This window comes from Callorhinchus milii, unplaced genomic scaffold (genome assembly GCF_018977255.1).
Source record: "Callorhinchus milii isolate IMCB2004 unplaced genomic scaffold, IMCB_Cmil_1.0 Scaffold16, whole genome shotgun sequence".
Taxonomy (NCBI): domain Eukaryota; kingdom Metazoa; phylum Chordata; class Chondrichthyes; order Chimaeriformes; family Callorhinchidae; genus Callorhinchus; species Callorhinchus milii.
In genome coordinates this window covers 14,650,486-14,794,664 of record NW_024704757.1, presented here as the reverse complement: position 1 = coordinate 14,794,664, position 144,179 = coordinate 14,650,486, and the positions used below count along the sequence as shown (strand labels likewise).

At 45.3% G+C, this 144,179-nt stretch overlaps 2 protein-coding genes and 1 long non-coding RNA gene across 6 annotated transcripts; 2 read left to right on the top strand and 1 right to left on the bottom strand.

The window, feature by feature from the left end:
• Positions 1-34,182: 34,182 nt before the first annotated feature.
• aanat2 (arylalkylamine N-acetyltransferase 2) lies at positions 34,183-36,967 on the top strand. Its single transcript, NM_001292772.1, is given in 3 exon segments — positions 34,183-34,345; positions 34,993-35,147; positions 36,662-36,967. Coding segments are annotated over 3 exon segments (624 nt in total).
• Positions 36,968-43,753: 6,786 nt separating this feature from the next.
• Positions 43,754-131,946, bottom strand: rhbdf1a (rhomboid 5 homolog 1a (Drosophila)). 4 transcript variants are annotated; one of them, XM_042341146.1, is made up of 21 exons: positions 131,854-131,946; positions 103,243-103,329; positions 91,992-92,112; positions 79,936-80,054; positions 78,290-78,426; positions 74,494-74,601; positions 67,439-67,649; positions 62,550-62,756; positions 61,222-61,344; positions 58,844-59,001; positions 56,295-56,546; positions 55,593-55,704; positions 54,481-54,555; positions 53,792-53,953; positions 53,206-53,309; positions 52,699-52,762; positions 52,047-52,141; positions 51,252-51,327; positions 48,091-48,191; positions 45,861-46,014; positions 43,754-44,416 (listed from the first exon to the last, which is right to left on the bottom strand). In XM_042341146.1, the coding sequence occupies exons 4-21, from the start codon at positions 80,029-80,031 to the stop codon at positions 43,997-43,999; spliced, it is 2,655 nt and encodes an 884-aa protein (XP_042197080.1). In that variant the 5' UTR covers positions 80,032-80,054; positions 91,992-92,112; positions 103,243-103,329; positions 131,854-131,946; the 3' UTR covers positions 43,754-43,996. The 4 variants fall into 4 exon arrangements, with proteins under 4 accessions (XP_042197080.1, XP_042197081.1, XP_007906590.1 ...); XM_042341147.1 differs by lacking the exon at positions 74,494-74,601 and having other exon boundaries at positions 91,992-92,109; positions 131,854-131,945; XM_007908399.2 differs by lacking the exons at positions 74,494-74,601; positions 131,854-131,946 and adding an exon at positions 109,698-109,772.
• LOC121850272 lies at positions 131,187-140,173 on the top strand. Its single transcript, XR_006085535.1, has 4 exons — positions 131,187-131,245; positions 134,698-135,191; positions 135,311-135,446; positions 139,986-140,173. It is a non-coding gene; the product is annotated as an uncharacterized LOC121850272 (long non-coding RNA).
• The last annotated feature ends 4,006 nt before the right edge of the window (positions 140,174-144,179 follow it).

Below are 144,179 nucleotides of genomic sequence, written 5' to 3'. Positions count from 1 at the left end.
CCTCGTATCATAGAGTTTAAAGCTGTCACTCCAATACCTGGTTGATGGGGGGGGGGGAGCCCTATTTGAAAAGAGAAGGAAGTTTCTCCCGGTGTCCTGGCCAACAAATCCCCCAAAATAAAATTGGTCACTCCACTCGATGGCTGCTCGTGGGACATTGCTGTGCGCAAACTGACTGCTGCGTTTTCCCCGCAAAATACAAGTCAAACCACTTTACAGTACATCCAGTGAAGCGCTTTGGGAAGTCTCGACAACGTGATAAAGCACCCCCTTTTGTAGAGTAGAAAATCCTAACAGTAGAATCCATTTGAGGACCAATGATTGCCGAAGACAAACAGACAGACAGACAGACTGATTTAGGGCGAGATCAGTAAACTATGCAAAGTCTGTGGCATTTGAAATGCCCATGAGGAAGTGCCTGAGGTCCATATTAACATTCCCTTGGATTTCACATCCCTCCTCCACACCTGGCAGGAAAATAATTGACGTCAGCCCCAAGCAAAGCTGATCAACCATAACATCAACAATGTACTCTACACAGCATCGTTCAGGGTAGAAACACACTTCAAAGTGCTTCACACAGGTGGATTGGGAGCACGAGGCAGGGCGAGTTGAAAGGTCTAAGAAAAGTCTACGGGCACAAGCCTAGACCCCACCACAGCATCGGAACACCTCAGTTAAGAAATAAACCAAACAACAACAAATTACATTTGTGTAGCACCTTTCACGTCAGGAGGACGTCCCCTGCTTCCTGCTCAGCTCATTCATTTCACGGCTGTGTGTGTGTGTGTGTGTGTGTGGGAGGGGGGTGGGGGAGGCTTTGCTGAACGGAATTTGGCTGTGTTCACCTACACAACACACAGTCACTACCCTTTGCAGTGAAGTGCAGTGGAGTCCTGTGGCTCAGTGGTTAGAGCACTTGCTTTGCAAGCAAGACACCTGGGTTCAATTCCAGGCAGGGCGAAACCTTGGGCAAGTTTCCTTACTCCACACGCCTAATAATAATCCCTCCAAAACCCCAAACAATAATAAATTGGTCATTTTCAATCTACGACTGTTTGTGGGACATTGCTGTGCGCAATTGGCTGCCGCGTTCGCCCACAAATATACAGTCAATTCACTTTACAGTATATTCTGTGAAGCGCTTTGGGACGTCCTCCCGACGTGAAAAGCGCTATATCAAATGCAAGGATTATTATTATTATTATTATAAGTGCTTTGAGGCTTGCTCGGGACACGTTAGGCCTACTAAATGCAAGGATTGTTATTTATTATTTATTATTATTATTCCATCGAATGCAAAGGGGTGTCGTCCGAGTTACGCAGAAGGCGCCAGTGTTACTGGTAAACCCTGAAAGAATGCTCTCCTCACACTGCAGGTGTAGCGTGTGAGAACCTTAGCCCTTTTCCATAGCATTAGCCGTAGCCTCCTGGGCTGATGCTGATCTTGTGAGTTGCCTTCACCAAGTGTATTCCCCAACCCAGATGTGATCCACGTTAATTAAACCCCCAGAGAACATACGTGGCCATTTATTTTGCACAATCTTTGTATTTCCCTTCCTGTTTAGGAACAGGTGGTAGGTACAGAACGATGCACCTCACAATATAATAATAATAATAATCCTTGCATTTGATACGGCGCCTTATCACGTCTTCTAAACCTCTCAAAGCGCTTCACAGGATATACTCTACAGTGAGTTGACTGTAGCATTCTCCGGGGCGCTATCCTGCGTGAGAGTTTCTCCTGTGTTCCCCCGCGGCCAATAATCCTACAGATTTCTTTTTGCAAATCGGTCTTTCACTTTACAAATACAGTCACTACACCCTCACAGTGAGTGCTAGAGAGCCTTATGTCGCGAGGGACTTGATGATATAAGGCACGTACGATATGAAGCGCGAGAACCATTTAATTATTTCCATGAGCAGGGAGTTGGGATCAGGAGGGAAAGGAAAGGGACAAGACGGAGCACTGGAGAAAGAGTGCTCTGGAGTTTCGGGCCGTCGCGGCTTAATGAAAGTGCAGCCACCGATGGAGGTAATCCAAGTGGATCGGTTGGGAAACACCACATGTACTAACAAGAACAACTTGCATTTCTATATTTCTAATAGCACCTCTCGCACAGGGTAGCGGCCCAGAGAATACTACGCCTGGAACGCTTGTATCGCTGTGGGCAGGAGTGTCCAACGCAGTCTGCGTCAACGTTGGTGCCAACAGTACATTGGGCTGCCCTGGCAGTGGGAACGCACTCACTAAGCCCCATCGAGCTCCCCCAGTTTGTTTGATTTCTGTAAGCCTTTGGGGGAAAGTTGATCAAGGTTCTTGTAAGCACAGCATCTGCTGGTCACATCACCACCACAAGGCGATTCAAAGCAAGCGGGGGTGGGGGGTAAAGTGGGGAGGTGGGGGGGGGGGGCGCGGTGGTTGAGAGAGCGCGCACAGGGGGCAAACTAAAAGCCACTGAGGAGAATCCTTGTGCTTGAGCAGGTGTGGTGTATCAGGGGGTTGAAGAGGCAGATGCAGGTCTGAATGTGGTTTTTGTGAGACCGAGTGGGAGGCGAGAGGGAGGGATGGAGGGAGGGAGGGAGGGAGGGAGGGAGGGAAAGGGGGTGGTTAGATGCAGGACTTAGCCAGGGAGGATGCAATCAATTAGAATAGCAACGAATCAAATTATAACCCGGGTGTAATCAATATTTCCCAGCCAGATATGACGCTGCTGTTCCCAGAGTTCGGTATCTGCCGTGTGCAATTGGCTGCCGCGTTTCGCCCACAAATTATACACTCGACACACTTTACAGTGTATATATATCCTGTGAAGGGCTTTGAGACGTCTCGAAAACCTGATAAGCTGCTGTTTCAAATGCAAGGATTATTATTATTATTATTATTATAATAGAGGTTACCCGTGAAACTTTGAGAGCATTGATATTTTAGCCGCCTTACTTCAATCGTGATAGCGGACTCTTATTTGGAGCATTTGAGTATCATACACAAAGTGTTGTGTGTGCCGTGGCAAATAAAATACCTTTTAAAAACTTTGCAAAAAAAAAAGAAACCCGTTGCCAGCCAGGGCAGTCTAGCATAGCTATTTCTATTGGCTGAAATGCTTTTTGTGCGTTGAACTATTAACTGGTTAGCATAAATACAATGGCTGATTGGAATAAATTACAGCGAGTTCCTCTTAAAAAGAAAATTCCACTTTCAAACCCATTAACCACACAAAGAAAATTGGTTTCACCAACAATAAAAAATTAGGTTTCGCTTTTTCACCGGAGACCATTTGTGGTTTCCCTTCTTTTCATACTCTCAGGAGACTTTTGAATGAAGAAAGATCCATTGGCCCATTTCCTGCTGAACCTTCAGCTTCTCTGCCCGCCCCCAACCCTTGGAACTCCATCCCACAGTCACTTCGCCTCGCCCCCTCCCTGGCCTCCTTCAAAGCACGTCTCAAGACCCTTCTCTTCGACTGCGCATTCGGCCACCCTCCTGCCCCTGCACCCCCCTTCCTCCATGCTCGAGGCCCGACACCTGACTGTTCAGTGCTTTGGGATGTCCTCCTGACATGAAAGGGGCTCTATAAGTGTAATTTTGTTGTTGTTGTTGTTGTTGTCTCAGAGACGAGAGTTCCACCAACTGACATACCAACTTGAGGTTTCAAAGCCCTGGCGTTAGCAATCATCTCTCACAGCTCATCCCTCTCAACGCCAGCAATTCATCTCCACACTTGGGTTGGTGCACACGATAGCTGGTGTAACAAGCAAATGAATCGCGTTGGACAAAATGTCAGTACTTGGCTCGAGAAATCAAGCCAACTGCGCTCGTGTCGATAATGTCGAGGTCTTGAAACGGTTTTAGTCAGAAAAGCGAGCAGGAATTCACAATGGTCCCAACGGCAAGCAGAACGCAGCAGAAGGAGTGAGCGGGTAAGGGTTTTAGTTTTAGTGAAACAGTTTAATCATCATACGCTCCTTTAACTATACTTAGCGTAACGAGCAAAGGCCATTGATCAGTGAAACCACTGTGAGCCAGTAAGTACACATCCCGCAAATCCCTTTCATGTGATTATCCCAGCTGAAAGCCCGTCCGCACCAACAGCCAGGAATTTGTGTGCGAGTTTTAATGACTCGGGTGGTGGTCTGTGGACAGAGCAATGCGGTCAACAAAAGGCTGTCGTTAAAAAAAAGCGTTGCACAAGTCAATCGAGCGGTTTTCTTTGCCTCCGCGGTGTGGAGGGAAATGCGGCGGGGAGGGGAGGGGAGGGGAGGGGGGAGCAGGGGTGGGGGAGGAGCGCTTGGGAAACTTTTTTGCCTCCTTTTTCACTCATTTTCCCTCCGTACAAGGAACACAAAGCTGCTTTGACAGACAGCCACTGATTACTTAACCCAGTGGCGCGGTTATTTTGTTGTTGTTTATTTCTCTCTCTCTCTCTCTCTCTCTCTCCCTCTCTCCCCCTCTCTCCCCCACCTCAGAGATTACGAAAGTTAAAAGTTCAGTTTCGGTTATGGTCGAGTCGTGTTTCTTTAACCCCTTGGGCACCGACCTGCTCTCGGCAGCTTTCTTGTTCATACTCTTGCAGCAGGTGTATTTCTTTGTGTGTTTGCGTTTCCTTAACGCTACCAACTGAGCCAGGCTGACAGCAGAATGTAATACCACAATAATCATAATAATAATAATCCTTGCATTTGAATATAGCGCCTTATCATGGCTTCTAGACGTCTCAAAGCGCACTTCCAGTTTCTCAGACTTGGCCAAACCGATTGATCGACATCCCAATGGAAAATATGTACCTGTGTGCAACTTTATAATAATAATAATAATAATCCTTGCATTTGATATAGCGCTTTTCACGTCGGGAGGACGTCCCAAAGCGCTTCACAGAACACACTGTAAAGTGAATTGACTGTATATTTGTGGGCGAACGCGGCAGTCAATTGCGCACAGCAATGTCCCACAAACAGTCGTAGATTGAAAATGACCAATTTATTGTTGTTTTTGGTTTTGGAGGATTATTATTAGGCTCTGTGTGGGGTAAGGAAACTTGCCCAAGGTTTCGCCCTCTGCCGGGAATTAAACTCAGGTCTCTCACTTGCAAAGCGAATGCTCTAACCACTGAGCTACAGGACTCCACAATTTTAGCAATGTTAATGTTTCGCCCACAAAATACAGTCACTACACTTCGCAATACATCCCCGGTGAAGCGTTTTGAGACGTCTCAACGATGTGAATAAGGCGCTGCATCAAATACAAAGATTATAATTATTATTATTATTATTATCATCGTCGTTATTATTGTTAACAGAATGCTGCTTCACTGTATTATTTACATCCTATGAAAGGTCGTCCTGAGAAGATCCTCAAATGGAATCCCATCTGAAGTGATATGCCATCTGTTAGTGACCTGGGAGCAAGTTTAATATCGGAACTCTATTGCTCCCCTCTTGCCTTATAATAATAACCCTCGCATTTGACACAGCGCCTTATCACGTCTTCGAGACGTCTCAAAGCGCTTCACAGGATACTCCGTCCTCTCGACGTGAAAGGACGTGAAAGGCGCTCTATAAATGGAATCTTGTTGTTGTTTTTGTTGTTGTTGTAAACTGAATTGACTGTGTATTTTGTGGGCGAAACGCGGCAGCCAATTGCGCGCAGCAGCGTCCCCACAAACAGCCGTGGATTGAATGACCGCATTATTATTATTATTATAATTATTATTATTTTTGTGTTTTGGAAGTGACCCAATTTATTATTTTTTTTCTGAAGGAATTATCACCCCTCGGTTCGGGTCGGCCGTCCAATCCCCTACTTGCTCTTTCGCCCGTCGGCCTTTCGGCTATTTCTTCTCGTTGGCTCCACGTCTCATGGTCCCCGCGTTGTTCCAGTCTCGCACAACAATGCATCGTGTGCTCGGGCTCACCCACTGAGAGCAGGGCAACCCTTCCCGGAATGCCATCGTAATTTACGTTTACGATGATTGGGGATGGCTGCACAATAACACTGTCCGCCCGCAGGCCAGTGGGTGCTCGTGAGTCACTGTGGTTTTCAGGCGCTGACATCCAGAGACTGCGCAGAAGGCAACTTTCCATCAATAGGCAAAATATTTAGCTGTCGTCTTCTTCTTCTCTAAACTCCTCATTTTGGAAGGGCGTTTAAATTGAATCAGTGAGCCACCTCCTTTGACAGCTTAGCCCCACCCCCCCCCTACCCACCCACCCACCCTCGCTTCCTATTGATAGTCAAACTTACAGGAACCTTGTGATGGCTTCAAGAAGAAGACACTCTGCCTTTCACTAAAAGAATTTACGTTGCTATGTGCCACATACGCACTTGTGCGGCATTTTCCCTCTTGTGGGGCTCGCAGCAGGTAAAAAAAGACAAATATTCTGCCTTCGGCCCTTCCCCTCATTACTGGCGCAGTGCAAGTCAATACGGCAAAAGTAGTGGACATGTGACACAGAGGAAAAAAGTGAAGGGCTTTTTTTCTGGGCTCCTAAGGAAATTCCACAGAGTTTTGAACCGTTGCTTGTTAATGCTTCCAAACTTTTTCCATTCAGCGCTTCAAATGGAAACTCGTCCTCCAGATGAGACGTTAAACCGAGGTCCCGTCTGGCTGTTCAGGTCGACGTTAAGGATTCCGTGGCCACTATTGATAAAGGGCAGGGAGTTTTCTCCCTGTGACCTGGCCCTGATAAAGTTCATCATTCGTTTTGTTGGCTATAGCTGGGCATTAATTGGCTGCCACGTTCGCCTCCAATGTACATAGTTACTGCACTTTAAGGTGAAATCCTAAAAGTGAAGCACTTTGACATGTTCTCCCGACATGAAAGGCGCTAAATCAAATGCAAGTCTATTGTTTCATTTGGAAGTGAAGTCGTGTGAAAAAAGGAACCCCCATTAAGCGAGAAGAGGGAAGCCAGCGAAATGATTCCGAGTTCAATGTCAGCACAGCCCCCATTGCAATGTGCAAAGAGGCCGGATTTCAGCACAAAACCTTCTCTCCCACGAGCGGGTCTGAATCATGGCCCTCGTCTCACCAGTGAGAGAGAGAGAGAGACAGACACACACACCACACAGTCGCAGACACGCAAACAAATTGCTTGCCGGAACAATTAATCTGCTTTTCTGTGCAGGTTCCAAATTGTTTTCGCCCTGCGATGGGGGCTGCTTCAAATTAAAACGCACCGACTCAATACAGCAAACGCCAGCGACCATTTGAACTTTGCGGCTGCAAAGCGTGCGCGATTCAAACTCCTTTTCCCCGCGCGGCTCGAGACCCAAGGAGGTGTTGGTCCTCCTTACGCGAGGTCCGGCATTGATCGAGCTCGTGGCCACCCTGCCATGTGAATCGAGTGATAACCGCGCCAATCGCATTCATTTCAGATCGGACCACGACTTTTTTTTTTTTGGCAAAGTCATCGTTTCATTCGCCGAACAACACGGATGCGATCGGATGCTTTTCGATCAACGGAGTCATCTCAGAACGCCTCGCTGGATTTTATGGTGAAGTGTAGTGGCAGATGACATGTGTACAGTGTACTTGGTAGGTAACTGTGCCTCAGCCTATTTGTGCACAGCAACGTCCCACAAACAGCCCCAAAGTGAACGGCCAAGTTTATTTGGTGGTGTGGGGTGGTTTGTTGGCTAACACACTGGGAGAGAGAAACTCCCTTCTCTTTTCAAATAGTCCCAATGGGATTTTAACATGGACCTGTTCAACCGGCAGATGGGGCCTTGGTTTTTAATGTGCATTATTGTTACCTAATGGGCAAAGAGAAGAGGCTGAGAAGAATTATACAAGCAGAGGGCTGGCTGTTAGGAGACATAAAATGTGGGAGAAAAAGGGCAGGAGAACGAGCCAACACAGTTGCGTTGGGCCAAATGGCCTCCTCTGTGCTGTAAATTTTCAATGGTTCTTTGCCGGTTGTGTTTCTTTGAGGGCAGTAAACTCCATTGCTAACCCTCCGCCCCTTTGCTTTCCGTCCTAAACTAACTGGCCCACCCACCTGTCCGACCTACATCCCTGAACTCTGTGGTATTTGGGATTTATTTCATGTAAGCATGAACGACTCCTTGTTTATCTTTAAACTGTTGCTTTGCACTCGTCAAACACAGAGAGAACTTTAAGCTTTTTTTAAAAAAAAGTATATATAATATAATATACATGTGTGTTGATAGCCACACTCAACTGAAGTCAATAAGGTGAATTGCAGGGTAAATATTTGATCAGCTTGTCCAGAGCTGTAGATTTTACGAAATAACAAGGACAAATGCAACACATACAAGCCCAGGGAATGATCACAAGGTCAATAATAGTAACAATCCTTGCATTTTACACAGCGCCTTTCACGTCCCAAAGCGTTTGACGTGATTTCAAACGCAACGATTATGGTTGTTGTTTATTATTATTAGTTGGCGATCACGAGTAATATTCGAGCAGTAAACTTCAAGGGCGAACACCGATTCCCGGGGAAGGAGTTAAAAAATTAAATTGCCGAACAATTGCGGTCTTTGTCATTCATTTTTTTGGGGTGGGGAGGGGAGGGAGAGGGTGAGATCAGACAGCCAGACCACTGAGCCCCTAATGTTCCTGTTTGGAGAGTGTCTAAGAGATTAAATGGCTTGAAATGCTCAGCTGGGGCCAAGCAAGCAATAACCAAGTCTAACAAAAACCCAGCAAGACGATACATTTCTACCAAAGTGCGCCCCCCCCCCTCCTTGTCTATAGACAGAGGCATCAAATAGTTAGCCTTCTCGAAGCAACAGAAATGTCCTCTTTACGGTTTCTCTTTCATACATCAGGGGAGATGACTTTTCAGCAAACTGCGTTCGCCCCCACCACCCCCCCACCCTCCAAAAAAAAAGATCTTTCCCAACTTGTCTGGAACGAAGGCTCAAAGGCAATGACGTCAAAGAAGAAGAAGAAAAAAAACTGTGTGGACGTGTTACGGTTAAGGATGAGAACGGTCGCACAAAGCCAAGCCATTTTTAATGAAAGCATTGCCCCTTTAAGAGAAGATTCCCGACACCAACACCCCCCACAGAGATCCGAAATGTTCACAAGGAAAAAAATGTGCTGCAGCGCTTTCAACCCGTAGCTTTCTGAAGGTTTTGAACCGAAAGAAATATTGCTCAAGAAAAAGCGGCCGAACTGATCCCTTTGGATTTCCTGGGATTCCCCCCTCAAGGCCCCTGGCGCGACTTTACAAGGACCACAAAGCTATCAGCCACATCTTCCCAGGCAAAGGCAATAATTTATGCAAGAGCAAACTTTAAGACAGACGCTCAACTATTCCAGTGTTAACTTCCAAACATTCCCTCCTATTCAGGTCAAGATTCTTTCTGTGCAAACCTCAATTCTCCCCCCACCGCCGCCTCTCTCTCGCTCTCTCTCTCTCTCTCTCTCTCTCACCCACCCACCCCACTCCCCTTCACTTGGGAAAGAATAACCTTGTGACATTAGTTACCATTCAGTGGTTACTGATGACTGCTGCAAATGCTTCTTCGTGCTCATTTCGTTTAACAATAGATTTACTCATTTTTATGGCGGGGCTGGATAAACGACCCACATTTAACCCATGGCTGACAAACCGCAGGTTAATTGCAGTCGCAAATGTTGTCCCCAGCTGATAACCCTTAAGATGGAATGGATAAACAGAATTACTTGTAATTAATGTCACGTAAATCATTCAATGACTTAATGTAATTAAACTATGCTTTGCACTATCTATCCCAAAGGATTTTGAGTAATGCAGGATTTGAGGCCAATTTTCAAATTGCCTTTTGCTGGATAAGGATAGTAATGGTAATAATATCATTCTGTGATTTGATACGATGCCTTATCAGGTCATCAAAATTGCTCAAAGCACTACCCAGGATTTGACTGTAAAGTGTAGTGACTGGCAAAAACACAGGTTTGCTTTCTGGAAATGTTGGTTGCCAAAGTTTGCTGATTGAATCACATTCAGTTTCCTTCAACCCAGGAATATAACAATAATAATAATCCCTGCATTTGATATAGTGCCTTATCACGTCTTTGAGACGTCTCAAAGCACTTCACAGAATATACTGTAAAGTGTAGTGACTGTATACCTTGTAGGCGAAACGCGGCAGCCAATTGCGTACAGGATTGTCCCACAAACAGTCGTGGATTGAATGACCAAATTATTATTATTTGCGCACAAAATGCCCAGCCTAGGTTTTACGTCAACTGGTTGTCCCCGTAATTGAGAGGAGAAGCGACGCTGCTGATAATAATCTGCTGCGGAAAGAGTATCTGTTGCGAGAGGAACAGCGTTTCCGAGTGGAGGAAAAGAAAGCAAAAAAAAACACAGATTATTGCTTGTGACTAAGATCTTTATTGCCTTAATGCCACTGAACACAAACTAAAAAGCCAATGGATTAAAGTGCAGTGGAAGAGTTTCGAGCACTCCGGGGATTGCTCAGCTGCCGTTTCGAACAGGAATAAGAGCATAGTGTGTGAACACGGGCAGAATTGAAACACAAATGTTTGCTTATTTGGAGGCAGTAATCCTGTTACATTTATATTAAGAGGGGCGGTCTGAAAGGTCACTTAATAAATCCACTGTCCAGTGGGTCGAATACCCGTTGAGGCTACAGAAGGGATCCAGGTTCGATCAGTGATCACCCTATCCTGGAAGCCAAAACCTTGACCCACAAACAGTCGTGGGTTGAAGTGATCAATTTATTATTGTTTTTTTTCTTGAGGGATTATTATCAGGCGAGTGTGTGGAGTAAGGAAACTTGCCCAAGGTTTCGCCCTGACCTGCCGGGAATCGAACCCAGGTCTCTCGCTGGCGAGGCGAGTGCTCTAAACCACTGAGCTCCAGGACTACAGGAACGATATCTCGGCAGGAGTCGTCCGTGCCTTTAGGATCAGCGAGAAAACGAGAGGAGGGGATATGAGTCGGGGCAGATAATTTAGCTCTACCCTGGCAGGGCTTCCTCAAGGAATCCATGGGATCCTGGTTTGGGAAATGGAAATGTCACGCCGGTGATCCATTTCACATCATTGAGTCTTTCCCGTTTCCATGGCAGCCATCACATCAGGCCAGGGAAATGTTTGCTCAGACCTTTTAAGAACAAAAGGTATAGTATTCATTACGTACCCCTCTTGTACAATGGGGGAATAATGCATGCCATCAAGTAAACATTTCATTAGCAGTCGCAAATACATTACAAACAGATGACAGTGCTCTTCAGTTCCTGGTTATTGGAAACCATCTATTCTACTCTGAGGCAACAATCCCCGGTGCAAGTACTTGTTGCATTCAGACACTTTCTCAAAGGTTGTTGATCTTACACAGAAAGTGCGAATGAGTTCTTTTCTGTTACTTCCTGGAGGAGGTTATGCGTGCTTAGCAACCTATGCATCCTCCCCTGCTTCCTACCACTTGCAAAATGCGTTAAGAAAATGTCATTAAGCGATCCATATTGCTCAGCAAGTTTACAACAACAACAACTTGCATTTATATCGCGCACTTCAAGCAGGATAGTGTCCTGGAGCGCTCGAGCGAGAGAAGCTGGAAAGGTGGATTCTATCAAGGAGCGGTAGAGAAAATTATTCTGGGGGCCAGCAAAATATCTCCGTTAGCGGAAGACATTGATGTGGTTATACACACACAAGAAAATGGATCAATTATTTTCGCCCACAATATATACAGTCGATTCACTTTACGGTATATCCTGTCAAGCGCTTTGTGACGTCTCGAAGACGGGATAAAACGCTGTATCAAGTGCAAGGATCATTATTATTGTTGTTATAATTAAAACAGCAGCAGCAATTTACATTTATATAGCGCCTTTCGGGTCAGTGGGACGTGTCAAAGTGCTGCGCACAGCAGACCGAAACCCCGTCTTAAAGCCGCAAGCCAAAGGGACTCTGAGATGGAGTTTCGGAGAGTGGGGGCAGGCAGGGGTGGTTGAGATTAATATGGTTGGTTGCGAGGATGTGAAAAAAAAAGTTTTTGTGGTAAATGGTTGGTTGCTCCTCCATGTTATTACACCACTGACTTTAACTGAGCCCCACACTGAGCATTCCAGCCCCGAAACACCCATCTCTTAGCTACAGAGAACTCGGGAGGACATAATAGACATCTTTTGCTTGTATCCATTCCGTTGGCAAATGTGATGCTCTGTACGTTTAAAGAGGGGACTTGCGCCAGGTGGAGTACATTTTTAGACATCTGATCAAAACAAAACAAAAAAAAACACCATCGTAATCCATCCATCGTAAGGGACACACACGGTCCTTTTCAGTAGATCTGGTCTCTAATGTAATACCACAGGAGACAAAGCCTTATCCATCTTGTGGGCTGAAAGTTTTAAAGCACCAGTTTATCACCCGCCTCCCGCAATGCATCTTACGAGGTTACGGTTCACTGGCACAGCAGGCGATCGCTGCAACGTTGTATTTTGCCCGTTACCCGATCTGACCCCAGTTCGCTATCGGCCGACTCGAAGCCCCTTTATCTTATTCGCCGCGGATTTTTGTGTTGAATGGCGGAGTGTTGCAAAATTTTGGGAGCAACACAACTTTATTTACCGGTTCCTCAAGTCTCTCTCTCTCTCTCTCTCTCTCCCGGTGTCCTGGCCGAATGTCGGAGAGGGAGACTGAGCTGATACGACTGAGCCAGGCTGAAATCCGTTTTAAAAAAACATAAGTTTGTAAGGAAATGAGGGGAGAGAAAGAGGGGCAAGTTTGCCAGTTTTCACAAGGGCAATTTTGCCTTAAGCCCTCCTAAGTCAGCAAACACCATAAAAGTGGACAACCATCATATACATTACGCCACTCAGTATTCTACCCATTTGCAGGCAGGTTGCTTTGTTTGAGGTAGGACAGTGCCTGTACTTCAGACACGATGACACACAGAAGGCTTATTGTCCCTTCTGCAACATAGCACAAATAGACCCGTAACACAACACTGCTGCTAGGCTATGATTTATTTAAGAGCGTGACTGACTCATCATAACTCTGCAAACATTTGCTTGCTTTTACACCTAACAGCACAAGTACTAAGCCCTCTGACAGCAGTTTGCCCAGCAGTCACTCAGGTATTGAGAAGAGAAGGACTCAAAGGTGCTTTATTTGGTTTAGTCATTATGATGCCCATTAGAGCATTAGAATTCACCACCTCACCATAATGATAATAATAATAATCCTTGCATTTGACATAACGCCTTATCGCGTCTTCGAGACGTCTCAAAGGGCTTCACAGCACATACTGTAAAGCCTTATCGTTAAACCTTTCCAATGGGAAAGGTGCAACCAGAGGTGTAAATTGCTGTGGTCGTTTGTGTGAGGGGAGCTTCAGCTCGACAAGTCATCGCCACCCGAAAACGTATGCAGCCACAGAAATATACAGTCAGTTCACTTTGCAGTATATCCCACGAAGCGCTTTGAGACGTCTCGAGACGATGCGATAAGGCGCTGTAGCAAATGCAAGAATTATTATTATTATTTTTCCGTACGCCACCCATGCAAAGAAACACAAACGCCTGCAGAAAATATCCACCAACTTTGAACTCTGCCATTTCAGAGCACAGCAGACCCCTTGCAGTGTAGAACAGAACAATGATATCTGATGGAGGCCCAGATGACTAATATGCTGGCAGTGTTTTTTTTTGTTGTTTACGCAGTAGATTTAGGATGCACTTACAACCCGTTTGATATTAAAATAAGGACCTGCATTGTAGAAGCGCAATGAAAAGTTCGGCACAGAGGACAGCAGTGCTGTTCTTCTCCTGGGCTGAAAAATGAGGAGAGGTGGTTGAAACCGAACACGGGGCCAACCATGGCATATGCTGTGTGTGTGTGTGTGTGTGTATTCATCCTGATTAGTACCAGCTCAAAGAAAGAGAGCGAGAGCGAGAGAGAGCGAGAGGGAGACAGATACCATCCAAAAATAATTAGCAGAAGTGCCCTGTGGGGTATTTGCTACAAACAATATTTCTTCTGCGTACAATTGAATTACGTCTCTCTCTCTGTCTCTCTCCCCACCCTCCCCTATTTGGTTTATATTCATTGTATCAGCCTCTAAAATTGTCAAGGGGGTTCCCACAGAGCCTTTCCGATTCATTAAACAGATTCCAATTACTAAAGCACTGACCCGCTCGACGGGTTAAGTTGACAATAAACCTGAAAGAAACCCGGGATAATTGAGGAAATGTCACCTTTTTCCTGACATTTAATATTTAAAAGATTTGTGTCGGCAGCTGAGTTACCAGAGAGAGAGAAGAGAGAGGGGGTTTGAAGGGGATGAAACAAAAGGGACGGGGGGGCGAGAATAGAGATTAAAATGAGAACTAAACTTTGAGCTAATTTGGACAATTGCCTTTTCAAAGTCATCATGCAAAAATGTGTGACTGCGAAGGGGTTTTATCCTGGCTGACGGCTATACAAATGCTAGACTTTATGATGTATCCCAGACTGTGAATATCTTTTGCAACACAATGCAAAGAATTCCCTTTTATCACTCTCCATTCCCATTAGCTGCTCATAACGCATCACCGGCCTTTTCTTCACACACTTCTGCGATTCCCCCTCCTGCCCTTCCCGCTCCTTCCCTCATCCTGTTCCTGAAACGAAAAGGACCGTTAAATGGTGATGGAAAAATATATGAAGTTCACAATACGCTCTGCTAGGAAATTAACCCATGGGAGTCCTGGAAGGAGTGGGGTGGGTTGGCGAATAGAAATAGCTTTCTGTAAACTTTCAATTAAACAAAACACGCGTGTAACAAAAACAAGCACAACCTCACATATCAAACAAAAACCAAGTGGTTTCATCTTTCCGTTCCGTCGATTTCAACAAGGAAGACAATTTCCCGACGTTATCTGGACACACGGGTTCGAGAGATTAGGATTATTTGCCTTCAAACCATCTCAGGGGGCAGTTACAGTGAGGCCACATACAGCCTCTAATGTCAGTTGTACCATGGCACTGTGTGACTGGAAAATTGGGCAGAGCCCTTTGAACCGGTGTTTGGTAAAACCTCATTCTCAAGTTACGCTGTCTTTGTTAGGCTAGATACAGCCCAGATATAAACAGAAATAAACAAGCACACCACCTTCTAAGCAACAGTGTTTATGTGGTTACAGTCATGGATAGCATCAGCCCACGTGAACGGTTTGATTTTATTTATTTATTTTTTTACTGCTGTTAAAGTCAGATGGATATCGACTGACTGCTCACCTTAACCTACTACACCGCCACGTGATCCAAAGTGGCAGCAGCAGCAGCAGCAGGGGAATGAATGGCAGGTGCAGTTAAGGGCGCTTAATTCATTCACACACAGTTCAACTGGCGTTTGAAGGTACTTGATGATTAGATTTCGCTCCTCAAATGAAAAATGAATTCGCCAGCAATAACTTTACCACGGTTACGCTTTGAAATGTTGAAATACAGCGCGTTGCACATGAAAGGAGGCACAGACCCTGTGAAACTCTTCATCTCCGCTCAGCCCAAGCTTGAATTATGTGGAGGAGTTGGCCTACTAGTGGACCTTTAGAGGCTGTGCAGTTCACTGTAGCTCAGTGGCTTGAGCCCTCGTTCTTTACCCACAGAGTAATTACGCTAACAACAACTTACACTTGTACAGCGCCCTTCACGTCGGAAAGCCTTGAATTAACGACTGGAACAGGGTTACCAGGGAGGGCGGTTTAAGCAAAATGGCTAAAGGGGAAAATAGGAGAGTTTATTAATCGGTACGGTTTGTAAAAGCAGAATAAATGTGGGAAACCATACATGCTCACTTAATGCCCGTTTTATCAAATATCTGACCACCAGTCTCTCTGCATCGCCGTCCTCTATCGATCGGCTATCAGCTGAGAAATATTGATCGTGAATTTCAGCCGTTTCATTTTCATCCAAATCAGTGATGTGCGGAATTAGAGCAAATGATTCCAGAATACTACCGTATCAGCTCTTTCAAGGCCCATTTTTTTCTCTTCTTCTTTCATATTTCTACAAAATGGCGTTTGCTCAAAATGTTCGGTGATCTAGCGTAAGGGTGAGGGAGGAGAAAGAAAGAGTGTACATTTGCAGTATTAACTTGGGTTACCTTCCCCCTTTTAAGCTTGAATGAATTCCTGGCTGGCATGAAATATTAATGGCACAGGTAACGGCAAACACAGCAAGCTAAGGAAAGCGGGGTCAGAGGCGACAATTGGAAACCGGTGAAAACTACATTCACAACAGGCAGCAGAAAAGCCAATGCCGTCAGTGTTATAAAGGTTGAGAGTTGTCCAACCAGCAAGGTAACGGAGGCAATAACACTGGGGTTATTCAAGGTACAATTCAACACCAGAACGAGAGATCACAAGATCGTTTTTTAACGAAGAAGGCCCTTCGGCCATTCTGATCTCATCCCTCCAGAACACCCAACCCTACTGTCCTCTCATCACAGCATCAAGCTGTGATTAGGTTTTTTTTATTATAAAACAGTTCTCGCTTCAACCATCCTTCCTCGCAACTTATTCCAGTTGTTGATTGAGTAAGGAGAAACTTCCCATCCTAAAATTGCCCTTTCCTTTTGCAACCTCTAAACCTGTGTCCTCTTGACTAACATTTGATAGATTTGATAGATTTCTGTTCTGGTGCAGCCTAATCACGGTGGAGAAATCAGCTTTGGCAGGCAGCTAAACTCACTTTGCTCGTGCTTTACGTTTCTTATGTGGGAACAGTGAGTGAGCGAGCCTGGGGCAAGTTTAAGCTGACTAGCTTTGCCTCGGATTATCAAGAGATAAACCAGACATGAGGCAAAAGCCAGAGAGAAGAGGGCTGCAGGCCTGATTGCCTTTGATAATCCATTTTGAATATTGTAGGGAAGAGCAGATGTAGACCTGCTGTACACATTCAGAGGTCTAGTTTCTCTTCGGTCTAAAATACAGGAGTCACTTATTCCCCCATTACGTTCAAATCAACATTAAATAAAAATAAACTCCTGGTGTTTGAGGTTAGCCAGCGAAGCTGTTTGGCACAGATGTTTTCTAGTCTCTCCTCAGCCCTTTGGTGGGAGAAGTGTCCAATATAAACCCAAGTACCCACTTTAAATCTCTCTACTGCTTGGAAGTCACAAGAAATCTCGCTGTGAACTAGGTTTGAGTTTAATTTGGGGGTGGGGGGGGGAAACAGAACCAGGTCAACTGCAAAGAGAGGGTTTCTTTAGGCATTTGTCCCTGTTGAGCTCAATGTAAAGAGAACAACTCTGATGGTAAGTCACAACCAACCGAGGACTTACTTAATCACAGGAACAAGTCCATAGGGAGCATAGCCAAACCCAAGCTGGAGTGACTGGATTGTTTTTTTTGTCTTGACTCCGTTGACTCTAAAAGGCCAGCAGTCAATAAGCAAAACCTCAGCCATTGTTTGTACACACATTCGTAGTCAGGTTACACCTTGCTGTAAATTCAGGTGTCAATTGAGGGCACACTCTCTTCCGAGTCAGGAGATTGTGGATTCAAGCCCCAATTCTGGGCTCAAAGTCCAGGCTGACATTCTAATACGTGGCTGGTGGATGTGTGTGTGGTGTGTGTGTGTGATGTGTGTGTGTGTGTGTGTGTGCGATGCAGTATTGTTGGAAGGTTCCGACCTTTCATTGAGACTGAGGTCTCGTTTGCCTGTTCTCGTGGACATTTAAGAACCCTTGGCACGATTTGAAAAGAGAAGGGAGTTTCTCCTGCTGTCCCAACCAACAATCCTCCGGATAAAACCCGTCACCATTCACATCACGGCTATTAGCAGGCATAATGCAGCGCGCAAATTGGCTGCCACCTTTCCTAATAAAACAGAGTCACTACACTTTACAGTAAAACTCCTCCGAGGCCATTTGAGACATCATCATGACATGAAGGGTTTGTTATAATGAAGCAGATACAAGATACTAATTTGCATTCTGATGGTTACTATTCTCCAATTTCCTTATTATTGTAAACATTGGCTGATGAGGTGCACAACACAATAGCATCTCCTAACTGTTCAGGAGCTGGATTAGTTGCAACATTATTTTCTTTTCCTACAGACACAGGGTCACGGTCAACAATCCTCTCGATTAAAACAGTCAGTCATTGGCTCACCGTGTCTCCTCACTACGTGTGAGGAGTTTGCCTACAAAAGGAAAGTCACTGTATTTTCCCAAAGTGCTTTGAGACATTTCACCATAGAAAGTGCTTTACAAAAAAAAACTGTTCCTCTAAAGAAATTATATATTCATCGTATGCTGTTCAATGCATTTAAACTCTCTGAACAGAGATTTAACAACAACAGCACCATCCACCCATTCATTCACACTTGCCTCCTGCTAACACTGTAAGCCAAAGCCCTCAGGTAGGGAGGTCCCAGCTGGACAAACGGCGAGAAGCTTGGCAGACACGTGTTCTCAATGTCAAACTACATGGTGTTAGCTGCTTAAACTCCAGCAGAACCCCAACTCGTGCTCCAAGACTCCCCTCGCCTTGGCTCTTGCCAACCAGCACTCAGTCCAGTGGGATTAGCCAAGGAGGGTGCATTGCTCCAGGGAGAGAGTGCTCTGTCCATTCCAGACACACGGTAATTTCCATGTGCAGGTGCTACGTGTGTGTGGAACTCTGTCTGGTTTGGATGCACTGAACAGTGGTGATGAGATTCCACGTGTATCAGGCAGCTGTATGGGGACATTAAGCAGCCCACTGTCCAACTAGGAGATAGAGGACAGGACAAAATACAAAATTACATTTGTACAGCGCCTTTCATGTCGGGAGGACAGTCACAAGGTGTTGGATAGTCAGGAAATTGCACCCGTGGGGGGGGGGTGGCGGGGGGGCCAGGATTGGGATACAGTATTGGAAAAACTGGTCGTTTGAAATGACACCGGACGTGCCATCTTCAATCAATTTTATGAAACATTTGCTTCCGATTTGCATTTGAGCTACTCCAAACATTACCAATAGAAGCAATGAAGGTTTTCGAAATGTTAGAGTTGTCACTGGTTTTGCTAATGAAGTTCCCAGCAGCCGTCATTCCAGCACCATTTGGTTGCCTTTTGCATCGTTTTGCGTTAAATCCCATTTCTGGCCCTAATTACATGCCTGAAATGGGCTGAAAAGTCACTTTCATTTCTGAACCACTTTTTGCGTATGTCCAGCTGTGCAGAGGCTGTTGGACGGAGACTGATCTGGAATTTATGGAGCGTGGATTAACTTTATAATTTTCAGAACAGGATACGGGGAAACTTTCTTGGCTCACTTTCGATTTGGGAATAACAGAACCTTAACAGTAAGGGTTGCCCCAGGGGATAGATGGAGATGCTGCTAATCGAAAGGAGGAGGGAGTTTCTCCCAGTGTCCTGACCAACAATCCCCACCCCAACCCCCACCCCATATAAAATTGGCCACTCACTTCATGGGGGTCAGTCTCCGCCACCGTCAAGTGCTCCGGGACTCTACCCCGCGTGAAGGGCGCTATATAAATGCAAGTTGTTGTTGTTGCTTATTGGACATTGCAAGTTGGCTGCCACGGTTCTCCTACAAATACACAGTCACCACGGCCTCGGGTTAAACAATAGACACCCATTGACCAGACTTCACGTCGGAAGCGTTCGAGCGACCGACTGCCGCGGTCAGTACGACGTTTTCTTTCTTTGCGTGAAAAAATTAGTGGTGAATTTTAAGTCAGGCCAACTCTGTGCGTGTTTTGTTTTGACCATGAGGGAGCACACAAGAGGTAACAGTCATCTGTAAGCTAAATATAGCTTGTAATCCTACAACTATAGTACCGACATGCCTGCACATGCACCTTTTGACTGATATAATGACACAGAAAGGTTAGACAGAACAGCCTGACATTCTTTTATTCTACCTGGTATGTGCAACTTAACAAACACTTTTTTTTTTAAAAAAAATTCTGGCCAACAGTTAGGTTTCGGTCAATTGTTAAACTGGAAGCGTCAGACAACCGGATGGGGTTTGGAAGATTTGGGAAGAGAATTTATCAGACGTTCGGTGGGGAGGGGGAGGGCAGCGAGTTGGGGGGGTGGGGGAGAGGAGGGGGTAGGAGGTTGCAAGCTGACACAAGACCCAAACCCCGTTGGGTGAAGCACAGGTAATACAGCAACAACTTGCACTCACGCGGCGCCATTCACTCAGGATAGCGTCTCAGAGCGCTTAAGTGGGATACGAGCAGTAAAACCTGGGATAGCATTGCAGAGTGAACTGTTCAGTAGAAATTCATCACTTTCTCTCCCCCTCCCCCACCTCACCCTCGAAGGCTGGTTTCCAAAGTCTGGTCATGTGGGAGGGGTGGTGGGTGGGGGGGGGGAGTGGGGGGGATTGCGGAGCTGAATAGTGCTATATAAATGCAAGTTGTTGTTGTTGTTGCTGTTGAATACAGATGCTCACAGCTCACAGCATGCCAACATCTGTGCCGGGAGATGGTTGACTTCCCGCTTTGTCTTCACAAAGCCTGTGTGTTGACCCCACCTCTCAGAAGGGTTAAAGCACAGGGTTTCACACCTCACTTTCAAGCACGTTTCCTCCAAATTTAAATTATGAATATTTACACTTAACGTGCCTCACTTCCCCGCCCCTCCCCCCCACCCCCCCCCCCCACCACCACCCCCAACAGTGGCTTTTTGTTCCTCTCCCCCTCACTCCCCGACCCTTAGGTTGTTGTAGGATTCCACAGGTAACACTTAACTCAGCGTCGAACTCCACCAACCTGCAGCGATTCGAGACACTATTCCCGTGTGACTATATAAATGCAACGGGGACTAGATCTCAGTTAGTCCTCTGGGACAATAGCTTCTTGTGACTTTCTCCTATGCGACACGTTCTATACAAGTGCTCCAAGATTTAATGGATAAATATCCAGGTGTATCCAAACAGATACCCTAAATAATGACAAATCCTAAATAATAACAAAGAACCTTTGCATTCAATACAGCATCTTACGTCAAAACGTAAGTTGTTCGGTGAAGCGTACGACTGAGTATTTATGAACCCAGCAGCCAATTTGGGCAAGGCAATGTTCCATAATCAGTCATGGAGTGAATGGAGAATATTTTTTCTCTGGGGTTACTGTGGGCCAGGACACCAGGAGAAACTCCCTTCTCTTTTCAGCGGGTGCAATGGAATCCATCTTTATTGTCCACCGGAACTGGCAGATGGGACCTCGGTTTAACGTCCCATCTGATACTACAGCGCTACAGTACACTGCAGCGTGTCAGCTTAGGCCAATGTGGGAAAAAAAATCCACACACACACACACACGCACGCACAAATAAAGAGTTTGCTAAGAAGACCCTCTTGTGAATTGGCAGATCTGCCTTCTTCACAAAGTGAGTGCTTCTCAATCACTCTCAACAACGTAATGTTCATCTGCTTAACCACTGAAGGTCTCACTCAGTGCACTCAGTTCAGGCAGTGAAGACATTTTCACAAGATGCAACCTACAGGCTCCTTGGCAGAAATATGAAATCACTGGCACGTGTACATGGGTGTGTGTGTGTCTGTGTGTGTGTGTGTGTGTGTGTGTGTCTGTCTGTCTGCGTGTCTGTCTGTGTCTGTGTGCGCGCGTGTGTGTGTGTGTCTGTGTGGAAATTTACATTCCTTGCATATGCTGCAGACCAGCCACTAACCCCCTCCAGCGAGGTGAACAAAGAGATTTTAGGGGGACAAAAAGGCCCTTTGAGATTCCAATCCCGAATAACTCAAACTTACAATCGTTTGTTGTTTATTTTCCCAGCAAGGCATTTTTTCAAAATGTATTATTGTATTTTTTTAAAAAAAAGTGTGGGGTGGGGTGGGGGGGGGGGGGGTGCGGGGGCAGGTTGTGGGGGGTGGGGGAGAAGAGAGGGAAAACTGAGCGAAACTCGTTTCAGCTTCAAGTGCCATTAAATGAAAAGACTGAAACAAGAACTTGAGTAAAGAAACGAAAGAATTACTCCCACGCTGTAAATCAGTCAGACTTCACCTCCCGGACATGAGAGTTTGCTCTGTAAATGTCGGTCTGTACCCAAACTGTCAACGGGCTTTCAGGTTTATCCCAGCGACCGGGGTTTCTGCAACACCTTGTGTGGCGTTCCGCTTAAATAAACAGCGTTACCGTTCAATGGGAGACTGAACTTTACGACCCGTAGCGAAAAAGTAAAACCCACTGGCCAACCCATTGAGGGAGCTGTGTTGTAATTAGCTGCGGCACACATGCGGTTGCTCCAATGGAACGGCATGCGGGGAAAGATTAATAGTCCGTCCTGGGTCTAATTGTGTCGGGTTATCTTTCAACGGCAGCCAGTAGCTTCCACCTCATTGAAGGGTAGAGGCTACTTGCGTTGCGTGATGTCACTGGGGCAAGTGCAGGCTTGCCTGTGGGAATGCGGGTGAGAATTCAGCACGCACACTTTATGTATTTTAATGATTAAAGGAGGCCGTAAAAAAAAAAAAAAAAAGTTCAGTCAAGTTTGCAGCTCAGAGCGCGTCCGTCGAGCGGAGGGCAGGAAAGGCAAATTGTTAGCGGAACAAAAGCGCGCACACTCACTCACTCACTCACGCACTCACGCACGCACGCACGCACGCTCACTCACTCACGCACACTCACTCTCACACACTCACTCACTCTCACACACTCACTCCCACACGCTCAAGAAAATATGCTCGGGGCTTTTCTCTTCTTTATATGAAACAAAGAATAAAAATTTTAACGTGTCTCGTTTTTGTTTCTAACCCAAACTCTTCTAAAGTCGGGTTGAAAGACTGAGCAGAACGCCCCATTGTACTGTCACAGACCGGCTCCCAATGGTCAAGCCTTGATATATTTCTCAACCGGTATTTATAGGTTTTTTGACCTAAACTCAATATTTTACAACATTTTACATTTTCGGTTCAGCTAAAAACCGTCAATGTCAATAAATGATGCCATTTGGAGTCGGGATTGGTAACATCCCACCCTCCTTCAGCTGGAGTGTCGAAGCAGATCTTCTTGATGCTGTGAGCATTTGAGATGGGTTAAAATTCCAGGAAGTCTCCATTCAACCCCATGCTCCCAAAAGACTAAAGCGGCTTAAAGCCATGGCATCACCACCATCTCAGGGGTACCAGAGATGGGCAGTTAACGGCAGCCTCGGGCCAATGTTGTTCATGATTAGATGTTGCCCGCATCCGAGAATGAGACTTCCCAACAACGTTGTTCGAGAAATCAAGAATTGGGTGATTTTTTTGTGCACCCACAGAGAGAGAAAGCGGTCCATCTCCCTTATATAATGCTCCTCACTCAGTTGGCTGAAAGGAACGAGGTGTGCTGTGTAGTCTTATTTGTTTGTGGGTGCACTCGGCGGATTGGGGCCGCATGCTGTGAGCTGTTGCTCCATTGCAGTACTGAGAGAGTGCTGTCAATCCGCCAATCAACCAGCGAGCGATTTCCCCCACGAAATACACAATCAATTGACTTGACAGTATATCCTGCGAAGCGCTTGGGGCCGCCTTGAAGACGTGATGAGGCGCTGTATCAAATGCAAGGATTTTTTTATTATTATTATGTTATAACAACTGGGATTCAACTTACTGCAAGGCAAACAGAGGCTTGTGGAGTAAGGGGACTTGCCTAAGGTTCCATTGGTTTTCTTATTCGATACTAATTGCTCGCACACTTCAGTTATCCACACGCTTACGCGAATGCACGAGCGAGCAGGACGGCTCCTCATTGAGGTGGAGGGATTAAAAACAGCCCTTTGGGCGACTAAGTTTTCATGACTAAGCGAGGCCAGAAGGAAATCCCCCTTTTCTGATAGGAACAAGACGATTCCCGAGGTTGCAACCAGGAATTGATGGTGCTTCATCACCGGTGTTTCGTTCCAGGTATTTAACACGTCCGACACTTTTTGGCGGAGTAACTTTCCATCGCTCGAAACAGCGATTAATATGGGGATTTTTAAAGACCCCGGTCACTGATGGAACAGCAGCAGCAAACCATTGGGAGTAAGAGCAATTGCCGTCCCCCAGACACGAAACCCTTAGCTTATCACAAGCTCCATTTACTCTCTGAACCAGGCGGGAACGCTCAATATGCTGCAGAACAGTGACTCAACATAAACGAACCAAACAGACGTTCACAAAAGGAGCGGGGCGAGATTTACTGCTTTATTCATTAGCCGCCTCCATAAATCATTCATACCGTAAAACCCTTCAACCATTTTGTGCCCGTTTCCCTGAACATGGACTGAGTACTCAGGACCTGCTGTTCCAGATAAGCAAACAACAGTCGGTCGGTCGGTCATCGCAAAGGGGGTTATTCGTCTGATTGATCGCAAACGACGCAAAGCAAAAAAAAAAGGGCTATCTTCAGTGTAACAACAAACAATTCTCATTCCATTAATAAAATACAACACGTTTCTGAATTACTTCCCTGTTTGCAAACTTAAAATGCCATTCTCTCTCTCTCTCTCTCCTCACAAATCTCTCTCTCTCTTTGCCCCCCCACCCCACCCACAGCCAGGGTTAAATATTGCTCCATCATCTCCTACAAACTAGATCAGGTGATTCTGTAGATTAATAAAGGGTCTGGTGATACGATGTGCTTAACCAGGACCGTGCCCCTGCCGAGACCCACATTCTTAGCACACAGTTGAATGTTTGAAGGCCCCCATTGAGTGCTTTTACAATACGATATTAAACTTATTCCACGCCTTTCACGTCGGGAAGACGTCTCAAAGCACTTGGCGCTGCTTCCTGCGTAGCTGAACGTTAGTGAGTGGGGGGAGGGGTGCGTGGGATGGCTAATAATTCCTTAGAATGTTTCTTTTAAAAAAATTGGTCGCTTCAATCCACGACTGTTTGTGGGGACACTGCTGTGCGCAATTGGCGGCCGCGTTTCGCCCACAAAATATACAGTCAATTGACTTTACAGTGTGTTCTGTGAAGCGCTTTGGGACGTCCTCCCGACGTGAAAAGCGCTATATCAAATGTAAGGATTATTATTATTATTATTATCCTGTGAGGCGCTTGGAGACGTCTCGAAGACGTGATAAGGCGCTGTGTCAAACGCCAGGACTATGATTGTTATTATTATAAAGTCAGGATTTTAAACTCAGCAGCGATTCGTGTGGTTGGAGAGACTATGGTTGAATAGCTTGCTGTCACTCGCTGGTCTGTGAAGACTGAACCCACCCCCCCCCCCGCCCCCACCACCAAGGAGATTGTACCAGAGAGCAAGGTCTCACATTCCCAGGTTAAGGCCCCTTTAGGAGAGAAAACTGAAAGCAAAACCAGCAAGTCGATCATTTGTTCCTATTCACTCACGGTGTTCGGTACATGAAAAAAAACCCACACACCCCAACGCAGTCCAAAAAGCTTCGCCATTTAACATCGAAAAAAAAATTACAATTTTAATGGGATGTCATCGAACAGGAGACTTGGGGGCATCCGAAAGGAATTCAGCAACTCAAAGGGTTACCCTTAGACCCAATGAAATAACCCATGTGCGCTGTTGCTCTTCTCTGTTCAGCAAATTGCTGCCTCCTCGCAAATCTTTTTTTAAAAGGAAATGTCATGCATCACAGTGACTCGACCTTTATGGGTTTTATGCAGAAGATTGATAATTTACCTTCGTTTATGGGTTCCCTTCCTTCCCCCCCCACCACCGGTGACCTTAAAGCACAGGGTGCACGGCAGAGCTCAAAAATCAAACGCTAAGTGCTGTAATGAAAGAGCGCACAGTATGAAGGTTACGCCCCACAAATGGGGGTGAGCTGAAAGGGGGAAACTTCCAACACAGCTGCACAGGTTGCGCTCTCTCTCTCTCTCTCTCTCTCTCAGTCTGTTGTTTCGCTAACCACTCACTCTTGGCTTTTTTTTCTCTCTCTCTCTCCTTACGAGCTTGAGATTGTTTTCCTTACAGCTCAAGCCACAAGATGCATATGGAATATATCACACTCTCTCTCTCCCCCCAACCCCCACCCACCCACCCACCAACCCCACCCCATTCTGGGCACTTTGAGACGTCTCGAAGACTTGATGAGGCGCTATATCAAATGCAAGGATTATTACTATTGTTGAGACGTCTTGACAGAATACACTGTAAAGTGAACCTGACTGTGTATTTCGCCCCTTTCACCCCCCCACCCCCCACCCCACCCCACCCCGACCCCACCCGAAACCCATTCGTCTGAAATTGGTTTTGTGGTCGGAACGTGACTGTCTGTCGCGAGACAAAAGGCTCAACTCAACAGATGACCGGCCGACCGAACAGGGAGTTCAACAACTGTTCCACTATCAAAGTGAAACCCGAACCGCTGAACAGTTAACGCTGGCATCCCCTGCTATGACTTAAAACGTGCAGGGCAAGGCTAATGTTACGGTGTCTGCTTACAGAAACTGGACCACCGTTAAAAAGCATTGTTTTACCTGACGCAGGGAACAATGGGCAAACACTGGGAATAGCTGGATATAGGGCCCGGCTAATCCCAGGGAAAGAACGAAACTTCACAACAAAACAAAAACCTTTGTCGCACTGTCGATCTCGCTTCGGCGCTTAAAAGCAATAAGCAGTATTTCGTCTCCTATGAAAATTTTCCCGCTCATCTCTCCAAAGCACAAGATTCCTTTCTCTTCTGCTCAGGTATCGTTTCACAGTCACCCTCCGGTAACACATCTACCCCCACCCACACCCACACACGCACACACACTCCCCCACGCCTTCTGTCCACCATTATCGGTGACAGTGCCTTCAGCCGCCAAGTGGGGGTGGGGGGGCGGAGAATGAAACAGGTGACGGCTTGGAAATCAAAAACAAACCAGACACAAACACACACACAATGCTGTGAGATCTCGACTGTGAGACTCTCCAGCAATAGATGAGCCAAAAACTGACGAAAACACCTATTTGAGCGAGAGCGGCTCTGAAATCTGAACCGCGACCATCTGGTTCGGAGTCAGGCACTGGGCCCACACTCTAGCCAGTGGCAGAACATCTAATACTTTAATGCGATCGCTCGGGGAAAGACAAAATACAGGTGGACCTTATCCCTTCTAACCTACAACAGCAGTTGTGCTAATTCCTACATTGGTGATTCCCGTAGTTTGCCCCCTACCCCCCCCCCATCACTCTATGTGAAAGGGGTTTCGATAATGCTCACGTCTTGTTTCTACCGCCCCCCCACCCCCCCACACTCCCAAAGGCCTGCAGTTTAGCTACAATTGGCAGAAAACTACAAGCAAAAAGCAGTTAAAATCTTACACTTTGAGCAGCTCTTGAACAAGGCCACACCCGCCCCAACGCAAACAAAACGTCAGCACGTTTTCAAGGTCGGTTAAACGGCAGCTATGTGCAGCGAGTTGCAATCAGTGGTGAGCAAACAGGAGCCTTGTCAAGGCAGCATTGTTTGAACTTCCAACGTTCTCCCCCGTTCGCTCTCCCCCCCGCCTTTGCCGCCTTCGCCTCAATAGAACGTGCACCCAAACCAGCTGCAAGGTTAGATAAAGCGGCCGAAGGTTAGCCTCAGCAGCGGGGACAGGCACAGCTCGTCTATTGCTCTGTGTTTTTGGAATAAGACCCGCAAAGATTTGGGGTGCATTTGCCAACCCGGTTGAGGATTTAAACATAATTGACTAGGAGAGGAAGAGGGGTGGGGGGGTGGGGGGGGGGGGGCGAAAGGAGACGAATTTGCGACATTTGGAAAGCGTTGACATGACTTTTTAAAAATGGTACCAGTTACGCACCCTGGAACTCCAAATAGAATACCTTTGAGGCAAAGGAGGTTTCTCTTAAGTGTTTTTTTCTTCTTTTTAAAAAAAATTCTTGTACGCTTGAAATCGGTCTTTATTTAAAACAGGTCCCATCTTTCCAAGAGTCCCAAGCCCTACCACCTTCCCCGCCTCAGTATCACGTCAGATCAAGAGTCCAGTGTCCAGGCTTCAACCGACTTTAAGCCTTGAAGATTAATTTATGATTTTCGGTCAAAAACAAATAAATCTCCAAGGATTTGGTGAACTATAGCCGATTGGAAGTGAAAGGCAAATGTAGAGAGGTAAATGTGGCAGCTGATCTGTGTCAGTGTCCGGGATGACCCGGGAAGCTTGGTCATTCAGGAGAGAACATCATCGAGAACGTATTCAAGGAAATGTCACCTTTTGGGACGGGAGAGGGGAGGGGAGCTGGGGGGGGGTTGTGGGGGTGGGGTGGGAGTTTGGGGGAGTGGTGGAGGGGAAGAGCAGGAAGGACGTTTGGAGGGAATAAAAAAAAAGGAGAGACCACCTCTCGTTTGTCTTACAAATGAGCTCTGGGAAATGCGTAGGAAAGCAGGACAATGTATGGAGATTTGCTCTGCAGGAACAGCTGTGAGCTAAGGAAATGCACGGATTGTCAAGACCCATTTCGGGGCACTTTCTGGTGAAAAGAGTCAACACAGCCTCGGCAGAACACAGCATTGCACATTAAGCCTCCATCCTGGCATCTTATTAACAGGCTGCTCAAACTGGGGCCTCTCATCGCTGTCCGCAAATCAGCCCTCCGCATTCGCCTACAAAATAGACAGGCACTACCTTTCACGGTGAAGCACTTTGTTATGTCTCGAAGACACGATAAGATGCTGTGTATCAAATGCAAGGATTATTATTATTATTATTATAGCTGTACCTAGTCCAGAAATGTAGGAACAATTCTCCTGTTTACCCCTGCCCTGGATAATACTCACTAATACTAGTGTAATTTGTTGTCGATGTCTTTGAGCAACAAAAATATGCAAACGATAAATTCAAGTCCTACCAAAGTTGGTCAGAGCCCCACACTGATGCCTGGTCGGGATACAGTAACCTGTCTATTGGTGCTCCACTCCCCCTCACCATGCAATACACTCGGCTTGTTCCATTGGTAAGGCTCACTTTAATAATAATATACAGATGTACTTGCATTCTCCTGGCTTCCTTGTCTAGCAAATGACCTGATCAAAGTACGGACAAGATATTTAATAATAATAATACTCGTATTTGATCTATCTGGTGCCTTATCACGTCTTCGGGACGTCTCAAAGCGCTTCACGGAATATACTGCAAAGTGAATTGACCGTGTATTTTGTGGGCGAAATATTTATATTTCTAGTATTTTCTAGGCAGCGCTGACCTGGCGAACAGCAGATCTTTTGAGGTGAAGCATGAAAAAGCTCCACTAAAGGCTCGGTATTGGAGGTGATCACCCACCCAGTAACTGAGCAATCAAACTCCTCTGAATTGGTTCACTTCAGATCTGCTCAGATGCAGAGAAGCAGCTCCGAATTTTGATTTCAATCTCCATCTGGCGACCAATTCATGCAAGTACAGCTTTTATTTCCAGGGGATTGTTGGCCAGGACAGAGAGAGAAATTCCCTTCTCTTTTCGAGTAGTGCAAAGGGATCTGTAACATCCATCGAGGCAGACTGGACCCTGGTTTAGGATCTCGTGCTAAGGATGGCATCTCTGACGATGTAGTGCTTCCCCACAACACTGTCCGGGATTGTCAGGCTGGACTGTGAGTTCAAAGTTCCTGAAGTGGACGTCCCAAGGCGCTGAACAGTCAGGGATTAGGACCCGAGTGGAAGGGGGCGAAATCAGCGGCAAAAGTGCTACCGACTGAGCCAGGCTGACACACCAAGTTATTACAGCTACTAATAATTAGGACAGAGTGAGTGAGTGCGGTTGATATCTCGTGGCACAGTACGGCCACTAGATGTCTACCACACTCTCTCTGTAGATCCCATATTCCCGCTGGAGCAATCACCAGGGCTGCTGGAGAACACTGACCAGCACAAATTCGGACGCTGACAATAACACCTCGTCAGCTGACCGATAAGGCCAAATGAAGCAAAAACAAGCAGAATCGTGGAAACATTTTTAAAATTCAGTCTCTCTTTCGGAAACCCGCTCTTTCGCTTTCTTTCCTCCACAAACAAAAGATCGGAAAATTGCGAATTTGAATGGAACCGAATTTAAGAATTTTCCCCCCATAATTAGGCACCAAATTTACATTTGGAAAAAAAAAACAAATGATCTTCAGGCTAAAACAAGGTGGGATTTACAGCCACATGTTTTGTTTTTGCATACCATTTCCAAGGACTGATTTGAATCAAAGTCCTCTCCCTGGTCACAGTCATCAAGACTTACTAAGTAATATCCACAACAATAATAATAATAATCCTTTCATTTGATATAGCACCTTATCACATCTTCAAGACACAAGGACATAAGAAATGCTAGATAAATAAAGACCAAGGTACATCTAGTTCGCCTTCCACCTCCTTAATAATAATAATAATAATCCTTGCATTTGATATAGTGCTTTTCACGTCGGAAGGACGTCCCAAAGCGCTTCACAGAACACACTGTAAAGTGAATTGACTGTATATTTGTAGGCGAACGCGGCAGCCAATTGCGCACAGCAATGTCCCACAAACAGTCGTAGATTGAAAATGACCAATTTATTATTGTTTTTGGTGTTGAAGGATTATTATTAGGCTCTGTGTGGAGTAAGGAAACTTGCCCAAGGTTTCGCCCTCTGCCTGGAATTGAACTCAGGTCTCTCGCTTGCAAAGCGAGTGCTCTAACCACTGAGCTACAGGACTCCTTGGTGGTCACATGCACATATGTCCCAAACTCCCCACGTACTATATCCCATAATGTTATTTCCTAAAAGAAGACTATCTAATCCGCGTTTGAAAGAATCAACATTTCCTGCTTCAACCGTCTCCCTCGGGAGCCTGTTCCACAGGTTCACTATTCGCTCACTGAAATAGTGTTTGAGTAGATTTATTCCAAGAGATCACAAAGCGTTTCACAGAATATACTGTAAAGTATAATAATAATATATTATATAATATAGATCTCTATAATTTACAGTAAAACAAAACTCCCTGGGAAGCACCTTTGAGACACCCTCCCGACATGAAAGGCTCTATATCAAAGGCAAAGATTATTATTAATTAATGACAGTAAAATCCTGTGAAGTGCTTTGAGACATTTTCAACATCAGAACGTTTCAAATGCAAGGATTACAGTTTGCTGGTTAATTGGTGACCAGGTTAGGCAATCAGATGTCGACAATGGATTACGTTTTCTGCTCCAGAAAGTCTAATGCCCCCTCTTTACAACTGAGAAGACTGTTGAGTGTCACAGAAATGAATAAAATGAATGCCTGACCCAAACGAGAGCAATTTGTTCACAATCGACTCAATTCTTCAGAAGGATCCACTTAAAGTCGAATGCACCAAGGCAGGAAGAAAGCTGCCCGAATGGCCTCCCTGTGTGTTCGTATTTCTCCACGACTCCATTTAATAATAACGTATATGCATCACAGCCTTCCTAATTGCAGTCATCACACTTCACTGACACAATTGTTCGGGGATGAACATCCCACCTCAGTCCACGTTACCCAAATTGACGCTCTGATAATCTGGCAAACGGCTGGAGGTGATTGCTCTGAATTAATCGTGAATTACTCTTTGATTGCGTTAGAATGTGGTGATTCCATGTCGAGTTCCATGCAACCCCTTTCCCACCCGCTTTCCCCACCAATTATTCAATGAATAGGGAATCATTAGAGTCATTGACCACTGTGCGAATACATTACAGTCTGCCTGTGAGGTACAATCACTTTAGTGCTTTAATTCCTTTTGATGAGCCACACAGTTTTTGAGGTGCCAAAGGCAGCAACACACAATGGGACTAATTCCTGGACAGTGAAGTACACAGTCAATTCACTTTACAGTGTATTCTGTGAAGCGCTTTGAGACGTCTCGAAGACGCGATAAGGCGCTGTATCAAACTCTCTGGGACGCTGCCCTGTACAAAACCTACAAAGGGCCCTATACAAATGCAAGTTGTTGTTGTAGTCATTTATTATTACGAACCCCACAGTTGAAACTTTCCCTCCAGTGCAGTGCTGGGGGAAAGCTACGCTGTTGGAGATACTGTCCTTTGGATGAGACGTTGACCTAACGGGCAGGCAGACGGGAGCCCGGTTAACATCTCATCCGAAGCACGGCACCTCTGACAACGTCACCATCGGAGGTGATGCGCTGCTAAAATCTCCTGCCGAAGCATCTTGGAGTTGAACTCGTTGCTCGTGTGGGTTTACAATGGAGCGAGAGCACTATCTGCTGGTTCCGATAAGTACTGTTGCGGCTTTTCTATTTATCCCAAATATTCAAGTTCCTACTAAAAGATTCCTGGTCGCGCTTTCATGAATAATGCCTTTGAATCTTCCTTCTGTCACAACAGGGTCATGGTGCACATACATATATATATTTATATACTTAACATCTCATCTGAAGGCCAGCACCTCTGACAATGCATTGCGTACTGTACTGGAGCTCAGCCACTTCAAATCCTGACGCGGGGCTCGAACAACAACCACAAAGAACAAATTACATTTAAATAATGTCTTTTCAGGTCAGGTGAACCCACAACCTTCTGACCCAGAAGCGAGAGTGTTACCACCGAGCCAAGCCAGTAAGTGTGACATACTGTTACTCTACATCAGCTGGAATTATTTTAAGCGTGCGTGGGAAAGGGGTGGGTGGGGGCGTTATTTTAACGCCCCCAAAATCTTCAATGTGAAATGGCTTTCCTCCGGTCACAGGATTTCACCTCTCAGCTTGGAAATCCCGTTAGTGGGAATTAAAGCTTTAAACGATGTAGGTGCGGCGTGTGGGGGNCGTAGGGTGCAGAGCGAGTGAGAGAGAGAAGTGATGACCCACTTACTGCATATTCTCTTAATAAAGAGTTGACTTACATTTGCAGCTCTGTCACACTAGCCTAAATGTTAGGATTGTAACAGTTGTCAAGCAGGTCATAACCCCGTTACCGGCACTAATCAGCAGTACTTTATTTCCTTTATTTCCTGTGAGCATTACAGAGTAGAGCTACGGATAGCTGCTCTGTGAGAAGATAGCCCCCTCAAAGGTACTGCTTCCAGCCCCACTGACCAGGATGATTTTGAAGCAGATAACGAGAATCGTTCCCCATTTTAATGTAGAAAAAAAGTTTGATAGAATAATCCTTGCATTTGATGCAGCATCTCATCACGTCATCGAAAGGCCTCAAAGCGCTTCACAGGATGTAAAGTGAATTGACGATAATATTGTGTGGGTGAAACGTGGCAGGCAATTGCCCGAATGACTTGTGCTGGCTGTCGTGGATGTCACTTTACTTGGTTGCAAGGCTGTTGTTGGCAGATGTGTGTGCGTGAGATTAATTAATAATTTAACACAGCAACAAAAAAAANGTTGCAATTTATGCCATGTCCTTTACAATAGGATCATGTCTCGGAGCACTTCCCAATAGTGGAGATGGATGCCGAGGTGGGAAGGAAGGAAAGAGGGGAAGGGTGACCCTAGGCAAGGGGGCAAGAGGTAGATTTGATGGGAAACACGGTGGGATTCGAAGATGGATGGAGAGAGGGGTGAGTGGAGGGGGGATTCGAGGCAGGGCATTCCAGAGGCGGAGAGCGGACCAATTTGGTTGCTGGTTCTTGTCACTCAAGTTGTGTGTGTGTGAGAGAGAGAGAGAGATGAATTAATAATTTCACGCAACAACGCTTGTATTTATACCGTATCCTTTACGAAGGATGAGATCAGAGGCGCTTTGGCATGGAGTGATTAATGTGCGAGGAGCCTGAAGTCAACAACAACTTGCATTTATACAGCATGTCAGACCATTGCAATGGAGTCCGTGTGTTAATAATAATTATTATATATGTGTATATATAATATATTACAATTAAAAAAAAGTGTACTTGGAAATCCTGGCAGTCAGTGAAAGAAGCATTCGGATGGAGTTAGAGTTTGGGACAGAGAGAGATAGACAGAAGGGGGTGGGGGGGGGGAAAAGAGCAATAAACAAACAAACCATTGCACCAAAGGAACCCCTTCTCTAACGTGAGCGAAGAGCAAGTGACAGAGGGAACCCAGGCACTGCAGTGGCAATCGGCAGCGATAGCTGGCAGGATAAGTAGAGGGAGGGAGGGGGTGGGAAAGAGATTATGAATCGTTTATTCTCCGTGATCAGCTCATGCCTGTATGTGAACGTGTGCCGCATGAGCCAGGCAGAGGCGACAGGCAGCAGCCCCGACACAGCAGCACTCGCCCCTCAGAGCCAGTCAGTAAACTTTCAGTCCGACAGAAGCCTGGAGCGGAGTGGGGTGTCCCTCTGTCTTTTTGCCGATCTGAAGTTGGAAATGGCCACAGCGAGCGCCTCCTCTCCCTTCCTCAAGCCCTTCGCTCTCAGATACTCGGTGGGCTCCAGCCCGGGTCGTCAGAGACGCCACACGCTGCCGGCCAGCGAGTTCAGAAACCTGAGTCTCCAGGATGCCATCAGCGTCTTTGAAATTGAACGTGAAGGTAAGGACTTTTCCTGCTGCTCTTTCTCTCTTGCTCTCCCTCTCTCTCGCTCTCTCTCTCTATAAATATATAGTTTAAACCCCAAGGACCTCGCAGTTGCCTGTCTATCTCCAGGGAGACAGAAAATATCATTTGTTTCAAGAACAAATTAGATAGGCTTCTGCTAGAAAATAATATCTCAGGGATATATATATAATATATATGTCAAGTGGCGGAAGGTGAGCTAGATGGACCTTGGTCTTCTTTTGCTTAGCAAGTTCTTATGTCGCCCACTTTTACCTCCTTAATTTTTGCCCACAAAATAGACGTGATAAGGCGCTATCTCAAATATGAGGATTATTATTATTAATAATAAGATTTGTTTTAAAACACAAACCCTCTGTGTGTAAATTATATCTGGGTTTCTCGTTTGTTTTGGAAGAAGTTTCCTCAATTTTTTTTGTTTCTGAACTACACGGATTTACAGAGTTTGAATTTAATTATTGGTACACAGGTATAATTTACCCCACCACCACTCTAACCCGCACACTGACTAAGGTTAGCGCGGAGAGTCGGTACACAAGTTAAGTTTAAATTTGTACATGGCAAGCTGCATGATATTTAGAATTTAGTGTCCGACTACTTTTTTTTTTTTGGTTGGCTTTTAGCTTTTATTTCCGTCTCGGGAGAGTGCCCTTTGCACATGGATGAAGTGAGACACTTTCTCGAGCTGTGTCCGGAGCTGTCGCTGGGCTGGTTTGAGGAGGGCAGACTAGTAGCCTTTGTCATTGGCTCGGGATGGGACAAGGAGAAACTTTCACAGGTGAGTTAGACTCCTTCTCGCTCGCTCTCTGTCTATCGCTGCTCTACTGGCAACGCCAACCTCGCAATGCCAGAGTTTTCTGGCACGCGAGTTAATTTTGAATAAAATGTATTCTGTACTCCAATGCGGTCTTGTTAACCCATTATGTAGAATTAGTCGAAGATGCTGAAATAAAATTAACAACTCACTCCAATTTTTTTTTTTTTTTTAAAAATCAAAGTGATGTTAGAAAGTTATTACTCCAAGTCAGTGTTCTGTTGAATTTAACTGTTCAGATTTGGTCTCTTTAGTTTAAGTTGTTCCTATCCGTTTACATGTTTATCTTCAAAATCGCAGGCACCCCACTTTACGTTAAAATCCTGAGAAGCGCTTTGAGAGGTTTCCGATGATGTGATCGGAGGCACTATATCAAATGAAATTATTATTGACGTTCTCAATATATTAATAGAGTAATATCTCTCTGTGGTTGAGAGAAACACCGATAATATTCAATTTCTTGTCCCTATATTAGACGCGAGCAATATTAGTTATATCCATGAATTTACTTTCACTGTGGGGACAGGAAACGTGAGGAATCTGATCGGCTGCGATAAACAGACCCTTTGTGTGTGTGTGTGTGTGTGTCCCTCTTTCTCTCCCTCAACAAAAACATTGACAATGCGATGAAGGAGATGCAAATCACCAGCAAAGCCACACAGAGAATTAAGGACCTACTTAAACCGGCAACGAGTCACCTTGCCAGTACTTAAAAAAATCTTGCATAATCCGAGTAATCCTTGCATTCGACTTTCATGTCGGGAGGACGTCCCAAAGCCTTTCACGGGATTTACTGTGAAGTGAAGTGACTGTGTATTTGTAGGCAGATTCGACGTAACGAGGCTGGTTTTCGTTAGGTGGCACTTCCATCCTACTTTACGCAGGATGCACGTAAAATACATCCTTTATCTTGTAAAGTAGAACTTATTAAAAATTAAAGTTCGGAGTAAAGTTTGGAACGTACTTGATAACTTCCACCTCGGCACCACTAAAAAACACACACACACACACACCAAGAGAGAGGCATCAACCGAGCCAAGCCTGACACTAAACTATTGATCTGATTTCAGCTTCAAAACCACTCGACTCTCTCGCTCAGAACCTACCCCGTAAATATTAAACACAACAGTTAATTGAACAGTAGCGATATGTACAGCCTTTGGAACCCATGTCGGCAAGTCCAAGTCGCGAGTTGTCAGCTTGGATGACGACAGCTGTTGCAACTTGCTGAATATTTCACTGTAACCAAGTTTGCCATGACAGTAGAAATAGGAGGCCATTCAGCCCCTTGAGCCTGTTCCGCCATTCTATAAGTTCACGGCGGATCTGTAGCTCAAGTCCAATTAACCGCGTATCCCTCGACACCCTGAACTAACACATACGTGTCCACCTCAGTCTTGAAAGCGCTGAGAAGTTGGATTGTTGATGGAGCTCCAGGTGTTTAGATACGAACGAGCTAACGTTTCGATTGCCCGCAGGATGCCTTGACCATTCACGTTCCGGACGCTCCCACCGTCCACATCCATGTGCTGGCCGTCCACCACAAGTGCCGTCAGCAGGGGAAAGGCTCCATCATCCTGTGGCGGTACTTGCAGTATCTACGGTGCCTGGCCATGGTCAAGCGGGCCGTCCTCATGTGCGAGGACTTCCTGATCCCTTTCTACCAGAAAGCCGGCTTCAAGGACATCGGACCGTCCGGCGTGGCGGTGGGCCCGTTAACGTTCACCGAGATGGAATACACGCTCGGAGGAGGAGCTTACCTGCGCAGAAATAGCGGCTGCTAAATGCGTGACCCGAAGGTTAACACGATTCGAGAGGTGTGCGCGTATGCGCGCGCATGTGAGTGTCCCTAAAAAAAAATCTCCTCTACAAAACGCACAGTAGTTCCACATCCGTCCTTGTTCAAGTTAATGCAACGAATGTAATCCTTAAAAAAAATGATTCCCCCGCCCCCCCCCCCCCCCATCTCATCCCACCTAAAGTTGGATCTCAGGGGGAGAATAATTCCTTCAAAAAGTAAAAATTAATAATAATTCGGTCACTCAATCCAACACTGTTTTTTGAGACACCGCTGTGCGCAATTGGCTGCCGCGTTTCGCCCGCAAAAATGTGCAGTCAATTCACTTTACAGTGTAGTCCGTCTCGAAGGTATGATAAGGCGCTATGTTTATTAAAAAAAAGGTTATTATATAACTCCATACGTTAGGAAAAGGTTTGGAAAGAGCTTTCTTCGCAGTACGGTAAAAATCGTAAATTCTCAGACCTGGGGGTCGTCGGGGTGGGGGGTGGGGGGGGGGGAACTTGTTCAGCTTTTTGAAAGTATTTTTGGGGGGCAAAAGGAGTGAAGCAGTCAAGTGTTGGGGAGGGGTTGAGGGGGCGGGGGGGTGGCAGGGGTGAAGGGACAGTTAAGTCCAGCCCTGCCATCTGGGATAGCTTGTGACCACAGCTCTGTCTGGAAGAATATACTTAAATGGATTTGACAGTAGCAGATTGGTAACGGGGTTATCAGGTGAAGGATTATCTTATTAGAGTGAGGAAGGGGCGGGTGACAGCATAACTGTTTCAACGTAGAGCTCATGTTGTAACACTCGAAAGAACCACTCGTGGCAAACAATTCTGCGTTCATCATTTAAGGGGGGGTTTCATTCACTTTTGTTTTAAAAAAAAGGAAAGGAATCCACCTAAAGTCGTTGCATAAACAGAAGTACCCGAGTCCTTCGTCATAAGAATTCTGACCGGAATTCAGCGGTTAGAGCACTTGCCCTCGCAAGCGAGAGACCTGGGTTCGATTCCCCCGGCAAGGCAAAATGTTGGGCAAGTTTCCTCACTCCACACACTCGCCTCTGTTTTCCCAGCAGTAAGTAGGAACCCGGTTGTTAGTCGATTGGCAAATCGCTTTCCCGGGGATAATAATCCTCAAAAAANGACCCCCAATAATTTGGTCACTCAATCCTCGACTGTTTGCGGGGACGCTGCTGTGCGCAATTGGCTGCCGCGTTTCTCCCACAAATACAGTCAATTCACTTTCCAGTGGATCCTGTGAAGCGCTTTGAGACGTCTCAACGACACGATAAGGCACTATATCAAATGCAAGTATTGCTATTATAAATTGTCACACGCACGTGTAATTTTTTGGGGGGGCAGTCTTGACTCGAGTTTAAAAAAAAGACCCAGGTTTAAAAAAATAAACATTAAGACAATTTTTTTTTAAAACCTATGTCTGGAAATACATCCCAAATCTCGTAAAATAGTCAGATTTCAGGGCGATTCATGTCTGCACCTTTACTTAGCGATGTCACGGTCTGTGCTGTAGTGTTTTGCTGGTTGTTAAAAACAGATAAAGGTTTCCGTTCTTCAGCACTTTAACCCTTACCTTTCTTTGCGAGCGGACATCGAACAACTTGCAAGATCGTTGTTCAGTATAACTGTTGAACCACCATATAGATTCTACGGAGTGACTCTTTAGTGTTTACAATGTGTTGGCAAATTGGTTTTGCTCCGTCAGCTATTTTGCGGCTTTTTGTGCACGTGCTTGTGACTTCTTAAGTCTATTACTCCAATTGGAAAAAACATTTTAGAAGTAGAGACAGTGAGCATTTCGTAACGAGTTACACGATTTTCTCAAAGGCTGAATTAATCACCAGATAGTAATTTTTTTTAAATTTAAAAACCTATTGCACTCCTGTGACAGACTAGAGTCAGATACATAGGGAGTCTTAAGGCATTTGCTGGAAAAGTAATCAGAAATGAACTCATGTCCCACCAGTACTGGGAATGCTTTCCAGCGTAAGACGTTTTGCGTACAGCAATTCAGGCCATCAAGCTTCAATTCAACATGTAAGGCAATTGATCCCTGCTGTCGGAACATTCCTTCCCTCTTTGGAGTTACTGGAGAGACGGAACATCCTTAGATTTCCAGTCCAGTGGTTCGTATTCATACATGAAGCATTTTGATACAATTGGCTGCCGCGTTTCCGCCACAAAACACAGTCACTACGCTTCACAGCGTATCCTGTGAAGCGCTTTTGAGATGTCTCGAAGACGTGATAAGGCGTTATATCAAATGCAAGAATTGTTAGGTTTTTAAATCAGCGATAGGTAGGAGCCATTAATGTATTGGAAATAGGAGAGCACAGGTCTGATTTCTGTGTATAATAGGTACGTGTAAGTGAAATAAAAAGCAAACCATCAAGTGAGAAGCAGAAATAATCAAAAATAGATTTTCCTTCTGTTCCCCCCACCTCCCGATTTATTATTTCAAGGTGGGTATTTTGCAGGGTGAGGAGTGAGTGAGCGAGTAAAAAGGAAGACAGCACAAAGCTCTCCCACCTGAAGCATTACTATTAAATAAATTGATTCAAGAATTCTCATTTACCCGCTTCTCTGCCCAGTTTCAACCCTGACTCCATTCCAGTAATTGTTAAATGTGTAACCTTAACGACACTTTTCGGAACGATGAAACAAAGGGTTTGCCAAATCTCAGCAAAAACTCTGCTATTTTACCATACTCATTCAGTTAAACAATCAAAAACCCATCAGAGACTACACATTCAGAGCCCTGCATTGAGCCCAAAGGGATCAGAAACACATCATATCCTGGGGAACCATTAAAACTACTATTTTATTGTCGTTGATAATGTTCAAATGATGTGCAATTTATATGCCTTGCTTCAGTGAAAACCTGTACATTGCCAAAATGTTGGTACAGTGTCTGATTTGTGACTGGATGGATGTAAACTATATAAAAAAATATATATATAGTATGCAATGTTTTCTTTGTACTTGTATCATTTTTCAATAAAATCTCAGTGGATTGTCCCCAAATGCAAAATTTCAAGGACACTTAGCTGAAAGCAAAATCTTTTCTCCTTTTGCTACGGACGAAAAAAAAAAAAATCGAGGCCAGATATCGAGACGATAGGTCTTCAAGCTTTTCTGCAGACAAGCCAGTATTCGCAAGTGGTTCCAATTTTAATTCAGGTCATAGAAATCAAATTATTTACATTGAATTAGTAAAAACAAAAGTGCTTGTCGTATAGATTCAACAGTACGATGCATGTCCCACAGTACTATTCGAAAGGAGATGCTCGGTGTCCTGGCTAACAACACCACCCTCCAATAAAATGAGCCGCACACTTTATGGCTGTTTTTTTGCCACATTATGCTAAAGGCCAGTCAACTAATTCAGGATAGGTCGGAGTCAGGCTCCGCCACTGTTAAGCGCTCTGAGACGCTATCCTGCGTGGAGGGCGCTATAGAAGCGCAAGGTGTTGGATGGGAAACTTCACTAAATGGACGTGGTCTAAAACAGTGCGGCTACATTTTATAAAACGCTGGTTAGGCAGGCCTCAGCTGGAGTACTGTGTGCAGTTCTGGGCACCACTCTGCGATACGTGGTCCTCCGGAGAGTAAGCGTAAAGCAGATGTATCATAGAACAAAAAAATATCCAGAGGCTAATTCCGAAGTCTAGGTTGCAACGGTCACAAATTGGCTCACATAAACAGCGAATCCTGCAGTTTCCTGCAAGTGCTGGGAGATCAGTTCATACGCCGACTTCCTCCCCACCGCAGTTTCCACTGCCAATGAATTGAAGTCACCTGGCAGGAGACCCCTTTGGTTACTCTTCCAAATTACATCCCACAGGAGGCAACCACACTAAATCGTGCGTGTGTTTCTTTTAAAAATAACACACACACACACACAATTTTAAGCACGCAGTTCAGTCAGCAACTTGGGAAACAATTCAAGCATTCGACAAACTTCATAGAAATTCCACCGTAGTCTAGATTTACTCTATTAAACACAACACAGAGCACTCAGGAGGTCAAATTCTTAGATATAGTTTTTTTTTTCCCCTCAATTTTAAAGCCAGTTTTCTGTAAGTTTGTTAAAAAAATATATATTCTTGGACCCGGGTGTCAAAGTTGCAACTGCATTCAACCATTTGCGAAATTCTGCGCACTGTGTGAGTGAGATTTGGGGGGTGGGGGGAATTTCACATCACATATTCCTTAACATGAGACTGAACTGGTTTTTGAACACATTGAAGTCATTTTCAGAAGTGCCTGACATCTTCTTCAATTCTTTTACATTGTGGTAATAAATTGAGCCGTTAAAATCCTCAATTCGGCAAAAAAAAACAAGACCCTAAAACCTGCTGCAGATTCGAGAACATCTTAAACTTTTCCCAAACCCCACGCGGTTTAAAAACACAGCTCGACTGTTCAGACCGAAACTGTCGGGAAAATCTTCACCCAGAGCAAAATAACACAGAACTCACCAGAAATCGCAGAGGAAGAGGATGATGAGGATTTTCTGGAACAAGACTGGACTCTGGGTCACCCATTTCACACAATGAAAACTCACAAGAGCATTTAGCGTAAAATGTTCCACTCTCCCCCCACACTAACTAATGGTTCACTGTGTGCCTACTCGCTAATTGGCACTTCTGTGAGATGTTTAGTCAACGAGTCTTCTCTGATAAAAGGAAATTTCTTCCAACTCCACCCCCCAGAGAGACAGGTGGAGGCCAAATTGTAAGAAATGGTGATCAATTCATTAACTCCCCTTAAGGGTGGATCAATTTAGGATCCGGTTAGAACTAAACCCAGAGCTACATTTGCTCCTCAGGCTGATAACGTGACTCAGGTGGCAGCACTCTCCACTCTGAGCCGGAAGGTTGTGGGTTCAAGTCCCTCATCAGGATTTGGGCCCAACACCTGTGCTAACGTGCCCTTACGGTAACCGGGAGATTGTGGAGTTGTCAGAGGTACCGTCCGTCACGTGAGAAGCTAAGCCAAAGTTCTGGTTTATATTTAAAGATCCCACCGCACTATTTGAGAAGGGAAGGGAGTTTTTCCTCCTGCTTCCCGGCTTGAGAATCCTTCCGATTGTAAACGCATCGTGTGTAACGGGATTCCGTGATACTGCAAACACCATTTCCATTAGCATCTGTAAACGTAGAAACAGGAGGAGGTCATTCAGCCCCTCGAGTCTGTTCCACCACTCTATAAGATCATGGCTGATCTGCACCTCAACTCCAATTACCCGCCCTTTGCTCCGTATCCCTTGATGCCCCAACATAACAAAAAATGTAATGCTTCAGTGTGAAAACGGGGACATATTCAGTGTGAACAGTTTGCTCAAGAATTCACAATTCAAGATCCCTGTGGACATGTACACATATCAGAAGAACACATGACCCTTCCTCCAACGTATCAACAACACATTTAAAATGAGAACATAGTTATGAAATGAATCGGGTATTTTTTTTCGGGGGGGGGGGGCAGGAAAGATGCATTGGGCCAGCCAGTACGTACTTCTTTCTTTTAATTGATGCTCAAAACGTTTTCTATGGGAGAGAAAATCCTGAGTTATGTCGTATTAGGACAAATGGAAGACTTGAGTTTGTATTTAAAGAGTCGGTGTAAATTATCAAACACAGCGTCCAGTTATGATTCTCCAGCTGGTATTGCACTTGGTCTTCTTCGAACTGGGTCTTTCTGCTCAATTTCATGTACTCAAATTCACAATATACAGTTAAATTCCACCGCCAATGACATCCCCCCACCAACTCATCCCCGGTAAATGCCCAATTCCGAGTGTCACAGCACACGCAGACAATTTACTGTCTCCCCCACCCCACCATCACCTCCCCACACATACCATTTCCCTCACTTGAGGTTTTTTTTCCATCAGAACATAAAGCAAGTCATTTACTAATAGGAAATTGAGTGCAATATTGTATGAAATACCCCAATCCTGTGGGAGTAGTGACACAGTACCATGTGGTTTTATGACTCAGGCCTGCCAAATACAGCCAAGGAACTTTTTATTGTAGTCAGAAACAACGTAGTGGTTATAAACGGTCGACTTTCAATGGCAGATCCTATTTCGGGAGCTCGCAATACAATGCGTTCCCTCAAAATAAATCATTGTTGGGTTTGGGGCACGATCATTGTAACTGGATACAGTCCTACCTGGGACGGGTCCTGTTATATACAGTATGTATATATCTAAGTACCCCTGAGGTGCGACCTCAACAGTAAAAGATTTCTGGAGCCAAATAAGTGCAGGAGTGTGCATTTTGGAAGTGAACGGAAGGGATATTCGCTTTAAATATCTTTTTTTTTTAAAAATTCGATTTAATTCTTTTTCAATGCACTGTAAAAACAATCTTCTATCCTGGAGAGGGTGGAAAGGAGGTTGGGGGAGGGTGGGGGGGGGGGAGGCGGGGGTTCTGGGGTGGGATGGATGTTGCATCATTTTGTGGATGCTCTGTGTCCTTTCAAATAACCAGCGGAGGAAAGGATGACGGGTAACACATTACAAATAGACGTGGTAAGGTTTCCGATCGCGTACTCTGCAAAAGGCCTGCAGTCCAGTGGCTCGGTAGCTAAAACACTACCTTTGAATTCACTACCGCCTCGAACGGCGGTAAAAACGGTGCCGGTTTCAATTTCGTGCTACAAAGTAGTGTAATACAAAAAATTGGCAGCACAATAAAAACCTTGGTTCGAAAGTAATGGTGGGGGTGGGGGGGGAGGGAATGGGGTTGATGGGGGTGGGGTGGGCGTGGGGAGACGAGGGGGTAAAGGCACATTGCTTGTTTTTTTTGGAGATGTTTCAGCATCGAGTGCTAAATAAAACAACTTTACGATTTTTTTTCCGATAAAAAATAAAGGAACGGGAACTTCAGACCAGCGACGGCTTTGACCGATTGGGCTCGAATAATCGCCTTCAATGTCTCGGTGACAGAAGTTCTCACAGTCGCCGCAATGGCGAGGCGCGTCCTTCCCCCGGTCCAGTCTGTTCAATGTAGATGCGCGTTGAGGTCATATTTTTCGCAGAATTTATCCGTGAAGGGAATGCAAGTCAGGTATTCGCACCATTCGCACGTGATGGGGTAGACGTAGAACAACACGACCAGGCCCGCAAAAAGTCCCACGAACGTGACGAGGAAGATCATGATCTGACACCGCTTGCGGTACAAGTCAAACCTCCCGAAGCTGATGTACGGGAGGAAGGCGAATGACAGGAAGAAGCCGCTGATGAAGCCGGAGATGTGGGCGAAATTGTCAATCCACGGCAGCAGGCCGAAGGCGAAGAGGAAGAGGACGAGCCCCACCAGTTTGACGAAGGCTTTCCAAGGCCGAGCCAGGATCTGCCAGCTCTGGAAGAGTTCCACAAATAGGCAGGCCAGGATGCCGAACTGAGATCCAGCCGGCCCCACCTTCAAACGTTCAAGAGAAAAACAGCGCTATTATTTCATTAATCCATCTACAAGGCTACTCAATTGCCTTCTGCGTTTCGCCCCCACAAAATGTACAGTCACTTCGCTTTACAGCGTACATTGGAACTGCATTGGTTACAGTCGGGGACCTGAGACACTACCCTGTGCATGTGAGTGCAAGTTGTCGTTGTCGTTGTTGTTTTTGTCAGATCTGAGTTCCATCCGTTTGAATCATGGAGGTGTCTCTCCATCAATTCAAGTTGGACGAGTTCGTTCAACCGCGGCAAATTGTACGTTTAGGAAGCGACAAAAAAAAATGTCACGGGGAGCCTCAGGGTGACTGTGCATTACAGCAGCCAAATGCCTGACACAACCCTGTCATTACCAGCAAGAATTATGAGCAACATGGAAATTCGGCGGATAATAATCCTTTGTTCATGACGGCTCGTGACAAAAGGCCGACACTTAAGAGCTTGGATAGAGCAAGTGGAATGTGGGAGGATCTGGATGGCACCAGCTTTATAATGTGACCAACACTAGTTATAGACTGAATGCAGGGACAGAGCAAAGGTGCGGTCCAATGGGTCATTACGAACGCATTTCAATGCACTCACTGGAAGGTCAATTGACAAGGTCAATTGCGCCCTGTTTTTTTCCCCGAACAAAAGCAGCTCATTCGGCGTTTCTCAGTGGCGTTTTAGTGCCGTTTATTCCCCTCAAAGAGCAACATTAGCATGTGTAATTAACACCCAATGTGCGTGAGCGACCAAAGTAGAATAAATCATTCCTGCGCTTGCGAACCGACATTCGCTGTAAAACCACTGAGAAAGAAAGCTTCCTGCGAAATTACCCCCGAATGCGCAAAATATTCTGTGGCATTGGATCGGAGAAAGCAGCCGTAGAATGTATGCAGTTCTTATAATAATAATAATAATAATAATCCTTGCATTTGATATAGTGCCTTATCACGTCTTCGAGACGTCTCAAAGCGCTTCACGGGATATACTGTAAGATTAATTCACTGTCTATTTTGTGGACGGAACGCAGCAGCCAATTGCGCACAGCAGCGTCCCACAAACAGTCGTGGATTAAGTGATTATTATCTTAAATGAAAGTGTGGATGGCAAGAATATACATCTGGTTGATTGTACCTCAGACAAGGTAAAAAGGTCCGAAATCCCACATGGTTTTGGACCTTCAGACCATTTTAAAGTTTAAGGTGATGCAGAACAGACCAAAGTTATTTTTTTTAAAAAAATCATTCTTACTTTTCCTGAGCTCTTAGAAAGGAACCAACTTCCAAATTACAGCTTCCTTTAAGGATTTTTTTTTTGAAATTCCTGCCTCTAGTTGGATTTCTTACCCATTGCAATGGAGAAACTTTATTAATAAAGTGTGTCTAAGTGTCGGGGGTCTATATCAAGACTATATCCATATCACCTACCTCGGCTCGATAAGGCAGAAATATTGCACTAGCCAGGTTGCCTGTGATGCCGCTAAGGATGTAAATGATGGAAATGCGAAGCCAGCCAGCCAGTTTTTCCAGGTCCCTCAAGATTGTCATTTGGAAGCAGATGGACACAGCACAATGGAGAATCCTGCATCGAAAAGTAACGCAAGTGAAATAGAGAAGAAAAAAACGACCACAAAATGAACCAAAAAGACCCCAAAGGCACCATCTCATAAATCATCACCTGCATTCATTGCCCAAGACTTTCAGACAACCTCTTTCAGTTAACCGTGGCCGGATGAAACAGCCGTGGAAAACTGGAGACAATCTTTATTTTATACCGTGTAAAATACTGGGAACAGACTGCTAAAATGTTAACACATGTCCTTATTTTCTCCCAAATCTATTCTATCGTTGGAGACTACATATAAGACGATCCCACTTGCGGGCAAATTCGATTAGTGCTTTGCAGTAAAACACTGATATTTTCCAAAGACCTCGATTGCAAGATTATGAAGAGCTATCGCTGAAAATAGGTGAGCGGCAAATAAGATTTGCTTCCATTTTGTCCCATCGTCTAAAGACACCGGGTTTCCCACCGGTAACCTTGAGATGGGATGGTCGATTTTTACACAAGTTAAAGCTTTGGAACAGTAATACAAAAAAAAGGTATCAGACAGGATGGAGTTCTTGGAAAGAATAAGCTGCTTATTGCTGTTTTGCCTTCTCGGAGGCAGGGTAAGGGGTGTCAGTTTGGCTTAAGTTGGAAGCGGTATTGCCTCCAAGTCAGAACTTGCCGGTTCAAGCCACGTGTCTGCACTTGCTCCCATGTGAATTCTACGAGTGGCTAATCCATTCAGTAGCTGCTTCACTGATCACTGTGAACTCATTTATTAAGTCTGCCGTTGGATATTTTTTTTTTAACATGCGTTTCAAATGTTCTTCCGTCCGGCGCTAGGTAAATGCTTCATTTACCGTTGACCCTTTTGTTATAATGATAATAATCCTGGCATTTGATACAGCGCCCTATCACGTCTTCGAGATGTCTCAAAGCGCTTCACAGAACATACTGTAAAGTGTTGGTGACTGTATATTTTGTGGGCGAAACATGGCAGCGAATTGCGCACAAACAGTCTGGATTGAGCGACCAAATTATTATTATTTTTATTTTTGGAAGGAATTATTACCCCGGTAAAGAGATCCGCCGATCAACTAACAACCGGGTTCCTACTTACTGTTAGGTAAACAGACACGTGTGGGAGTAAGGAAACTTGCCTAACGTTTTCCCCTGTTAGAATTGTGTTGAATCATTAAGCGCTAAGGGAAGTGGGCAAGTAGAGAGGAACATCACTGGGTGGATTAGACATCACACTCCCCTTTCAAAAAGAGGTTTACCTTGCCGTAAGCTACACAAAGCTGATTTTGCATTGTGTAAGCGTTTTGCACGAAGACACGTGCAGGTGAAGGTGATGAACAAAGGCAGGAATTAACCGAGACACAATCCAGAAGGTCTGTGTCTGCAGCCGTGGTTTACAGCCTCTCCATGTGTGGAAGGCTCACGCGATTGCAAGGGCACATCCCACCCTCTAGCAACTTGTGCCCCCTTCACGTCAAAAGCCAATCGCCTCATTTCAAAACCGACGGGAGTGCTTGCAGCAACGCCTTGCATTTTACACAGCGCCCTTCACGTTAAAAATAACGGACTCCAACCGAGATACAGGTATTAGTCCACAAAGAGCCAGGCAAAAGCAGAAGAACGGAATAAATCATACATTTCACTGGCACAGCGAGTGAATTAACCAATTAATTCATTAATTCATTGGTAAAATTAATCAATTCACAATCTGCGAACACACTTTTCCACGTTCCCCTTGCTTTTAACCTGCCAGCTCCAGATATAGCAACTATGGGGATTTATACTCCTTTTAGAGCTGGGGGCGAGCAGGGAGTGTCTTAAATTGATGCCTGCATGCAGAGAAAGAGCAGGCACCACAGGCCACAGCTCTGTGTTGTTGACTGTGGGATTATTGATAATCGCAGGATTATCAAATTCACTTTCAGACGGCAGACATTCGCGCAGGGCAGCCCTGAGCTGGGACACGAGGCGACAATCACTGGACCGGTTGTGCTCCTGTAAGCTTTGAGTCACCCGAGTCATAATAAAAAAAAACGCAAAGTGTGCATTAGTGCGTTAGTACCTGTGCGTTGGCGACACTGTACTCACCCTGCATGCAGAAACAGAGACAGCCAGAGTCGGTAAAACTGATCAGGCACTTCGGGGTTGAGGAATGGCAAGAGTCCACACACGTCATCCATACAGTGCACCTACAAACACGTCAAACATCCCGTTTTAAACCCTGGCGCAAAGCAAGACCGTACATTACACCCGGTCACATTAAATAGACAGCGGCGATTACATCAGGTGGAAGTGTGGGCTGTAAGCAAGCTAGAGGTAGTGTACAGAGCCAAATGAGTGTTCGATAACTGATACAACTTCTTGCAGTATCATTCACCTGAGCACCACATGGATCTGTATCACCACATAACAAGTCTACCTCTGGTGCTGGTTCGAAGCCAATACATATTTGGCCGAAGGCCAATATAACTTGGCGACACACTTAACACATCGCCTGCTTTTTTTGCGTTCCACGCCACGCCCTTTCCGATCTATTGACCCGTCTCGTGGGTTTTCAGCTGTGCCCACTGTATGGGCAAAGAGAGAGAGAGAGTGGGAGAATCATGTTAAATGCCTCTGTCATGTGGAGCCACCCTGTATAACACGTGGGCAGCTACTCTAATCCAACCTCATGGATTCAGTACACTGAGCCTGGATTACACAGACTGGCCTGCAGCACAGATGAGCCAACTGTCACCAATTGTACATGTACAGAGACACACCGCACAGATGGTAAGCCCAGGATTGAGATCATTAAAGGAGCTTTTGAAATAAAACAGTCTAAAGTCCTCAACCTCGCAAACCCCCCCCAAACTCCATTTGAAAAAAGCTGCGGAGTTGAGGGTCATCAGACGTTAACTTCCAGCAGCACGCATTGCAGCTGTGGATGTCTGCTGGGAGCTTAAAAGTGATCACTGGTCCGTCAATGCACATTGAAACAAGTGATACCTTCACTGTTAAGTTTACTGGAGGTAGCTGCCAATGAAACTGCCCTGCGCTGAGAAACGAGGGCAAAGGATAAAGTTATTTCCCCTTGCATCCCGACAGGACTTGACACAGTCAGTTTTGACGCATCTATAAGATGTCCGCAAGTCTATTTAAATGACCAACGCAAAGAGACAAGTGCAGGGAGCTGAATGTATTAGATATCCCCTTTCCCCTCCTCTCCCCCACTCCCCTACTCCCCCCTCCACCCCAGCCACTTGGATCCCAAACCAACGTTAGTTCAAAAGCGATTGCGTTATTCGCGATTAATTATCTCAAGATCTTGGGAAGGGGAATCAAATTCCTCTTTGGGTAACACAATCCTTTCTGATATCCCTCCCTCCTGACATTGCCTTTCACAATCCTGAACCTGCTCGTGTCTCTTGGTGAAACCGCGAGTATTGTTCTGGGTTTAAATATATATTGTTTAAAAACGTAAATTATTTTTTTTTAGAATATTTAATAATAGGACATTTAAATCCACTTCACAGCGAAGTGCTTTAAGATGTCTCACTCACATGATAAGGCGCTGTATCAAACGCAAGGATTATTATTATTACAATTTACTCAAATCCATTTAGCGTCTTAATATACCTTTCCAAGGTATATATCTCCCTAGCAGACAACTCTTTTCGACGCTGAAGAGTGCTAGCTTGTCTAATCGTTTCTCTAATGCTGGGATCATCCTCGATTCTCTCCTCTGCACTGCCTCTGGAACGTGGGCAAACCCCTTGTGTTGCGGGCGATCGGAACTGTACAGAATAGTCAAGGTGCAGCCTGACCAGAGGACTACTCAACTTGAGCATGGCTTCTAGGGATCTGGGCTTAACTGATTTGCAGCCGAGAATCCTGTTTGTCTTGTTTATTGCTGCTTCACAGTGTTTTGATTTGGTGAACGATAAGGTCAATTAAGATTGCTAGGTCTCTTTCAGCTCCCCCATAGCTTGTCAAGTTTTATCCCGTCCATTGAATACACGAGCCTGCTATTCTCGCTTCTGATATGTGGTAAACAGTAAACATTTGTTTAGGAAGGTCGGCTGGTACAGATTGCCTGTAGCATTTGGCTCCTTAACAAGTCAAAAGACTTTAAAGTGACTCATGATGTCGCAATGCTTCATAATAAGTGATAAGGCATTGTTCATCATCAATCCTGAAGTCGGTTGTTCATCGAAGGTGTGGCCAGTATTTTGTACGGATTTGTGGAGACCTTTCTCTTTGGTGAAGCAAGTGTATGCAGTCGGTAACTTAATCCCGAAATAAAGCTCAGGAGGTCTTTAAAATTCAAGAGCTAAACCTGTGGTAAGTCAATCCAGGAATAAAATTCTACACATTGTGAGAATAGGGGATACCTGGGCACCAGAAAGCCACAGATGGCAAATTAACTGAGGTATTTAAGAGGGAGATTGATAGAGAGATAGATGCATACTTGGGACTTAAGTGTTTTACAAAGTATGGACAAAAAGGTGGGGAGCTGGGATCAGAAAGATAAAGCAGCAAAGTGGGCTGAGCTGACCCTTTCTTGGGTCAACTGGGCTGACTGAGCCTGTGATTTCTCACTGAAAACATTGCTAAGTTTAGCCATCAGTGTACGATCAGCCCCACAGACGGAGCTTCGAGTGCAAAATGTTCCTATCAGTTCAGAGCGCTGGGCAGTCAAGTTTATACCGTGATCAACCCCAGAATAATGGTGGCTCCGCAGTGTCAAAAACAAGGAAGAAGAGAGGATTTGTGGCATTTTCAGCACCATATCAACGCTGAGAATCACCTGTTCCCCACGCCCTTCCCAGCCATGTGAGAAACAGGGAGAACCTGGCAATGAGTGTGGCCGCACATCGCACCCTGGGGCACAGTTTGGCAGAGATGCAGCAGAAAGAAACTGAAAGCGCTTCACAGGATACGCTGTAAAGTGAATCGACTGTATATTTTGTGGGCGAAACGCGGCAGCCAATTGCGCACAGCAGCGTCCCCCACAAACAGCCGTGGATTAAGTGACCAAATTATTGTCATTATTGTTTTCGGAAGGGAGTATTACCCCCGGAAAAGCGTTCCTACTGACTGCTAGGTAAACAGAAGTGTGTGTGTGTGTGTGTGTGGAGCAAGGAAACTTGCCCAAAGTTTCGCCCTGGTCTGTATCTGACTTACTTGCGAATATCCCATCCCTATACCCCCACATCGCAACAGAGAGAGAGAGGATTGCGAGAAAATAAAAAAGTCTTGATTCGAACCTGTGAACAGAGGGTTGCTTCTTCGTGGAAATACCCTCTCATGAACTCACAGTATTCTCTGGACGTTATCTCACACCTGCAGAAAGAATACCAAATATTTAGGTTCCGTTCCGCTGCACAGTGGAGAAAAATGTGCCCTTGTGTTTCCGGCCAGGTGCTGCCTTGCTGTGCGGATCTAAACTGAAAGACTTGGGAGGCATCATCTGTCATCGGTATGGGGCCACTTTACAGAACATCCCGAATTCCACCACCTCCCACGCAGTGTCCCTCGTTTGGACACAATCGCGTGTCGTTCTTTAGTTGTCGCCGGGACAAGCTTCTGCAACTCCCCCCCCACCACCACCACCACCCGCCCCCCGAACCCTAGACTGTAGCGACTCGAAGAGCAAGCTTAAGACGGAAATTGCGATCTTTTTCCCCAGGCAATTCTACGCGACGTTACATTTTCAGGTAGACAAGCGCACAGCCAGATAAACAGAAGTCCCAGTGGCTCGGTCTGCAGACCTTGGAGCATGGTGATGGGCATGTCTGTGTGCGCGACAGATACTCAGCTGATCGAAAATAAAGGTAACAGTCTTAAGGCAAAGACCAGGGGAAATTTGGGGGTTCAGAGTATGCTGTTCAACTGCACTATATGATCCTCCAAGATGCCTGAACATATCCCACCCCCCCCACCCACCCCCCCCCCCACAAAGCGCGTTGGATGTCCTGCAGAGAACCCGTCTACTTCATCTCGAAAACGTCAAAGCCGATACTGATCGGACCCTCCATTTGCTGACGCTGACAAGCTCTCACCTGCCCTTGGTACCAATGCAGCAGGGACGGCCGGTGATGACGCAATCCACGTGTGGAAGGTTTGTGTGGTTTCCCGCGTTACTTTTAGTGCAAATCTGGAAAGGGAAACAGTTCGAGAGGAAAGAAAGGTTCAGCAATCAATCATTCGCTTGGCTGAGCGCGGTCCTGAATCTACAGTCCCTCTCTCTCCGTCCACCCCCAAACGTGGGTACTCTCGTGCTTACAGCCACTCCACACTGGAGATGTCTTCCTCAATCCCTCCTCCGCCTCGGCCCCTCCTTTCCCAGCTTCGGATCGCATCTGAAGACCTTCCTCTTTGCCCGCATCTACTGTCACCTCTCCTCTTTACCCGGGTCGGCATCAAGCGCACCGCTAACGTTAGGCGCTCCGAGATGTTACCCGTGTGAAGGGCGCTATATAAATGCAAGTTGTTGTCGTCAATAGATCTAAACTACATTGGGTTGAAGTAGTGTTTGGAAATGGAGTGGGGAGGGGAGGGGGGTGGGGAGTGGGGGGGAGGAGGTGGGGGAGTGGGGGGTGGGGGGAGAATACCTAGTGCACGCTGACAGAACCCATATCAAATCTGGAGGGAAACGAATGCATTAAAATAACAAGAACGCAATTTAGACAAGACGTTAAAGAGAGCACTTACCGGCCACTTGGTGATGTCATCGGGCCATTCGTGAGGGGAAATAGAGGCAGGTTCGTCACAGAAGCTGATTGACGGGGAGGGAGTGGGGGAGGTTGGGGACAAGAGAGAAGGGATAGAATGGAACCAGGTAAGTAAGGTATTAATATGGATTTTTTTAGGCTTCTGATTAGTTTGTTCCTGTAATATACCTGCAATTTTTTGTGGGTCTTAATTTCCCTGTTAATGAAATCACATCTGGTGGGTTAGAATATATTACGTTCCAGACAATAATATTAATAATAGTAGTAATAATAATAATAATAATCCTTGCATTTGATATAGCGCCTCATCGAGACCTCTCAAAGCGCTTCGCAGAATATACCGTAAAGTGAATTGACTGTGTATTTTGTGGGCGAAATGCGGCAGATTTTTTTTGTCGAGACAAGAGTTCTTTTCCGAATTGATTCTTTTCCCTCGGGATGGGGGTGGGGCTGGGGGTAGGGGGGAATATCACTCGACTGAGCCCACCTGGGATCCTGATGACACACTGAGCCGAACTGCCGTTTGCTTTTGTCTGCCATTAGCGGAGTTTGATCGTGATTTGGCCACTTTACCCACACCGCAAGAGTTGACTGGAAGAAATATTGGGTTCGGTTAGAAAAATCGCCCAAGAGAAGCCTATTGGTTTCAGCAGAAAGTCTACCAGACACCACATTTTCTGAAGCCTGGAGATGCTTTCTGCCCTTTCGCTTGCCCCTCACAAGGCTGATCCCTGAGCAAATCCATGAGCCAGAGGTTGGGAAGTGAAGCTTCACAGCCTCAAAGGCCCTCAGTTTCAGAGAATAATCCTTGCAATTAACACACCTCTTACAAACAGTCAAAGTGTCATGGCTGCATATTTATAGGCAAAGGCAGCAGCCAATTTGTGTACAGCAACGTCCCACAAACAGCGATGAGGCAAATGACCAGTTTTATCTTTGTTCGAAGAGGTAGCAGAGATTTTGGATTGAAATCACAACCTTCTGACCCAGAGGAGGGAGAGAGGGAGAGAGAGAGAGAGCGCTCCAACCAACTGAGCGAGGCTTAACATTCGTGGTGGAAAACCTTCACCTACCGAGCACTCTTTCTCTGAGGTTTGAACGCACCCTGACTTGTCATTCCGTACGCAGCAGGCGGACTCCTTCTCTCGTTGCCTCTTCTGCACAATTAATTCGTGCACTTGCTCGTCCTGCCTCATACAAGGAGAGAACTTTGCCCCAAGATGGATTAAGGCCTCCTGCACCAACGGGAACAACACGGTCAACACAACAGTACAAGTTTGATGTGGCCGTGAGCCATTTCTAGCCGAGACAAATACAATAACGTTGATCAAAATGGAACATCTGTTGAAGGCAAAGTGATACCCATTTAACTGACATGCTGGTTCAGATCTTTTTACCGTGCAAATAGGTAGCGTCAGGAGCTAACTTTGTATAACTTGCGTTAGTTATCCCAGATTTAGAGCGTTATTTGCAACAATATTTAAAGAGCTCGAATAAGAAAAGGGTCTGGTCTTGGGAACTGGCCAGTAATTCACTAGTGTATTTTGTTCTAACAAGTAGAAGCTAACTCTTTAAAACCTTGTGAGATACATCGGTTACAATAGATTTGTTTCGTATTGCCCTCCCACGACTAGGCAATGCAGAAGCCATAGCAATGGGAATCATTGACTTAAGGCCTAGTTTTTCCATAGATTGGCGACGCAATGATTTCAATGGTGGGAAGAACAGATTTGAAACGGGACGAAAAACCCATCACACTTACAGAACTTGGTCCAATCCAGAAGTTTTCCTGTTGTACAAATTTAACATTTTCATAGACACCTTTATTTCTTAAAACCTGGGTAAGCAAATGGAAAAAGATGGTTAAAGCTCTTGAAACAGGAACGGGCACGAAGCAAGATCATATCAGGATTGACAGAGAACACGGAACAGGAAAGACTATCTGTCCACACGAGATAATGATAATAATAATAATAATAATAATAATCCTCGCATTTGATATAGCGCCTGATCACGTCTCCGAGACGTCTCAAAGCGCTTCAAACTCTCGCTCCTGGTATCCCACAGAGAAAAGAGTGAAAGTCCGCAGACAGAATCTCACACAAGCCACAGGAAGATGGCGATGATCCTTTCAAACAGGCTGTATAATGCTGAGACAAAGAGGTGAAAAGTTCAAGAGGGACTCATAATACTCAAACCTTGCTCGCACTGTAAATATTAGCATTAGTCAAGCATTAGGTTCATTTTTTGGGGCGCCCCAAATTAATGGAATATCGTATCGAACGTAGGAACTTTTGTTTGACAACCAATTTAAGAGCCACGGATGAGACATTTCCCCCCCCCCCCCCCCCCCCCGCCACCAAGGTTAGAGACTTTTAGTGTTAGTTTTTTTTACCGCAATAACATAATTAGGTTTCCTGTTAAGTTAACCCACTCACAGCTCATAAAAGGATTGCATTAAAAGCAGGCACTCCCAGTCACTATATTTTATGATAATAATCCTTGCATTTGATACAGTGCCTTTTTCGTCAGAAGGACGACACAAAGCACTTGACAGGATTTACTGTAAAGTGTAGTGACTGTGCATTTTTGTAGGCGAGATCATTAAAAACAAGAGGACCTTCACAACACAATGCTGACGGGGCACAAAGGGTCATCCGATCCATCTGAATTTGAGAGCGTGGGAAGCGTTATAGGTAAGAAAAACAGGGGCATAACAGAATACTTTACAGTCTATGGATTGAAAACTGAATTCAATGCGCCGACACGAACTAAACTCTCTACGCTACGAGGAGGGACTGCATATCCACAGGGAAAGTTTTCCTTATTGTAAGGATAAAACAAGTCAACAGCAACACTCAGTTTATTACTTACCGAATCAACAGTTTCATGTTGAGAAAATCCTATTGGAGCAATCCCATAGATACACACAGCTAGTATAGTGATCAACATATGCACAAATGTAATCCAGTATGTGAAAAATGGCCTGCAAGGGAAAGTTTATCTATTAGTGGTCAAACACAACGGCGTGCGAAGTTGCTGTAAAGCCACCGTTTTCTACTTAACATCGCCACAATGTAAACGCAGATCCGTTTCGATTAACTGCAAGCCTTTTTTGTAAGAGAATTCATTTTCTATATAAAAAATAACGTCCAAGCTTATATTAGAAATTTTACAGTTAAACAGAAATGACAGTACAAAGGCCTGGGGTCTATGACACACCGAAGGTGTAATCATGCGCTGATCGTGACAAATAACAATTATTTCTCCAACAACCTGATCAAGAAAAATCCCATTATAGCGACAAAACTGAAAGATCAATATATATATATATAGAGAGAGAGAGAGAGAGAGAGAGAGCGATCAATGTACGTGAGATCCAAGCGCTAAAATGATGCTAGGATTGTGAATGAGCTGTGTACAGATAAGTATGTACGCTGTGCTACATCTGGATTTGCAAAACAAGCTGTCCGTTCAATCCCACTGTCCTGCCTTGTCCCCATTAACTCCTTCAAGCCTCTACGGGTCAATAAGTCCCAAATAATAAACCGCCAATAAATCAAAAAGGTTCCTTACCGGTGATCGTCCATATTATCTATTTGCCTCTTGACGTAACTATCTATCCTCTTACGATAGGTCCGGTTTGTTAGCTTCCCCACCATCCCCAGTCCGTAGGGTCTCTTTTCCTTAGCGAGCAGTTTCTTTACAGGTATTGCTATCCGCTGTCCTCTCCGCTGGCCGCTCACGCTCACCACCTCTTGCCGTAAGCGCACCTTGGGCTGAGGGGGGCTCCCTTCCTTCTGTTTTCGCCAGCCCCGACCCAATGGGCTAGAGAGAGAGGAGAGAGAGAGAGAGAGAGAGAATCGATAAACGCCGACGTGTAAAACGATCGCTCTGACTGAACGCTCACTTAAACAAGTGGGCGAAAGCGGGCGGGCAGGCGGGCTTTGAACCATTCTACCCCGGAACTCCAGTCCGCAGTCCCTCCCGACTCCCCCCCGCACCCACCCTCCCCATTTTTTAGAGTCCGTCACAAGACATTCCTCCTTGACCAGGTTTTTGGTTCATCTCCCCCGCCCCCACCCACCCCCCACTCCGCCCCTTTCAAAATTGTCCAGGGTTTCCTCGGGCTCTGGTGGGTAAAGTGCTCTGGGACGCTACCTTGCACAAGGGTGTGTGGGGGGGGGGGGGCCCTGTATAAACACAAGTTGTTGTTGTTGGTGCTTCGGTGAGCGAGCAGTAAACTTATGGAAGGAACAGGCTCCCCGGGGGAGACAAGACGGTGGAAGCAGAAAATGCGGTTTGTTTCAATCACAAATTAGATAAAGATTTCTGCCAGAAAATAATATCCGGAGGAGTGTGGGGGATACGGTGTACAGTTTGGGGACACGACACGTCAAGCGACGGCCAAGACGGCGGACGGCGAACTGGACGGACCTCGGTCTTCTCCGGCCCGGCAAATTCTCATCTTCTTGGAGACACCCTCCAGCCGCGAAAGGTGCTGTACGAATGGCAAAGGGTCACTGTGTTTGCAGGCGGCCTCATTGCTGGTTGAAACGCTCATCGTGCGGAGAGCAGGCAGGAGCCAGATCAGCAAAAGGACGGCAGCTGCAGGTCTCACCACTGTGCCAGGAATCGTTGGCTTGCTCTGACTGACTGACTGACTGACTGACTGACTGAGAGGCCAGGCGTGGGGCTGAGAGGAACTTTTTTTTTTACTAAATTATTATTTTGCTCCGAAACATTTTTTTCTTTCATTTTTTTTCTTGAAAAAACCTAAACACGGACCAAGCACGGGCCTTGTGGGCTCTTCACCCCGTGGCCTCTTCCGCCAGAAAACGCACAGTCAATTCACTTTGCGGTATGTTCTGTGAAGAGCTTTGAGACGTCTCGAAGACGCGATGAGGCTCTGTATCAAACGCGAGGATTATTATTGTTGTGATTATTGACAATCAAACCATTTTTAGGCTTAACGCTGGAAGCAGTGAGAGGTCTGGGGACGGGCAGGGAAAGGGGTGGGGATGGGTGAGAGCAGGCCAGGGGAGTGGGAAGGTGGGAAGGGAGCGTTGGGGAGAGAGGGGGAGCTGAGAGAGGGAGGGAGCGGGCAAAGGGAATTCAATGCCATGCCATGAAACACTCTGCTTCGGGAATTACTCCAAAGACTGCCTGCAAAGAGCCAGTGTTGCACAATATGTTCCAGTAACGGGGATGGGGCTGGGTTGGGGGAGGAAGAGAACCTTGGTTTATCCAGCTGTGAAGGGACGGCGTATCGAACGAAAAATGTTGAAACAATCCCAAAAACAAATCTGGGATGATGCCTCTGGGACTTTGTTGTGGAATGATTGAGGATGGGGAGGGGGGGGCAAGAGGGGGTGAGGGTTTAGTGGGGAGGGTGGGGTTTGGTGGTATTGGTTGTTGGCGGTAAACAGCAGGCAAACAAGGGAGTCACTCTCCCGTTAATCTAATACGAATGAAGGTTGGGCCCCATAACCTGACACAATGCTCCAATTTATGATCCGATCCAGATGTGTATCATGCCCTCCCAACCCCCGCTTTCTTTCTAAGACTCCCTGCTTCAAAAAAAACTTCTCTCAGGGGCTATGCTGTCATGGACCGAACCGCTCTGAACTCCAGACACGACATCACTGGGTGGGGAGGGTTGGAGGGGCGGGGGGGTGGGCGGGGGGGAGACTGAGCTTTCTCCTTTTGCCAGTTTGCACCAGCGGGTGAATTAACTCTTGCCCGGTCCACGGAAGGAACGACTCTCCTTTGACTGACTGAAGAGTCGCCACGCTTCAAACTAACGTGTTGGGGTTCAGAGCAGAACGACAGTAATCCTCGCCTTCGATCCGGCGCCTCGTCACGCCTTCCCAGGCGTCTCGAAGCGCTTCCCGGAACACGCTGCAACGCGGACCAACCGTACGCCGAGCAGGTGGAATCGCGGCGGCCAATTTGCGGCCGCGGCAGTAGCCGGGGAAAGAAGAGCCGGGTCGGGAACACGGGGGTGTAAAGGGACGTAAAGCGGTGGAATCCCCACGGACCTGGTGGGGGCCACCATCTCGCGGGTGACGGGACCGTCCGGATCTCAGCCGTGTTGTGGTGGTGCCGTAACGCTGGCTACTCACAGCATCAAATGGCTTCTCTCCAGCTCGCTCTTGTCCAGGGCACTGCCCGTCAGGTCAGCTTGATCCGCGTCGTCCGTCTCCTTGGTGGGATCGGCCTCCGGCGGCTCGAACACCTCGTCGTGGTAGGTGGACAGCTCTTCGTTTAGGGCGGCTCCTTCCTGGCCGAAAGAATCAGAGGTTCAAAGGGGGGGGGAAAAAAATCCCACACACACGCACACACACACACACGAAAACACACGCACAAACACACGCACTCACGCGCACACACACACGAAAACACACGCACAAACACACGCACTCACACGTGCGCACACACGCGCACAAACACACAAAAATTGGTCACTTCACTTTGAGCCTGTGAAATGACGTGACTTCCTGCACTCTCCCCCCCGCTCTTCAGCGGTGTGGCCCCGACAACAACAACAACAACAACAAATTACACCTGTTATTTTATAACTTATAAATTACATAGGAGCAGCAGCGTGTACGGGTAAACTATTCCACCGTCTGTGATGGACACCCTAACCCGAACCGAATCCTGTTCTCCACTGATATTCCCTCCCTCCCTCCCTCCCTCCCTCCCCCGCCATATATAAACACGCAAATCTTCCAGCTGAGTGCTCGCTGTCCCTGTGGCCTGACTCAGGCCAGATGGAGGGAGAGCTCCTAACTGAGAGCAGAAAATCAGCTCTGTCTTCTGCACGGCTTTAGTTTCACACAGACACCGAGTGTTTTTCATATGAGGTCATCGCACACAAAACACAGGAATACAAGATGAACTAACTCCATCCATCCCTTGCCCCTCTTCCCCCCACCCCTACACACCCACACCCACACACCCACACCCACTCCCAAGCCTGGGAGCTTGCAAATCATTGTAACTGGCATCTCTGTGTGAATTTCCAATGCTCCGTCAATACGGGGGACACACAATATTAATAATAATAATAATCCTTGCATTAGATATAGGGCCTTATCACGTCTTCGAGACGTCCCAAAGCGCTTCATGGAAGCATCTACGTTACAATACAGATAAGCGTATCTCCAAATATGGTCCACACGGAGATCACCTACTTCAACTAACCTGCAGTAAAATAATACTTGCTCAGAATTACTGAATATGGATAAAGAGATACTGGGACCAGACCTCTTACAGCTCCGAAGGTGTTTGTTGCGAAAGGAAAAGTCCTCGATAGTCAAGAAAGTCCCATTGAATTGGTTGAAACTTCCCTTCTCCTCTAACGGTGCCATTGCAAGAAATCAACACGAACAGAAATTGCTGGCAATTCTGCATCACTTCACAAACTGGGGGGGGTGGGGGTGGGGGGGTGGGGAGGGGGGTCATTCTCTAGCCGAATACACCTTTGCATTCTCTGTGCCTTCTGTTGTCTTCACACAGTGCTTGACCCAGTACTGTGCAGTCTATCTATCGAGCAGCGGGGGTATCGAACCCAGTAACAGAGTGTCTCACATTCACAGTAACGGGATTCCATTTAGGGCATTAACAGCCAATGCAAATTCAGCCTTTGGACGCACAAGATCATCTGTTATTCGGCAAGAAAACTGATCTGGTAAACCAATCGATTTCTGTCTCTCACCCCGGGTGGCTTGCTTCCCCCCCCCCACCCCCCCCCCCACCACGCACTTCTCTGTAACGGGCTTACACGCCAAGTCTCTGGAACGCAATGCAACGTCTCTCTGAGCACAAGCCAGATTTACCAACCACAATATCTCTTTCAGTCTCTTGAATTGAAAGAATGTCGCAGCTCTTCTTTTGGTACACTCATCCCACGCCTGATCTCAAGATAACTCTTACATGTCTAGAAATGCAGTGTATAAACACATCCAGTAACTTGAGCCCCTATCTTCATACGGGCTAGAGCGTTGGGCATCAACCGAGAGATCAGAGTCTCGAGGGACATTTATACGAGGCTGGTCGTAGAGAATTTGCCAGACTGTTGGGTGTTGATGGTGGTGGAGGAGAGAAGGAGACAGATTGCTGTCTCTTGTCAAGAGGACAGACAAAAACTGTGCGAGATTCCTTTCCACTTCCGTCAAAACGCCAAATAAAGCCACGTCGGAAAAGGAAACAAACTTACGATTGAACACTCTCGCTGTGCCGACTGAGAAAAGGCACCAGCGCTTGGGAGAACGGGTAGAAATCTGTACATTGGATGTTTTTGTATAAAACATTTACACTAACAACCTTCACTGGGGGTCACTGTTCTTATTCCCAGAACATCGCTCACCCTCTGTACAAGTCTCTCGTACTCCACGATTCAGCAAACCAATTTGATACGCATGCGGCAAACGCCCCCGAATTAGCGATGAGATGAAATGAAGTTGGACGCTTTGAGCTGCGCACCGTGTAATCTCACCCTTGCAAAGAAAGAGGTGTCCAGTTCATCCTGGAAATCCACAGTGTCCTCCTCGATAAAACTGGCAGGTGTGAAGCTGCGTCTCTGAGTCCGTCGAATGGTGCTTTCTCTGAGAGAACGGCCCTGTGTAAGTGGAGGCAACGGATGAGTTAACAATAACCCTCGCATTTGATACAGGCGCCATATCACGTCTTCGAGACGTCACAAAGCGCGTCACAGACTATACTGTGAAGGGAACTGGCTGCGTATTTTGTGGGCGAAACGGGGCAGCCAATGGCGCACAGCAGTGCCCCACAAACAGTCGTGGATCGAGTGACCGAATTCTTCTTTTTTTTAAAAAAAAGAAATGTTTCGGAGGGATTATTACCCCCGGAAAAGCGATTCGCCAATCGACTAACAACTGGGAAACTTGCCCAACGTATCAGGTAGTTAAACCCCGCCGCGCAATATTGTCGCTTACGCGCAGCACACCTTTTGGCTGTAGGTAGCGTTTCTTCAAATGCACGTACTCCAAAAGTGCCCTGACACGAACATAAAAGCTCTCACAAAGATGCCTCACGCAGCAGGAACGGGCTCACTTGTCTGTGCACAGCCTCAGAGGCGCAAAATTCAAGACGTGTTCAATCATGTTAAAGGTGAAGCTTCACCGAAGAGAAGGTGGCGATGTTTGTTTTTCCACACCAGGAGTGGTGTGTCAGCGTGAGAAAAAATTATCAATGAAAGCCAGCGGCCGCTGCAACCAAATACTGTACAGCCAGCCAGGGCAACAACAACAACAACAACAACAACGTGCATTTATATAGCGCCCTTCACACGAGGCAGCATCCCAGAGGGTTTGGGGCAGTTGCACATGTCCCAGTGTGTTCGATCAAATCTCCACTTCCTCTCCTTTCCTCCTTGCTCAGGGATCCCAAACGTCTTCGTGAAGAACCCTGAGATGTTGGTCTTGCGTGAAAGGTGCTGTGTAAGCGCAAGGTGCGTTCGCTGCTCGACACGAACCAAATTGGTTCATTGAAGGCCTTCAACCGGCAGCTGTTTTGAAGCTGTAGATGGTATAGACTTGGGCTGACAGGCCAGTGCCCTATTCTCCGAAGCACTGAAGTACCAAAAACCCCAAACTCTGGAACACTCTCCCTGTAACCCTCTGCCTTGCCCCCTCCTTCCCCAGCTTCGAGTCGCACCTGAAGACCTTCCACTTTGACCGCGCCTACGGTCACCTCTCCCCCCCCTGGCTCAAACACCATCAAGAGCTCTGGGACGCTACCCTGTATGAGGGGCACTATATAAATGCAAGTTGTTGTTGGGTGTTTAGAACATTCTTCCCCTACCTTGACCAGGGCTGCTGCTGCTCGGAAACTCATCTTAGCCACGGACTCTCTCTTCCTCCTCTTAGGGACACGGTTGAAGCCGGAACGGGAGCTGGTGAAGGAGCAGAGGGATGTAGCACCGGGAGTGATCGGAGTGTGTGGAACGCTGAACCCATCCCCTTCATCCGGCATTCGGAACGCTCTCCCTCTGGCCAAAGGATCGATGATCTGCGCGGAGATGAGAGAAAAACAAGAATGTACATTAGATACCTCGTAAATACCTGCGTTACACACGGTGACCAAAACGTCGTGACACCATTAAAATGTCTAGTAAGTCTTAAAGAAATGATGTTTTTTTTTAGGTAATAGGGTAGTTATCACGATTTATTGGTCACCTCGTGTGTGTGTGTGTATATATATATAAAAGATACCATCTCAGAGCATGTGTTCGACCACAATGAGATGCTTTGTTCAAATAGTCTTGCACCATACTGACTTGGTATGTTGTAAAAAGGTGATGAGCTCATTGGAAGCATTTCAAACTTAGTTGTACTAAACGGTTCGGTTTGATGTAAAGGAGTCATAACTATTCATACAGAACAGCTGGGGACACAGAAACAACACCCTAAAAGGCAGATAGAATAGAAACTATTAAGAATTTAAGGCCATTTGTGGGACGTTGCTGTGTGCAATTGAGTTGCCGCCCATGCCTGCAAGTGAACAGTCGCTCAGTCAATCCTTGAGGCTCTTTGAAGTGAAAGGTGCTATATCAAACGTGAACAATATTATTAACAATAATAATTTCTGTAGCAGAAAGGCCACAAAAAGAGTTTTCGGTTACATTTTCAAAGCAGAAATAGAAAGGAGGCGGCTGAAGCCAAATACAGATCATTATGAAGAGACTCAAGGCTCGAGATTTCACCTAAATCTTCATCAATATTAAGACTATTTTGTCTTAAACAGAAGAACAGCTAAGAACTGTTGATCGATTTTAATTTAGAGACCCTTTGGCTTCTTGAGAACTTCCTAATTAAGGCCGAATTTAAGAATTTTCCAAATTGTTGCACGACCTTTGAAATGTCATGACAAAATGCTTTCACTGGCTAAAACCAGGTGGAATTTCGGACGTGCGTTAGTAGACAGGGGTAGTGCGAGAACGTGCTTCATAGTAAGGAAAATGAGGCAAAAAAAGAGTCAGAAGCGTCAGGGACGCACGCCATGCGATTGTCAGGAAGCCAAATCGAAAACGTAATTATGCAAAATTCAGGTAAGGGTTTGTTTTCAACTCAAATGAGCTCCGTTCCACCTGGTGCAACCCGAAACTACTGGGAAACATTCACTGAGATACAAATGTCTCGACCGCTCACACGACTCATAAAAGCTGGCAAGGGAACAGTCTGCTCGAGGTTGGGGAGGAAAAGAGAAAGAGGGAGACTTGTTCACAGACACGGTGATACGTTCGGTTTCCACCGCAGCACGATAAGAGACAGCAAAGAGACACAATTGTCACAGCGGCGATGGACTCAGCCACTCCCGACAGTCTACTAATTACCGTGGTTCACCGTTACATATCCGTCAAGGCAAAAAAAAAAAAAAAATGCTCCAGTTTGTTGGAAATGAACAGAACAGCGTAGAGGGAAATGCAGCCATATGTGTTTAACTGCGAAAACACATCTAGGCTAAATAATGGAACCTTTGAGCTTTTGGCTTTGACTTTTAGTTAAATTCACAGCACTCTAGGGCACTTTTGTTTTTTAAAAAAAAGTACTGGATCGCATGTAATATTGGTGTCTGTTGAATCAATCCGAAATTTGGGCAGCCAGCCCAGTGCGCACATGGTCTTTGTGGTGGGAACATTGGTGCCTGTAATTAAATCTTCTCAACGCATTGCCAATGGCAAAATCACGTTGCACCGAAGCCAATTCTCAGTGCAAATATATATTTTCTTCTTAATGAAGAACAAAATACCATTAAAGTCAGTTTGCGCTGATTAAATAAGGTCCATTGAGCAGCTAGGGATTTCTCCCCACTACTCCTCTGGTCCAGCAGAATCTGTAATTAAACCTGACGCCAATAACATGGATCAGTCCGCAAACCTCCCAGGACTGCAGGAAATATGTAAGGATCTCTCCACCCAGTATTCAGAGAGCTCACACACATATGGAGTCTTTAGACTGCCAGAGAACACAGTTAAGATTCCTGCACATCATAGAACGCAGTTGCCTGTGATATTCCTGTGGATCACCTAATGTTCAGAAAATCATCACTCTGTAACTTGACTTAATAGCCAATTTGTAACAGCAATGCTCCAATCAAGCAGGAACTCGGATGTTAGTCGATTGGGGGATCGCTTTTCCGGAGGTAATAATTCCTCCAATAATAATAATAATAAATTGGTCACTCAATCCACGACTGTTTGTGGGACGCTGCTGTGCGCAATTGGCTGCTGTGTTTCGCCCACAAAATATACAGTCAATTCACTTTACAGTCAATTCTGTGAAGCGCTTTGTGACGTCTAGAAGACGTGATAAGGCGCTGTATCAGATGCAAGGATTATTATTATTATATTATCAATCACTGGAGGTGAATGACCCGTAGATCTGGAGGATTGTTGGACAGGACACAGGAGGAGACTCCCTTGTCTTTTGAAGCACTTTCACAACATTCAATACTCTATAATATTCAATATGCTTCTGCACTTATATAGCACAAAGGTGGATGTTAAAAAGCTGTTGCTGTAATTTAGTAATTGAATGTACTGCGTGTATTTAATGGCTTATTCACTTTGATGGCTTCAGGCCTGCCGTGCCTGGGGAAGCTACACTCTAATACACTGAAGGTGGTGGAGAAACATCTTGAGACCTGCAGCGAACGACACAGAAAACTCACTAGGTTTAATCAGGACCAGTATCTTTCCTGAAATTTCCCGGGAAAGAGCTGGAGATTGCGATTAATATTGAAAAGAGCCATTTAGCACCAGGGCTGATTCGCTGGGTTAAATAGCCTTCTTCTGAGCTGAAACGGACTTGTCTGACAAACACTTTATACAGCCATTGCCACCTTTGCAGTAAGTCATAATTAAGACGGTCTTTGCGGTTGGCATCGGGCTGCTCTTGGGAACCTTAACGCAGAGACAAAGTCAAGCACGATTTCAGTACGTAGGCAGCCACGGGGCGCTGTGAATCACTGAGTGTTTGACTGCTGGGCCAAGAACTGGACAAAGGGAGCGAGAGTTTGAGGACGCACACGATGAAGCCAAACCGTTTGACAAGAACGAGAGATTCCGCATTGCTGCGGAGGGCAAGAGTCAGTGCCCACATCGTGTCACCACACATCATCAATGCACACGTCTCACCCTGGCTCAGTTCAGTATGCGTAAACACTGCGCGACAACTGATTATAGTAATTTGTTTTGGCAGCTGTATATTATGCACAATAAATGCACTTCACAAACAGTCAATGAATGACTTAATTCTAATCTGCGGTAATCACACCTGCATCAACATGGCTCGGGAAATTGGATGAATAACTAAACACGTAAAAAGCCTTTTATCGAGATACATTACTGAGAGGTTGGCCAGCCCGCGAGAACATCATCATCCTTGCCTTTGACGCAGCTCCTCAAAACGCTTCACGAGAGGTACCGTAAAGTGTAGTGACTGTGTTTGGAGGCAAGCAGGTTAATTTATCAAAATATCGCGTTGTTTTTTTTTAAAAAAAAAAAATTTGGCACAGGGAGAAAACAGAGTAATTTGCAAAAGGGAGGAGTCTTTAAAGAGAGTTTTAATTACAGATTCATTAAGTCCCGTGACACATGCCTGTTGCGGGATATTTCAGTGCCTGTTCAAAGACACATTTGTGTCGTACCCTGAGGCTGCTGGTGTCTGTACCCACCCTATTAACTCTGATGTGCGGAATCCAAAGTTACCTTGGTAAAACCCCGAAACAGGCAGGAGCTCGTTACGTAAACGGTTGATCCCAGGTTGCAGGGAGCGTGCACCCTGTTTCTGGACCTGGTGCGAACTGCAATCGAATGGTGGCCATAATATATATGTAAGTAATAATCTTTGTGTTTGATATTGCAGCAGAGGTCAACTGGGTGTCTGGCACAGACACATCACTGCAATTTAAACGTATCCAAACCAGCCCGAGGATTCCACATGTTAATGTCACCTCCGCGTGGATATTCCCCTGTGTCCGGAATGGAATGCACATTCTCTCCCAGGAGCGAGATACCTTGTGAAGAGTATTAGACACAGATGAGCGAGAGTCAAAGCCTGGGCACCCCAGACTGTGTGTGTGTGTATGTGTGTGTGTGTTGGGAAATAACTGCTGGAGTTTAACCAATGTAAACCACACAGTAATGGTGCATTTCAGTGAAATAAGTTCGGCAATTCAAATTTGCCACTGCGATTATCGGCCCCAAATGAGTAAGGAAGAAAATGAACAATCCTCACATTTGATACAGCTCCCTTCATGGCAGGAGGACGGTTCAAAGTGCTTCGCAGCATCTATGTTCAAGGGTAGTGACTGTGTATTGTGTAGGCGAACCCCTGAAATTCTTGAAAGTGTACTTGTTTGGCCTCTTCTGAGGAATTTTGTGGGCCTTTCACAAAGCAACTTGGCGAAGGACTTCACTTGAAATGTATTCAGGGACCTTGTGTGCTTTCACCCTTCCTGCAGCTGCGATAATTTATATATATATATATATACATACACTTTTTAATAACTTTGCCCTCCCACACCCAGGTTTTAGTGAAGTGAAAACATGTTTACACAGGAGCAGGCGACTGGGTGTGACACCAGTTGTCTTCTTTCATCTTCATATTGAACAGCAGCACCAGGATGAGAAATCTGTACATCGCTGGGTCAGGGAGAGGAACCACTATTGCCTTGTTCACAGTGCTTACCTTCTGCATGCCAAACTGGGGTCCCACGTACAGCGGAGGAGGGGTTTCAGTGCTGGTCAGGGAGATATTGTCCTGGCTGGGCAGTTCCATCTCCCGGATGACATGTGACTTAAGCTTGCCGTACCTCTGGCTGCAGTGACGAAGGCTCTTCCTCTGCCATTTCTGGGTGGTGTCACTGTCTTTGCTAACGCCGAACCAGTCTGCTGTGCCTCTGTGGGGCGGAACGGAATGGTGAACGCGCGGACAGACCTTCACGTCTCACAGCGACAGACCATCAGAAACCAAACAACGCTACCCGAACCGTTCAGGATTGCTCTTCGATTAAAAGAACGCATCTCACGTCCTTACGTCTATTCTATGTTGCAGCGCAATCCTATCATTCCACAACCATGCACTGCCATTTCACAAATGTAGTAACCTGTGAGTTTTACATGAATATTGCATGCTAATGGCGGGGATGCAACATATACAGCTCAAGGGTGCAGTTTATCCGAACGCTTTTCTCCCTCCCTACGCATTCTTCTGCCAGAAACACAGACGCTTGAACATTTGATCTCTATTCTTGTACGATACTCTGCTAAAGTATTGTTTATATAATATATTCCTCTTAGACCGTGACCTTCCCCCTCCCCCTGGCTTGGTGTCGGGCTCGGCCATTGTTAAGCGCTCTGTGACGCTGCCCAGGGTGGAAAGCGCTATATAAATGCAAGTTGTTGTTGTAATATAATAATGCTTGTATTGGTACAACGGTTAGTCACGTCTCACAGCGCTTCATATAATACACCTAAAAGTGAATCGACTGTACATTTTGTTGGTGAAACCCATCAGCCAATTGCGCACAGCAGCGTCGCCACAAACAGCCGTGGACTGGAGTGACCAAATTATTATTGCTTTTTTTAAAAATGTATTTGGCGTGAAGCCTATTTGCGCAATAAGTAATTTAGTGTGTAAGAGCGTAAATAGAACTTCAGCCATTCACACTGGTTTGACTCTTGCATTTAATGACTGAAGTTTCAAAGGATGGACAGTTAACAGATTCCACTCCCGATGGTGGAAAAACACTGTGATGGATAGGCTGCTGGTATTCTAATGCGTTGATAAATCAGAAAACCTTTCAGAGATTCCTTATCGCATGCTCAGCCAGAAAACAAATGCCAGGAAGTAAATTCGACATTCATTTGTACTCGCAACCTCGTCACTAACTCTATCTCCGAAGATGGCAGTGAATTTTGCCAATGCAAAGAAATTGACAATCATGCAATGCAGACATGGCCAACTCTCACTTTATTAATATTAATAACAATAATAACAATCCTTGCATTTGATATAGTGCCTTATCACGTCTTCGAGACGTCTCAAAGTGCTTCGCTCTCGATTCTCCAGCTGGCATGGTACACAATAATAACGTAGCAATCCTTGCATTTGAAGCAGTGCCTTATCATGTCATCAAAACGTCCTCAAATTCTTCACAGGACCTTCACAGGCCACCAAACTTTCCTACCAAGCTGAGAATTGCAACCCCCAAAATATTTGTAGCAAACGCGATGCGAAAAGGGAACCGAAGAAATGGCACCACCTTATTTTTATCTCGACAGTTCATGCAAACTTTGTTTGGTTTGGTCGCACAACGTGGAATGGATTCTGATTGATAACAATCCAGTAAGTACTGAGAACTGAAAGCAAGGCGTATCTGAGGGTGTCTGGGTTAATCTGCAGGCCTGTTGGCACTGGCTTCTTCTTATCTTGGTTACCGCTTCGCATTGTGTTGAACTTTGCTCTGAGAGGATTCAAATGGAGCAGATTCCTTATCTTGAAAAGGCAACAGTCATGTCCTTTAACAATAAACAATAATGGTCGCTCCCGCTGGGGCAATTTTTTTGTAAAAAAAAGTTTGGGTGTATAAGCGATTAACCTTTCGATAGGTTGCTCGAGTACAACAATCTCTAACCACAGTAAGCGATTTTTCAGAAAGCAGATAGGAATTCTGCAAAGTAATGTGCAAGGATTCTAATTCATATTCTTGTAAAGTGCTGACCACATCACTCCCACCCTCGCTCGCCTCCACCAGCTCCCCATCCCCCAGAGGATCGAATTCAAGATCCTCACCCTCACCTACAAGGCCATTCACGGCCTCGCTCCCTCCTACCTCTCCGACCTACTATCCCCCTACTTGCCCGCCCGTACCCTCCGTTCCTCTGGCTCGTGAAAGCCGGGCCTTCAGCCTCTCAGCCCCGAGGCTCTGGAACTCCATCCCCCAGTGCCTTCGCCGCCTCCTCCCTTTCTTCCTTCAAGGCCGGTCTCAAGACCTTTCTCTTCGACCGTGCCTTCAGCTCCCCTCTCGACTCTCTACCCCCTCCTCGCTCCCTCCCTTCCCTGACCATTTCCCCCCAATGCTCGGGTCCTGACCCAACTGTACAGCGCCTTGGGACGTCCTCCCGACGTGAAAGGCGCTCTATAAATGAAATCTTGTTGTTGTTGTTATTAACCTTCCTTCGCACAACCCAACACTGACTACAAGAATATTCAACTGTCTTCCTTGTGTTCCCAACGCACCTGTTCCTTCCTCGCTTCAATATTTCTTCCTAAAAGACCGTGCGTGATGGTTCTGCATTGTTGAGCTGAATTGGGTTTCACTCTTTCTCTGCATCCTGAGTCTTACAGCACCATCTGGCTGGTTAGTCACAGATAATACTTCATGCCCCTGAACTTCTAAAGCGGGTTTCACTGGGGGTGAAGGGCAGCTACTTTGTTCAACACAAGGATGCTCCTTATTGAAGAGGAGGATTGAACTTGATGGGATCTTCTGTTGGCCCACAGCCAGTTGAACGCTTCTCAATCGTCAAACCGCTTTGTATATTCGGTCGATCTGACTGGACTCCTCCCGCACAGCTTCTGTTAACCTCGCAAGCCAAAGCTCTAATCCGTAGGGTAGTCAACAGCGAAACAGTTGCTGGATTCCCCGACAGGTTAAAGCTTGATAAGATGGTTAAAGCTGCTTCAACATCAGCGGCGAGCAGGAAGTGACATAGGGCGTAGGCATGAGGGAAATGACGTAGGCAGCCACTGTGGCGACACAGGACATGGGCACTGTAAACAAAGCCATGAGGATGAGGGGGGAGTTATGGAATTGCCTTGCAGGATTATTTCCCTTATAGCCTTTCCGATCCTGTCCGTGGCAGGTCCTTTGCTAAGAAAATAAACACGTGGGAGGGATACCCACTCCAAACTCTCACTCTGGTGCCAAACGTTTCATCGAGTATTGGTTTTAGGGAGACACAGTACCCACCCACTCCACGTTGTGTGCCAGAAATGCATGAGCCATCACAACGCAACACTTGCATTAAAGCAATATTGCACCACAGTGACTAAATCACGAGCAGGTGGGCGAATGCAATAGTTAATTTGCGCACAGCAATGTCCCACAAACAGGCATGGGTTGGGTGACCAATTTTATTTGGAGATTGTTGACCAGAACACTGGGAGAAACTCCCTTCCGGATAATGGAAGAATTAATTACATGGAGTGAATGGGCCAGTCAATGGAACGTGTCATTTGTATTGAAATCTCTCCGCTATATAATGGAGTCAGTTGGGTGTTATGGGTGTGGAATTTCCTACAGCTTTACTTCTATATTGGGATGGGTTGGTCTAAATGGTTGAGGCTCTAGGGTAATTTACTAATGAATGAATGGGTGTGTATTCCACAGTGTGTGAGGGAGAGAAAGATAAAGAGAGAGAGCGTGCGAGCACACAAATAAACTAGCGCGAGAGAGACAAGTGGAGACGATAGGACATCAAGTGTGACAGTAGGACATCAAGTTGGAGTGAGAAAAAAAACGTGATGGAAATTCTGCTGATAATCACAAAGGTTCTCGACCTCCCATTCATCTCATTCTCCCAATGACGTAAATTAGCGTCTGACTCCTCGTGTGTGGAATGGTGACCACCAACACATAAACCATTGATACTCAGTACAGAGCACTGTTAAGCCAATGATTTGGTGCCTCTGCTTATAATGGGAGAGTTTTATGGGTGAGTCAGCCCTATGATGGCTGTATTGACTGATTGTGCAAACTCTTCTCTCACGAGCGACCAATTTAAACTCTGATGGAGGCCCAGGGAGGAAATCTCACAGATGGCTACTTTCACCAAACGTTTACTCAGATCCCAGAGATCCTAGAAATGAATACTGAGGAAGAAAGCTTACATTTCGCAATATTTGTGTTTTTTTTCATTCATTCATTTATTCATTCATTCATTCATTCATATTTCAAAACGGTCAAGTGGCAATTGGTTACAGTTAATGCACCTTAAAGTAGTATTACCCGACCACTTTTGACCCACAAGGGGTGGCGAAAAGGGGCCCTTTTTATACCGAACATTCACACAAGTCGACGTAAGTCTGCGTTAAGTTAATATTTTGTTCCCAGCAGCTACCGAGAAGCGAGATTCATGGTTTGGCCATAAATCAATAAATATTCAACCGTCAAAATAAAAATTTTGTTTGGGGATTGGCCGACCAAAAAGGTTGGCCATCACTGCCTTAAAGGACACGCATATTAGGCTAACGTTCAACTCTTCGCGCAGTCCTCAAATGTTGTATAAAATGACTAGTTTTTCACTGCCTACAACTCAACCAGCATATCCTCCTCCTTAAACCAACACACTGTCAATACTAACTACCTTATACTCAGCACTTCTTCACACAGTGTTAAAAATCAGTCGTTTGCTCCTTGTGATAACAGATGGCAAATGTAAGTGCTAAATGTATTAACGATAGCTCCTCCGTGGTCAATATTTGATCTGTTTCAGACGGCAAGTTGCTTTTCACTGGGCAATAAAAGGTTTACAAAAAAGTTTCCTAATTGTTAAACCTCCAGCTATCTTTTTATACCATAAGCGCAACCTCTGTGCATTTGCTTTAAGTCACGTTTGCAAACAACTGCACTTGCGCTGTTACCACAAAGGCAATGGATGATCTGAAGCTGATAGCAAGTTGTGTCAGTTTTTGAATCAGTGGGTATTTCTACAAGTGTTCAGTTATTTTCCTGCCTGAACGTTTAAACCTGGTATCCTTAATCCCTCCACCTTGCTCCCTCCTTCGTTTAGACCACGACTGAAGACCTTCCTCTTCCGACCGTGCTCACGGTCACCTCCTCCCTCCCCCCCCAGCACTGTTAAGCTCCCCGAGACCCTGCCCCGTGGGAAGGGCGCCATATAAATGCAAGTTGTTGTTGCTGTGCCGTTGAATCAAGCATTGTAAAGCGCAGGAGTGAGAAGGAGGAAGTAAAGCGATTGCTCTCCCAAGTTGTTGTGCTCAGGGCGTAAGTAAGCCATCCGATTAACAAGCACAGAAACCTGATCAGTGTCGACAATATTCCTGTCCGCCTGCACGACCCACAGCCAGCAAACGCCGCCACGAGCACGGCTTCTGGTTATTTATTTATTTTTTTAAAAAAGAAAGCAATTTATTACGGGTGGAAATGGTCGATTTAAAAAACAAAACAAAACAAAAAAAACCAGCGCAGATCAATCAGGGAAGAGATGACGCAGAACCAAGACTGCAAACAGCACCGACTGCCAATGCAGTCAAAGGCCATGACTCATGGAAAATATACACAGGAACATAAGAGTTAAACCAAAACACTGCAACGAAACAAGGAGAAACATTTGCCGATTTAAGAGTCAATGAACCAACCTGATTTTTGTTTAAAATCAAGTCCAGTGTATAATACCTGCTTAGTGTTACAGAAAGCATGGCTGTTTGTTGTCAAGACTTTTCCCCCGGGGATAGATTTGTTTTAAAATAGTCCTCCCGTTGTGCAAATTGTTTGAAGCCGGCCACTTCCACTTCAAACCCTTCGGACTTTTTGGGGCGACGGATCTTCCCGCAGACTTCCACTTGACACTATCTCTGCTTCGTTGCGCCGCCCTCTCTCTCTCTCTGTCTCTCCCATTTGCTCTGGGGCGATTTTGTTTCATCAGACATGAGAGAAGTGACTGCGTGGAGCATAAAGGCGGCAGCTACGAAAGAGCTGGCCTCTTCTGGTTTGGGAGCCAGCGAAAAACATATGTGAAAAAAGTAGGCAAGGCTTCTCGTCGGCAAGTCACGTGGTTCCTTTCTGTCTTGCATGCCAAAGATTTTTGTGGTGAAAACAAATGGCTATTTAACCAGCCCGTGCATGCATGCCTTTTAACACAGGTGTTGAAAGCTCCCCGTTCACATGCAATCGTTCGATTAGCAACGACCGAACGTGACAGACATCCGATCGGGTTTGATTGGAATTGCCCCGCACCCCACCCCACCCCACCCCACCCCCTGCTTCTCCTCCACCGCACCCCTTCCTCCCGGATTCAGAACCTCTTAACGGTTCATTTGTACAATTCGAGACGCTCTGTAACTGCTCGGATCCCATTCCACAGCTGCGGGTTTAATTGTGTACATTCAAGGTCTGAAGTCAGCCAGGCCTTCGGAGTCGAAAGCAACAAAAGCGCATGCTCAAAAGTCGCCACACATGCAGTAAAGCTGTGCAGCTGTTTCAAACCTCGGTTAAAGAGGCAACCTTTTTTTTTCCCGAACGGCGAAATTGTCGAATTTCGGCCAGAACAGATTTTGTCAGCGCTTTGATTTAAGCCACGAGAATCGCTCTCGTCGGCCCCTCCAAATTATCGCCCGCCATTTCTTTCTCTAAAGAGGGAGGAGGGATGGAATCGGGCCAAGAGCGCGCGTGGGGAGCGGTTTAAACTTTCGAACGGGATTCGCTTCGAAATCCAGCTCGCGGAAACTTTGCTCGAAGGGGGTGGGATGGGGTGGGGTGTGGGCTGGGCTGGGGGGCGCGGAGAGAGGGTATCAGTGTTAGGCGGAGAGGAGTTCCCTCGACTCGACATGACGGAACTTCTGGTTACTGGTTATGAAAGATTTCCGTATGGAATAGCTGGAATTTAGACCCCGGGATCGGAATGGGATCTCCCCCGGCCTCACAGCTTACAGCTACTTGTGGCTCTGATGGGAGCGGCTCACATGCTCTACACACAAAGCACAAACATGCCATGTACCTCAGCAAAGATCTGGGAGAGAAAGACGGGTGTCTTTTCGGTGGCCTTCTACCGGCTCTGTGACCTTTTATGGGCATTGTGTTAATTCGTTCAAAGTGTACCTTTTTGCTGGCAGGAAGAGACGGAGAGTGAAGCAATCAGAAAAAAAAACGAGGGAAGAAAGACAGACTTGAAGAGAAGGAAACAAATGGAAACTGAGAGTTAACTCCACTCGCTCGTTGACTTATTAACGACGCATCTTAAGACAAGTTCCAGCGACGAGAAACTTGGGGACAAATGGAATCACAACCGAAGCTTATTAAACGTGCGCTCTCCTCTCCTGTACTGAGGCAGAGTTTGCATTGATGGCGAGACGTGTACTTGCTCCAGATTGCATTGGACGGAAAGCGCATCCTTGCAGGTCTCTTCACTACAGTTTGGCACAGGGCAGTTTGCAGTGCTTCACTAAGTAGCGACAATATTAACCAACCCACCAAAATGCCTCTCCTGCGATTCAGGGACATAGAATGACACGGATTGTACATCGACACAGACCGACATGTTTATACTCCACATGAGCCTCCACCCCTCCTAATCTCTCTATTCCCTTCTCCCTTATGTGTCCATTCCCTTTGCCTTCATGTAAGTCAAACCTTGATAATCACCAACAACTGAAACACGTACACCTGCACCTCCCACAGACTCACTCCCCGGCTTAGGAGGAAATGGACTTAGCGTTAGCTAAGGGGCAGTTTGATCCTCACTACATTCCAGCGCACCAACGATAAAGCAAGGTCTTGGAGAGAGATTGTTTCACACGCAACTATGATACACTAAACAGCCTTAAAGCCGCAGAATCAAATGCCGATGAGCGGGGACTGACACATCAAAGGCTTCGGCCAATTATCTCAAGTGCATTACATGGTACAGTTCATTAAACGAACCCGAAAGTGAATCAAATTTTACTGGAAGTCACTCAAAATCTGAACACGCACGTCGGATAGGGAATTGTATTGGACGCTAGCACAGTTACTGGGCTGGGCGGAGATGGACTGTGAGGAGGTCCATCTCAGTGATTATCCCTGTTAAACTGTTTAACCGATCGCCGACGCTGTGCCAATAAGCCATTTTATTCCTTATTCGGGCAGAATCACTTACGTTGATTACTGAAGGGAAAGATGGTGAAACCGACCGGTAAATAAAGAAGGCGGGTCAATGGTCGAGGTGTAAGAAGAGAACAGGACTGTGCTGGGCTCTGAGGCCCTCATGTTGACACCCACCCTCAGAAGTTCCACTCCTATTTTCTCCCCAAAAGGCAGGTTCCCGGAGGAAATATTCCTAGTTGCAACCCATGTTCTACGGTTTCCCTGCCCATCCTAACCTTTTCCAAAAGAGAAGCTCAGCACTTGCCAAGGCGATGTGCTTTATCCCTTAACCCTCCAAACTGTTGGCTTCTGATGTATGCCACATGACATTATATACATAACCCCCACCTCCCCCTTCTCCTTGGCTCGGTGTCAGACTCCGCCACTGTGAAGCGCTCCAGGACGCCACCCCACGTGAAACGTGTTATATAAATGCAAGTTGTTGTTGTCGTTGCTGTTGACTTCATCTGGACTGAGAGCAAATGCGGATGAGCTGGGTTTAACTTAAACGCTTAACACAATGGCAGAATGGGTCATTCTCAAGCTTAATGTTTGAGGTTCGAGATCTATTCTGTTAAATGTTTTGGTTTGCCCGATACACAGATCTAGTGATTTTCATCAAAAAGCTGTAATAATAATAATAATAATAATAATCCTTGCATTTGATATAGCGCTTTTCACGTCTTCGAGACGTCTCAAAGCGCTTCACAGAGTATAGTGTAAAGTGAATTGACCGTATATTTGTGGGCGAAACGTGGCAGCCAATTGCTCACAGCAGCGTCCCACAAACAATCGTGGATTGAGTGACCAAATTGTCATTTTTTTTTCTTCAGGGATTATTATCAGGCGTGTAGAGTAAGGAAACTTGCCCAAGGTTTCACCCTGCCGGGAATTGAACCCAGGTCTCTCGCTTGCGAGGCGAGTGCTCTAACCACTGAGCTACAGGACTCCACAACATAACAACATCAATGACCATTTGCATAGCGTCCTTCACGTGGATAGTGTCTCGGAGTACTTAAGAAATCTCTAACACTGGAGAAGGACGACCGTGTCATTTATTTTCTGTTGCTTTGGCATTGACGCCAAAGTAACACACTTCCACAAAAGCGTGCTCCACATGTTCTGAACCGGGATTTTACATCAGTGCACTGGAGGAATAGACCTCTGATGGATGGGTTATGTGGTGCACATTTCTGTTTGTGAAGCTACAAAAAAGCCCTACGCAAGCATCTTCACAAGAGTAATAATAATAATAATCCTGGCATCTGCTACAGCGCCTTATCACATCTTCGAGACGTCTCAAAGCGCTTCACAGAATACACTGTAAAGCGTTGTGACTGTGGGCAACACGAGAGAGCAAAGCAAAGGGCATGAAATTCAGCCCGTGCGTTGTCTCTATATGGTCTGGTTTTGCAGGTGGAACAATGAATAAAGAAAAACAAAGGGAAACTTGAATGGATATCCGCTCACTGGTAAACCTCTTAGCTCTTTGCTTCTCTTCCCACACGAGAACGTATGTAGTTTTCAAACACCTAATGTCAAATTTGTATGTATGTCTTGATTCTCTGGAGTTTAAACATGCTCCGTTTAAAAGCAGTCGGATGTTTCTCTAAGCCTTTATAATTGGATTTACTGTTTTCAGGTGTTAACAGAAAAGATTGCTATTTTTAGAAGACCTATAGATTATACTAGTGCTCATAAAAAGAGTATTAGGGTGTGTGTGTGTGTTTGTGGACGAAAATCTTTTCTCTTGCTCTCTGTCCATCCTGAAATACATGCAACAAATGAACCAGATTGTAACTTGGATGAGCATGTCAGTGCAACGTGAGATGTTTGGTGATTTGTATCTCACTTCATTGCCACCTGCTGTTTAATTCTGAACTGCAATAAATGGATCTGGGTTTGACAACAGCACAGCCGCGAGGCTTCGGGGAGCATGACACGTTGTGCGTTCTCCGCACTCTTTATAGAAGTACCAAAGGTCAAGTCTGTGCCTCTCCACTATTATCTTAAAAAAAAAGCACTCTTTGCAAACCATTCGTTTCAATGAATAATACTCCCATCGGTTTGAGAGCCAACAAACACGCAATCAACTCACTTTACGGTGTGAATTGCGAAGCGCTTTGAGACGTCTCGACGACACGATAGGGCTCTGGATCAAACGCAAGGATTATTAATTTAATCGTGTGATTGCACTTGTGGTATGATACTGTGGAGCATTTGAGAACCAAGGAGTATAGTGTTGGTTGCAATGTGCCAGCACAACTGTAGAGATGGTAACACTACAGTTAAAACTCCATTTTATTCATGATGTTAAGTTATAATAATAATCCTTGCATTTGATTTAGCGCCTTATCACAGCGTTGAGATGTCTCAAAGCGCTTCACAGAATACACCGTGGAGCGAGTTGACTGTACATATTGCGGGCGAAATAATAATTTGTGCACGTGATAAGGTACTAATCCTTCCATAATAATAAACATAATTATATTATTATGTATTCAATAATAATAATAATAATAATCGTGATGTAGGGTCTCTAACCATCAAACCGTCTCAGAATGCTTTACTTTGAATATGTTTTTGCGTATGAACACGGCAGCCAGAAGGCGACTGGTGCATTTTATCTGGGGAGACATTGGCCAGAACACACTTGTTAAATATGCTCTTACCTTTTGATGGTCTGGGTTATGGAGGGCTGCCTCTGAAACGTGGGTCGTCTGTGCTCGTTCGGTGTAGAATATATTCGGACGTTTTCGGGCGGCATGCTGACACTGCGCAAGTACCCCTGGCGTCTTAAAGGTTGTGCCTGGGAGGAAAAGAGCCAGTCAGGACCACAGCTGGAGCCTCAGTTAACTTGAACCTCACCAGCCACACCTTCGACCTGATTCTAAGTGAAATGTACCCAAATCCCTGCCCCACCCTCTGCCCAGCTCTGACCTCCCTCCGCACCATTAACAGTTCCAGCTTGCCAAGCAGGTTGTTTTAATAATAGTAATAATAATAATAATAATCCTTGCACTTGATATAGCACCTCATTGCATCTTCGAGACGTCTCAAAGCGCCTCACCAGAACATACCGGAAAGTTCAATTGACAGTACATTTTGCGGGCGAAACGCGGCAGCCAATTGCGCACGGCAGCGTCCCACGAGCAGTTGTGGATTGAGCGAACACCTTATTATTCTTTTTTTGGACGGGTTTATTCTGTGTTCAGAAGGTTCCAACGTGCAAGTGATAATCATGTTTTATTTTATTTACACTCCGTGAAATCTTTGACGGAAGCTCAAAGCAGGGTTGGCATAGACTTTGTACGTTACGCTGTCTGGAAGACAGTGTTTTGTATAATTTCTCCTGCAGTGCACCCACTTTTGCACGGAACTGAATTTGTGGTCCTCAATATCATAGCACTGGTTATGGGGTACTACATCTGATACGTTATGGCCCGGTGTCCTTCACCACCAAATGCAACCAGTACAACATGACACAAAAGATCTGTTGTGTGAATTGACCCAGAAAGCTGTGAAGCTCTGTTGCCCATAGCCTTTCTTCTGAAGAGCCTTTTAACATTTGCTGTTGAGTCTTTCCCTGCCTTGATCCTAATAATAATCCTTCCATTTGATAAAGCGACTTAACACCTTGTCAAGATGCCTCAAGCGCTTCACGGGATTCACTGTAAATCGGAAGGAATTAATCCGCTTAAATCTTCCATCCAAACCGCCCCGAAGTGTTTCAAAATCATTTTCACAGAAGAGAATGATTTTGAGGTTGACGGGCCACCATGTTCATTGCCAGCACAGGGTTACATGACTGTCTATGTAGCATTAATATGAACATAAGAAGTAGGAGCAGGAGTAGGCCATTTGACCCCTCGAGCCTGTGCCCCGCCATTTAATAAGATCACGGCTGATCTTCTAACCTAATTCCATTTACCCGCCTGATCCCCATATCCCTTAATCCCATTAGTTTTTAAAAATCTATTGATCTCAGTCTTGAATATGTTCAAGGACTGACTGAGAATCCACAGCCTCTGGGGTAGAGAATTCCATAAATTCACTACCTTTTGAGTGAAGAAATGTTCTAAAAGGCTGACCTTTAATCCTGAGACTATGACCCCTAGTTTTAGATTCTCTAACCCGGGGAAACACTCACACTCTCTACCCTTAAGAATCTTATAGGTTTCTATAAGATCACCTCTAATTCTAATTAAACAGGTCGGAAGATAGGTGGCTCGATTCCTGATTTGGCTGGTCTCAGCCAGGGCAGCAGAGCAGAAACTTAGGGGTCATCTACGTGAGATATAAGTTCCGTCTCCCGTACCTCATCTCCTGGCTGGTTGACGGGGATTTGCAACGTGAGCCAAGGTGGTTTTTTCTTCTGTAAGCTGCTCGTGCTATCTCGACGCTCCTCAGCCATCTTTACAGTTCAAAGTTTGATGCCTGGTAGGGAGAGGAAAGGAAACATGGTTTAAAAATTATCCTTTAAATCCACTCATGTATTAAGTACAATTCTCTCAATTCTATCAATGGAGTCCTGTAGCTCCGTGGTGAGAGCACTCGCCTCGCAGGCGAGAGACCTGGGCTCGATTCCCGGCAGGGCGAAACCGTGGGCAAGTTTCCTTACTCCACACGCCTGATAATAATCGCTCAAGAAAAAAAATAATTTGGTCACTCAATCCACGACTGTTTGTGGGGACACTGCCACGTTTCGCCCACAAAACATACAGTCAATTCACTTTACAGTATATTTCGTGAAGCGCTTTGAGACGTCTTGAAGAAGTGATAAGGCGCTGTGTCAAAGGCAAGGATTATTATGATATTATATAGACAAAAAACTTGAATCCGGCATCTTAGCCTGCTTTGATAAACCCCAGCTAGCGGTTTTAACTTAGAAGTTTGGTGAGGGTTCGTTTGCCAATGTTGACGGTTCAATTTTCGCCCAAACAGCTGCGTCGCTTGAAAAATAAAAGATTAATTAAAAAAACTGCCAGTCTCTTCAGGGTTAGCAGTTGAGAAACCTGAACCGGAGCCACTCAACAATAACGCGTGGTGAAAGCCATTACCTAATATAGGGGCAGAGTTTCCATCAGTCTGAAACAGAGCTACTGCATTTGGCCATCGCACTGGGCTCTCTGCCCACATCTCCCAAAGGAAACCAGGGTACAATAGTCAAACACTACAGTGTTTATGTAAATGTTGTCACCAAGGCCTCCAGCAATTATTGGATGACACAATGAGAACATTGAGCGCTCTGAAAGCCGGAGAGGCCACTGGGAAGGGATCGGATTAATTCATGCATTAGCTCAGTTCTAGCTAGAGTCGGGTAATAATAATAATAAGCATTGCATTAGATATTGCGTGTTTCGTAACGGAATGTCTCAAAATGTGTGTCAGGCCTGGAGTCGTGGTAGCGCTCTTTTTTAAGGAATTGTTATCCCCGGAAAAGCGATCCGCCAAGCGACTAAACAGGGGTAAAGGTAAACAGAGGCATGTGCGCGTGTGTGGAGTAAGGAAACTCACTCCACACACTCCAATGCGGTGCTGGGGGAAGTGTTGCTTTGTCGGAGGTGCCGTCCGTCAGATCAGACGTCAATCCCAGGTCCCGTCTGCCTGTCCAGGTGGACGTTAAAGATCCCATGGCGTCTATTCGAAAAGAGAAGGGAGTTTCTCTCTCCCAGTGTCCAGGCCAACAAAGTATTTGGGTGTCCAGTCAGCTTTCTCCCAGCAATGTAATTGCTGACCACGTGATAGGAAAAATCTATTCGGTCCGGGTTACAATTTAGAATTTATCTTCATTGCCACTAGATGGAGACAACTGAACTCAACAAGAAATGCAGGAAAACTCGTGTCCTGCTTTCTTATCTGTCCTGCTGCTGGAGACCAGACTGGAGACAATCCTCGCGTGCCTCTGCGTGAACTCACGTGAACTAAGTGTGGAAATCTCGACACGGAATTTCTTTCATTAAATTGTGTGTGTGTGTGCGTGTGTGTTTGTCGAGGGGTGGGTGGGATGTCAAAATGAGAGGGAGTACACCTGAAAAGCCATGGGAAAGAAACTCCCTTCTTTTGTTGAATAATGCCATGGGCATCTTTAACATCTATCTCAACAGACACAGACATGATGTCGCAATGTAGGATGGTTCAAATCACTTATCCTTGTAAGCTTTTACAGAAATGAATTGCCCTCTGGGTAAAGAAATACTTCCTGGAGTCTGTCAAGAAATTGTTCTTTGCAACCTTAAATCTGTGTCCTCTTGTTCTGTCTCGGTACATCTGAAAGTATTGTTCTCAATCCCATAAAAAAAGACTTGTACACCTCTATAAAGTTCTCACTCAGATGGCTTCCTTTCAAGACTGAAGAGCTCCAGTTGTTCCAACATACATTGGCCTTCAAGTAACAAAAGGTTTAATTCATTTTAATTATAGAGCATGGCTTTAACAGAACATTGATTAGATTAAAATCAACAGAATTCCTAGACTTCTGCTGGCCACAGTCTTCCGCTCTTATATTTCCATAAACTTTTCTTTGCTGCTATAAATAGCTGGAGTCAACGAATCCTGTGAAGCGCTTTGAGACGTCCTCCCAATGAGAGAGGTGCTACATCAAACACAAAGATAATTATTCATCTCTCAATAATGAACGCTTCAGGGTAGCATTAACTGGACTTGTAAATTTACAAAGCAACCATTTTAATCTTTACATCATGTACGTTTAATCAATTACACATTTAACAGAGGCCAAGTCCCCATATTCCAGGTGAACACCTCTTTTGACATGTATTGTAGTTTTCACTACACCAACATTCAGCTCAAAGCACTTCAATGGGAATCTCTGCCAAGTCTGGATTTGTAGGCAATAACTGTATTTGTAGGGAAATGCGATAGCCAATTTGAACACAGCAAAATTCCACGAAAAGGGTAAACTGTTCATTTTCTGTTCCCCCTCCACCCCCAAATTGAAGCAATCCTTCTCAATACAAAAAAAAAGCTGCAATCTCAACATTCGAACAAACCCAATGAACGTAACCCTCACAGATTTCAGCCCCTTGGTCAGACACCAAATTGCCTCCTTATCATCTACCCACAGTGAGCTGTGTTCTTAGAAGCTTCTGATTGAATCTGGTTCTCGGCACAAACATCTCGTAACGTGAGGATGTAGTTTCTGGAGGTTGCATAGCAGATTCGACCCCTGCCCTGCAAGTAGGTTAGTCAAAGGCAGTGAGGCAAGCTAAAAAAGCCAGAGCTCCACATGACTTCATAACTACCCAAGAGATTTACAGTGATAAAGGCAGATGACACATGGAATCCGATTGCAAAATGCTCAGTCATTTGGGGCAAACGTTCCGGTTGTTGAACTGGGTGACCGTTGGGTTTTAGCTCAATAGATATTGCACTGCTTCCTTTGGTTAATGGACTAAGCAGTTTCTGACATGTTTCATCAGCAGATCAGACATAGAGGTGGTTGGTTTATGAGAGGAAGCAGAAGGTTCTCGAAGGAAGCCACAACATTGATGTAAGACTCCCCTTTGTCCGACAAAACTGTGACGTGTCCTCAGAGATCACACCACACGCAACCAGTCCTTACACTTACGTCCAACGCTTTCGAGGCTTAACATTTCCATTTAAAACATTTTCTGTCCCAGTTCTTTGACAGCTGTGGCAGTGATTTGTTCTCTGAAGCGAGAGAAAAAAATGAGGCCCGGGATCTTTCTAAGTCGTTAGTGAAAAAGAGAGTTCCAACATCAGATGCATATCTTTAGGAGTGCACCACATAGTCTTTCTTGCAACTGAGATCCAATGGATTTGAAGAGACGAGGCCTCTGATGAGATGTTAAACCAAAGTGCCGTCTACCTGTTCAGGTGGACGTCATGGAATTATTTGAAAGGAGAAGGGAGTTTTCCTTGGCGTCCTGACCTATATTCCACCAGATAAGATTGGTCATGGCTGTTTGTGGGACATTGCTGTGGTGCAAATTAGCTGCTGCACTGGCAAATACACAGTCGCTACACTTCACAGTAAGTGTGAAGCGCTTTGAGTCGTTCTTCCCTGATTAACCGGGGCAATCGACACGGGACATGGGGCAACCCTTAAATCTGTTCGCTTTGCGATTAGCCGGCCTTTAAAATGTAATGGTTTAATCCACTGAAAAGAAAGAGACGTCTGAAAGTGCCTTCAGTTTCCACTACCTATGTTGTAGCTCGTTCCATATGCCTTGAAACACGCATTACCCAACTTCCTGATCCAATCTTGCAGCAGAAATGCGAAACGGGGAAGTTGAGAGAAAAAGCTTAAAAAAGCAAGCTGGTGTAAATTTAGCTTCGGCATTACATTCTACATTGAGGATGTGGCTTTTTTTTAAAACAAAATAAGCATTTACACATAAATAACCCAACTATCCCAGAGGAATACTGAAACTATTGGCCTTTGAAGGGACTGCATTACCCCTTGTAGGCTCCATTTCTTAAGCTGTTTTTTGGGGGGAGTTTTTTTTTGTGTTCTGTACAATATACTGAATCAACTATTAGATGAATTAAATCATGAAGGCGGAAATGCTTTGAATCGTTGAAACATCTCAAAGCGCTCCGCGGGATTTACTGTAAAGTGCAGCGATTGTGGATCTCGTATTTATTTGAATGTCTTTATTCTTTAGATTGCAGGTCCTGGATAGGACACGGGAATCAGTGAGCTGCAGAGGTCATTTCCAGTGAAGTGATGGGCTCTTTCATGTCTTAAGCCCTTGGAATTCTGTCGTCAGCCAGCGTAGTTAAGGAAGGAAATGCTCCGTGCTTGATTGATGAGCTGCACAGGAACAGCTTACAGGGACCGTTGACATGTTTGTCAGGACTATAGGCTTGAAATTCCGACTAATCTTAGCCCGCAAAACCAGGTTGTCTTAAAATATAAGGTGGCGCAGAACTGTGGAAGGTTCTTAAATCCAGTTTTAATTTGGAAGCTGGTTCTTTGAAGAATCACGGCAAACCTGCTTCCAAATTAAGCATTTAAAGATTGCAACCTTGTGCGATCTCAAAACCTAAGGCAAAGGAAAGATGGTCTTACAGGCTAATACTAGGTGGAATTTCAGGTCTTGACGTGTGATGGTTTCGTTCCAGCACATTGTATTGTCAGGAGCCACCTATATACACGTGCATTTTAATGAGCATCATTGTGTAATGGATTACCCAGAAGCAATCGATGAACCTACAACTGAGCAATGGTGTAAGGAAGTGCTCCCACCTCTCAAACCATCCAGTCACATTGCTATGAAATGAGTGGTCACCACAGGTGTGTGTGTGTGTGTGTGTGCGCCTCATGCATCTTTACTGTGGTTCCAGTTGTGTAAGGTTAAATGAATCGTGTTGAACAACGCTCTTTTTTTCCGTGCAGCCAAAATAGTCTCCAAAGGTCAAGTGCTGGTGGTTAGAAAGCAACCACTGGCGCTTGTGAAATCAATTCACACGCCCAGGATGAGGAAGGTTTCCATTCCAGAGACAAAACTGTTGAACTGCAGTACAATGAAATGGGGAAGATGTCTTTTATGAACTAAGTCCACCGATTCTTAGCCTGACGACCACAACAACACAACTTGCATTGCTGTAGCTCCCCGTTTATTGCGCATCCAAGTAGTGACTTTCTTCATTTTTTGTGGTGAAGACTGCCTACACACACACACACAGACACACTCATGCGTCTGACAACAGTTGAATGGGAAAATATGTAGGCCTTGGAGAAGTATTTATCACTATTGTGCAAAATCTGCAGACAAAACAAAGCCTTGACTCCTATAATATCTAGCCCAGATTTCAACACTCTGCCTTTACCTCTATGCATGTAAACGTACGTGAGAAATTGGGTCTTTTTCCTTAGGAAGTGTGAGGGCGAGGAGAAATTAACCCTCTCAACAATTTTCTCCGCTCGTCATCTGGACGCATGTACTATTGTTCATTCAAGACGAGTTTCGCCCACAAAATACACAGTCAATTCGCTTTACAGTATATTCTGCTGAAGCGCTTTGAGAAGTCTTGAAGACGTGATAAGGCGCTGTGTCAAATGCAACGATTATTATTATTATTATTATTATTATCATTATTATTACTACAGGACAACAGAAATGATCTAGCATCAACATGACCAGGTAACGTTTAACACAGCAACAGATATGAGGGGAGGAAAATCTCCAGACGGTTATGGACGATGGAAAAAACCTCAAGCGATTCAATGTGTTACTTTGCTTCCGTTCATCTGGCTGCCATCTGGGCTTTTTTAGTGTTTGTTACAGTGGCTTTGTCCCTTGTCTAATTGCTTCGAAAGTTATTTCCAAGCGAAGATCTAATGAGCGAGGAAATATCTGGTAATTATTTAGGCAATACTCTTTGACGTTTGTGTTCTTTTCCATCCAAGCTTCTCAGCTCCATGTAACCTCAAGTAACGAATGGCTTCAATGCCACCTTCCCACCACCTCACCTGCAGGTAAAGTTTCTCTGCGCAACTTTCCTGCTTTGACATAGACCGACTGCTCCAAGTATCCAAGTAACAGTGTCTGAAATTTGCCTCTCTTACCAACGGAGTTCAAACACGCAAACACGATGAGTAAGGAATGAGTTCCAAATGAGCCGTCGATGATTCAGAGTTCCCAGAATTAAGATGGCGTAGAATTGTGGAAAGATTCTGCATTTCGGTCAAGATTCGGAAGTTTTTTTTTAAAAAAAAAACAGAACTGCAGAAAAAAAAACTGACGTCCAAAAAAAACACTCAATTTCTTCCTCAATTTTGCGCGCGAACATATATTTCAAAGCCAAGGGGGTCATAAAAATCTGAGACTAAGTGGGATTTCATGTCTCCAAGATGGTTATGTGCTGGAACTGGAACAAGCAGAAGTGAAACTCTTGCCAAGTCCGAGAGAGATGATTGTTCAATAGTGATCCGAGACCACAGCTTCCGTGTGTGCTACAAAATAACCCGGGGTCATGAATGAGATTCAAACTGTGCAGAACAGACAACCACATCTGACACTGTGCAACTTCCAGTTGGGTTGTGAGGCCTGTAATTCCGCCTAGTCTTTGCCTGGGAGGCCATTCGTTCTTAAAATTCGTGACCGCTCAGAATAGCAGAATTTCTTCTAACTTCAGTCAGGAAGGAAAAAAAAATTTGCAGGGCTATGGGGGTGGGGGGGGGGTAAGAGTGGGGGAGTGGGCCTAGTTGGTAGGTCTTTCAAAGAGCCGGCACAGGCACTGTGGGCCGAATCTCCTCCTTCTGTGCCGTAAGATTTACGGTTCTATGAATTTTCCAGTTTTGCACGCAATTAAATCTTAAGAGATACACCACGATCCTGCAGACCAAAGCTGGGAAACATTTCTCTTTAAATGCGTCTACACTAGGCTGCCTCAAAAGTTGCCAACCTTGGCACAGCGTGCGCTTCCAGTGGGATTTCCCAGGAGTCAGGTTCCCGCGATATTTGGACGTAGAGCCTGGATCCAACAAGGAACGGATCTGATTCGACTCAAAGCACTTCAGATTCAGCCCAACCTTTGTAAACCCCATGGGAACGAGTCACTAACTCTAAATGGGTAGATACTGGAGCCATTACCAGAAACAAAGAACAAGCCAGATCATGAGATTGGGAGTCAATTGCTTCCAAGGTTATTTCAGGAGGGGGGATAGTGAGGAACTCATCAACTACTCTTTGTATGATGAAATCTAAAAATATCCCTCCCTGGGAAATCAACTTTAACCCAAAGAATATTTGCGTAAGTGGGAGAAGGCAGCAAGATTAGTAGATTATATTAACTACTGGAGAATGCTTTTCGGGATCAGGCCCCAAAACGAAGCACCCGTATTCCCGGCTAAATCTGGATTCTCGTTTCGGGGACACAGCCCAGACTCTCCACAAACCCTCACTATTTAGGTAATTTCATAGAACCCACTGCTACAAGTGGAACTGCCGACCTTATACCGAAGTGAAGTTCCATGAGTAACAGAGAGAGAGATAAACAAGTGATCAAAATATATATCACACTGAAAGCTACTGAGCCTGTCCACTAATCTTAACATAAGACCATAAGACTGTGTTAAATAAGAAAGGCCAAGATGCATCCAGTTTGCCTTCCACCGGCCTGGCAGTCAGTCGCTTGCACATCATGTCCCAAACTATTCACTGTGTCACACAATATTACGTCCTAAACAGAAACAGGATTATTTCCTAACAAGAAACAACTTCTCTACATACCACAACTGAGATCCAACAAGGAATCGGTCTGATTCATCTCAAAGTACTTCAGATTCTGCCGAGCCTTTGTAAACACACGGGAAAAAGTCGCAGACTCTAAATGGGCACTTTTACATTGCAATGCTTCGTATCTGCATCTCCTAAAGGCATTTGACTCAATCATCCCTTTCACTGAGGCTATAAAATACTACCGTCACACAGTCACTTTACAGTAAAAGCCTGCAAAGCACTTTGGAGTCTCAAACGCATGGATTATTTTGTTTAACGTTCAAGAAAAGCCACAAATTAAACCAAAGCCTGTTTTTTGGGACTCTTAGAAAAGGTTTAGGTGGTCAGTGGAAAGTCCCGTAATCTACAAGGAAATGACAGAGGAAAGTCAATCATTGCAGACTCATCTCTCATCTGCAGTCACTAGCACAATTACTCAGACCACTTAGGAAAATAATCACTTCAGATTATTTTAGGAAAACGCATTGTAAACTGCAACGAGTCATTCACAACTGAAAGAAAGGATTACCTTTTTTTTAAAAAACCCATACACATTGCCCAAACAATTGTAGCTTCTGCAATTAGTAGAAAAGGAAGCTGTTTTGTAAGATATAAAAGATACGGTGAACATATATAGAGTGAACCCATTGACCTTATTGAAGATTATTGATTATACTTAAACAAACACCAGATCTCGCATGGAATTTCTCATTGAATTTCCCACAGAAAGCAGCCACAGTAAAAAAAAATCCTGTGAAGCACTTTGAGATGTCCTGCTGTTGTGAAACGCATTATACGAAATGCAAGAATTCTTATTATCATTATAATAAATGTCCAATTAATCCAAAGGAATGTTGTCCAAAGCATTGGAAATTCTCTTCTTTATCCAACTGGTGTCATGGGATTTTCAAACTCGACCTAAAGGAGAGCGTTCTTCAGAGAGATCCATTACTAATTATATTTTTATTTGGTTAAATTTATCTGAGCCTTGCTGTCAGCAGCCGACGTAGAGACGGCTCCCAGTGAACATGCGTGTACTTGTGATCATAATATAAAATTACAGCTCCCATCGATGGCATGCGAGGAATTTAAGCCCTGGGGGAATTCAACAAGGAGATTATTTAAACTGCGGCAGTCACGTTGGGCCTGACTCTTGTCTGCAGTTAAAATTGCTTATCTAAATTTACTCAGTCACACTCAGCAGCAGAACTACAGATAGATAACAAGCTCAAGTCTCCTCTCTACTCCTGCACAGTCTGTGATAGCAAATTGCGTCAACCCTTATGTGAATACAATTTAAGATAATAATAATAATCCTTGCATTTGATACAGCGCCTTATCACGCCTTCGAGACGTCTCAAAGCGCTTCGCAGGCTACACTGTAAAGCGAATCGACTGTGTATTTTGTGAGCGAAACGCGGCAGCCAATTGGCCCACAAACAGACGTGGATTGAGTGACCGAATTATTATCGTTATTTTTTTTTTAAATGAGTTTTTTTTTGGCTCAAACACTTGCGCTGAGTTGAACTCCTCTACCACCCACTCCCCCAGCCCCCCCACCGCCCCTTCGCAATCCTCTGAAATGTTTTCAAAATGAAACATGAAACAAACCAGGCACTTCCTGCTCTGGTGAAGTTCCCAATCAAACTAACTCGCGTCTGAAATTTTTGAGGCAATTTAGACGTGGATTTGTAATCTATTTCCCTGGGAAAAAAAAGTTCAACCGCACACGTGCAATTTCGCCTCTTCTCGGGACTCTCAAAGCCACTTTTTTTTGAGTTATTATTTCTGTGAGACAAGCGAAATCCAGACTGACAGTAATTAGGGCGAAACCTGCCCCCCGCACCGCGTCTTTACTTCCCTTGACCCAAATCGATCCTTCTATCACGCAACAAGTCAGGAATGTAAGTAATGTGGTGCTCGGTAGGATTCAACTGATGCAAATGTGCCCATTCCCCCTCAGTTCGGAACGAAGCTTAAAGGTGCACTGTCCTCTGGTGAAGAAGATCTGGTGAAGCATTTTACCACAGAGATGGTAACCACAGAGGACTCAATACTGCACCGAGCATCTAACCTCTGATCCCATTGTGGAACCTCCACGATGGCACATGGCGCATTGCAAGTTGTGCTGTATCTGCAGTGTATCTTACAGTGCCGGGGACCGAATCCCTCAAAACATTTTTAAAAAAATATTTTCGCCCACAAAATATTCTGTAACTCTGTAATATTCACGTCTCAACAATGTGATAAGCCAGTAATATTAATCATAATCCTGTGATGCGGCGCCTCATCGCGCCTTTGAGACGCCTCAAAACCCCTTCACGGGACACACTGTAAAGTGGATTGACTGTGGATTTTGTGGGCGAAACACGGCAGCCAATTGCGCACAGCGGCGTCCCACAAGCAGTCGTGGATTGAGTGACCAATTTATTAGTATTATTATTTTTCGGAGGGATTATTACTCCCGGAAAGCGATCCGCCAATCGACAAACAACCGGGTTCCTACCTACTGCTGGGCACTATATGAAATGCAAGGATTATTATTATTATTTGAACCTGACTGCTGACAGTGCAGTTGGGCTGACTATCCCTGGTGGAGACGAGCAATTAATTCGTGCTCACTTCAATTTTATGCGTGTGACATGGAAACCCACGTGAACGGAAACATATGTGGCTCTCCACGTTTGCCTCGCTGAAGTTCGCCTCGAAAACAACCTCTGTTTTCGGAGCCGGAGCCCAAGAAAGCTCGAGTAAAGCCAGCGAGAGACAGGGTATTGTGAATTATCTGCACTGTAGGTTTTGAAGGAATGTGTGAAGATTTTTCTCGAGGGCCGTCATTAAACATTCTAAAGATCCTATTTCAACCACTGGTGCCTTTGGGGATTAGTACAGTTGATGTTCTGACTGACACTAAAATTATTATCTGAGCCTATGTAGATTTTGGGGTTTATTACCTTAAAAAAATACTGATATTGCCCTGATCTCTCCAAGTGGCAGTGAATAGAAATTGCCCTACTTCAGCTCACTCTGGCTCTTCACTTGATTAAAATAACAATGCGCATGGTCCGTGTAGAGGGGGCAAAAGTGCTCGGTTGGTAGGAACAGTAATCCCTGCCAAAAAAGCCCTGCTCCAGCAGGCTCAGTGTCTGCTGGCGGGAGCTAGAATAGAAGTAGACCATTTTAAAAATAAATGTGAAACATTGCCTGTTATCTCATGGGAAATGGAAGTGGGGAGGACTCTGGTCTCTGGCCGTCTGTGGCTCCTCAGTTCACACAGATCCTTTCCAATGGATTCCTTCTCCACCCACCCCCCCCCCCCTCCCCTTCTCCTCCCCCCCCACCACCCCCCACGGATCTTCAAATGAGGACTGTGAGTTCACGTTGAGAGTGACAGCTTTCTGGACTGCTCTGTGTTATTGTGAGCAGCAAAGCATTAATCACAGAGTGCGAATCATAAGCACTGACTCACACCCCATATGGTCCTTGTGATCTACATCCCAACTCTGCTTTTATGGAGCAACTCGGTGTCACCTGTATTAGGGTACGAACCCCCCCCATTAAATGCTCAATGTTGGGCTGGGGTGGTTGGGGGGTGGGGAGGGTGGGAGATGTGGGGATTTGCTGCAATGTTGGAGGTGCCATCCTTCAGATGAAACTTTAACCGAAGTCCCTGATAAGGTGGATGCGAAAGATCCCGGTTCCAAGAGAATGGAGATTCCTGGCCCAACAATCCCCCCAATAAAATGGCTCACTCATTTCGCAGCTGTTTGAGGGATATTACTGTGCGTAAATTGGCTGCTGCAAAGGACAGCCACTACACTTTGGAGTACTTTTTGCAGCAGTCGTAGTCAGCAGGACACAGGCCTTTTTCTTTAAAAACAATATGTAAATGGCTCAAAACTTTGTGTGCGGTTATGATGATGCGTTGGTGAAATCATTCATATTACCGCCTGAACCTCCGATGCTTCGAATCTGTTGGCCTGCTCCTGCTCTCAGCTCAGCCTTTCTCAACAGCACTCTGCTATCGGGGGCCCTTTTACAACACCCTCTCGTGTGAATCCTTCCCAAGGTAAAATCCATTGTTATGCAACGTGCAGACAGGAATCTGGTCTTTCAAGTAAACCCGGACGGACATTGAAAGCACTGCTAAGTAGAGACAGCTTACCTGGCAAAGTCTCAGGTGAAAGGAAGGATGAGCAGGATGCGTTCAAGGCTGAATCTAGGTTAACCCATTTACCGCCTTTGCTTCACTCGCTCGTTCCTGGGCGGAGAGAAATCGACACCTGCTGAAAAAAAAACGCACAGGTTGGCACACGTTTAAATCAACTCAATCTCTCTCTCTCTCTCTCTTTTGTAAAGTCCGCCCCATAATAACGTCCCACTTCGCTGCAGGGTGCTTTGCTTAACAGGTTGGCAAAACATGAGGGACTGGAATGGAAACTGGATACAAGAGAAAAGGTTTTTTTTTAAAAAAAAGTTCCTCCGAAGCTTGACAATCTTCTATCAGCGCAGCTGATGGGACAGGCCATACAGCCGGAGCTCTCGGATGTGATCTGAGTATCTGAGTTAAGTCTCTGCCCCACAATCTTCCCGAGAGTCATCATGCAGCCATCCTGAGAAAGAACTGAGGAAAGTCCCCGAGGGTGTGGGGGCGGTCGGTCAGGTGGCTGGAGAGTGAGACAAGAATCTGAAGGAGGTGGAAAGGGAGGGAGGTGGGGAAAGGGCTAATGAAATAGCACATGCAAAGCTTGCGGAGACAAGCCAGCAAAATCTCTTAATGCTTTGTATAAACTGTATTAGCACTGATCCTCGTCTATTACTAGGTATATGCCGTATTAATAATAATCCCTGTGTTCAATACAAAGCCTGTAATGTCTCAAATCATTTCTCAGGAAATCGCTGGTGAACACTTCTGGTTTTCGGGCGAATGTGGCAGACGATTTGCACACAGCGACGTTCCCCAAAAATAGCAGCCATGCAAATGCCCGGTTTCTAGACCATGTGCTGAAATCCCCGACTTTTGGTTTGGACCCACGACCTCTCTGGTGCCTCCAGCAACCGGGCGACAATGCAAATGAAAAGCGCCAATAGCTCCAAAGTTGCCAAGTTTCTCAAACCTCAGATGATTGCTCAACCTGTCCCCAGGAGGCAAAAGCAGTCGATATAACAGGAGGGTGCGCTTCCTCTTCCCCCTCCCGCGCTAACTGCAATGTGCTGTCCTGCTGAACTGACCACAAAACAGCAGGAGATGGGGTCGGTGCTGCGTTAGAAAGTTAGGGCTGGATTTGGAACTGTTTGAGAGACCGCATAAGAGCTGTTGTTTCTGTGTTGGCTTCAGTGTTTTTAATCTGCCTCATGCTGTAAACAAGGCAGGAACTGAGCACTAAGAGCCTCACGAGGGACTTCTGTTGAACCAGCTCTCAAGTCGCTGAACTGTAAACATCTGAGTGGTTAGCTAAGTGTTGGCTCAAAGCTACTGTCATTAAGGGCTATTTGGTAATGCTACTTCTTTTCACAACCAAATTAAAGCAGAATTCGAAATGTTCAGTCGTATTTGCTGGGAATGTAAACACACTTGAGAACGACTACCTGTGAAACATTTTGAGACGTTTCGACATTAGAACCACTGTATCAAAGAGATTATTATTCTAATTATTAATTACTTCTGTTACAACATTCTTCCTATTTCACTTTTCACTTTTCTTCGGTTATCTCGAACCGTCTTAACAGTTTATGAATAGATAACACAAGTCATAGATATTAGATTTCTTTCACCAAATATAACTGAGGCCAAGAAACCTTACACGTAGAAGCGAATTACACAACGTGACATTCGAAGGATGTTTTTTTTTGTCCAGATGTCTCGAATTCATAGTAGATCAGGTCTTTCAGTCAGCTTGGGGAAATACAACTGTAGCGTCATTTTGATAAGAGTTCACATTGTTTCATCAATTCTATTTACTCAGAGCTGCGCAGGCCTCTTGCTGAACATCCCTTTCAGATAAATTTCAGATAAGCGTTTTGCCCACAAATAAACAGTATATTCTGTGAAGCGCTTTGAGACGTCTAGAAGATGTGAAAAGCGCTATATCAAATGCAAGGATAATAATAGTAATAATAAATCCTCCCTATAGCAATGCTGCATTCTAAGCAGAGACGAGGGGTTAAAATGCGACATCGCCCAGTTAATATCTCTCGCCATACTTCACTGTTATGTTTATTATTGTATAAAGGCTTCCCCATCATTAACTGGTTGAACCAAGTGGTAAAAACCTCAATGCTTGCGATATAATTAGAAAGCTTGACGTTTATTTACTGATTACTGAATCTTCAGACAGCTCAATATTCGAGCCTTTATGAAGGCATCTTAGCACCAGGTCACCAACAGTTCAAGAGATATTCATCCCTTAACTTCCAGGAAATGCAGATGTAACCCAACTGCCAGAAAACCGCCTGCAACTATTGGATCCATACGTGCGTTATTCCATCAATTATCAGCAATTATCATTAATTGTGGTGACTATGTGTTTGTCGGAGGAACCCAGCAGCCAATTTGCACGCAGCAATGTCCCACAAACATCTGAGAGGCGAATGATTAATTCATATCAGGAATTGTTGGATGGGACACTGGGAGAAATTCCCTTCCTTTGTGAAACGCCCAGCACTCGATCTTTAATGCCCACACGAACAGCAAAACAAGACTTTGGTTTTTGACGTCTCACCAGAAGGGCGGCACGTCTCAACATTGCTGTTGTTGTTGTCATCAACCTGGGCTGTGAACTCAAGAGACCATCACTGGGTGTGTGAACCCATAACCTTCTGACGCAGAACCAAGAGCGCAACCAAGGGAGCCAGGCTACCACCTAAATAACAGGTGACGGTTACAAGGTGTGCCAAATCCATCAGGGAGCAAATATTATCACTCTACCATGTTATCTTCACCCCAATTTTAACTCCAAATCAATCACCTCCTGTGACCTGGACATGGGGAGGCTGAACAGATGCAACGATAGCACAGGGATCAGATCGGAAGGGGCGGTTTTTAAGGGAAGACTTCAGTGTTTAAACCTGTTCTCTGGTTTGCCTCTGAAATGGCAACAAACAGGGAAGGTAATGAAAAACGGAACAAAATGAACTGAAGGGTGCGTTACGCTTCCTGAAGCTGCCCTCCTCTTCCCTCTCTCCACCTAGTCACATCGTGATAAGGTGCTATATCAAGTGCAAAGATTATTATTATTATTATTATTATTATTATTATTATTATCCCCTTCCACAACCCAGCTCATGAGCAAAATGTGCCGACAACAGGCTTATAAAAGAAATATGTACCAATAAGCTTACTGAGTGAAGGGAATTATTTTCCATGGAGAATTGGAAGTGGCTTCGAGACAAAATGGGAAAGAACTAAAAACGATTTGGTGGGGGAGAGGAAAAGTAGGTCCTCAAGTGACTTTTTTGCTCTCCATTGCCCTGGCTGACAATCGCCCAGATAAAACTGGTCATTCACCTCATGGCTGTTTGTGGGACACTGCTGTGTGCAATTTGGCTGCCGCATTTCTGCTACAAATACAGTCCCTACACTTGATAGTAAAATCCTGTGTCGAGCTTTGAAATGTTTCGATGACTCGATGAACACTATATCAAATGGAAGAATTTATTTTCCTTATTGTAATCCCTGGAGCCTGTCATTTAAACTCATGGCAGGACCTTGTGGGTGCAAACGACTTGGTTGTTTACCTACAATTATTATTCTATTATTATTGTAGGGAGTTAAATAAGGAAAGGCAGATGAATGTAGCTCTTGTATGGAGGTAAATATACATTATGTTCAGCGTCTCTCGGCAGAGCCAAGACTTTTGACTACTTAAACTCTATCGTATAGAAATGTCCACAGCGATTCGAACCAAATCTGGCACCTGTCAATCAAATCTGACACTTGTCAATCAAGAATCGATTTGCCTTACAGATGCACGACAGGTGACTTCAAATAACTTGCCTTTCTCGCGGACAGTACAGAGAGAAATGCTTTATTCTGCGCAAAAGCACATCTGTCTCCTTTGCAATGTCGTGCTCCTTATGTATTGGGCAGTTCTGCCGAAAGCTTTTACAGTTTCATCAAAGAACTGACTGTGCAGCTCATTAGCTATTCCTGATAAACTCACTCGGTTAGTTCGATAAGAATCTTTAGGCTGAGACTGGTTTTCTGTTCACTGCAGATCAATGGAGAACAATCAAAGTTGCACAATTAATTGCTTGAGGAATCTTCGAAGCAGCAATTCAAGTTGACCAAATGCAGAAAAGACTCAGAAAGCCAAAAAACGGTGTTTGGCTCTGAAATATGATTCTGTATCTGGTCGGTTGTGGCAGTGGAGCTGGCACTCTGCTGAACATAGCTGGAAATACTCCTAAAAGTCGGGATTATTTTTAGTTATTTTGTCATTTCATTATGGTCCAGCAACATACCTTGGAGGTGTCAGGCAGTTTTTGAACAACACTGTGACAGTGACCAATTCTTTTGGATGCACCAAGACGGTAGAACAAGAGGACATAGATTTACAGCAGTGAAGAAGAATTTCAGGACAGACACCAGGAAATGTTTCATAATGCAGAGGTTGATGAATGACTGCTGCAGGGTTACCAAGAAAGGTGGTTGAAATAAGCACACTGAGACTCCTTTTTTTAAAAAAAATCAGTCTGATGATGTGATAGGAAGAGGGATGGGCAGGTATTTTGCAAGGATGAGATCAAATGACTAAAGAGCCTTCTTCATCCAAACTAAACTTAGGAATGTGTGATCTTGTGATGTGTTTATACTCCGACACTTTATAGGTTATAGGCTGACACTGCAATGCTGTATTGTTGGAGGTGCTGTACTTCGGATGAGATTTTGAAGCAAGGCCTCATCTGCCATTTTGGACATTAAAGATCCCAAAGTCTTTGAGACGTTACATACAAACTCGATGACTGTTCTTGCTGTGAACCACTGCGCTATTAATTGCCTTTTGATGCACAAGCATCTGAACGCAGCAGCATTTGCTCAACTGTTAGTCAGCGTAGACGACTTGCAGCTGACAGCAAACTGTTCCAGAAACCGAGTTGACCCAAAGAATTTCCCAACACAGGAAAAACAGCTCCGTTGCAGTGTTGTGTTTGGATCAGGGACGAGATGAAGTAGGAGTGAATGGGAAGTGGCTTTTCCACATTGGAATTTTACAGTCTGTGTGGATCAGTGGGTTTAGCTTGGAACAGACTGCACGGCTGAAACACAGCAGAGATTTGGCTGGATGTGGACATTTTTGCAAAGTATTTTAAAAATAGATTCAAGGATCAGCTTAAAAAGCGTCAAGGAGTTGAAAACAATTGTAATTTAATACGTTCGTGTATGTGTATATATATCTTCCCTGTTCAATCTAATGCCCACAAGTGAACAAAACACTCCCGATCTTGTAGTTCACTTCTCAGCAAAAACTTTCTCAGTGAAATGCTTTGAGACGCTGCGATAAAGTGCTATGTCAAATGCAAGGATTATTATAATCATTTCAGAATTCACTGCAAGTCTATCGTATCTCTACTAAATGTTCACCGTCACTTTCAGTCTAAAGGATACAAATGTCATTTGGTGTTGTATTGTTTTGTATTTCGCCCACCCCCCCCAAGATAATACATTTTCATTCTACACACAGCATAAACTGCACATGTAGTTAACTTTGTGTCCGGGGGAACAGAGCACAGTTTGACATGTTCCCAAAATACACAACAAGAGGACACTACGGAATAGCAATGCAAAAGGTATTTCAATTCCACGAGAGCCAAACCAGACACTGGGAGCGCAAACCCCATTACAATGTCTTCCAGTGTGGAACTCCTAGTAGTTTGATTTGGATACTCTTAAGGATTTCCACGGCTGTCAGACACCTGGCTCGACCAAAGAAAACTTTCCTTAACAGTCGCACAAGTATGACAATTCACAGCACAGAAGACTTTGTCCCCATGTGCCCCTGAGCTGCTCGCAGAGACTACAATGGAACTAGAATGATGAGAACCATGGATAATAATGATAATAATCCTTGCATTTGAGACAGCGCCTTATCATGTCTTCGAGACGTCTCAGAGCGCTTCACAGGACATACTGTAAAGTGAATGGACCGTCTATTTTGTGGGCGAAACGTGACAGCCAATTGCGCACAGCAGCGTCCCCCCACAAACAGCCGTGGATTGAGTGACCCGAATTATTATTATTTATTTTTCCAAAATGTTATTTTTTTAACGATAATGAAGGATGTAAAATACATATTTTTTAAAAAAAAATATTTTGGATGGGAGGTGAGGTGGTGGTGTGGGGGGGAGGAGGGAGAAATATGGTAAGGGTCAAATGTTGGACATGGAGCTAGTTTTGATTTACTTTTCTGCAAGGTCAAGGTCAGAGCTGGATTTGAACCTGGGAACTTCCAGTCTGTGAGACATTTGGTTTTACCAGACAAGTGTTTTAACCCCTCTAGGTTCAGGGCACAGCTTGTTTATGTGACTCTACTGTCAATTGGGGTTTGTTTCTCAACTCCCTCGCTCCCTCCTCCTCTTATCTCACGTTTTTGAAGTCAAGTTTAACACTTAAAAAAAAATTAGCCTTTCAATTCAGAATCAGGACGCAACAAAATTGATAAAACACCAGTGTTTAACAAGCTGTGAAACTGTTCCATTTTCTGCATAGTTTAAAATGCAGCGATAGGGCTGTTGAAATGTATGCGTGTGTGCGTGTGTGTGTGTGTGTGGTGGGGGAGATTTAATGCTGCGAAATGCAGTCTTTGAGTGACCCCTCCGTAATAAAAAGAGTGCAAAAAGGCTCACGAAGTACAGAATCCAGAAGAACATCTAAAAGCACCCTTTGATTTTCCGCATCAGGTTGAAGCAGGCCTTCTGCCAATCCTGCGAACGCGACTTATCGCTCCGGCGAGTAAAGAAACTGATGGAAATGAATTTGCAAATGAGTAAATTTGGTTCCGACAACGGTCGGAACCCGTAACTGTTCCAAAGGCGTAGAAAAAAAGAATATAATATATATATATATATATATGCATAGAAAAATCCTCCCTGCCTGAAAGTTAGACCGAGGTACCAGAAAACTGCTCAAAACAACCCGAGCTAAGCAAAAAATGAGTTGTGCAAGGCTTTAGTTCCTGGCTGGAATGAGTCACAGGCAGAGAGGGCTGGTGTGTTGGCTGATGGCATGGTAACAGTGCAAATAGAGATTTTTCTTTTGCTTCTCCCCAGACACACACACACACACACACACAACCAGAGCATTCGAGCAGCAATCCTGTGCTCTCTCAGCTATCACGCTAACGCACTTGTCCAACATAACTCAGGACACTCATTCGGCCACCCTGCAGCATGGAAGGGGCAGGGTGCCAACTCGGGATAATAAGCCCCTTTTTAAATACGCCTTAGCAAAGGCATTCGGATTAACTTCATACAATAACCGGCTGTAATCTTCCACAAAAAAGTAGGGGGGGGGGGGGCGGGGGGGTGGGGGGAGGGGGAGGGTTAGAAAAAGTGCTGACAGATCCCACATTCACAATCACTGTCACAGTCTGTTAGTTGCTACGGACACCTTATATCTACAGTTTGTTGCCTTAATAACTGGTACGACCAAAAAAATAACAATCTTCACAGGGCCCGTTCTGGCTACGGAATATGGCACTGATTGCTGGCTTTCACAAAGCTGCTGCTTCTTTTGACAGTAATCCTTCCATTTGACACGGTGTCAAAAGCGTCTCAAAGCACTCGCACGGGCAACTGCTGTGGAGTGTAGTGACTGCGTGTGTGTTGGCAAACGCGGCAGCCAATTTGCGCGCAGCAAGGCCCCGCGAACAGCTGTGAAATGAATGACCCATTTATTCCTGGGGATTGTTGGCCAGAACGTCGGGAGAAACTCCCTTCTCTTTATGAAATGGGGACACGGGCGTCTTTAATATCCACCTGAACAAGCAGGCCAGACCTGGGTTTAGTGTCTCCTCCGAAGGATGGCACCTCCAACATTGCAACCCTCCCCGTCGTGGGCTGATCCAGGAATAGGATTAGAAGCGATTGTTAAGACTGTACTTGCTTGAGTGAAACTCATTTCTTCAGTCCCACATCAACACGGCAAGAAATCGCGCTCCAAATAAAACAGTTCTAAGTGAGGATCGGGTTACAAACAGGGAGTAAAGTTTTATGTGTTTTCTAATAGGGTGGCGTCTTATTTCACGTGTGTTGCAATGCACCAGAGTGTTCTTCCAACCACTGAATGAAGGTTCCTGTAACTGCAATTCATGAGGCAAGACTGACTCACTGTAACAGCAGTGTCTGCAAGAAACGCCCGTTGTGATGCGATAGTTCTGTTCGTCACTGACGATTCACCAGCTTCATACCTGGGATGAACTCAAGCTCACTCAGTTGAAAACACTTTCCGCTCCTTTAGATCAGACTTTAAACCGAGGTCCTGCCTGCCCGGTCAAGTGGACCTTATAAAGATCCCATAGCACGGTTCGAAACAAAGAAAAGAGTTTCTCCCGCTGTCCTGGGCAACAATCCCCCAAATAGAACGGTCACCACTTGACTTCACGGCTGTTTGTGGGATGTTGCTGTGTGCAAATTAGCTGCCGCGATCACTGCGCTAAAGTAATAATACAAATAATAACCCGTGAGTTTGATATCGCGCCTTATCACGTCGTTGACATGTCTCAAAGTGCATCAAAGGAAATACTGTAAAGTGGAGCGACTGTGTATTTGGTGGACGAATTGCGTCAGTCAATTGCGCACAGCGGTGTCCCACAAATGGCCGTGACAAAATTTTATTTGGTGGATTGTTGGCCAGGACACCGGGAGAAACTCCCTTCTCTTTTAGATTTGCGCCATGGGATCTTTTTAACAAAGGTGCAGTGTCTGTTATAAGATGCTGCAAAAATGAGACTTCTAAGTTTACTTCCAAAAATACAGTCACCCCACTTTAGTGTAAATAACGATAACAATAATCCTCGCATTCGATCACACATCGTTGAGACTTGTGGAGCACTTTGAGCTGTTGTCCCGACATGAAAGGCAGTATATCAAATGCAAGGATTATTATAATTATATTACCATTAATCCTTGCCTTTAACGCTGGAATTGCTATCAGTTTATATAGAGATCCATTGCCAGGAAAAGAGGCTATTTTCTGATTGCACAGTAAAAAACACATTAAAAAAACCAAAGCACGGAGAGCTTTAGTCAGCTCCGGCTAACCCATAGAACAGCACGTCCAGGGACCAGTTTGACACAGATTCCTTCATCCTTCTCTGAGACCTTCTTGGGCGGTCAGGTCATTCAATTCAACACCTCCTCAGTCAAACTGAGGCGCAAATGACTCTGGAGGATCCACATGTCTCTCTTGTGCTCACAACACTTCAAGCAAAACAAACGTTCGAGACGATTCTTTCCACACAAGCACCGTTCAACCACAAGTAAGCATCGTTTCGAATTATTATCAAGCGCAGAGGTTTCATTCTTCGCTGCAACCAGCCCTCGGTACCTTTAAATTAACCACAAAGCAACTGCTGGGAGATGAAAGTTGTTTATTTCCCATTGTTAAACCTGCAACGGTCTTGGGATGATTGTGGTAAAGCGAACGGACAGAGGGCCAACTAACTCGCAGCACAATCCACCCCAAGGCCTTCCCCGTATGTAGATGACATTAGCTGCTCGCTGGGTGAACACTCGCTGAGCCACATTCATGCTGTCAGCCTGGACTCGATTCAAACCAAAAGGAAAACGGAATGTTAACGCAATTCACCACTCAACACCCCCTCGATCCCCCCCCCACCACCCATTTTTTAAAAATATAAAAATAAAAATAAAAAAAAGAACTTGCGTTCTGGATGCATTCTTATTTATTTTGAAAATGTCTCACAGTTCTTTATGGAAATTAACGTGTTGACTGTGTTTGTTTGGCAAACGCAGCAGCCAATTTGTACACACTGACGTCCCGGAAACAACTTGTAAGCAAATACTACTACTACCAATAATAATCCTTGCGTTTGACACAGACGCCTTCGAGACGTCTCAAAGCGCTTCGCAGGATATACCAGAAAGAGAATTGACTGTATATTTTGCGGGAATTACTAATTTTATCTGGGAAAATGCTGGCCAGGACACTGGGAGAATCTCCCTTCTCTCTTTTTTTTGGAATAGTACCACTGGATCTTTAACCGGAACAGGGAGATGTCCTCAGTTAAACATCCCCTGCAAAGATGGCACCACTGCCAATTAGTGGACCACCCCCCACCACCCCCCCACACTCACTCCCCCAGGCAGGCACGGCAACTGGAGTGTGTCAAGCCTGGTTTATGAGCTCAAAGTCCCAACGCGGAGCTTGAACCCACAACTGCCTGACTCAGAGGCGAGTGATACCAACTGCCAGGCCGACACACAGTCATTGGATATGTGACACTGCCGCATGATTCGCGAGGAAGAATAATAAATATCGAGGCTGTTGAACTCGGAATAAATGGAGGAAAACTGTAGGCAAAGCTACATTGCGTGGCAGTCAATTGCCCGTCTCTCCCCCCCCCCAACCCCCACCGCCATTAATAACCGACTCATTTAAAAAGCAGCTGGACACAGAGATAGGGGGTAAGGGTGAGGGTGCTGGAGGGATGAGATCGGATGGGCTGAAAGGCCTTCTTCATCCCGGGTGATGTTGCAAAACTGCACAGTGTACTAAATCGAGTGGAGATGATCTGCTTTTTTTTCCCACACACACACACACACACACAATGTCACAGCTGTGAATAAACAGGGCCCTTCCCTGCTCGATTGCTTCAGTCACCCTCAACTGCCAAACGGAAGCTACGATTTCCTTTCTCTCTGAAGCCCTCCCTCCCCCCCCCCACCCCGTGTGATCAGTCTCGCTGACAAATTGAGTAATAACAGTAATAAACCTTGCGATTCATACAGCGCCTTATCACGCCTTCCGAGTCGTCTCAAAGCGCTTCGGACAACATACTGTAAAGTGAATTGACTGTATATTTCGTGGGCGAAACGCGGCAGCCAATTGCGCACAGCAACGACGACAGCTTGCACTTACATAGTGCCCTCCACGCAGAATAGCGTCTCAGAGCACTTAACAGTGGCGGAGCCTGACACCGAGCTGCGGGGGAGGGGGTAGGCGGCCGTAAGCACGGTTGAAGAAGAAAGTTTTCAGGCGGGACTTGAAAGAGGGGAGAGAGGGGGCAAGGCGGAGAGACTGAGGGAGAGTGTTCCTGCCGTATTACAGCTGAATAATCCTCGCATTTGTTGTAATAATAATAAGCCTCTCATGCGGGGGAGGACGTGTCAAAAGGTTTCACAGGATTTACTGTAAACCGCAGTCACTGTGTATTTTGCAGTCTTACTTGTCCTACCTTTCTCAACGTCTCGAAGCGATTGGTTTCCTTTCGAGCCAGTGCAGTAATCCAACAGGTTCTTCACATCACACACGCTTTTCACATCTGCGGCAAGAAAAGAGGAAGGAAATTGAATCAACCCCGAATAGCTACAAATAGCTTTAAGAAAACATATTCTAAAAGAATGCAGAGAGAATAAATCCCGACGAACCCTTTGTGAGAACGGCTAAAGACTCGAGTTTGTAATTTCATGCAACTACCTACATTTAAAATTCTTTCCCGTTTACACTAGCTGTTTGTTTTTTTCATCCAGCCAGCTGGAATCGTAGCCCAAGCAAACTCCTTACAGGACTTGGTAAACAACAAGCTTGGGAAGGTTATTCCGAGTGTCATTTATATCACAACTCACTCTGGTCAATGAACCTGTCCCATTTATTCTGGTGAGTGTAAACCATACAGTGTAGGTTGGACGGTGCGATCATAAATAATGTACAGACAAACGTGGGATGTGGTCAATCTCGGTTGAGGCAGGACTACGCAATCAGACTCCTGTTAAAAGTTAATCTCGACTGTCGCTTTCTGGGCTGATGATAAACTCGCGTTGGCAGAGCGAGGGTGCGAGAGATACAGAGAAAAACACGGTTGCAAAGCAAAAGCGGAGACTGTAACGCCACCTTGAGTGGAAGGAAAATCCGTGCCTTGTGATTAACACGTTTTCTCCCAAACTAAAGCACTTGTTGAGATCCAATGCCTTTAAGAGCTGCGTGAAGAGGTCTACAATATGGTCTAGAGCCCTTTAGAATAGCTTAATCCGAGTGTCAAGGGCTTCTATTATTGACCGAGAAAACATGCCTTTGACCTATTACCAAATTAATGGAGCAACGCAGGCTATAACCCTCTTAACAGCGTTTTGAATGACTAACGCTGAGAGGAAGTTTTGTCTCAGTTGAATGCCTTTTCAACATAAATGGTGCTCAAAGAGCCTTGGTGGGGTGGCAGGGAGGGGTGGTGGGGGGGGGAAGAGGGTAACAAGGCTTAAAACCAGTGGCAGAACAAAACCCAAACAACACAGTCTCGGTATTCAATAGAGCAAATGCCTCAAATGGATTACCTCGCTACATTGTCGGAGACTCCGTTCTTCAAATGAGACGTTAAACCAAAGTCCCGTCTGACTGGGCAGGTACACACTAAAGTTCCCATGGCACTATCCCTATACAAATGGGCCCCGAAATGGTCATTCGAGTCATGGGTGTTAGTGTGACATTGCTGTGCGCAAATTGCCTGCTGTGTTCACCTATAAACGCACAATCACGTCACTTTATAGCAGTTATAGACATTAGACGGTGTATAAAATGCAAGGATTCCGCACATTTCTTTTGAAAAAAAATCTATTTTCCTGCACCCGAAGTCATGCCGTGCACATTGTGGAACGCGAGCCAATTTGGAAGGAAAGAGGAGAGGATTTTCCAGATTAAAGTCTGGCAGATTTATTGCTGCCCAGTCATTTCAAAACAGTTGAATTGTTTGGCAGGGCCAGTGTTAGTCCTGCCTGTCAGATTCCGTTCAAGTCTACTTCTCGCAAGGCTAACATGGCAGCAAGCACGTTCGACCCGCTGCCTCGCTCGATCGGTCGCTCATAATCCCCCTGAATCCCTTTTCCGAAACCACTTTGAAGCCTGCCGGCATTGCTTTGCTCCGATCCCCAAAGCACAAGGACACTTTGTTAAGCGTCTGAATCCACTCCATTCAATTTCTGCTGGATCAGTGGTGGTTTGGGCTGCTGGCACTCACATGATCAGCCTTACACTGAGCGCGAAGATATCAACGCCTACATACAAAATTGTTAGGGTTACGTACTTATGAGTGGGCTACACTTGGCCATACTACAAGACCTCTTGATACACACGCACAAGCACAACTTGCATTTATACAGCGCCCTTAATTTCGGATGGCGTGCGAGAGCTTCACAAAGAAAAGGTAAAGAGGGAGGTGACTGTCGTCAGAGTCGAGAAAGTGGATTTTATGTCCCGATTTAAAAATAGAGAGGAGGCGAGACAGAAAGGTAAAGGGAGTTCCAAAGTTCAGGGACATAGTAGCCGAAGGCTTGGATTCATTATTATGATGATGATGATTATTATTATCAGGGTAATGCCCTCATTCCTATGTACCCGAGCGGAATGGAGCAAATTTCGATCATCCTGGAGTTCAGGAGTAACAAGTCAGTCAGGTTTTGTGTTCACAATTCTGACCTTTGTCAACCGCGAGCAGCTCCAGCTCATGTGGGTTTTGAAACGTCGCTTACGGCAGAAACTTTATCCTCTCGATAGCTTCAAGTGAAGCGAGCTTCAATTCCACCATGAGGTTACGTGATTGTGAAGGCCGACCTTTTGCCTTCATGAATTGTCTTAAAATCTATAATAATAATTGTTGCATTGATAATCGTTGCATTGATGCGCCTTTCACATCAGGAGGACGTCTCAAAGCGCTTTGCGGGATTTACTGTAAGGTGTAGTGATTGTGTGTTTTATAGGTGAATGCCTGCAGTGCACTATTCCTCGACTCAACCTCCCATTTATACTGACAAGCCCCAAACCCCTCATTTCTATTCCATTCCTCAGTACATTAGCTCTCTCCTGCAGGAGTGCGTGGGCAGCTCAGGGCCCCACGTGTTCAGCGTTTAACTAACGGAGCGGACAGTCAGTGTCATGACAGATCCCGTTCACGCTCCTCTGTTTCGCCTGTTGTGAGCTTGAGATCGAGGAAGCTGCTCATCTGTTCACATACACGTGGCTTTCCTTTCAGATTGTGGTTAAAGATAAACTTAGCACAGGTTCAGACGCAGCCAAAGTTAAAGTTAAGAACCAAAACTTGGACATTTTGGTCCCGAGTTATTACCCCGCATTCAAGGGGATGTCCCTATATGTTCAAGAGTTTTCAGAGGTTAATCCACATACATACTGTGTATTCAGCGTGGGTATTCATGTGAATAGACACAGCAAAAGCCAATGTCCTGAACCAGATAAGGCCTCAATCACCAGCTTTTCATTAATGCTACTTTTGAAGATCTTCAAATAGCAGCTTCTGGTCGGGCTCCCTACTCCGAGACGATCATTTTTTTCCATCTGAAAAGTAGCCGAGGTCTCTTCTGGCCTGTACTTTGGCCACGTGCAATAACTCAATCATTTTAAGTAATTGAATGGATTAAATTCGAAATAACCTAAATAATTTTGATCCCAACCCTCAAAGACAAGAGTGTTATCAGCTGAGCCAGGCCGACACCCGACACCCAACCAGATGTGTGATAATCAAGGTTATAAAATAATGTAATTGCCATCTACTGATGCTGATAAGGTTACAGTGTGAATCCCAACCTGCCTGGATGGCTGGTCTGTACATGTTGAACTCGGGATAATAATCCTTTCAGTTCATCTGTTACACTTTAGCAGGAATTCCAGCTGATGAAAACTGGATCGCCTGTGCGACACTGCCTCGCACAAAGCCATCATTTTACAGTTCATGAAGGCTAAAGCAAGCAAAACCTCAACGCTTAAGTCAATTGGGCTGAACGTTTTCACTGCGACTCGTGATATAAAATAACAGAGTTAGTTAATGCTTTGGACATGACTTGGGAGTTTGGCGGGGCTGCAGGGAACATCGGAATCATGCTTCAGCAAACCAATTCCAATTTAAAATGGGTAGAGGTGCCATTTAAAGGAACTCGAAAACAATTATTTACGGCGGCAGCTGACACAGCACACTGAGCGGTGCACTTGCTGGGTTTGAAAAGGCTTTTCAACCCAGTCAACAGTAAGCATTACAAGCTCAAACAAGTACAGAAGGCCACACACGCTTTGCAGTTAAGCGCTCCGAGACACCGTCCGGTGTGATGGGAGCTATATAAATTCAAGTTGCTGTTGTTGTTGTGTGTAACCTAGTGGCATAACGCACCGAGCATCATCGCAATGGATTTTAACAAGGAATTCGAGGTTTGGAGCAAGAAAATAGGGAGAAATTATCTCCACAGGTTGGTGGGTCAGTAATAAAGAGGCACAGATTTAAGGCTATAATAAAAAAAAGCATAGGAGAGGTTAGGAGAAATGTTTTACATACAACACACAACACCATACACTACACACACACACACACATACACATCACACAGACCCACACCACACAGACCCACACCACACAGACACATGCCACATGCCGCACGGGTTGTTGAAACATGACCTTAACTGAATCAATATTAGATTTCAAGAGGGAATTAGATAAATACCTGAAAGGGATGAAGGAAAAAGGCCAGAAAATGAGATGAAACAGACAGATCCTTCAACAACAACGATGACAAACTACATTTGTAAAGCGCCTTTCACATCAGGAGGACGTCCCAAGGTGCTGGACGGGCAGGGATCAGAAAGCCTGCATGGGGGCAATGGACCAAATGGCCTCCTTCTGCGCTGTACACGTCGATTGGTTCTACGGCTGCGGTATGGAGAAAGTGTACAACCTTCCAAAGGATAACACAAGATCTGCCAATCTTCACTGATACAAGACAATGCTTTCAGGAGAAGGAACACTGGCATGTTCGGAATCAGCTCTCACAGAGATATATCTATATTTTATGCATACAAAAAATCTCGATTTTAAACTGAAGCAGCAGAAGCATGAGACGACATTAATACAATGACAATCCTCGCTTTTGACACAGAGCCTAAAAACGTCGCAGGATCTCAAAGCGTGTCTGGGAAATTTCCATGCGTGGGTGGCATGCATATGTGGAACGCTCATTCTGGATCAGACAAACAACTTTAAGCACAGCGATAGGTTTCTGCCCGAGTCGCAACCCTCGCTGACCAGAAAAAAAAAGGGCTTCACGGCCAACTGCTGTCAAATGTAGTGACTGCAATCTCCTGGGTGTTATGTATTCAAGATTAAGGACACAGATTTAAGATATTCGTCAAACGAAACCGAGGGGAGGTGAGGAGACATTTTAATCACACAGCGAGTTGTTCGGATCTGGAATGCATTGCCTGAAAGGCTGATGGCAGCAGATTTGATAGCAACTTTCAAAAGAGAAGTGGATAGATATTTGTGGAGGACAAGTTTGCAGGGCTATGGGGAGAGAGCGGGGGAGTGGATAAATTTGGATAGCTCTTTCAACAGCCAGCACGGGCACGATGGGCCGAATGGCCTTCTTCTGTGTTGTATGATTCCATGATTAGTGTACATTGAAATGGAAAGAAAATCCTTTCCTTTAAGCACAAGTTAAAGCCGTAACAGGATTGAGGCATCAGTGATGGGAACAGTAAAAAGTTGAAATCGAACTTAAGTGGACATTATTATCCGTAACAAGGCGACGTCTCCAGTTATCACAAGTTTCTTTCTATTAATCTATCTCATTTAATTAATTTGGGAAGGACTCTTTCCTGTAAAACATTCTAAGCAGTGATTTTGTTTACCCAAAACTTAAAGTAAGATGAAAAGCACCGGGAGGAGAGAAATTGATTTTTACTTATTGCACTAACCACGTTAATCTCAACACAGTTACTACTGATACCAATGTAATATCTTTATACTGTACGGAAACATTAACCCTGCATATCAGCAATAAGGATTACAATCTGTGCGCAATTGGTTGTCGTTTTTCGCCCGCAAAATATACAGTCAATTCACATTGCGGTATATTCTGTGAAGCGCTTTGAGACGTCTCAAAGACGTGATAAGGCGCTGTACTAAATGCCAGGATTCTTACTCTTATTAGTCAACTACAATAATGAACACCGTATCCTCGTTTGTTTAAGCCTTTGGATGGGATGCAAAAATGCGCACTTTGAAACCGACCAAAGTCTTTCAGCGCACAAAGAGTTACGGTTTCCGAGGCAATTTTTTTTAAAACACACACACACACACACACGCACACACACGAGGTGCGTTTTCCTGTTCAAAGCTGCCATTTATGGGCCGTAAGTAGGAAGTACAGACGAAATGGGCTCACATTATCCTCACATTGCTCAAAGCAAGTCATTAACGGATTGGCACCCCCGAAACCGTAAGGAAATGGCCAATTAACTCGAGCGGGTTACTTTACTTAAACTTAATTCGAATGTGAAGTTTGCCAATTTTTCCCTTTATTTTTTTAAAAAAAATGGGTCTTTCTCTCTCGCTCGCCAGCTTTCTATTCCCCCGACAAGTTTAAACTGGTTCCTTTCAGCAGGAACAAAACTGGCAGTCAACCAGGCAATAGCTTGCAAGAGGTCCCAAACTCGAGAGGCTACCTTCCTTCGGCGAGGCGTCTCTGCTTACGAAATCAAGAGGCGCAAGGGTAACGGCTGCTGTCGAACATTTCTGACCGTCCGCAGCCGTGTGGTTTACGCTCGCCCAGCTCCCCGCGCAAAGGGAGCCTCTCTTCACGGTGGGGAACCATGTAATCGCTGCTGCTGGCTTGCAGCTGCATAAAATAGCCACTGTACTTACAGTCTAGTCGCTGGGCCCCAGAGAAGCTCACAGCAGAGGCCAAACAGCTAAGGACAAGCCACACATGGCCCCCAGTGGTACAGATGACTGGACCTGATTATAGATTAACAAGGCGCAGTCAGGAGGAGTGAGCAGGACACAAACGCTTAGTCTTTGCTACAACGGGCTCATTTATTCCCTTTGGCATCTTAATGCTGTCTTGTTTTGCTCGTCCACTCACATTCCGATGACTCTTTCACCCCCCCTTCTCCCCTCCCCCCCCACATTGCTGGGTTTGCTCAGTTGCCTGCAACCAGCGATCAGGAGTTTGTTAGAAAACCGATGTTGGAATCGGCAGGATGGACTGGACAGAGTCAGCTGCTGTGCATCAGTTTGGTTTTTAGCATTAAACGTTCCGTGGCAGGTTGAGTCAGGCAGAATCACTTGTCTAAGAGGCGTATTTACTCAACGCTGGCCTGAGACGCAAGGTGATTTTAAGACAACAACCACTCATTGACCGTCTTCTTGTGAATTTATTTGCCCTGAGTGTGTGTTCACTGAATGGGGAGTTTGTTGCCCCGTTAAGGAGACTCCCTGTTCACAGAGCAGCCAGACACAATCTACTCACAAACTTCGACTCAAAGTCTACCTTGCTGCTCACCTGGGACCATCGACTCCAAAACAAACGCTGGACGTTTTCCAATGCGGCTTTTGTGTTTTGATAATCCTATAATCCCAATAATCCTTGCATCACGATACAGGGTACTTATTGCGCCACAGTATCGCAGAGTATTATCGTGAATTACTGCGAAGCTGACTGTGTAGGTAAACCACATCGCTTCGCGACCACATCACTCCCACCCTCACTCGCCTCCACTGGCTCCCCATCCCCCAGAGGATCGAATTCAAGATCCTCATCCTCACCTACAAGTCCATTCACGGCCTCGCTCCCTCTCTGACCTACTATCCCCCTACCTACCTGCCCATACCCTCCTTTCCTCTGGCTCCGGTCTGCTCCACATCCCTCGCCCCAACCGCCCTACCATCGGTGGCCTTCAGCCTTTCAGCCCCGAGGCTCTGGAACTCCATCCCCAGTGCCTTCGCTGCTTCCTCCCTTTCCTCCTTCAAGGCCGGTCTCAAGACCTTTCTCTTTGACCTTCAGCCTTCCGCTCCCCTCTCGACTCTCTACCCCCTCCTCGCCCTCTGCCTTCCCCCTGACCATCTCACCTCTCCTCGCCCCCTGCCTTCCCCCCCCTCACCCTGACCATTTCCCCCCTCCTCGCTCCCTCCCTTCCCCCCCCTCACCCTGACCATTTCCCCCCTCCTCGCTCCCTCCCTTCCCTCCCCTCCCCCTGACCATTTCCCCCCTGCTCGGGTCCTGACCCAACTGTCAGCTCCTTGGGACGTCCTCCCGACGTGAAGGGCGCTCTATAAATGAAATCTTGTTGTTGTTGTTGCACACAGCAATGTCCCACAAACAGCCAAGAGGTGAATGACCGATCTTAACCGGAGGTGTGTCGGCCTGAACAAATAATTTTTTTTAAAAGGTGACTTCAAGCCGACATTGTTAGCTTAATTCTGGACGGTAAAGGTTAAGTCTTTTAACGGTAGAGTAATTTATACACACACACACACAGAAAAAAAATTCCAATGTAATACTAAAATTCAAGAGATGCACTTCACCTATAGCCTTTAAGAACAATCGATGGAGAGTGAATGTCATCCGTGATGTGCTGATACCCTCTGATTAAACGAATGCCCTTGGTTTTGCTGATCTGACAGATGGCTCTATTTTGAATACAGGAGGAGGAACATTACATTCACAGCGTCCAGATACTGTGTTAGCGATCTTACAAACATCACTGGAGACACAGAGTCGGTGCTTTTAAATCTGGGCAGTCGAGGTAAACGAGGCCAGAAATGTAGGTCTAAAATGGGCCATTAGCACACACATTATGCAAGGAGCTGCAATGGCTGATATTTCACTTAGAGATCCATTTTGCCATTACTGGGCCCATTCCTAATGCTTTATTATCATGTGCCCGATCATTACATGTGATAAATGGAATTTTATATCAACTTATATCATACATTGATGTTCATTCTTCATCTGTGACTCCAGAGAGTGTGAAATCAAGGATTATTATTATTGTTATTAATTATCGTCATCACGTCACGGAGATGTCTCAAAGGGCTTCACAGGATTTTATTGCGTGGCGTAGTGGCTGTGCATTTTGCAGGTAAACGGGGCAGCCGATTTTCACACACGAGTAATGGGACTTCCACTTCCAAACCCTTGTACGCACCCTCTCAAGCCATTTCCCAGGGAGGGGTCTCAATCCCACTGCATCTTTTCCAGATGTGCAGCGCAGTGTGCCGCCGGCCCGTTGTCACGACAGGATCACCCGAGTGCAGGTGCAAGCTCTTGCAAACGCCTCAAAGTCAGTGCTGAGGAGTTCTTCCCCCTAAAGAAACGACCGACATAAGGTCCTCTGTTAACACGTGCCGCCCTTCTCCAGGCTATACCCTTCCTCCCGCTCCACCATCGCTCCTTGAAAATGAGTCGTACGTAACCTGAAGTTTGCACAAAAGTCACCTCTGGCAGGCAGAACGTTTGAAACGTTACTGTGCAAATGTTATCCCCTCCCCTTTCCCCCCCCCCCGCCCAATACACCAGCTTCTCGTCTCATCCTAGTTTACGGCCCGTTTGTTTCTGGCCAAACGAGCAATAGCAATAGTCAACAGCAATAACAACAACAACAACTTGCATATACCTAGCGTCGTCCCCCCTCCCCACACACACACACACACACACACAGACACAGAGTCTCCCAGAGAGACGCTAACGACATCTACTTTGATTTTGCAAAGTGTTGCGGACTTGTGGTCCGTAAGGTTTCCGCTCAGGGGCTCTGTGTCGTTGACCGCGATCTAAAACTCCCCCCACCCCCCACCCCGCCCCACGTACCCCCTCCCCACTCTCACTCCGTTTCTAATGTGGTTTGATTTTATAAGGGCACCCACCTCCCTTCCCCCACGCCCACAAACACGAGGGTTAAGAGTGGAAGCTACACTGTACATTCCTTGAGAAAGCTTCAAGACAAAGTGCAGCCGGACGGAATACCGGACTGACAGCTGTGAAATCTAGTCCGGGGTTGGGGGGGTTGAGGGCTTGGGGGGGGTGGGGGAGTTGGGAGGGGGAAAAGTTTGCAAAAGTGACTCGAAATGCCAAACGTATCAGAATCTGTAGGGTTGAGATTAAAGTGGGTAAAACAAAATGCTCAAGGTAGGGGGAAAAAAACCAGAACAACAACAAATTATGTTCAGAAAGCGCCTTTCGCGTCGCTTTCTCCAAGGGGCGGCCAGTGTTCCCAGAGTAGGGGGATTTACCTCTTCGCTCTTTATGTAAACACAAGAGCATCTGTCACACAACACACACACACAAACAAAAGCAAAACAAATCAAGTGCTTGAATAACCGACGAGGGAAATAGCTGCTGGTCTTTGGCACCCCAGGGAGAACTCAAGTTTAATTTCCTGAGCAAAACAGCTTCTTTCGAAAGCTTCACGATAGTCAGGAGCGAGCGATTCATTCACACAGATAAATCTCGCCCATCCGAAGGCAGAATATCATTTTAGAGGTCGGGGAGGATTGCTTCAAGCTCAGATAAGGAATACAGCATTTACTGTACTTGCACTTGCTTTTGGGTGTCAGCCTGGCTCAGTTCATCTGTACTCCCAAGTCGGGACGTTTGAGTTCATATTCCAGGCTGACGCTCCCAGATGCTACCATCCAGACGTGCCCAAAAATTGGCCATTCAGTTCATGCCTGTTGTCAGGCCTTCAGCCTCTTTGCTCCACCCTTTGGAACTCCATCCTACACTCCTTTTGAGCTCGCTCCCTCCCTCCCTCGCCTCCTTCAAGGCACGTCTCAAGGGCCTCCTCTTCAACCGCACCTTGGGCCACCCTCCTTCCCCCACCCACCCTCCCTGCCTTCCTCCAACTCCTCCCCCACCCCCCAAATTGGATCCAAATCCCCGATGTGAAAGGTGCTGTGTAGATGGAATTTATTGTTGTTGTTGTTTCTGGAACATCATATACAAGGGTTATTATTATTATTATTATTATTATTTGACTGTTAATACTAAATGGAACATCTCACTCTAATGGAGTATTTTATCATGTTCGAGAGGGATGGGGGTGGGGGTGAGAGGAAAAGAAGGGGGGATTGCAACTGGTAGGAGCCTGGGGAAAAGCCATGATGTCCTCACCATCAATCATCGAGCAGCGAGCAGGAGGTGCCATTGGTTTGAAGGACAAGGTGTGGTCCAAGAGGAAAGATTCCTTGATGGGTGTTTGCGAGGATCACCAAATTCCAGGCAACTCTGACAGTCAGTAAATCACAATGACATATAACCCAGCATGAAATCCAACTCCCGAACACTGGAATCTACAGTAAGATCCCTCGAACGCCATTCCCATACTGTAAGTTAGCTATGTTGAGAGGCGGTATTATTAGCCTGTTTGAAAAGCCTCCAGAGATGCACTACAAACCATCAAGCACATGACACCAACCCCCTAACCTTCCCCCCTCCCTCGCCCTCGCCACTGAATCTTTGCTCCAGTCACGGTGTGGTGGGCAGGAAATGCCAATATTACTCTGCTGAAAGTCTCCGGTTGCGAGGCCTGAGGGAGAAGCTAGAAGGGGCCTTAACCTCAAATAAGTCTGAAAAATCAACACAGTTTTATCTTTACGCTGTCATGTGCTGGTGTGCGTGTCTTTATTTCAGGAGATGAAGACGGGCAGATGAATCCCGTTCGTTTATAAAGGGTCGGATTTCTGTGGTTTCGGAGTTGGCCCTGACCGATTTTCCGTGTTACTTAATGTTTCACGTGACCTTTTATCATCCCGAGATGTCTCGCACAATCCCTGGCGGAGTGATGGTGGGCTCGGGAAGACTCCTCACGGCGCCTCCCGGGATTTCAGTGTAGAGAGTGCAGTGACTGTGCTACGTTTGAAGGCAAACGCCCTTGCGTTGTTTGAGAAGTTGACAGTCGTCTCGCACTAACGACAGGCGGTTTAATGTCCTGAGACCACGCTGTGTGCCCTGGAATTGTCGTTAAAACACAGCGAGGGTGGGGGTGGTCGTGAATCTTAAAATCCCCAGCGAGAGCCTATGCTAAACAGCACTCACAGTTACCCTTCAGGGCTCCAGACAACTGATGGAAATTGGGGTCAAAGTGGCTCAGAGATATACACACCACACACTACACACCACACAGACATACCCACCCAAACCCACATCTCGCTGGGGATTTTAAGATTCACGACCCCACCCCCTGCCCACCCCGCTGTGTTTTAATGACAATTCCAGGGCACACAGCGTGGTCTCAGTAGATATATGTAACATGTTCAGCCAAGGCACTGCTGAAGGCGGCTATCTCTGTGCATTTTTCTTTGCTGGTTCCGTCATGATATAATTAGAAAATAACAGACTGACCTGCCACCCACCTTGATGTTGACAGATGCAAAGCGAGGAGAGTTGACCCAGCACGCCAACATGACACCTTTTCACTAATGGGGGTGAGGCGGTGGTGGGGGGGGATGGTGTTGATTATTGTGGCGTCAGTGTCCTCTTGGATCTTGCAAAGTACACAGTCAACTCACTTTACAGCGTATTCTGTGAATGAAGCGCTTTGAGATGTCTCAACCAAGGGATAAGGCGCTATATCAAATGCAAGGATTATTAATATTATTATTATTATTATTTACTGCCTTCGGGAATCGGGGCAGAAAGACCTCCCCCTCCCCTCCGCCAACGGTAGGAGAGACAGAGAAAAAGAGAAAGTGTCAGGGAGTGGTAGAAATGGAGAAGTTGCCCTGGGAGTGGATTCGATGGATGTCAGGGTCCTTTGGTGCTCGTTCCTTTCTAAAAACGGCTCGATGCAGTGATGAGAGGGACGGTAGGGTGGGTATTCTTGTGATCCATCAATAACTTCTCCACCAAACGCGGCTGAATTAATGAGCATTTTCTGCTTTTGAACTGTTTTCAAGTCCATCCGACCATTATTTAGGTCCATGGGACCACTTAGTTTCACTGCTAATGGAACCCGATCTTTTTATACTGCGATAACTTCAGGATATATCTGGGGCAACATCAAGAGGGTATCATGTTCTGACACCAAGATTTTATACCCGAATTCCCCTCCCCTCCCCTCCCCCCACCCACACCCACCCCAAACCCCAGCATCTCATCTAGACTTTAGACCAGAAATTCCACCTAATCTTAGCCATGAGGCCATTTCAGTCGATGGACCCCCACCAAAAAAAAAAAATTCTTAAAGTTCAGCCTGAATTTGGAAAGCCGTGATCTCAGGAACTGGCTTCCAAATTCGTGGATGGACCACCTTAAATTCCCCAAATGACCGCACGGCCTGAGACCTGGTGGAATTTCCAACCCTCTGAGTTTCCGTGGAGTTGGCCACCTAACTCCGTGCCGTAGTATTTCACGCACAGCTTTTTTCCTGATAGTTCTAGGGTAAACAACTGTCGGCTGATGGCCAACACCCAGGGGAGAAAAACATTCAAATCATCTTTTCCAGCGATTAATGGTCATCTGGAACAGACGTGGAAAATTAAAATGGAAAATTACCGGCTTACACTCAAACCCTGGAGGGACAAACCAGGGCAGAAAAGGACACGGTATATGGTTTGAACAATGATGATCCATGTCTTATTCTCGTTCCGAACATGCAACCCCCTCACACTCAGTGCGTCACAGCACTTCACTGGCATTGAATTGTTATCCTCATGCGATGCGCACAATTACCTCCCGCAACACTGAGCGGAGCTATCGAAAGAGGAACAGAATACTGTGCTTCTTATCCAGATCATTATTTGAATCAAATGGAACGTTCCAAACTCTGCCTTTTCACCCATAATACACACTCCAGTTACAAGTTCACTGTGCAAAATACACAGTCGTTACTGCACATTATGTTAAATCCTATGAAGAGCTTTGAGGCATCCTCCTGACATGAAAGGCCCCGCATCAAATGCAAGGATTGTTATTATTATATATATATTAATATATAACCTTTATATAACCTCATCCTCCCCTCCTGATCTTAGGCAATAAACATCAGTAGTACATTTGCTTCCCCAGCTAACTCGTACCAACACAGACCTATACGTAGGAGTTTACAGCACAGAAGGAGGTGACTTGGTCCAAGTTGTTGGCTCTCAGAAACAGTCTTATTTAGTTCTATTCTCCTGCTTTTTCCTCCCTCCCTCTCTCTCTATTTTGGATTTCTAGCCCCGGAGTCGCTGACTGACCTGTAAAGCGCTCCGAGACGCTAACCTGCGTGAGAGGTGCAATACAAAATGCAAGTTGTTGTGGTTGTTATAAAGTTGAGGCCTGTTTCGAGGCAAAAGAAAATGATGGAAAGCGGAGGCTTCCACACAGGCAGAGAAACCAGGCAGGTGTAACAGGACCAAGACAAGGAATGTAACCCCAATGGTAACAACGGCCAATGAAAACCCCCAGGTCCTCCACTGCGCTGTAACAGCCCGAGGCACGGTTAATGAGCCCAGCATCAGATCTGCCCGGGAATCCAACCCGCTGAATCAGCTACTGTGGCCACTTTAGAGCTACAGTAAATTTCGTGCTGTCAGTGCATTTAGCCGCTAAACTACCAGGGGAAGGTCTGAACACACGTTAGTAAATTTGCTGCAGTGTGTACCCGCAAACGTCCACACTGACATCAAACATCCGACATCTTGCACGGTGTTTGTGATGACGTTGAGACACAGATGATCCAATTTAATTTACTGGTTCTCTTTGACGTTGTGACCAAGGGAGCTTGGTAAGGGTAAAGCTGTGGATGTTGTATATCTGGATTTCAGTAAGGCTTTTGATACAGTTCTTCTTGAGAGACTGGTACTGAAAGTAAAGAAAGCGGGAATCTGTGGAGAGGTATGTTACAATGGATACACAACTGATTAACCGGAAGAACCCAGAGGGTGGTGGTACTGGGAACGTCATCAGACTGGGAAATTGTTACCAGTGGATTTCCACAAAGGTCTGTTTTGGGACTTCTTTTGTTTTAATATTTTTATAAATGATCTGGAACTAGGAGTCACAAGCACTGTGGCTAAGTTTGCAGATGACACCAAGCGAATGAAGGTGGTAGATTGTGAAGCTGAACAAGATAAGTTACAGGAGGATTTGAACATACTTGGGAATTGTGTAGATCGGTGGCAGATGAAATGCAATGTGGAGAAATGTAAAGTAGTTCACATGGGGACAAAAAATCCTGGAAGGGACTATTATTTGAATGGAAGGAAAATAATATGTATGGAAAATGCAAAGGACCTGGGGGTCCTGATTGACAATAAATTGAAGCTCTCCCAACAATACTCTTGGCAGTGAGAAAAGCAAACCAGATGTTGGGATATATCAAAAGACGAATAGCAGCCAAAATATTGGGGTAATCCTACCACTGTATAAATCAATGGTGGGACATGATTGCTGTCTTTAAGATTCTAAAGGGGCAAAACAACATAGATCAGGACAGGCTGTTTCAACTTGTCCAGAATAGTTAAACCAGAGGACATGGCCTGTGATTGAAGGGGATGGAGGGGGGGGATAAATTCAGAATGAATCTACGTAGACACTATTTCAGTGAACGAATAGTGAACCTGTGGAACAGGCTCCCTCGGGAGACGATTGAAGCAGGAAGTGTTGATTCATTCAAACACAGACTAGATAGTTTTCTTTTAAGAAATAACATTATGGGATAGAGTACAGTTCTGGACATATGTGCATGTGACCACCAAGAAGGTAGAAGGCGAACGAGATGGACCTTGGTCTTTTTTTGTCTAGTAGTTCTTAAGTTCTTATGTTTTTACTATTTTCTCTCTATGTTACAAAACATAGGTATTCTTTGTTCATGCTTCTTGGCTTGAAGATACTTGGCTGCACTGGGTTAAGAAAAGGTTGTCCAAAGACTTTCCCTCTTCCCCCAACCCCACCCACCCCCTTCCAACCCCCCAGCCCTCCCCACCGACTATGTTACTGCTCGTTTCACAATTTTACAGCGTTAGTCATCATCAGCCTTTGCACAACACCAAGAGAGGCCTTGGCAAGCACCTCTTCCAAAACATTGACTCGATTCACAAAGGAGCAAATGGTGCCAGGTACAACGGTCCCAGACAAAAGGGATTGTGTGGGCTGTAATCTGAGCAAACAAAGAAACATTATCCCCTCTTTCTCTCTCTACTACAGGTTTCAAAAGCAATGTCAGCACATTCTTCCCAAACCCAGAAAGCTATACAAACAAGAGTACAGAACAGTTTATCTATGCTCCCATCCTCTCACGTTCTGTCTTTGAAAAACTCCTGAATACCTAACTCTTTGAGTACCTACGTTCCCCGACCAGCAATCTCCCGGTGAAGAGCTTTGGGACATTAACGATGTTTCATGAATGGGAGCCGTTATGTTTAAGTTGCTGCACTTGCTGACTCGTCGAGCAAAACTCAAATAAACAACGTTTGTGTTTACCGGCGGCAGTTTGAATCTAAATACACTAAGTAACAGTAAGCACAACAACAACAACAACAAGATTCCATTTATAGAGCGCCTTTCACATCGGGAAGACGTCCCAAGGCGCTGTACAGTTGGGTCAAGACCCGAGCATTGGGGGGGAAATGGTCAGGGTGAGGGGGGGGAAGGGAGGGAGCGAGGAGGGGGTAGAGAGTCGAGAGGGGAGCTGAAGGTACGGTCAAAGAGAAAGGTCTTGAGACCGGCCTTGAAGAAGGAAAGGGAGGAGGCGGAGAAGGCACTGGGGATAGAGTTCCAGAGCCTAGGGGCTGAGAGGCTGAAGGCCCGACCACCGATGGTAGGGCGGTTGGGGCGGGGGATGTGGAGCAGACCGGAGCCGGAGGAACGGAGGGTACGGGCAGGTAGGTAGGGGGATAGTAGGTCAGAGAGGTAGGAGGGAGCGAGGCCGTGAATGGCCTTGTAAGTGAGGATGAGGATCTTGAATTCGATCTTCTGGGGGATGGGGAGCTCGTTGAGACTCTTCAAAGTGCTTCGCAGAATATACTGTAATGTGTCTTGACTGTATGTATATTTTGTGGATGAATAAAAAATAATAATAATAATCCACGCCAAAATAAAAAGAGATTGCAACAAACCTGCAAATGCAATGCATGACTTCAGCCTTCAATTTCACAATTAAAAAAATCCATCACAAAGCTATTTCCAGTACCAAAGTAGCCAAGTTCAATAGACCTTTAGTAATCAACCCACATGTGTGGGAGACAAATGAGAAATTGTTCTTATTTTGCAGGGAAAAAAATTGACTTATGTACAAACAGGAGACAAGAAAGTGAGCGCACATTAAACGGTGCAAGGACAAAATGAACACCTTCTTTTGGGACCAGAATGTACTCATTACGAGAATGCCGGATACTGCAATTTTAATTCCTAGTAATTTGTTCACCTCTTTTCTCCCCAAAGGCTCATTCAAGATCTATGTGCATAAAATTAACACTAATCATAACATGTCACAAGAGAGGTTTGGATGAAGAAGGTCCTTTGGTCCATTTGATCTCATCCAAGAACGTAAGAATTTGCTGCTCGAGAGAAGACCAGGGTCCATCCAGTTTGCCTTCCACCATCCTGGCAGTCCCTCGCACATGTTGTGTCCCAAACCGTACACTGTCTCCCCACGATATTATTTCCTGAAAGAAATCTATCTAATTTGCTTCGAAAAAGAATTGACACTTTCTGCTCTCGAGGGAGTCGGTTCCATACATTTGCTGCTCGCTCACCGAAATAGTGTTTCCGCTGATTTGTTTTGAATGTATCCTTTCAGCACCGCCCGGCCTGGCCTCCTCCCATCACCACATCAAGCTGTTTCTTAAATCAAGTCAAGAACGTGAACATGGGCTCTTTTTAATTGAAGGAATTTGTTACTCAGCCGTTGCAACCCACGAGTCTGAAGGGCACGTCTGAAAGAGGGTTCAGGTGCAAGGAAGGGCCTGACGTTTGTTATTTAAAGCAACCAGCAGAAACTGTGCACAGGTTTCTTAAGCTACTGTGTTCATGATGGCAGGAAATCAGACAGGAAGCGTTTAAATTATCCTCTGAGGTGCATCTCTCCAACGACCGCAGCTCAGAATGAATGGCTTCCCTTTCTGAACTTTTTTTTTTACCTCCAAAAGTATTATCCAGCTGCAGGCTGCACAAGGTGTGCGTTAAAAAAACAATTCACATCCTGGGAAGAACTTGGGAATAATAAGACTGGGACTCTTGCTTTACGTTCGAAACATTATTCCAGATTTTGTTCTCAAGTCAGGTCCATTTTACACAGAGGATTCTTAGGCTAGCGAAAGGCCCCCAAACACCAAACAGCGAACAAAACTGAATCTGATGTTGTAGTTTTTAAAAGGGGAATTGGAGGAATATTTGAACAAGAGAAAAATCGAGAGCGTGGGCAAAGGGGAGAGAATCGGGACTCCAAGCTCTGCCCAGGAGTCAGCAATGCAAGTCTACGCTGACACTTCAACATGACGCTGGGGGAAGTCCTGCATTGTCAGAGGTGCCGTCCTTCAGATGAGATGTTAAACATAGGACCTGTCTACCTGCTCAGGTGGATGTTAAAGATCCCATGGCGCAATTTATAAAGAGGAACGGGTGTTTCTCCTGGTGTCCTGGACAACAATCCCATCAGATAAAATTGGTCATTCCCTACAGTGTGCTTCGTAGGAGACTGCTTTACACAAACTGGCTGCCACATTCACCTACATAACACAGTCACTGTGAGTCCTTTGATGTGCATTGAGATGTTTTGACGATATTACAAAGGTGCTGTATCAAATGTAAGGATTCCTGGATTATATAACGGGCCGAATGGACTCCTCGGTGCTGCAAAATTCTATCATTTTGTAAACTAATGCAGTAGTAATAACAATAATAATACTTACATTTGATACATCGCCTTATCACATCGTTGAGACATCTCAAAGAGTTTCACAGAATATGCTGTAAAGTGAATTGACTGTATATTTTGTGGGCGGAATACGTTGAGTTCTGTATATTTAGAACTCAGAGAATCAGAAAGCGTTGCTCAACCAAGCTCCCCCTCCCACACTTGTAACATTTACTAACGCCACCACGACCGTCAGTTAAAACAAAACCGCAATTTAAAACATTTCACATCAAAGCTTCCCCTATCACCTGCCCTGTCCAAAGTCTCACAGCAGAAAACAATTAATGTTTATCAAAATCTGCGTCCGTAAGTGCATGTCAGCAGTATTTCCACAGCCTGTTCCGCTTGACTTAACAGGAAACAAAATCAATTTAGAGTTCCTTTGAACCGCAAAATATAAAATAAAACTTTTCGATGAACTCTCCTATACAACACCTATCCTCACTGTTTACTTGTGGTTTATTGTACGAGGACTGCTTTTACCATGAGCGTAGATTTCTCCGTAAGCCGATTCAGCTTTCTATAAAATATAAATTGGGAAAAAAGGAAGGGACGTTTCCATTTGGAGATGTACTCATCGAGTTGCAAAGAGCTGCATTAATCAAAGCTAATGACTTCTCTTTGCCATTTGAGACTCAACTCTTTCCCCAAGGCTCTTACCAGACCAATCTTCAACAGGAAGATACTGCACTGAAACAGACTCTCGGTAGACTAGCACACAATGACCAAACATCTACACAAAGATCACTTCCAGATGTAGGAGCCACTGTGATAGGACTGTGGGGGGTGGGGGGGGGGGAATTCACTGTATTCTCAAACAACAGCCACAAAATTTGACGCAGGCAACCAAGTTCTGTAACATCCTACAATCGGGTAGGAATTACTTTTAAGATGAATAATAATCGTAATAATCCCTTCCTGCTCCAGGAGTTGGTGACCCATCGCTGGGTTGCATTTGCGTGGGCTCTTACAGCTCTTCTGGACCTCAAGTCTTTGACTTCATGTGTCAAAACTTATGACTTCATAGGCCACACTGGGCAGCGGACATGATTTTTCAGCCACAAGGGACATCAGAGCATAATTCTATCCTGTGCTCTTCCTCAGAGACCTGAAACTCCCTCCTCCCCTCTCAGCCTCCCAGACCCTTTGATTTTATGATTTAAGTAAGTCGCGCAGGTTGGCGGAAGATTCTTTACTTTCCACCTCCATCTTCCCGATGACACCTTTAAGTCGAGGTCCTGTCCGTACCTGTTCAGATGGACGTTGGAGTTATTCAAAAAGAGAAGGCTTTCAAGTTCCGGTGTCCTAACTAACAAACCCCCCCCACACCCCTCCCAAATAAAACCATCCGTTCACTTCATGGCCTCCACGTTTGGCCCCGAAAACAAACGTTCACTTTATGGTGAATCCCGTGAAGCGCTTTGAGAAATTCTCCCAATGTGAAAGGCGCTATTACCAAATGCAAAGGTTATTATTTATTACAATTGTTAAGAAGAAACGGTATAATAGTTTGGGACACGACATGTCAAGTGACTGCCAGGATGGTGGAAGGCATACTAGATCTTGTTCTTCTTTTGCCCAGCAAATTCTCATGTTCTTATGTTCTTAAACAGCTTCCAAATTACAAGTGCAATTTTAGAACTCTGAAATCCACACACATATCATTTTCCAAGTGTCACTGGATACCTGGGAGCCCAGTTGTGTGTCAGTTCCAACGGCTTTAGCTTTCAAAGCATGAGTCATAGTGTTTTGCTCCACTAATCATGTCGGCTTTAATGCACGAGGCAAAAAAAACAAGGATGTGGCTTCTTGCCTACTATCATATTCCCATGCAGAAAATTCCAGAGCTCAGGTATTCATTCCTCCAGTGGGAGGCAGGGAGTTTTTTGGTCAGCCAGGTGTTTGACGCATGTGGAAACGCATCACTGCGCATAAGAGTCTCCAAGCCAAGCTGCAGGCGCCGAGTAAAGTAGGAATTAACAACAAGAGCTCAACCACCTTGGGCTACAATAACATCTCTGCTGGTCAGAATAGCACGAAGAGCAGTGTGAGACCACCGTAGGTGGGTCACTCTCTCACAGAGAATCAGAAGCGTCTCGGGGGAGAGAAGGTACGTCAGTTGCGAGGTTTGGAGAAGCACAACCAGAGGCTGAGACCACAGAAAATTTCCCGGCCAGGATGAGATGCTTCCTGTACGATCATGACTGAAAATCGTTGTGGGCGGGAGGGTGGGCGGGAGGGGGGATTAAAAATGTACAATTTTACTACTTCTACAATTTTACTAATTTACCAGTTGCTAAAAACGACATAAAGGGTTGACGCACTCTAAACTATTGAATAAAGTGGGTTTCCACAGTTCACGGAAAATGCGCAGTCCTGCAAAGTTTGAACAGTCATTCTTGAGCAGATGAATTTAATCTACAAAGCAAACAAATGATACATCGAGTGGTCAAAGGGTTCACACACCCACATCCTTAACTGAGAAAAGATTCAACAACTTCGAAGCCACCGTTAAACAATAAAACCAGCTGAATTGTGTTTGGTCCAATGTTCTTTCCAATAATTTATTTGTCAATTTCAGACCTGTTAAGAGGTTTCAGTCCTCGGTGTGGTTTGAATACTCTAAAGCACGGCGATGGGTTTACGCGGGTATCAGACACTCGGCCGACCAACAACCACAAAAATTAGGTCGGTTCCAGACACAAGTCATCTACTGATGTCTCTGGATGCAGACGCAAAGGCAGATTGTCAGTGAATATACTCCCTGCGAGATGAATACGCTGGGCAAAATACTCGGACAATTTGAAAAACGATCAATTTTCAGCTGCATAATGATTTGTATGAGATTATACTAATTTGCTCAGACAAAATAATCACAAAGCAAAAACCTTTAGAACAATGTGAGATTTGCGCAATGATTTCAATGTAGATTTCATCAAATTGGGAATCCGAATCCATCACCATCTTAACCTTTAAGTTTACGCTCAAGTTTTTGGCTTCCAAACTAATAATTCCAGGCATCATCTACACTTACAGGGACCAATAATAATAATAATCCTTGCATTTGATACGTCTCAAAGCGTTTCACAGAATATACCGCAAAGTGAATTGACAGTATATTTTACGGGCGAAATGCAGTAGCCAGAAGGGCACAGCAGCGTCCCACAAACAGTCGTGGCTTGAGTGACCGAATTATTCTTAATTTTATTTATTATTTTTCTCAATGCCTTCCTTCTGCTTTGATCACACCAATTCAATGCAACTTAAGAAGCCAATAGGAGCGTTTTCAACTGAAAGACACAACAGTATATAAAATTATTATGACTGCTATGAGCCCTATTCCCTGCAGTATGACTGACCCAAATTTATTCAATTTTCAATACTCCTGTCATCAGCACCTCACCAGATTGAAACATCTCAAAGCGGGTCTCAGAGTTTTCTGTGAAGTGTAGTGACTGTGTATTTGTTGATGAGGTGAACCTGGCAGCCAACTTGTGCTCAAGAATGTCCCACAAACAGCCCCCGAAGTTATAGCCATCAATTAAGAAAAGATTTGCATTTTTACGGCTTTGAGACAACTCCAAGCATTTCACATGTAATTACTGTCAAGTGCAGTGGCTGATTTTGTAAGCAAACAGAAGCTACTTACACCGGCAAGGTCATGCAAACACAAGCCATGAAAGCAAATGAAAAATAAATCCAGAAGTTTGTTTTCTAGGGCACAGAGAAAAACATCCACCGCTTTTTCCAATAGTGATGAGACCTTTAAAGATGAAACCTCGGTTGATCTTAATGCCTCATCTCAAAGACAGCAGCTCTGATAGTCCCCTCTCAGCCTACACTCCAGCTCAATAGAGTGGGGTTGGAGGGCGGGGGGTGGTGGTGGCGTGTTGTGGTTTTAACCCACTGCCTTCCTTCCGATGCGAGAATGATAGTGATGCAGTGAAACTGACACAAAGGCAGTAAATACCGACTAACAAACAATTTTGACGTCACTTGCCACTTGATCGCGATAAATGCTTCAAACCAAAGTGCTCGCAACTTCAGCGAACGCGACCTGCGTAAATGCAGCTGCAATCGAGCTCTCCGAGATGCTATCCCGCGTGAAAGGGTGCGATATAAATGCAAGTTGTTGGTTTTGCTTGTACTGAACGGAGCTTGCCTGTGACTCGTAAGAGGGTGACATGTATCACCAACTATTCCGATGAATGCCGTCTCTGTCGTGTTGTGGTAGCCATCCGGTGCTACATGAATAGACTGAGGCAAAACAGGGAAGGATTTAATGAATACTTTACATACTTGGCTCACAATAGCAAGCCACGCCCTTGCGGATTTCTTTTTAAAATGACTATTTGCTTGAACGCATGGGATTCGTTTTTATTTAAAAAGAATTTTTTTTTAAAAAAAGAAACCCGCACGAATAAAGCACAGATAGATAGTGCAGGGATAAATCATCTAATCACTGTGGTGGTGCTATTCTCCGCCAGTTATGACTGGTCGCAGTTTGAAGCATTCTACTTAGAAGTGTACGTTTTGATGTTGACCCACATTACATTACTACTTGTGGAGCCCCTTAGCTCAGTGGTTAAAGGGCTCGCCTCGCAAGCGAGAGGACCTGGGTTTGATTCCCGGGCGGGTCAGAACGAAACCTTGGCTCAACTAATAATAATAAACTGCAGAGAGGTAACGACAGCAAGATAAAATTGGGCAGGAGTGAGGGAAAGCTGGCAATGGATATTAGGTTGATTCTCAGGGCAGTAGCAGATAGACAGTAGGGGCATCAAACACTGCAAGTTGAAGATGATACCTTGACCCAATTCTTTCAATAATACAGCCCTAAATTGTCGGTCTTCACACAGCTCCTGCCAAAACCACCTCTCATCTAAGCACTGCATCCCGACCTAAAAGGTGCACACTTAATACGGTACCATGGCTTTTTCTCATTACTCTTAATTTGACATCCCCTTCTCCGCAGTCCAAAGCCTTCCCTCCCACCCCCCACCGCACCAGAAAAACAACAGGTGTAAGATGTCATGACCGCGCCTTCATTTCCAACGTGGCGGGCGATATCTCAGACCAAACGTTCGAGGTGAAGAGCTGCGCACCAGAAAGAATCGCTGCAAGTGAAGTCTGGCCCTTTCCGTGCCCCATTTACTGCAGTTTTATGGTAATACTGAACGCAGACTTGACTTGACTGGGGTGACAAGTGAATGGTATACAAGCGTGTGGAAAAATGAGCGCAAAGCACTGACAGACAGGAGTTAATGATGGAAGTTGCATTGCCAGGGGAGAAATAAATGCCAGGATTTCAAAAACAAAGGATATTAGAAAAAGGAACAAAAACGCTGAGGCAGCCAGCTATTCGATGTAAGATATTAAATATTACTTAACACTTAACACATGGGGTATGTAGTATATACTCAAGCAGCAATAAATTACATCTCAGTTACAGCCAAGGTCATCTGTGATGCAAGCCTACAGGATCTTACGATCTGATTTAGGAGGCTACATTTCAAGCAGTATTACAGAGAGTACAATGTGCGCCCCATTATAACATACAAGCTGCTCGTTTTCCTTACACTACGCTAATAATGTGAGTGGATGGCAATTCTTTGCAAGCTGTGATGTATTGCCCAGATGGTTCCCTTCAAGAAAGCCTGCGGCCAGAGTATTATAAAAGGGTCAGTGGCATATTCAGTAAATTAAGACCTCCAGCCCATCTCAATCAGAGCGCACTGTTCTTTTTTTGTTTACGTGTTTGGCGGCAATAGCATGGCGCAGCTGGTAACAGTTGGAATGAGAACACATTTGCTCATGAAACGACAATAATGTGATCATCCATCCCTGTATTGGACGCAGCACCTGCGACGTCGGAATATCCTGAAAAGCTTCACGGCCATTTGGCATCCGGGTTTGTGGGCCAACGGGACAGCCCACTTTAACCCAGCCAAGGTTTAACCCGACGGCTGCTACGAACCGAAACGAAACGAACGAACGAACGAACAATTTCGCTGGAGGATTGTCGGCCAGGGACTGGAGACGGAGACCAAGAAAAAAAAACCTCCCTTCTCTTTTCGAACAGCGTCACGGGATCTTTAAAAATTGCCCTTGAACGGGCAGACGGGAACTTGTTTTAAAAGCCTCACCTGAAGGACAACAGCTCTGACAATGCAGCACTGCCTCCCAGTACTACACTAGTGACTTCTCGAACTAGAGCTGAGATTGCGACTGATGTTGCAACGACCTTGCTTTCACCACAGCCCCACGCTTGGCTTTGGACTTCTGCAGGAGTGACAACACTGCAGGGGAGAACTGTGTGGGCAGGGGGGGGAAAAAAGGCAGTGCGTAAAGTTTAGCTGCTGTTATTTCCAAGACATCATTGTGGTTCGATGGGACAGAGCTAATATGCAGCCAACCCTGGCAGCCTGCTCCTAATATAAACAGTTATCTGGCGTTAAGTGTTTGCTACTCATGTGCTGTGCTCAGGTCACGACGGTGGAACGTGTAACAGATATGCGGAGATATACAAGGGTGGGGGTGGAGGGGAGGTGTTGGGAGGGGAAAGGGGGGCTAGGGTGGGACTAAATGGTTAGCTGTGTCGGCCAGTTAACTGGGGCACAATGGGCCAAATGGCAAATTCTCAACACGCCCCACTGGACTGTCCCCGAGAGTGCAATGGCGTTCTGTGTGCCCCGGTCCACAGCAGAAAACCCCCTGTTACAGCCAGAGCTAACGGCTGATCCTATCATGGGAAGGAAAAGGTGGTGTGGGATGATGGGGGAGGGGGGGGGGATATGAGTAGGTACAATGCAGTGTCAATTATATCTCATCCTATGGCTATGACGCCAGAAATCCGGTTGACCAAAAGAAAATCTGAGTCAGAAGGTTATGGGTTCAATCCTCCCCACGTCAGGACTGGGCTGTGCAGTCAATGTTTTTTTTCCAAACCTTAGCAACGTTCTGTGCAACATGAAACAAACTGGAGTAGTGAGCAACAATAATAATAATAATCCTCGCATTTGATACAGCGCCTTATCACGTCTTCCAGACGTCTCAAAGCGCTTCACAGAATATACAGTGAAGTGAATTGGCTGTATGTTTTGTGGGCACAACGCGGCAGCCAATTGCGCACAGCAGCGTCCCCACGAACAGTTGCGGATTGAGTAAAACTTCCGTCAAATGGACCCACTACCGTAAAGGGTTACAAGGCTGGCCCTTTCAACATTGGGACCCGGGTTCAAATTTAGTCCAGATATATAGGAAGAAAGCCGCTATTCAGCTTCCAGTGGCCATGAATCCACCCATAGTTCACAGCTGGAATCGAGACGCTATAGATCAGGGAAACACTGGCAATAGAAAGCGTTCACAGCAGCCACAACACAGCCCTGAGACACAAGCATAATGAGGATAGTGGGATGGTGAAAAGCTCAAAACAAAACAGTCTTGAGCAAACATAATGCACAATTGTTTCCTTATTAAGTCGAACCTCCTCCAAAAGTGTACAGTTAAGAGGAGAATTCATTACTTTTTTTGAGCAAAGAAAGAAAGAGGAATAAGAAAAGTTCATTGGCTTACTCAAGGACATTTCCCTCAATAGGTTAGTGCTGTAGCGTTTCTCTATCAATTGTCAGTCTCTACAATTTCTTTTTGATCAGCCGCGTGTCTGACACAATCGGAAACTCACATCCTGCCTACCTAATTTTGGAAAGTACTAGGCGCAGGTTGGCAAGTGCCAAGGCTTGGGGACCCCAGAGTGTGCGTTAGGGGGTAACTACTGGAGTCTAACCAGCTGAAACAGTTTGCCATTGATATCACTGACCCTGGCAAGCTTTGCCACTGCTTGTCCAGCTGGGACCACCCTACCCATTGGGGCTTTGGCTTGCAGGGTTAACAGGAGCTGAGTGGGGTGACTCCCGGCCCCCAGTGACTGGCTTACCCTTTCGGGTCCTTCCTTGGCAAAGGCAGAACTTTCTGGCAAACCACTTTTCTGTGAGAATAATTTTGGACCCTTCATTGCCCTTTCCAAAGGCAAACACAAAAACGAATTCTATTATCAAAGTTAATGCATTTTGGAGTGCATGCCAACCTCACACGCACAATCACCAAACCCCAATACATTGGGAAGACAGCACTGAATTGTCAGAACGGTGTTGCCAGTTCCTGGATCTCTTGGTAACCCAATCCCACTGACTTCCGTGAATGCTTCAGAGCAGATCTACCAAGAAAACCCCCATGGGAACATGGACCGAGAAGCAGCAACAACGACAAATTACACTTGTATAGCACCCTTCACTTCGGAAAGACGTCCCAGGGCGCAGGGACGGTCAGGTTTTTTTTGGGAAAAAAGCAGACAGCAAATGAGAGGTCTCTTTGGGCATTTGGTGTGGACCCACTAAATTGCCGTCACGGCAGCAGCCACTTAAAAGGAGATTTATTAACTCCAAAAAGTTCAATTGCTTTAAAGGTTTTTGCCTTCCTTTCATCACCAGCGATAAAATTCTGCTTACACTAGCAACTTGTTAATTAAGCTTTGCAATTTAATTACGGCTGTGGATTTCATTAATCAAAGCAGACTCTTTATCAGCTAAAGAGGAAGCAGTAACTACAGTGGATAGGGTTAACTAGGGTAACAAATGGTAACGTCTTATCATTACATTTGTCACAGAGGTAAAGAGAAACAATACCAGAGTAATAGATAACTCCATACCAAACGGGATTATGAACAATGGAATAGACTGCTTCTTCTGTCGTCTTTTCAAAATGTGTCATCACAACCTTCACAAACATTCCCGCACAGAACTTATTTTTAATCCCCTCTTAGTATGATAATTCTTAGGGGCTTAGACTACTTTCTCAGTGAATGGGTTTAACAACAACTTGCATCGATATAGCGCCCTTCACGCCGGACGGAGATGAAGAAAGGGACTATGTTGATCATTTTTTTTTAATATCTCCCCTCACACACATATTCCTGTCGCTAACAATACAGGCACCAATCTGGGTGCTACAGCCATCCTGCCTGGGAAAAAGCACGGCTTTCCTGGCTCTCCTATGCTTCTATTGTTCTTCGCGAGAACACTTGTGAACGTGTTATAATTCGGCCTGCTCCATCCTAGGTGTCTGAAAGATCCAAGGGCCAAAAAACGATCATTTAAAAAAAATAACCCGCTGTGCTAACCAGCATGACATTTCCGGTTAGTCCAAACTGGATTCACAAGACCAGAAAAATGCAATCCTGTTTTGCTTTGTCGATTACGACGACGACTGCAAACAGCTTTGAGGGTAAAGCGGTGGCTAACCGGTGCTGAGTTAACTGATCTCAGTCTGGATAGCTGTAAAGAGCAGTCAGCTCTTTGAGACGCGAGACGTCCTCCCGACGTGGAAGGCGCTATATAAATGCAAAATGTTATCCTTGTCGCTTTCTGTACTTCCGCCCAAACCAAGTTCTTACGCTTTGCTTTTTGAAATTCCTTCTGCCTTAATGCTGGAATGTGTCCACGCCCTGGTCAGTCAACAAAAGAGAAACCCGGTTTCAACAGCAGAAGGTAAAAGTCCATCGGATCACCTGTCCATGTAAGTTCCTCCCCTCCCCCTCCACCCACACACACGCACACACACACACACAGAGTGCAAACAAGCTTCGATTTCTTTTTTTTAAAAAAAGAGGGAAAAAATTTAAATCTTGCGGAATGTGTTCAGGGTTAAAACACTTCATCCTCTTCATCACCTCACGCACTCACTCACTCGCTCGCTCGCTCACTCCCTGTCTGTCTGTCTGTCTGTAAAACTCTTGCACGCTGCTTCTATCAGGCAGAATAATTCACAAACCCAGTACTGTGCCAGGTTGACTATTTTTGCTGTCGCGGAACACTTCAGTCAGTCTCAACTCACCGCGGCCCCAACCGCGCCCCCACTGACAAGCGGTTTCGCAAGAGCAAGCGGATTCAAGGGTTGCAACAGCCCTGTTTGCCGAAGGTGCAATGCAAGGTTAAACTTTTATCGAGACGTCTCGACGACGTGATAAGGCGCGACATCAAATGCAAAAATTATCATTATTAGTAGGAGTATTAGACTACTGTTCGCATCAGTGGAAAGCAAAAGCCCAAACGATGGTTTCTGCCTCCTGGTTACATACACAGTGTCATTTCAGCCCAATAAAAATCACAAGCAATTGAACCTACCTCCTGACTAAGTAAAACCGACCTTCGTGTTTCAACATGTACATCACATGATCGAAACTTACACACACTCACACATGCTTTGGAGGATTCAAACTTTAACCCAAAGGCTGTGCAATCTGAACACAGTTGGGGTTTTTGGGGAAGGGTTAAATACCCTCACAGCACACACTGCACATGATTCAGGGAGACAGAGAAACACAGAGAGAGGGAGAGAGAGAGAGAGAGATCAGTGAAACATTTAGCAGCAACCAAGACTGAAAGGAAACTGAGATCCATCTATTTCACTGCAAAATCCTCCTGTTTGCAAAGACAGACAGAGAGAGAGAGAGAGAGGGAGGGAGAGAGAGAAGAGTGAATGCCCCACCATTCATTGCCCAAGTCAGTGGGGAGAGGAGGAGGAAAGTGGTGATTTGAAATGAAAAGAAAACACTCCCAAATCCACATTCAGCCGCAATGAATCCTAAGTCACTTATTAAATACAGTTAAGACTGAAGAGAGCCCCTGAGAGACTGTGTGGATGAGGAGGGCTGAGAGCTTCTGAAAACGATTGCCAATGCATTTTGAAAGCGTCCAAATACCTTTTGGAAAATGCTTAACCAGAGACAGCCACAGCCACAGCCACAGCGCACAGCGCACAGTCCGCAGTAACAATGTCAGTTTTTTTCGGGAGGGGAGAGAGGTGGGTCTTTTTTCTTTCAGAGGGAAAACATTACCTTCTTCTTTTTTTGGTGTGTGTGTTGCTTTCTTTAGGTCGCTCGGATAGTCAGGGAGTGAGTGAGGGGTCGATGGGTCGAGGGTTGGCAGCACCAGGGTGTTTTTCCAGCGGTATAACTTTTGGGGGCATTAAAAAAAGGGACGAGTTCCCACGTTAAAGGGGAGGGGGAGGAGAGAGAGAGAGAGAGATAGTGTGGGAGGGGGAGAGCTGTGGCAATGGCTCTGCTCTCTGCTGCTGCTCTGTCTCTCTCTCTCCTCTCTCTGGAGCTGCTGTGATCACAGGATTGTGATCCGATGGGGAGGGAAAAAGAGGAAGAAAATCAGCAACGCCTGTGATCCTGTTCGAGCTGACGTCAGGAGTTTCCTAAAAAGGTTCCAGTCAAACTTCAAACAATTTCCCTGGAGCTCAGACTTAAAGGGACCAGACACCAGGTCACCTCCCCAGCAATCATCCTTTTCTCTCTCTCTCTATCTCTCTCTCTCTCCCTCTCTAAGCTGATACAAATTCAGCTGGTCTGGTTTTTTTTTTGGCACCCCACCCCCACCCCTGATGTGATAGGAGTATTAATAATGATAATAATAAATCATGCTTGAGATGAAGAGGAACTGCCCTCGCCTCCGAAACGGCGTCTTATCGCGTCTTCGAGGCGTCGCGAAGCTCTTCCTTCGCCGGATGTACTGGGGCGTGAATTGACTGTGTTTTTTCAGGGCGGGGGGTGCGGGCGCGTGGGGTGAAGCGCGGCAGCCAAATTGCATCCCACAAGCGACCAATTTTATTATTGGGTTTTTTTTTCCTTGAGGGATTATTATCGGGTGTGTGGAGTAAGGAAACTTGTCCAAGGTTTCTCCCTCCCCGGGAATCGAACCCGGGTCTTCTCGCTCGCCTTGCGAGCGCTCTAACCAATACACGACAGGGCACGAGCTCATATTAAATGAAGTCTAAAGATCCCATGATTTGTCCAATGAATTTAAATCACTGACATCAGGGAATGCCATGACAGCAGTCGCCTTAAACTCAATCAACATTTTGTTTTTAGAAAGTCTGGAAAATAACAACAAAGATGCATTGTATTTACGGCATTACGGAAAACAGCAGAAGCCAAACAAATAACTTTGAGAGAGATGACTTTTCAGCTATGCTGTCACTCATTGCAAAGTCATCTGATCCACCATATTATTGTAATTTCCTTGTAACTCACCCACAGCTAGCTATTACTGTATAAATGTAGTCAAATTATGACCACAGCTGTACTGTCATAGCCAGCTATTACGTTCAGATCACTACATCTACATTATGGGATTTTTTTTTACCCCTGAGATATTTGGTGCATTTATCTCCCAGATCCTGTTACTTCTGCCATCCAGGATAACCAGACTCACCATCCTGGCTTGGACGTACATCGTAGTTCCTTTACCACCTCTCGGTCTAAATTCCTGGAACTCCCCAGCCCAACCCCATCGTAGGAGAACCATCATCGCAAGGACTGTTATGGTTTCAAAAGAATGTTCTCCACCACCTCTATCTGAGGGAAACCAAGGACAGGCAATAAATAGAAACATAGAAAGAGTAGGAGGCCATTCAGCCCTTCAAGCCTGTTCCGCCATTCTTTTAGACTTAGTACCTCAATTCCAATTACCCGCCCTTGCCCCACATCCCTCGATACCCTGAGCTAACAAAAATCTATCCATTTCAGTCTTGAGAAGCATTGCTCACATTCTGGATGAGTATAAAAAATGGGCATTAATTTAATAGAGGCAGTAATGTCATCTGAGTGGCTTCTCCCTACTCTCTAGAGGTGTCTGACTGCCATTTAGGGAAGCTAAAAAAAAAACCCTACCTTTGTGGTGTTGCAGTTTCGGGTCTGTCAATGATTTGTAAATTATTCCCTGAATTATAGTTTGCTTGGATTCCGTCTTAGTACTGAATGTTATGGTGTGCTCAAATTGTACCCAGATGTTCATGGAAAATAAAGGAGCAATGCCATGTGAACTGCCCTTTGCTTGTTTGGTTTGCTAAGTGTATGGTTATACAGTTATGGCATGTTTATTTTAGTTGTAAGTTGTCACTTGATTTTTCCTTTATAAAAAAGGGTTCCGAATATCTTTCTGTTTCTGTTGGTTTTCTGTCAGAATGAAGTGCAAGCTGGAGGATGGTGTCTTTAGAATGATCCTTGCATTCGACCTAACACCTTTCAAGTCAGTAAGTAAGACGTCTCAAAGCATTTTACAGGACTTACTGTAACGTTTCACGGCTGCGGAGTTTGGAAGTGAACACAGCAGCCAATTTGCACGCAGAAAGTCCCACAAACAACCATGAAGTGACTGACCAATTTTACCTGGGGGAAGAGAAACGTTGGCAGGGATACTGGGAGCAGTTCTTTTCTCTTGTTGAATAGTGTCACGGGATTTTTAACACCCTCTGGAATAGTGTGCGACTTAAACGGCTTTCTGTCATTCAGCAACAAGGCACACGGCAAAATGTAAGAACCTAAGTCACGGATTTTATTGCGAGATTTTGCTGCGAGACGTCTCAGAACAAACGAGAAGAGATTCGTCAACCCTAACAGAGAACGTCTTGAAATCAGAGATTAAAAAAAGGGATGGAACCAGCACCTTTAATAAACGTGAGAAGCCTCAAAATGTCCAAACGTTATAATTTAATGCTACGGTTTAATTAAATGCACATTCCCTCGGGGAATGGGAGCGCTTAATCCTTTCCTTTACACTTTAACCTTGTTTGCAGACGCCAGGCTCAATTTCTCCGCTGTCATTATGTCAGGGTTTCTGCCGCACAGCTGGGAATATGCAGATAGACCTCAGGATTGTTATGCACTCGGAAAAGTTGTTCGGAGCACCGACAGGAAAATGCAACCAAGTTGGTAAGAGAGGATCGGGTGAAGACAGGCCATTTGGCTTATTTGATCTCATCCTTTAAGAATACCCACCCTGTTGTCTTCCCAAGTGAAAGAAAAAGTTGCCCACCGCAAGGGGGAAATTCCCTATCGCCCTCTCTCCTTCCCCTGCTAAAATTTCCCTTCCCACAACCGTAACCACCCGAGACTCTTTTGCACCGGTAATAATAATAACAATAATCCTTGCATTTGATACAGCGCCTTATCACGTCTTTCAAACGTCACGAAGCGCTTCACAGAATATACAGTAAAGTGAATTGACTGTATATTTGTGGGCGAAACACGGCAGCCAATTGCGCACAGCAGCATCCCCACAAACAGTCGTGGATTGAGTATTGAATAATATTATTATTATTATTATTATTTTTGTGAAGGATTTTTTTTTCGAATGGAAAGAACAAGGAAAGAGTAACACTTTACAAAAAAAATGAGCTGTACAGGGTGAAGCTGACAGAAAGAGGTGTGGTACAGTGACAGGAAATGACTTCAGCAATTCCTTCCACCCGCATGATCCTGAAATAACTTGCCACAGATAATTTGACAACAAAAGCGGTTACTCATCAGTGACATGTGGAACTAGTTAACTTTTTCTTTTACAGTGATAACGCGCAGTCTCATCGGCCCTTAAACACCGATGATAAGGTCTTAAAAGTTTTAGCTATTGTGACTTTTAATGCGACTGCGTTCAAACTTTCGTAATTCGCAGTTTGAGAGAATTTGTGCAGTTTGGAAACTTGTTGGCAGTAATGCTTAACACATGCTAGAAGGTGAACTATAACAATCATAATGACGTCTCAAAGCCCTTCACAGAATATATTGCAAAGTGAATTGACTGTATATTTTGAGGGCGAAACTCAGTAGCCAATTGCGCACAGCAGCGTCCTACAAACAGTCGTGGATTGAGTGACCAATTTATTATTATTATTATTATTATTATGATACATCGATACAATTTATAACTTAAACACCATTTACATCCTTCAACTAAATAAGAATTATTTGAAGTCTTATCTGCTCGCTTTTGAAGTTTTACTCTTGAGCACAGCGAACCACCAGTAGAAATAATGTTCTATCATGTTGCGCACGGTTTGACTTACTCTGGCTCGACGTTTTGATAGTCTAAGGCAACTGCGAACACAATCGCTATGCTTTTGAGGTTATAAGCTCTATATCAGATACAAGGATTACACAATACAATACAACAACCAGTCGAGCGGAGGCAACGAGTAGTGAGAGGGTCGGAGAGGTAGGGGACCTTTAACAATCAATTTGCAGTTTAAAAGTTTGTAGGATTATCGTTTGTAGGATTATATTGACATTACTGTCAAACCGCGAATGAGAACGTAGGGGACTGTCACCCAGTCTGAAAGGCACTGCACAAAGGGAAGAAAAGATCAATACTGTATATGTTTCAAGTGTGACACAAAGTCGGAGGCTCGGCTCGGATTTCCGACACGAATGGGGTGTCAATTTTGCCGAAGAGTTTGCGGGTCAATTGTCAAGAGTGTTCCTGAGCTCTTTCTTACCTCAAAAAACAATTTCCCTTAGATCCACAGCACCAAGGCGGACATATATAATCCTTGCTCTTTCAGGTTTTAACTGGAGGCAAGAAATATTAAACCCATTTTCTTTCTTGTTTGAGATCCGGTAACCATACCTGGCGTAAGGGTGGGTGGGGGCTGTTACTCTTGGGTAGATCAAAGCCAGTAGAAGAGGTGAAAATGGGTGGACAAAAGGCACAGAGGATCCAGAAAAAGGGAAACGAGCTAAAGTGAACGAATAAAGAGACAATTGGGTGGGAGCAAACCCATTTTTATTACCGGATTTCATTCCTTCTTGTCTCTATTTGCGTGTAACAAAGAATTATCTTTCCGTTCACCTTAGGTGTGTGGGTCTCCTGCTTTTTCTTTCCTTATCTGGTCCTGACCTGACCAAACGGATAGCACATCCAGTCACACGGTTTCATAAGTTTTGTCCACATCTGTCTCAGCTACTTAATAGCAATCCTTGCATTTTAATATCGCGCCTTGTCACGTCGTCTGAAACGGGGCTTTCTGAAAAGTGTAGTGACTGTGTATTTTGCAGGGCAAATGCGACGGCCAATTTTGCGAACTGCAATGTCCCACAAAGAGCCATAAAGTGACTGATCAATTTTATCTGCGGGGTTGTTGGCCAGGACACCAGGAGAAACTGACTCTCTTCTCTTTTCGAGCAGTTCCAAGGGATTCTTTAAAGACAATCCATTAAAAGATTTGCCTGCCAGTCCTGAACAAACGCTTTGTAATAATATTTAATTTTTTTTATTAAATATTATTTTTTATTTATTAAGTGCACAGTAATAATAATAATAAGAAGAAAAGTAATGTGCCGTGCATTTCATACAGTGCCTTTCACGTTTGGAGGACGTCTCAAAGCATTTTGTTATATGGGTTGAACTATGTATTTTTTAGCTGATTGTGGTGCACTTCACACCACTAAGGTTTTTATTTGCTGCGAAGGCATCAGTGCCATTCAATTCTCTTTTGGGAATGCGGGAGCCATTTAAATAAGCTTTTCTAAGTGTTTTTGTTGGATAGATTTTTTGCAGCGTTACTCGAATGAAGTGGTTGCCATTAAAATAACCATCTGAGGCTGCAGGGAAGGTAAATAAAAGAAACCTCTTGAGAGGAGAAGTCATTTTAAAATGCTTAGCTAATTAACTTCCTTAAAATTCATTTACTTCAACAATGTCCTCCCGGCCTTGAAGCCTCTGACGTTTACGGTTCCGATGCTGTTCAGTGGTCTTGCGCAAGTGACCCTTCTCCGTATGTGGACCAAGGACAGTCATCATCAGTAGATTAGGTAATTGCGGAGGTCATCACAGCTAAAACCATCCTCAACAGATGTCCGCAAGAATCTCAAGATCATTTCGGTTGAAGAAGGCCCTTCGGCTTAGCTGATCTCAACCCTCCAGATTACCACCCCCGCCCCCCCCTTGCGCGCAGCAGTGTCCCACAAACAGTCATGGATTGAGTGACCACACTATTATTATTATTATTTTTTGAAGGTATTATTACCTCCGGAAAATAATCGGTTCTTACTTACTCCTAGATAAACAGAGGCGTGTGGAGTAAGGAAACTTGCCTAAGGTTAAAAACCTCCTGGTACCTGTCCCTAAAGTGCTCATTGCAACTCTAAACCTCTATCCTCTTGTTCTATTGTCTTGGTGCGTTCTGAACTTAAGTATTATTCTGGGTTTAGTTTCAAGGGTTACATTTCTTGGGTGAGAAACTGAACCCAATGCAGCAATAAGTCAAAAGACAACCGTGTGTGTTTATCAGACGAGTTCCCGCTGAATGCATTCACCTAAGATGAGTTACATACCAAACAACAACAACAAAATTACATTTGTATAGCCCCTTTCACGCCGGGAAGGACGTCCCAAGGCACTGGACACATATAACAAACAGGCATGTAACAAACCTTAAGGCTGTTGGGAAAAAAAATCTTTCATCAATTTCTCTTCCTTTTTGCATGAGAATGTCTCACCTCATTGTCTGTGCCACATGCCTGACATACCTTAAACACAAGGTTATGTGTTATCTTTGCCAACAGCCCAACGAAACTCAACGATCAAACTGAACAATAAGGACTGAAACAGCAAAGTGCAATGGCTGCAGAGAATGGTTCAAACAGAGAACAGAAACTAAATGAACTCTTCTTCAGTTTGCCCACAATTTATACAGTCACTACACTTCACAGCATATCCGGCGAAGCGCTTTGAGCCATCTCGAAGACTTGAAAAGGCGCTTTATCAAATGCAAAGATTATTTACTATGAGTATAAGGTGCATTCCTCTGATGAACACGAACAGAGATTAAACTTTGGTGAACATGAAACAAACGCAATGGACTAAAAAAGCAGAGAAACAGACGACCCTAGATATCAATATTGCGCACCTTGACAGTACATCTTCGAATCACTTCCGTACAATTTTCCCACACGCAAAGATTGCATCGTGAAAAACGCTGAAAAGCATCACAAAATCCTTGTTGCTTCTGACACTCGCGGGCGATCAGATCCACGTTTCTGTCAGTTTAGGAGAAGAGGGTATGAGCAAATCTAAGCTCTAATTAGATTTGCCTACGAGTACAGAGTCACCACACTCCGCACTGTGAAGCGCTTTGAGGCATTTTACTGACAACAAGGCTCTATATCGAATGCAAGGATTTGTCATTTAATCTCCAATCTTGTTTCGAGGCATGTGAATGTTAAATCTTCTGTACTTCCCCTCCCGTTCCGCTCCCACAGTTGAAAGATAATTGTGTGTGCTTATCACAAATACATCAGCCATCGATGCTATGCAGTACAACTTGCTTTTTGAGGGTAAATATAACTTATGATCATAGCCTTGCTACGCTGTCAACTCGCTTTCCATCGATGAATACAGTGTGCCTATTGTGTAAGATAAAAGTAGAATTTAAAGAATTGTTGGCTTCGCGCAGGTAAATATGCTTTTCCTTCCAGATCAAATTGCCGAAGTATTGAATGGAGGGCAGTAATCGGTCTGTGAAATCCTTGCTTTCTTTTCGGGCTCTCCCCTTGCTGCCTGGCACACAACACGTCGACTTCAAGATCCTCACACCCGCCTTCAAATATGCTGCCGCGCCCGCCTCCGAACAAATACACAGTCACTACACTCCTGCGGTAAAATCCCGTGAAGCGCTATGGGCCGGTTGTGATAATCACTGCACTCTATCAAGTGCAAGGACTGTGTATCATGTTGGCATTTCCCAGCGGTCAGTATTAAAGGGGTTAATGAATACTATGAACAAGGCTTTGTCTCGAATGTTTGGCCGAAACTTTGGAAATGGAGATTGCCTCATGTGTTAAGTATTTGGCCCTCGGCTTCCCTCCCAGGGGAGAGTGCAGCCGGGCTAATAAGATCACCGGGACCTTTGCAAGGACCACATACAACAAGGCAGCTGCACATCATGTGTGTGAGAGATAATATGAACCCCCTTCCCACAACCCACCCCCCTCCACCCTAAACTCTGCGATGGGCCTAGTAAACAATGACTGGTGGCATCAGATATCACCCGAGGATATTCACGGACAAAAAAAAGAACATAGCAATAACAGTGAGGGCCTTTGGAAGGAACCTCGCCTGGAAATAATTAACGGATAAACTATTATCTCAGCTCGGTGCTGTGGTACAGTACACGTTACACAGGGGAGCGGTTGAGGGACCTTTCACATGTTGCAGTGGAACAAGCGAGTGGGTGTTGGAGATGGAAAGGCTGGATAGGCACACACTGAGTAAATTCCACTCCGTGTCGTTTCAAATTCAGGCTGTAGGTTCCCTCTGTAGTCTGTGTCTGTGTTTTCATTGTCGTCGCTGGCAGCACAATCGCCGTTTCGGCCGAAAGAAAGTTTCAGTCATCCTGGCAGTGCTGAGCAGTCCAGATGTTCACAGAGCACTGTACGTTCCTCCTGTTCAATGCACCAGATGTAGTGCGTGTCTGTGTGTGTGTCTGTCCTCCACCTTGCCCCCTCTCTCCCCTTTTTCAAGTCCTGCCTGAAAACCGTCCGCTTTTACTGAGCTTACTGCCGAGACACTACTCTGAGTGGAGGGCGCTACATAAGTGCACGTTGTTGTTGTTGTTGTTGTCGTCGTTGTTGTTGTCGTCGTGATATTCAGCACTAAGTGAGCCCAGGACACCAGCATGTTATATTTCTCTCATTGAAACCCCACCATTCTATCTGGCTGCGAGGAACTTGATTATAATTATATCTCAGACGACAACAACAACAAAAACTCTGACGCTTCCCCTTCCTGAAACAAAGCCTAAGAGATCAGCCAAAGCATCAACATGCAGCAATAATAGCCTTACGGCAGCATTTATACTTCCACCGTTATAAATAAATAATCCTTGCATTTGAGTTAGCTGCTCATCACACCATTGAGACGTATCAAACTGCTTCACAGGATTTTACTGTGAGGGGCGGTGGCTCTGTATTTTTGTGCAGGTGCCATTTTGACTATTTCAGGGCCAAAAAAAAACCTTTCAAGTCGGGAGGACGTCCCAAGGTGCTGGACAATGAGGGATTTGGACCCGGCTGGGGGTTGGGATCAGGAGGAGGCGGAGGGCAGGGGAGGGTAGGAGAGTGCCCGAAGGCACGGTTGAAGAGGAGGTTCTTGAGATGGGTCTTGAAGGAGGTGAGGGGGTGGGGGGTGGGGGCAAGGCGAAGGGGCAGCGCTGTGCACAAATTAGTGGCCGCATACAAGCACAAAGTACACAGTCACCCCACTTTACAGTACACGCTCCACTTGACAGCACAGACTTTACAGTAAAGCAAAACTAATAGTTTGGTCGAATCGATAACAGAACGATTACGACAGAGTCACAATTCAATTCGATGCTTGAAAAACGTTTGAAAGAGAAACAAGGCACTCAGAGCCCAATCATTTCTACCGTACTTTCCATTAGTGGAATGGGACTTTGGCTTCAGAACAACACGCACTGCTCTATTCTGTTTTTAATGGTCAGCCCTCCCCATCACTGGAAGTGGTGACTAAGTTAATGCCATCATTCATCGGATATGAGATGCACAAAAGAACGCAGAAATAACTCTATGATCTTCGGCTAACGAGTTAGTGTGCAAATGTGCTTCCTGCAGGGTTACCTAAAGTTCACACCGGGCAACTTGCTGCTGGTTAATGTTTAATTCTGAAGGTTATGGTAGCTCGCAGGTTGGAGGTAAAGGAGCTGAGAGGCGGGAGGGTGGGGGGGTTGGGGAATGTCGATGCAACTTATTGCGAAGTGATATAATGACCGTGTGGAGTTTCGCTTGAGGAGATCGAGAGATGAGACGAGATGTTTGGCAGATAGACTGGAGACGGCCTGTGGAGGCAACGACGACGACAACAGCTTGCATTTGTATCGCGCCCTTTCACCCAGGATAGCGTCGTGGAGCTCTGGGTGTCTGTGTTGAATCAAATAGCCTTTTTTTTTTTTTTTTTGCATCACCTGCCTTTTTTTTCTTAACGTTCTTACTACCATTCCGTTGAAGTACAACAGCGGGTCGTTGAGGGGGGAGTTACTTTCATCGCTTGCCTTTCATTTCACCCCTCCCAAATATACTTTACGAGTCAACTCGCTTCACAGTGCACCCCGTGAGGCGCTCTTCAGACGTCTCGAAGGCGTGATGTGGCGCTGTATCAAATGTAAGGATTATTTCATCTGTTGTCAAACATACTTTGCTCTCGACACCTCCGCTGGGGAGAACGCGACACGTTTGGAATCAAATGGAACAGGTTGAGGCCTTGTTAGATTAGTGTAAGCTGATGGCAACACGTGGACCTTTCTTGCCACATGCCCACAGCACAGATCAGGCAGACCACGCACGGTGAGAAATGATGCCCCCTTCTGGCACAACCGTTCATTACACCCTGAATCCCGAACCACTTCCAGAGTCGAGCGTATCAAATTCCGGACGCACTTGTGTCGGAAAATTCAGCGCTCCCCGAGGACAAAGCTAGACTCAATTTCCACCTGAACTTTATCAATTATTAATGAGCGAAGCCCTTGGGTCATGTTCAAAACTGGAGACTCACATAACCAACCCCACCTCCGGCAGCTTTAAAGTGTTACGATCCTTGCGCTTGACAATAATCTTTGCATTTGACACAGCGCCTTATCACGTCTTCGAGACGCCTCAAAGTGCGTCGTAGACTACGCTATCAAGTGAACTGACTGCGTATTTTGTGGGCGAAACGCGGCAGCCAATTGCGCACAGCAGCGTCCCCGCACACAGTCGTGGATTGAAGGGACCAAATGCGTTGCCACGAATAGAGCACAAAATTGACTCGCGACTCCGCTCACTGATGCAAAGTTTGAGCTCTGCCAGAGGAAACCTGCCCGGTTCTGCACAATGTGCCCAGTCCTGCGTGTTCACCCTTGAAAACGACTACAATCGTATTTCCATCGTTCGCCCTCCAGCCTTCAAGCACTGAGCTCCACGCTCAACGTACAAGAGAAGCAATTCTCTAACTTGGCTCTCAGTGAGCTCCGAAAAAATGTCCTGATCGAGGGCAGATATTAAATATAATACGCAGCGCAACAACAGAAATAATCTGTTTAATCCTTTCAATGATTCGCACAAAGTAGGGAGGGGGTAAAGGCGGAGAGGAGAGGAGGGGAGGAGAGGGGAGAGGAGAAGAGAGCAGAGCAGGGGAATTGCTCGATGGAATTGGAAACACTGGAATTTCTTTTCTAATATAAAAAAAAGGACCTATATTTTTAAACCGAAGCAAAATACTTTTTATTGCTCTCCACACCACGTAAAACCAAACCCACCGCACATTCCGAGACTCCTGCTATTTTTCTGCGTAAACTGCAGCAGTCACGTCTCTAATTCTCTCGTTCAGATGCCGTCTGCACCAGAGAATCTGTCTAGAGAGCAGTGTGGGGGCAGGGGTGGATGGGGGGGCGTGGGGGGGGGGTGGGGGTGAGGGGTGCGGAGGGCAAGTGGGGGAGCAGAGAGCTTGTTCCCCGAATGCCGCTCAACACGGTAGCAGAAAACAGCAACAATAACAGCGTCTCGGACCGCTTCATAATAATCCTTGCGATTTGACGATCACGTCTTATATCACGTGGTCAAGACATCTCAAAGCGCTTCGCAGAATGCGTTGTCGAGCGGAGTGACTGTGTATTGTGC

What these genes read in the sequence shown, in the direction of transcription:
- rhbdf1a (XM_042341146.1), bottom strand. Translation starts at nt 80,031, where the DNA reads ATGGCTGAGGAGCGTCGAGATAGCACGAGCAGCTTACAGAAGAAAAAA. An exon ending in CCCAGTTTGGCATGCAGAAG is followed by an intron (nt 62,757 to 67,438) that starts GTAAGCACTGTG and finishes ATCTCCGCGCAG; the next exon opens with ATCATCGATCCTTTGGCCAG. An exon ending in AACATGAAACTGTTGATTCG is followed by an intron (nt 54,556 to 55,592) that starts GTAAGTAATAAA and finishes TTGCTTACCCAG; the next exon opens with GTTTTAAGAAATAAAGGTGT.